The sequence below is a fragment of the Prunus avium genome, chromosome 7 (genome assembly GCF_965620075.1).
Source record: "Prunus avium chromosome 7, drPruAviu1.hap1.1, whole genome shotgun sequence".
Classification (NCBI taxonomy): Eukaryota; Viridiplantae; Streptophyta; class Magnoliopsida; order Rosales; family Rosaceae; genus Prunus; species Prunus avium.
In genome coordinates, this window is record NC_142290.1 from 30,428,310 (window position 1) to 30,530,937 (window position 102,628).

Sequence of the window (102,628 nt, forward strand, 5' to 3'; positions counted from 1 at the left end):
CGCCCATTTTCACGGACACAATCCTCGCTGCTCACTTATTTTCTCCTATTTATTTGTTATTTTCAATTGGAATTTGGTTTTACGACTAGGAGAAAAATTTACATATAACGAGTTCATGTAATCTCACTCGAACGAGTAATCGTAAAGAAATTATTCATAAGAGGTGGAACTTTACAACGAATTTTAAGAGGTCCATATAACCTCATCACATGATGTGATGAAAGAGACAGAGGGGTTAACCCATCACCAACACTAGTTTTCAATGCATTGCTTAAAATATCACTTTACAATTACATTGACATTTAGATGAGGAAGTTATATATGGTACCGTACAAGGACCTACAGCTATGAAGCTGTAACAAAACTGCATGGGTCACACGATGTATTGAAATTAAAGAACATTAGTGTCTTTTCCTTTTGGGTCATAATACTTGTGCTTCATCAAAAACAAGTCCATATTAAATAATTTGTTTGGGGATTCATATGATTACAACTCCTTAAGTGCAATTCAACTGAATTAATTTCATTACGATTTACAAAAATGGGGTTCAAATTTAATCATCATCAAAACTACAACACTCACACAAATGCACAAAATACTTTTGAGTTGTCTCCAACATTTGCACCCAACAACAGTCAACTGTCTTCTTAATCTCTGTGAGAACAAAACATGTGACAACAAGAAGAAGAAACTCTGAAACTTTTTTTGTTTCAGCTCTGTACAAATTGAACAGCTTGGAATGATCAAGTAAAAATAGTAAACAAAAATGACATTTGACTCAGACAACATACAGAATTTCTATATGCCTAGCTACAATTGCTTGCTGTGCTTCCACCGGCCACAAGTTGATGGTACAAAGAAAAATTTACAGTTTGAAGATGGTTCCCCCCAATTCAGCAAACCTTCAAGTCAGAAGAAAGATGGTTCCCCCCATTCAAACAAATCAGAAGCACATCATACTGATATACGTTGTTGTGACCCCTGGCGCTCGGCAATACACATAACAGCAGAAGGCCAACTGATCACTATTAATAAAGATCAGCCGATCCAATACACTTTGAAAAGAGAATCGAAATCTGAGGTTTAAATTACAGAAAATGGAACTCCACAAACACCAATATGTGCATCAAGAAAACCACAATTCCTGTTGTTAGCAGCTTGAATAGCATGTCTCCTGATGAGCTGCTCTCACTCAGCTGTCCTGCATTGATATACTCGTCTTTGCTAGAAGTTACAGAGACATTTACAGACAATGAGCCTGAAAAAGAGAAATTTTCAAAATATGACAAAGGTGCTGAGGGGAACTTGAAAAATACGGACTCATAATTGAACTTACAATCATAGTTAGCCCATCCAATCCGTTGATGAGCTAAATCATACACGAATATCTTATCTTTTAGAACAAGATCTGCAAGTGAAGAAACAAAAAAGGTCATAAGATGGCACATATATCATTAAATTAAGCTGTACAAAAATAACTCCAACCAATATCAGTAAACTTTTGTCCATAAAAATTTAATAACCAGACTAAATTCAGGGTCTAACCTCCTAAAATTGTCACCCCTCCCTGAACCTTCTGAAAACCAATGCACCACACAGCAGCACCTTCCTGTAACAATAGAATGACTCATTACACTTATGCCATACAATTTGCAAAAATCATGTCTAATGCAATGACTTTAAATAAGAACTTTTACCGAGGGAGATGGAGGAACAACTTACACTAGAACCAGTACGCATGAGGTATTCTTCGGGTTTCAACACCATTGATGCACCAGCGGCAAAGTTTAGACTAACTGGAGGAAATACCTCAGCCAAACTGAAACATAAAATGGACCTAAATGTCATTCAGGTTTTTATATTATATTATATATATAAAATAAAAAAGAGAGATAAACATGCCACTATTATGCCCACCCTCCATAGCTTTTCTGCAGAGGGAACTTAACAAATATTCAGAGATAGAACCAACCTGGTGGAAACAAGATAACACTGGTTTCCTTTTGAAATGATGGGAGTCACAGATTGTGAAACAGCTGAAGTTATCTACACATCCAAACACAAAATCAGCTTTTACTAAGGAGAAGATATCTTATTTTAATAATAAAATACTCTTGTTCAGACCAAACACAACATCCGTTATGTTCCTCCCAATGCTGATTGTTCCCATGCTATATATTCACTAAAAGGAAGTCTGAACTCAAATAGAAAGGAAGGAGCAGATATTGCACAACAACATCAAAGTCAAGTTGGCCCCAGACAGAAACTAGAATGAGAGATGAAATGAATGGAGAAGACAGAAAAGGAAGTCACAATGGGAAGTGAGTTTAATTTTGTGCCTTAATAATAGGAGCTTCTGTCCATGAAATTTCATCATAAACCCAGACAAAAGGTTAATGATGAATAACCCACTACCAAAATGACCTATTTCATCCCAATGCTAAAGATGAATATAATTAAGTGAATCATCGAACCAAACCAAGTGAATAAACTTACAGCACTAACAAAAGGATCGTAAGCTTCTTCAACAAGGTATGTCAAAGTTGTTCCTGAGTCAACAATAGTTCCTCGGCTGTTTGATGTGGTGAAGGCTGCTGGATCAATTGGCAATATTTGCCCATTGACAGCAATGCTCTGCAGATTTAAATTATAATGCTGCCTGAAAATAGTAAATTAGGACTCAGTTGCATTAGCTGAATAAAAAAATAGAAACTCATGAAAATTTTCAATAAATAGTGAACATTACAATACAGCAAAAGTAAACATGCAGTGACATGAAATCTAGAAAATAAGGTTGCACATAAGTAATTCAATTTTTACAATTAAAAGCAAATATCTGAAGTAAAAACTGGTGTAGTTGGCATCCCCCTCCCCGCAACCCACACCAAATGGGCAATCTGCCTGATGAGTCCCAAAACTGGCCCAAATCAGTGATGCAATAATACATCATCTAAGTAGAAAACAAAGCATTATATGATGGGGATGAATGATGATGAACCCTATCAAGTCTGAGCAGAATAGGAATGAATTAAGACATTTTTCACAACAGAAATTGAGCTGCAGTAGGTAATCCTTATATTCCTTGTTGGTGGACTGATATTTAACCCTCTTATTCCAACCATGCAGACTCGAAAATAATCTCCGTGCTAATATCAAATAGCTAAGAACTAAAAGTCTAAAAAGCCAAAAGTGACATGACTCAATGTTAAGTTAGAACATCCAACCCTTAGTGTATAAATTAATTTCATATTCAAGGTCCATCAGTGGCCAAATAAATTATGCGTACAGATATAGCAACACAAAGGCACGAAAATAACCTAAACTGGGTTATACTTATATCTTTAAACTTCCCACGTCATAAAATTCACAGTTTCATAGTAAAGATTACAACCAGAAATAAATAAGAGAAATTCCAACGGGATAGAGACATACTGTGATGGAACAAGGGGACTATAAACAATATTTGGCTCCAAAATCTCACCAAGAACAAGTATACCTCCTCCATTGCCATCTCCCTTCAAACAATGAGAGAACACTTTGGGAGTTACCCCTCGAGATGACAACTGTGATATAACAGACAGAGCCCCTTGCCCGAACCCAAATATCCCATCCACTGCTTTATCTGTCTTGGTCAAATCCCCAGACTGATAGGTACTACACCTGTTTCCAACACGATCAGCCAAGGAAATAAGCTTCAATCAACAGAAACAACATGAACCTTAATGTAGGCATCTAAAGGCAAATTTAAAAAGTTATGATGATATAAGATGTGTCATTACTCTTGTTTATTCAGAAAAGTTTTATGATTATGCAACAGGTTATTAAAAAAGACACACCACTCTTATAATCAGAGAAATTCTGCATAATTAATTATTGTTGTTCTGGCACATGACATACTTATTGTTATTAAAGGAGCATAGTCATTATTACTGCTAAACGGTGAGGCCTGTCAACCATGCCATTTCAAAATTTATGGTAACTATGGATAAGCTATATACTATCATAAACAACAATTTTTATTTTATTTATTGAGAAAAATAAAACAATCTTCATAGATAGTTACTATTTTTTTTCTTTTTCCCTCTTTCACGCTTTTCTCCTATTTTCGTCAATGGTTGGTTTCCATTCCACATTTTTATCCACACATCATCTCAGTACAAGTTAAAACAGCTCACCCGAAAACAACAAATGCTGAAGAGTTAGCAATATAAGACTGCCCCAGAATCATGTCAAAATATAGCGCATCTGATACGTAATAACCAGTTGTCCCACTTCCATCTCCATATTGAAAAGTGTAACTGCACTGATTACTCTGAGTAGAGCATTCGGTTGATGAAGTTTGAAATGAGGAGGTGCACATTGGGTCTGAACAGGGGATCAGCCCTGCAGTTGACGAGCTGGCAGAATCATATAAATTGAGCTCAATCTGTAAAACATGGAACATTAGATTGTTAAGCTTTGAATTGTCTCTTTACTCAGCAAGATTATGAGAATGACACAAAGCAAGAAAAAGAAGCAGAAGTTTACTCCGAGTCCACTAGACTGGGGGCAATCACTGCAGGAATTGCAGGTAATCCACAAGATGTCACTTCCAGTATCAATCTGAACATTGAATTCTTTTGGCGGAGAGCCCAATTTCACTTTGGTAAAATAAAGCCTGGATAAAAACCAATATAGAAGAACCGAAGATGAACAAAAGTCATTAACTTGATATACAACACTGGACCAGAAAGGTGCCCATGATGCTCTATCTTAATTAGAGAAAAAAACAGAAGAGAACTGAATAGAAACAAGAAAAAGATACATACACAAAAGATCCATCGACCCTGGTTGAAAACAACACCCAGAAGCAAACAGCAAAAAGCCAAACTTGGTCAACATTTTAAACATAAATTATTAAAAAGAAATTATATATTTCTTCAAATTGCGTACTCTAAAAACCCATCAATCATCAAGCACCGGGTCTCCGTTTGGTCGCTAAGAAAGTACGGAACAAGAACTCATTTGTAAAGGAACCGAAACAGCAAGAATTAACAAGACTCAAGCCTTTTCTTTTTTTTTCTGTTTTTCTTTCCTTTTTCCACTTTCTCAGCAACCAAACGGAGCTAGAAAAGGAAACTGGACAAAATAAATAAACACCCGTGTACACAATAAATGCTTACCCAAGTAAAAAGCATTAACAAAGACCCAGAAGAAAATTCAACTCACACAAGAATATATACCAATTTGAGACAAACCCATTAAAAGCTTCATACAAGAACATTAAAGATAACCCCCAGATGATAAAATTACCCGACGAGGTAGGGATCGGAGGTGCCTTCGACTGAGAAGTCGACAACGCCGCCCGCCACGTTTTGCAAGAGCCGGGCGTGCCTGACTCGGTCCCGAGCTCGGAGGTGGTCGAGTTGGACTCGGTGACTCGGCGGAAAGGCCCGTTCTAGAGAAAGAAAGGTGGCCGGCAAGCCACAGTAGACAACAGAGAGAGACAGCAGCACGGCGACGGAGGCCAAGATCGGAGCTTTGAAGACCCGCATTTCTGCGAAACGGTGCGTTTGAGTTGCCTGAGAGGGAAAATTTAGTGGCGAGGATCGAGGTGGTGCTGGTTTTTCTTGCTTTTGCGCATTGAGAGAGAGGGAGACTGTCAGAAGCAGTGTGAGAGAGAGAGAGTGAGAGAGAGAGAGAGGGAGACAGAGGGAGGCTTTGCTGCTTAAACAGAACTTTGGAACCAGTTTAATGAGAAATGAGTTGGGCACCCCAGTACAAAGGCTACAAAGACGATTTTACCCTTCAATTGCGGCTACTAGCCATAGAAGAAGGGATAAATGAATGCAAGGCGTGAGGGTAATTATGTACATGCATAAGTGTTTGTAATTTTCATACGTTGAGAAATTGGTTTAATCTGAAATTTTAATTGAAGGAGTAAAAAGATGGGTGGAAATAGCGAAAAGGCAATGACCGATTTTCCAGGTGACAAGACTGTGTTGGTCCGTCCACGTACGGCTCACTGCGTATTCCGCACGCTTTTTTTGACCGTTAGACGACCAGCGAAGAAAGCCACGAGCCTGAAAGTCGGTACACTCGTAACTGTTGGCGGGTGTCGGACACACGCTCTTCGTGCGCGTGGGATTGTGATCGTAAAGGCAAATTGGGGGTGTGGATTATAGCGAAAGGGAAATGTTAGCCGTACCTCAGGATGTCAGACGACAATCATAGACAAAGTACCATTTTTTCCACAATAATAATTACGTTTTTTAATCTTGAAGATTACTAAAAATTTCAAGAGTTTTTAATCATCTATTCAAGATAGTAGGATTATAAGTTGCGAGATGAAAGTGCCAACCAATCGATCAATAATAATCATCCATGCGAGCGCTGGTGGACGACAAGAGTACACAAGTGTCGTTTGATTAGCACTCACATCTCGTATTAACTTCACAATATTTATAAAGTATTGAAGAATTTTTGAGTCGAAACAGAAGCCAGCTTTTGCGTTGAGATCTAATCTCTTTTGATTGTTTGTTTCTAAGGTAAAGCTATACTCTTTAATTTGAAATCTTGAATTGTGCATGCTGTCATGCTAATCAAATGTAAGTTGTGGAAGGTGAAGTATAAAATGTTTGTGCTATAAGAAACCCTTTCATTCTGTCAAAAAGAAAAAAGACAAGCAACCCTTTCGTAAGAAAAGCCCGGGAAAATACTAAGAATTTTTTTTATTTTTTTGGTTGGTAGGTGTAAATGTGGAAATTGACATGGAGCAAAAAGTCACAACTCTAGCCAGCTCAACTCCAAATCAATTGTGGATCTTTAAATGAAGGGGGTTGGATGAAAGCGAGAGTTCTTGACAACGTGTCAAGTCTTCTTCGTCTTCACAAACCCTCAATTATATGTTATTGTCATTAAACCCAAATTCTAAATTGTAGAATTTAACTAATAGTGTGAATTCACAATTATTTATATACGTATCAGCGAAACTGATGATATGAGATTGATTAAGCAAATACATAGTTCAAAATCAACCATAACTACTCATGCACGTATGGACGGAGAAATACTTCTCTATTTCTGTTTCATTATCTCGTTTTCTTTATCTTTCTTTTCATTTCACTTATTAGAGATATAGAGACAGGGACAATGAAATAAAGGTAGGGATTTTTTTCTCGCGTGAGCGAGGTTTTTGCTAAAACGTCTTAATATATAAAATTAGTTAATTTCAATAGAGAGAGATTTCTTCACGTACTGTCTTTCTTCCTGATCCCCTGCCTTAGCCATTTAATCTGCCTCATTACATTGCGTACTTAAAAGCATAATATCCTCAAGACGTTTTGCAATTTCCATCAACCAAATTCTTTAATAAATCTTGACTAACTAGCCGTGTAAATTCCAATAAAATAAGATTGCTTTTCTTGTTGACACATCATTTACTACAAAGAGCAGTCTTTCTTTACATTTGAAAATTGACGTGTCTATATATATATATATATATATATATATATATATATGAAGGAAGGTTCCCACTCATTTAAAAGAAAATTAAATGGATGGGGACTTTTGTGATGATGACAATCGCATCCCCTCCACGTTAAACCCACATCATGCATGACAAGGAAGTATATTCGTTTATAAGATTTGCTTAGGTTTGTATTTGAATTGAAATGGAAAAAAATATACGGGCTTTATGGATTTCAACTTTAGCTTTCAATATAAAAAGGGGTTTAGAAGGGCCATGGTATTGGAAGGGAGTTTGTTGCCAATAGGATGGCTTTTTGTTGTGCAAGTCCCTTTTGCTATTGCAACTACCACTATATATTTGTACATTTCACACGACAGCAAAGTACCATTTTGACTTTTTTTTTGCACCCTCTTTGTTGAATGCTTTGCTTTCACAAAAAAGAAAAGAGGATTTCCATCTTACATTTCATAGAGTAATTTAAGAGAGGTTGTTAAATTTCAAAGAGACATGTCAGCGGCCCATTACTAACAACATCGATATTATCCATAACTTAACCGTCTACAAAGACCAGTAAGTGTGGAGTTTTATCACAAAAGGCCTCGGTTATATTAGTAGTGGAACCATTCATTATATATTGTATTTTATTTAGTTAAGTTTCCGTTGTGTGACTTATATTCTTCAACAGAGGTAACATATTTCACACATTTGCTAACAACATAATGTGATTGTCGCTTGTAGCAATCATAATAATTTCGTAAATCAGGTTTCTCTTTTTACTTGAATTCGTGCCATCCTTTTAGATTTTGGGTTTGCATCAAAATCTTTAATTATGTAAGTTGTTGTAGGAGTAGATTTGTTAGCTCCTTCAATTCAAAGCTTGATTCTTGTAAATTCTTGTGATTTTCTTACTTTTAGATTGAACTTGTTGCCCTCCACATATATTCTAACATCTTACGAAAGTTTTATGGGTTCCTTTTCTTTTTTATGGGTAATACGAAAAAAGAGGAAGGGACATATGCTCCTACGTCTCTCTTGTCATTATCAAATCTATCACCTTCTAAAAATTAACAATTAACCACTTGAGAGTCCTAATGTGCTCAAAACTTGTTCACTAGATAAATTGGCTGGTGATTTACATCTGTTTGATGGCTCCTTGATGTTCACAGCAGAAGAACTTTCATGTGCTCCTGTGCAGATGCTATTGGAAGGAGTTGTCATGGAACAATGTACAAAGCTATGCTTGACTCAGGTCCTGTATTGGCTATGAAATTGCTAAGGGAGGGTATAGCAAAACGAAGAAAAGAATTTGCAAGAGAAGTAAAGAAACTAGGAAACATCAGACATCCAAATCTAGTTTCTCTGCTCGGTTACTACTGGGACCCAAAAGAGCATGATAGAAACTGATTATATCAACTTATCTTAATGCACAATCGTTGGAATTCCATCTCCATGTAAGATTTTGTTATCTATCTTTCATTTTAGGATTTGAAATAAGAATCTCCTGAATATTATTTCTATCTCCATGGTAAAATTCTCTAAGTTAATTTTAGGGTTCATTTAACAGCACTCTTACTGAATATAGAACTGGAAAGGCTTATTATCACAAAAGGTCCCTAAGGTTTACGAAACTATCAGATTTCATCCTTAATGTTTTTTTGTGTCATTAGTGATCCTCAAGGTTAGTATGTATGATCACAAATGGTCTCTGCCGTTAGATTCCGTCAAAAACTCCGTTAGTTTGCTGATGTGGCATATATATATATATATCACAAAACATCCCTGAGGTTTACACACCTATCACAAATGGTCCCTGCAAATTTTTTTAATTTAAAATTCATAAAATTTTGATTTTATTTTTTAAATTTTATGAATTTTAAATTATTTTAAAATATTTATTGTATTTTAAATACACATGACACTATATTATTTTAGATGTGGGCTCCACATAGATGCCACATCAACAAACTAATGGAGTTTTTAAAAAATAATTTAAAATTCATAAAATTTAAAAATGAAAAAAACCAAGGGTTTAGGGATTATAAATGGTCCTTAAGGTTAAAATCCTTATATAAATGATTTTTTCATTTTTAAATTTTATGAATTTTAAATTATTTTAAAAAAACTTCATTAGTTTGTTGGTGTGGCATATATGTGGAGCCCACATCTTCAAAAATATAGTGTCATATGTATTTAAAATACAATATATATTTTTAAATAATATAAAAAAGAAAACCAAAATTTTATGAATTTTAAATTAAAAAATTTCGCAAGGACCATTTGTGATAGATGTGTAAACCTTAGGGATGTTTTGTGATATGTATATATGTCACGTCAGCAAACTAACGGAGTTTTTGACGGAACCTAACGGCAAGGACCATTTGTGATTATACATACTAACCTTGAGGACCACGAGTGACACAAAAAAACATTAAGGATGCAATCTGATAGTTTCGTAAACCTTAGGGACCTTTTGTGATAATAAGCCAACTGGAAAATATACAAATTTGGCTAGGAGCTTGGGGTGATCACTTATGTATATAGTAACGCGCTCTATTCTTTTTTCACAAAGACGAATTTTGTGGTTGGGCCGTGGAGAATGCTCTCAGGGTTCACTTGGGCTGAAACTCTGGATAAGCCCATATATATATAGTTGATCTGCAGTCCATTTCTGGAAAAAAAAAGAAAAAAGAAGAAGGAATTTTGATGCGAAATAAAGAGGAATTACCTTACTGCGTAAGTTCCTTTTGGCGGCAGCTTTAATTTGGTAATTAATTGTAGAAATTTGAAGCTCGGAGAAAGAATCCTAGTTCAACTGGGAAATGAAAATAGTACCGTTGTTTGTTACCGCGTCACTATTAAGCTAACCCGACTCTTTATAAACCTCCTCGCACACCACACTGAAGCCTCCAACTTTCTCACCACTCTCTTACTCGACCGATCCAAAGCTCTCTCTCTCTCTCTATAGAATCGCACGACATGGCGGAGACTGACACTTCCGCCGACACAGCCAACGCCACCATCGAAACGGCGGCGCAACCAAACGACAACTCGTCGTCCGATACGGCCACCAGTGCTCCCCCACCTCCGGCGAAACCGGAGTCAAAGCGCTGGGCCGACGAGGAGGACGACCCTCCCGAGGAGCCCGAGAACAAAAATGACTTGCCGTCTATTTCCGAGCCGGAAGTGAACGTTGCCGAATTGAAGATCACCGAGAACAAGTTCCTCGACGACCCCGAAGACTCTAATATTAGCGCCGTATGATCTCTCTCTCTCTGAAATTTTCAATTTTTGGTTTTAATTAGGGTTTTGATTCAAATTGCAGTAGGGCTAGGGTTATTGGTTGATTTTGTTAATGATTTTGGGGATTTAATTCGATTTAGGTTACGGCCGGCGACACGCCGTACACGTCGGCGAGTAGCTTCGAGGATCTGAATCTATCGCCGGAGGTGCTGAAGGGCTTGTATGTAGAGATGGGGTTCAAGAAGCCCAGTAAAGTCCAGGCAATCACTTTGCCCATGATTTTAACCCCTCCCTACAAAGATCTTATTGCTCAGGCCCACAATGGTTCGGGCAAAACCACTTGTTTCGTGCTTGGGATGCTCAGCCGGGTCGATCCCAATGTTAAAGCTCCCCAGGCGCTCTGTATCTGCCCCACCAGAGAGTTGGCCATTCAGGTAAAGTTTCATTCTTTTCTTAGATTGTTACTCCAATTGTTGTTTTTTTATTAATTTGAATAGAAATGATAGGGTGAATGAAATACAATTTACTTAGAAGAAAGAAAGAAAGGCTCTTTTCTTTGTTTTGGAAATTGAATATAGCTGAGCTTTTTAGACTAGAGGATTGATGGTGGTAAGTGAATGTGGCAGAATATGGAGGTACTTCAGAAGATGGGGAAGTACACAGGAATAAATGCGGAGTGTGCTGTCCCAACGGAGAGAACTAGTTCTACGTCCATTCAATCTCGAGCACCAGTATCAGCACAAATTGTGATCGGAACCCCTGGTACAATTAAGAAATGGATGTCTATCAAGAAGCTGGGCGTAAGCCGTGTGAAAATTCTTGTGTTTGACGAGGCTGATTACATGTTGGCCAAGGTAATCATATCATGCCACTAGATTTGATTAATTTTTTAAAAGTTCATGGTTTCCTTGTCTGCTTTATCTTGATTCTGGATTGTACGATATTGTATGTTTTCTAAGCGTGTAATGCCACCTCAATCAGTTAACGAGAACAAAATTAGCCTCATGGACGATATATCCAGGGTCTTTTATTTTATTATGGTAATGTGATATGAGTAGACCTGTGGTTTAAAGGGTATAAGTTGGTTAAGCATGTGTGCTTTGAGCATCCCTTACTGTCTGTTCTCTTCAAGCATTAAGTGGCGTATCAATCTACTGCAAATGATTGGCTACCAATGGTTTATGCTTTATGTATTAAGTCACTAAATACTTTTGTGCAGGATGGCTTTCAAGATGATTCTTTAAGGATAAAGAAGGATATAGAGAGATTTAGCCCTCACTGCCAGGTTCGTCAAATTTATTTTTAAAGTTTTATTGCGCCTAAGGTTTAATATTTTATTGCGTCAAATTCATAGTTTCTGTATATTTTATTTCATGATTTTTTCCAATATCTTATTATTGAAAACACCTGTGTTTAAGGTTCAACGAAACTAGTATCGGAATTAGTTCCTACTTTTTAAAATCTTATTAATGAGAACACTTTTGTTTAAGGTTCAGCAAAGCTAGTATGGAATTAGTTCCCACTTTATTCAATCTTATTGATGCCACACCTTTGTTTAAGTGTAAATGAGACTAGTATTTGAATCAGTTTCCACTTTATAAAACTCTCATCAGTGGTTTGACGATAAAAATATGAAAGTTCAGCTAGTTTGCAAAGGTACTTTCGTTAAGAGAGTTTATCCATATTTTATTTGTTTCAGTACCGTTTCTTCTTGAAGATTCTGTACTACTGTGAATTTTATGGTTGGACATCTTTAGTAATGATAATTAACGTTGCTGGTAGTGGAAATAAAGGAATGGTTATGATGTGCACATTGTCCGATGTTTCAACGGGGAATGTTCGTGTGATTAAATTATTGTGTTGTCTTCAGAATATCTCCTTAAAATATTAAAAATCGTAGGGAGTGGTGATTGACTAACCACCTTATGTCACATTTGTTGTCAGGTGCTTTTGTTTTCTGCTACATTTAATGAAATAGTCACAAATTTTGTTTCAAGAGTGATCAAAGGCGGTGGTAATAAACTCTTCGTAAAGAAAGAAGAGCTATCTTTGGAGGGTGTAAAGCAGTATAAGGTGTACTGTCCTGATGAATTGACCAAGATTGAAATCATCAAAAGCAAAATATTTGAACTGGGAGAGAACTTGGGGCAGAGAATTATATTTGTAAGGACAAAAAACAGCGCAAGAATGTTACATCAAACACTCGTTGAAGATGGTTATGCGGTTACTACTATTCAAGGTGCTCTTACTGTTGAAGATAGAGACAAAATAGTCAAAGAGTTTAAGGATGGATTAACCCAAGTTCTTATCTCAACTGACCTACTCGCTCGAGGCTTTGACCAACAGCAGGTTCACATTCTCTCCATTCTTTTCCCCTTCTGTCTGACATGCCTTACAAGATTTACACGCTGACATGATACCTTTTTGTAGGTTAATTGTGTAGTCAATTATGATCTCCCAATCAAATACACAAGTGGCCCCAGGACACATGACCCAGAGCCTGATTATGAGGTGTACTTGCATAGAATTGGAAGGGCAGGGCGTTTTGGTCGCAAGGGTAAGTTTCTCATTCCAAAGTTTGTCTTTTGGTGTTCTGTTTCGTATATATTTTGGCTCTTTCCATGAAATAGAGTTTTGTCAGTTGTTGGACCTATTATTTAATTAGGAAATATGTGGCGCACAGCATCTCCTTTGATCATGTTTCATTGAAGAAGGAAACAAAATAGCTGTTTATGTTTTTGGTATATTATATTACTCTCTTGATCTAACAAAATAAGTAGTATGCTTTTATTACATTGCTTTGTAAATTTGGAGTTACTAATGTGAAATTGAAACATTGACCGAGCGATGTGCATGTGTAATCGTGCAGGGGCTGTGTTTAACTTGATTTGTGGTGATTGGGATGAATTGATCATGTCAAAGATTGAGCAGTATTTCAACTCCCCAGTAACAGAGGTAATAATCTTGCACCTCATCCCGCTTTAACTTTGAATTTGTTCATGGAAAATTGAGTCCTCCGTGTTCTTCTAAAAACAAAAGTTCAGTAACTTTTTATTGTTTGATAGGAAAGGATTGGGAACTTCAAATTTCATTAGGAAGTTTGAGTCTTCATAAGTTCCAAAATTTATCAATATCTTATTGAGGAGATAACTGTAAACTATTGTATCTAATTGCTGTCTTCTTGTTGCTGCTGCGTTAACAGGTTCAGAATACTGAAGAAGCTTTTGAAGGTGCTCTTAAATCAGCTGGCTTACTCTAAGGTCTTAAGGACATACGCAGCTTTAGCACAACCAGTTTTGGAAAAGAAAATACGCGGTGACATTGTAGCAGAGGAGCACATCTTGCCAAGAGTTTTTATTTTTATTTGAAGTTATTTGTGGACCTCTACGTATATTGTTTGATGGGTTCGCTGTCTAGTTTCTGTAAATGTTACAATTGCATAACAAAATAGAGTCCAAGTTTTCTGTTTTTAATTATCCATTCTTCTTGTTACTAGGGGCCATGTTTGTATGAAGTCATTTATGATAATCATTTAGTGAGTTTGGAGCTTGATCCAATTTGTTTGCTATATTTTTGGTGTACTTTTTTGTTGTCAATAAAATATGACCAAATTCTTGATTGAAATGGACAAACCCTGCATATCATATGAAAGCTCTTATGTTACAAAACCATCATCAAGATCAGGCATTGGAACCCTCAAAATTGCGGCAATGCCTGTGGTGGCCAGCTCCACTCTGGGCCTCTGGCCACATGTTTTGCCGAAAACACAATCGCCTTCCCTCCCGCCTCTTTTACTGACTTCACCAACCCTGCATACTCATGCCTTGTCCCGATTTCTGCATTCTCAAACAAATCATCCGTGATCAACAGCATTTCGATGGCCATCAACTCATGCACCATCTCCATGCTCTTTGCACCATAACACGCTCGATCCGAATTGCTTGATACCATGTCCGAAAACTCCTTGTAAGCCCTGATCTCCATCGCAGCCTTGGTGTCCTTGATCAAGTTCATGACCGCATTGTCATGCAAAACCTCATGCAAGCTGCTGCTACAATTATTATTGTCGCCTTTGCTGGTATTAACAACGACAATCCTTGCTTTGTTGCTTCAACCTCTGCGCCTCCCCAATCAAAAGACGACGAAAGTCTTCCTTCATACTTCCGGGGCTCCCGATTACGACACACCGTACAACACCGAAATCGACATGCTTCACGAAAGCGCTAAAAACATTCTCAAAAAACGTTTTGTTCGAAACCGCTTCAACCTTGGAACACAGCGTTTGGACCCTGGGCCCCACCAAGAATACGTGGGCCAACCCGATTGGCTGCAACAGCAAAACAGCCAAATCAGTGCCCGAAGCCCTTTCGCAGCCCTCGCGCAATTTCCACAACGAACCCTCGTCCCAGACCTCCTTCCGAATCTCGTACTCCTTGTTCCTCTCGATCTGCAAGGTGTGAAACGACCCCGTTTGGACGTACTGGTTGACGGTGAGGTTCTTGCCCTGGACCCGCACCGTAGACGAGTCCTTTTGGAAATCGAGGGCGGTGATCAAGAGCTCCAGGCTGAGCCTGACCCGGGCAGCACTGCCCTTCTTTCCCGAGCCGCCGTAATGGATTTTGCGGGTGGTGGTGGCGGTGATGACGTCACCGGGGTCGATGAGGTTGTAGGCGAGCCAAACGTCGCCGGGGTCTCACTTGTCAAACAAGAGTATATGGCAATTTTCTCATATATTCACATGTGTATTCTTGTACAATGGGGTCGTATTTATAAGACCTATGTAATATATGAAATAAATATCAATTACAATATAACAAATAATCAAGTAAGTACTCGCCAACATTGCTGAATTTAATTAACTTGCGAATTTACGAAGGAGTGGTTCGGGTTACTTGTGGTTTAAGTTACTTTATTTGTATTTGTACCCAAAAATCTGCTCAGTGCACCCAACGAATTTACTTAACTTTCTATTTTATCCTTGAATTGAATGGACACATCATGCAAAAGCCAATCTGAATAATTAAACTTTCTATTTTATTCAAATTAAGCTGGTTGTCTTGAATAATTTATAAAGATAATTGAAAATGTTAGGTGACGACCTTCATATTTATTTAATAATTGATTCATATTATTAAAAAATTGGTACATATAATTTAACAATCTGCATATCCTAAGTGGAATGCACGTCCCAAGTAGTGCCCTTCCATTCCACTCACCACTCAACTAAAACCCATTATGTGTCCTATATATTTGCTTCCTCCTCAATTTAATTAGAGACGGAGAGAGAATTTGAGAGAGATTAATTAAGAGAGATGAGAGCTATGGCGATGCTCATATTTGCAGTATTATTGATCGTAATTGGTTGCACCCAGACAGCGGAGGCTTCTAATTATGAGGAACCCAAAATCGAAACCATCCATGTAGGTGGGAAAGTACTATGCCAAGATTGCACCCAAGGTTGGAATGAATGGGTTCACGGTGCCAAACCCATCAAAGGTATGTATCAAAATCCTTCCTCGTAAGTAGTCGAAAACTAATGCGTGCGTAAGTGACTGTTAATTCGTTGATGTGTTGTGAAGTCATGTGTGATTAATATATGAATGCAGGTGGGAAGGTGTCTGTGACATGCATGGATGAGAGAAGCAGGGTTGTGTACTACGGCAGCGATCTGACGGACGAGAAGGGCCAATTCGACTTGATCATAAACAAGTACATCAACGGCAAAGAACTCATACCCAAGCTATGCTCAGTGAGGCTGGTGTCTTCCCCAGACGCCACGTGTAACATTCTGACCAATTTTGCCGGTGGACGCACTGGGGTGAAGCTCAATAGGCCCAGTTTGATGTACAGAGATTCGGTCAAATACACAATTGATCCGTTCTATTATACCACTCCAACGTGCGAGAAACCAGATACTGATGATCACTCTGATAATGCCCATGGAGGCCACTACTAATTAAACCAGATACTTTTTTACTTCTTATCTTATGCAACTTTTTTTTTTCTTGGAAACTTTTCGTTTAAACTTGTAATTCAATGAATCAAATGTTTGTGAGACAATATGTTCATCAAGATTATCATATATAATTAGCTTAACACAATTGATGCTAACGTCACGTGAGCTAATGCTCGACAATATGTACTTATTACATCAATTATTATAATTAAGTGCTAATTGACATAATAATCGCGTTATACAATAACAAGTTGTTACAAAATGTATTCCCTCTATATGGTATGGACGGTTTGGAAGTCAACCTTGGGGAATATGGATGTAATTGGCCTTAACCGGTATCTCTACAATGGAAAAAATGTATGCCTTGGCATGAAGTTGAAATTCTTGTTATTTGCTTAGATGAACAAATATGCGTCTGCTTCTTCTGGAAGGATAAGTGATGTTCAAGGCATGGTGAGCAATAGCCAAGAACAGGCATACATACTTGTATTGTGTAGACTTATTGATAGGGAAACACTACATAGGAAACAAAAAATTATTGCTAGTTAATGAAGTTTTCAATTGATTGTACATATATAGCTAGCAATTACCTAATTGATTGTTCGTATCATAATGGAGTGACGCAAACTTACCTCGAGTGCAAGGGTAAATATTCAAATCCATTCGAACTAAAAGTCCTCACGAATCAATAATAACTTATGTTTTACGTGAAACAATAATACCACGTTTACACGACACGACACTTGAATGGAACCCAACTATACGAGGCTCGATTTGTTGTAAGAGTGAGTTAATGCAATATTTTTTTTGTGAAACGGAAATAGCACTATTTTGCTATCCCTAGCCAATCATAGACTCATACGTGAAAAAATTATTACATGTGACATGCTATGATTGGCCGAAAATAGAAAAATTATGCTATTCCCGTTTCATAAATGGGGCTTGTATTTAGAAATGGGGTTCTCTCTCAAAAAAAAGAAAAAAAGAAATGGGGTTCAAGAGGGCCAGTAAAATCCAAGCAATCACTTTGCCCATGATTTTGACCCCTCCATACAAAGACCTCATTGCTCAAGCACACAATGGAAGTGGGAAAACCTTTCGGGCTTGGGATGTTGGGTCGGGTCGATAGTGAATATAATGTGGCAGAATTTGGAGGTTCTTGAGAAGATGGGAAGGCACACAGGGATACCTGCAGAGTGGTTTTTATTTGATTATCAGTATTAGTAGTGGTTTTTATTGATTCTTGAGTTTATAAACATGCTTTCTCATTGTTTCTGTATATTCTCTTTCATGGTTTCCTCCTATATTTTGTTTTCGGTACATCAGAATACGTTTCTTTAAGCTTCTAACAATTGGTTCCCCTTTTATTTGATTTCAGTATCAGCAGTGGTTTTTTTTTATTATTAAAAAATTGTATAGCCACCCAGCTATATTCCAGGGGGGTTAATAAAAAGCATATAGTCGGACGGCTATACTACTGTTTTTATTATTAAAAAATAGTTAGCCGACGGTTATACTATTTTTGACACGTGGCGAAAGAAGAGCTAGCTCCCAGGCGGGTTTGCTTTTTTTATAAAAACAATTATTTATTATTTAAAACAGTATAGCCGAGCGGCTATACTGAGGTTTTTTATTATAAAAAATAGTATAGCCGACCGGCGACACTGGGGTTTTTTATTATAAAGTCGTATAGCCGGGCGGCTATACTGCGGTTTTCAATTAAAAATAGTATAGCCGACGGCTATACTTTTTTGACACGTGGCGAAATGGGCTCAGCGCCAGGCGGGTCCTCTTTTTTTAAAGGGTATACTGGTGAAATACCCCCTAAACTTGTACCTTAGTTTCAATTAGCCCTCTATCCTTTTTTTTTAGAAATGTAAGGACCCGATCTATTTTTTTTCGCCAATGTTCCCCTCGACGTTAGAATCTGGCACTTCCCATCCATTGTGCCGTCAAGATGGAGGTTAGTTGTGTCATTTCGCGTCTACACGCAAGTCAACCCAATGTAAGTCGAAAATTAGAAGGAGGCTAGGTCAGTTTTGACAAAAAAAAGAAAAGAAAAAGACAGTCAGAGCTGTAGATGTAGGGTTCGAAAGTTTGGGGGAATTGGGGATTTCACGAAATCGAGCTGCATAGTGGTTGATGTTGACAAATCGGAGTGGTTGTCATAAGAATCTCGAAGCAACACACTTGTATTGACCAAGAAAGATGCCTGTCGAAGTCCGTAGCAGTGGGAAGCCTCCCAAGTATAGTAAGTCTTCAACTTTCCCTTTCTTTGTTCATTGTTTAAGTGGTTGTGGTCCATAGGTTGTCGGTAGAATTGTCATCTTCTATCTTATTGCCTTTCTATAAGATTCCTATTTGAATAGAAAAGTGTGGTCCCAAACTAAGGCATGTGCGTTGCTTTGTCTGTGTGTGGCTGATATTAGTAAAGGCTGGTGCCGATTGGTAGGTTTGTTGTAGTGGTAAAATGAAGTTGCTGAGTTAATTAAATTAAATTTTGTTGTTTGTAGGTGATCCAGAGTTATTTACGATTGAAATTCACCATGGGGGGTATTTTAAAAAGGGGAAGTATGTGGGAGGTATTGTCCAATGGGCAGACAACTGTAATACAGATCAGTTGTCAATGCTAGACTTATATGATGTTGCTGAATCACTAGGATACAACCACATAAAAGTCGATTATCACTATAGGTCCACAGCATTGGGTTATTTGGCAATTCGAGGAGACTTGGATGTGCTTGACTTTGTGCGTGAGATACCTGCATCAAGGGTTCACGGTTTGTACATCACAGCAAAGCCAGAACCGACCTTGTTAGATAATGAAGCCTCTGCAGCTGTATTTAACTTTCAGAATTTGCTTCAACCACAATTGATACATGTAGAAGTACAAGGTGATGTGAACATTTGCTGATGATGCCGATGATGAAGCTGAAGAGGAAGATGAGGAGCTGCAGGTAGATGAGGAAGATGAGGAGCAGCAGGTAGATGAGGAAGAAGATGTAAATGTTGATGGAGAGGATGATGACGAAGAGCGCCTGCAGTTCATAGATAGTGACTACGAGCAAACAGATGAAGAACTAGAGAGACAAAAGAGAGCAGAAGATGACACAACTTTTGATAGGCATGTAGTGGATGAACCTGTTGAAGAACCAGATCAAGAACCTGGTGATGTTCCAAGTGATGATTACGATTCAGAGGACCTTGTAAGTGTTTCAAATTCAGAAGATGAAGCTGATGAAAATACAGGTGTGAAAAAGGTTAGTCGGAGAAGAAAAGCTCCTAGATTCAAGCAATTCAAAAGGGATACTGATTTATTTAATCCTGTATTTCATATTGGAATGGAGTTTGCTAACATGGAACAATGTAGGGAGGCCATAAGATTCTATGCAGTTTCAAGTGCTCGGCCACTTAGATGGGTCAAGAATGACCCTCACAGGGTTAGGGTGGTGTGTGGAAGTGGAGGAAAGGCTGAAAAAAAGGGTTTAGGACAAAGACATTGTGTTAAAAATAGAGAAAAACCTGTACAAAATGCTGGAGAGGATGGTGGAGAAGAAAATGGAGAAAAGGGTGGAGAAAAGGGTAAAGAAAAGAAGGATGTCAAGTGTGAGTGGTTGCTATATGCATCTTATGTGGGCAAAGGGCCTACTACTAGGATCAAGATATATCAACCTAAGCATGTATGTGGAAGGATGCAGAAGACCAAGTTTGCCACTTCTTCTTGGCTTGCTCAAAGGTTTGATGAGGACTTGAGAGATAATCCTAATATGTCTCTGTCGGATTTCATGAAGATTGTAAGGAAGAATTATGGCATAGATATCACTGCAAACCAGTTTTACAAAGCCAAGAGCATAGCTAAAGAGAGAATACATGGAAGTATTGAAGAACAGTACGCAAAATTGTGGGATTATTGTGAAGAGTTGAAGGCAAACAATCCAGGCAGCACTGTATTAATCAAGACTGATCTGCGAGGGGACAACCCAGTATGTAAAAGAATATATATCTGTTTTGGTGCATTGAAGAAGGGCTTTATAGCAGGATGCAGGCCAGTTGTGGGTTTCGATGGTTGTCATGTGAAGGGAACTCATCCAGGACAGATTTTATCTGCAGTTGGTATTGATGGGAATAATGGGATGTACCCTGTCGCATTTGCTGTGGTTGAAGTAGAAAATACCGAGACTTGGACATGGTTTATGGAGATTTTCTTTGCTGATGTTGGGTGTGAAAATGGTAACGGTTGGGTGTTCATGTCAGATAAGCAAAAGGGTTTGGGGCAAGCCATTAGGGATTTGATGCCTACTGCTAAACACAGACATTGTGTTAGGCACCTCCACAATAATTTCAAGATTGCTGGTCATAGTGGTCTAGCATTGAAGCAAAGATTATGGGCAGCAGCTAGATCAACTACAATACCTACATTTGAAGCTGAAATGGAGAAGATGTTATCTCAATCAGGTGCAGCTTACAGATGGCTTCAAGACAGGCCAGCAAATCATTGGAGTAGGTCACACTTCACAACTCATTCTAAGTGTGATATGCTGCTTAACAACTTGTGTGAGTCTTTTAACTCAGCTATTATTGAAGCAAGGGATAAGCCAATTCTAACACTCCTAGAGAGAATTCGAAGTTATTTGATGCTAAGAATGGCTAGACTTAGAGAAAGTATTTGGACACATGATGTTGGTCCTAGGATTTTTGGAATTGTTGAGAAGCTAACAACTGAGAGTGCTCAATGCATAGCATCATATGCTGGTGGGGGGAAATATCAAGTTAATAACATCCATGGTGGGATGTATGTGGTGGATTTGGAGAGGCACACGTGCACTTGCCGAAAGTGGGACTTATGTGGAATCCCTTGTTCACATTCTATGGCTGCAATTGCCAAAACAGAGAAAAGCCCTTATGACTTTGTGCATTCACTGTACAAAAGAGCTGCATATGACAGGGCTTATGAGAGTTATATATCTCCAATGACTAGTCAAGAATACTGGAGAAAAACAGGTCATAGACCCATCCACCCACCTCTTTACCGCAGACAACCAGGGAGGCCTAGAACAAGTAGACAAAAGGAACCTGATGAGATACCAAAAAATGCAACAAAGTTGAGGAGATATGGGATTGTCATTAGTTGTAAAACTTGTGGAGGTGAAGGTCACAATTCTGCAACTTGTGGCAACAATGGACAAAGAGGCGAAAGACAGGTATGAAGATTGTGATTATTTTTGTTGAAGGTATAATTTTGGTCCTTTATTTTATATGAACTTGTTTTTTTAATTTTTTGTTCAAGGAACAAGCTACAGGCAGGGGAAGGGCAATAAGAGTTCAAGGCAGGGGAAGAGGAACAAGTATGCCAAGTGTTCCTGTCAGACAACCAGATCAAGGCAGGGGAAGGGGAACAAGTATGCCAAGTGTTCCTGTCACACAACCAGATCAAGCTGAGACTTCAATCCAAGCTAGACCTTTTAGAAGAACAAAGCTTGGGGTAAATACCATATGTACTGATTCCTTTAACTGCATCAATTAAATGTTTAAACCAAATTTTGACTTATTTGCTGATTTTGGTGATTCAAATAGGCAAGAAGAGGGGGGCAAGTGTCTGAACTAACAAGGCAGCTTGCTCAAACTGTTGCTACCTTACAGGGAAATCAAATTGGGCATGCTTCTCAACCAAACTCAGAATATGCACCTCTACCAAAAAGAACAAGGCCATGGAGAGTGTAGTTGAGATTTGCAGCTTGGTCATACGTGGTCATCGGGCTGATTTTGGTTTTTTGGAACACCAAAACATTAGGACTGCTTAATGTATTGTAATGGATGCGTTTTGGAACATTTTATTTTGTTGAATTTGTAGCTGATATGGTCCTAGGATTCTCAGACTTATTCCAATAGATTACTATTGGAACACAAATGTTTTTGTTGGATTACTGCTAGAACACATATGTTTTCCTTGGATTAGTGTTGGAACATATGTTTTGTAATGGATATATTTGCCTTCAATGGATATGTAATGGACATCTTTGTTGGATTACTGCTAGAATATGAAGTCAAAACACAACACATGCCATTACTTTCAACAAAAAGACCAAAAGTCCATCTATTACACCTCTGCCACACAACTAATACAGGGCATTTCATTTTTCTTTCATTGTCTTTGCCTTTCCTACTCCCCTTGATTTCTACTTCATATTACATCGGCAACTTCAAATATCCTTCATGTCTTTGCCTTTCCCATATATCAACCACAAAACTATCACAAACAATAAACAAGACACCCAAAACCAAGGGTTTTTTTTTCAGATTCTCTGGCCGAGACTTTTTGCATCTTCCATCATGTTTATTTTCCGTAGCAGCCCAGGTATAATTTGCTTTGACCTCTCACACATTTGTGGGTCACCCCATTCCCAAAATCTACATCTATTCTGCACATTTGTCACAACAAATTGATACATAAAAAACAGAAGAAAAAAAAACGTTGTGCATCAGTCCAAATTTCTAATCGGCAACCCAAATTTCAAATGTGCAAACCAAATTTCAACAACAAACTTACCCTCCCACAGATGTAAAACCTCCTCCCCGGATGTGCAGCAGTCCAAGATGTTTGGATTTTCGCAGTCTTCCCACAGTAGCAGACGACTGAAGGCACCATCCATGAACTACCCTCTTCACCTTGTGAATTCCACCTCTGTGACCCATGACCTCCATGACCTCTGCCAGGTAAGGACCTCCTCATCTCTAAATATTGGGTTTTCTCCTAAACCCTAAATCCCCCTTTGGTTTAGGGTACGAAAATGGAGGTTGGAAAAAATGGAGGGAAATGCATTTGGGTAAAAATCGTGCCAAAACGAAGGAATTAATAGCTGAAGCATTGGTTCAGTTCAATGGAGACGCGAAATGACACAACTAACCTCCATCTTAACGGCACAATGGATGGGAAGTGCTAGATTCTAACGTCGAGGGGAACATTGGCGAAAAAAAATAGATCGGGTCCTTACATTTCTAAAAAAAAAGGATAGGGGGCTAATTGAAACTAAGGTACAAGTTTAGGGGGTATTTCACCAGTATACCCTTTTAAAAAAAAAATGGTATAGCCGTTCGGCTATACTCAGATTTTTTTAATAATAAAAATCGTGTAGCCCGGCTATACTGACGTGGCGAAGCGGGCCCTAGGCGCCTGGAGGGTATTTTTTAAATATAAATAGTATAGCCGACCGGCTATATTCAATAATTTTTTTATTAAACAATTATAGCCGGTCGGCTATACTAGGGTTTTTTAATTATAAAAATGGTATAGCCGCCGGCTGTACGAGGAATATTTTTTTTTTTCTAAAAAAGAGTATAGCCGACCGGGTTTACTGGGGCCGTTTTAAAAAAATATTTTTCCTGGTGCCTTTTTTATTCTTTTTTATAAATAGTATAGCCGCGCGGCTATACCCTTTATATAGATACTGTTCTACAATTGTTTTTCCCAGAAGAGTGGTCCGAATTGAGCTGAACTGAAGCCATGGCGACCAGCCTCGCGCGAAGAACAATAGCGTCTTCGTCGTCGTCGTCTCTGATTCTGAGATCAACGGTGCACGATTCATTTTCAACGGTTATCAGCGTCGTCCATGGTGGGTCCCAACCGAGACGGCAATCATCATCATCGTCATCGTCGTCTAGTAAACCTGACAACGCGGAGAAGAAGAAGCCAGTGCTAGACCGTCTATCGTCGGTTATAGACGCCGTCAACGACAGTAAACTCCCTCCTGAGCTTCGTGGTCAGCGCAACAACATCAGGTCCACCAAACCCAATTTTTCTTTTGTCTGCTAATTTTGGGATTTTCTTATTATGATCATAATTTTTGAATTTTGGGATGGTGGGCACTGGGCAGGTCAGAAACAGATATAATCAATGTGGTTGAGCAAAGAATATGGCATTCAATGGAAGAAGGGCAATTTGAGAATTTACCAGGAAAAGGGAAGCCCCTCAACTTAACCAGAAACCCTCATGCAGACCCAGCTGAGGACACTCTGTACAGAATTCTATCCAAAAATGGCTGTGCACCGCGGTGGGTCGAGCTCAACAAGGAGATAAGGAGCCAGGTATCTGAGTGGAGGCTGGCTCTGAAGAAGGCTTGGGCAAATAAGAACGATCACTCAAAATGGGTTGAAACTTCTGAGACTTTGAAGTTGCAGGTCAAGCACATCAACAATAAGGTTTTCCAGTATAATCTCATGGTTCCTTTTGGTCGCCAAATGATAGGGCTCAAGTGGGAGAAGGAGCTGGATCGCTTGGAGTTGGAGGAATAGCTTTGTTTTCTTCCACTTGTTTGGTTTAGGTTGAGTTACTGCAATTATGTTGTAAAAGATTAAAGATTTTATGTGTGTAGTAGTTGTTTTGATGATATGGATTCATATTTGTCTGGGCAGTAACGAGGGATCTATTGAATTCGGGGGTAATTGCTTATCGGACCTCGACACCCACTTGGTGTATTCCGAACAGAGCGCCTCAAATATTTGCTCACACTCAGGTGGAGCACTTTGCGCGTCAGACCTAGTCGAAGAGGTACTTGACGAGAAAGACATACTCTCATCGTCCAGCATAAAATGTAAATCCCCGGGAGTGGGATTCCCATAAAGTATAAGTTGGTTATCCATCTAAATATCTTTGAAAATTTCTTTTCATACCACTATTTTGATCAAATTTGAGAGCTATCAAAACCCAAATAGGGAAAAACATAATGCTTATACACAGAATTACAATCAAATTTGAATGCTAGTATGAGAAGACAAATAGATTGCCAAAATGGTACGTGCATACAGAGCCACAAGAAGCAACCATCAAAAGTATTCTTTTCAACTTTTTCTAATAGAGTTATCGTCTAAAATGTGTACATGTTTTTATCATAACAAGTTCATCCAATTGCAGAAGTTTTCGCGGCAAGATGAACAAGTGCTCGCCTGTGGTAAGTCGTACGAAGCTTCTTGTACTTCTCCACAAAACCCCCAAGATCAACCTCCCTATCAATGAGCTGCTGGTGCAGGTTTTCGGATTCTTCCTCCGTCTTATTCATCGCTTCTGCACGGACAAACAACGTTTCATGTACCAAAAAACTCGATTGTGATTCATGTGTAATGCAATTTTGTAAGAAATGGCATATTGCTGCCTTAGCAATACAGAATCCTATAAATTACTTCACAATTTCAAACTATCATTACTGCATACCTTGAAGCCTATGGAGAAGAGAAGGGGGGGAATATTGCTTCAAAGTTTCTTCTTTCAGCCTCTCAAGCTCATTTAGCCTCTCCTGAGCAGCGGCCAACTCGGTTGTTCTAATTATTCTGCACTGTGGACACCAAAAAGTGGGAGAGGAGGTTCAGTGATCAATACAATAAGTTTGTAACTAGTACGAGAAAATAAGCATTGTAAATGCTCACCTGGTTCCTAAGTTCCACCATGCGTGGTTCTTTTTCCAAGTTTTCCCCTGTTTGACAAAGATAAATTTAAGCTTTGTTTTCTCATGTATATATAATTCAACATCAGGAGACAAGTAGATCGGAAAATGGAACAAATAACTCACTGGATAATTGCAGCGTTTCCCTCCGTAGCTCCTCTCTTAGCTGATGTTGTCAGTAGAGACATAAGAAACAGAATAAAGACACATCCCAAAACTCAAAGTATCAGAGACAAAGCAACTCCACATCATGCTAACAATCATAGTTAAGATATCAACTTCCCATGCATTTTCTAATTAAAAGGAAAGTGTTGATACCAGTGTGGGTGCGTGTGTGCAGCAGCATTTGAACCTTTAAAAGCAAGAGTACAACAGCAAAAGTTAAAACTTACATTATTTTGAATTTTGACCTGATCGAGTGAAAGAAAAAACTGCTGGTATGCATCCTTGTCAGCCAAAAGCTTCCGTAGCTCATCAACACTAAACGCATTAACAAGGAAAACATAATGATTAGTTACTGATTACTGCACAAAGATAAGACAAGAATTGTATGTAATCTGAGAGAGTTATCTCTGCCCGACTCAAGACACTGAGACATGAGACATGGTCAATACAATGGACTTCAAGCATGCACAATAAAACCTGAAGGGTTACAACTCTATAGATATTTTTCAGAATATAAGTCTCTCAATTATACAGACTAAGCAATAACAGAGTCACTTACTGAATAATATGTGATTTAACAAGTATGCTCTTTCAAAGATTGATTAAACCAAAGATTGTGTGAACAAATCCTGTCTTGATATGTAAAACCTAAGTTCTAAGCTTGTCTGTGCACCTAAAATAAATACAGGTTTCTTCTTTCTTGTATTCAGTCATCAAGTCATTTTCAACATTCTTCAATCTATCCAAAAATTCTGAGCTTTGTTTTATAAATAAATCAGCTCAAACAAAACTTATAACTATCCAAAACAATCATCAAGGAATGGTATATTACGAAAGGACTCTATAAGGATATCCAGATTTCTAATGTACAATCTGAAACAAAAGAAGCAACAAATGTAGATAAATAACAACCTATATATGGGGCGATAAAGCTAAGAACATTGTCATCAGTAGTAAGTTGAAGAATTGATCAGCCCTGAAACAGAAAAACCATCATTTCTATATAATGAACAGATATCTGTAGCACCAGGATCCCTACCTTTTGTCCTTCAAAACATTAATAACAACAGCAGCTTCTGCGGGCGAAACATGCGATGGAGACGGTGCCTTCTCTGTAGGCCTTTGGTAGCTCAAACTGCTAGAAGAGGTGCTGCTTGGAGTTCCAGGGCGAGAAGAGGTTGGAGAGTTAACTACAGATGGAGGGTACCATGACTGTGAAGGAGTAACAACCTCCGGCCGCGGCTGAGTTTGTTCCTCCTGAGATCCCCTGTGTATATAACCATGGTTAAACCTTCAGCCTCTCCAAAACACAACACCAATCAAACTACTTGCATCACAATTCATGCAATTTCTAATTTATAATTGCAGAAACAAATCAATTCAATTTCCAACAATTTCACAAATCGATTCAATTCATGAAATACATCAAATTCGCAGAAAAAAAGTTGGAAATTTGTAAACCGACATAAATGATCAGATAACAAAATGAACGAAAACGCCATAAAATCAAGCTTCGGCATCGGAATTCAACGCTAGGACAAATAAACCCTAACCAACATCGAAAAGCAAAATTACCAGAACTTGAACATGGACATGGCTTGAGGAGCTTCTGGACCGTCCGATCAATCGAGCTAGGTCAAGGAATCGAATCGAATCGACAGGAAGCTTGAGCTGTACGAAGCAGAGCGAGCAGAGAAACGGAGGAGTTGGAGCACCAAGAGACGACGAAGACTTTTCGAAGCTTCGAACTGCCCGGTTATGTTAGAAAGCACGTATCGACGGTTACGTCTCCGTCGAGATTGTGATACGCGTGGCTTTGGCTGATTGGTTGAAAACGCGTGCGAGTAAGACAAGGATCACAGAAGATGCAAATAAACAACTTGGCAGTGTCATTAACAACTCTGCCGACATTGGGCCGTGATTATGGGCCTAAATGGACCCCAAATATATGGGCTAAGTAAACCCCCAACAAATATACCCAATTGGAGCCCGATAAGCATTGACCTATGGATAGTCGACTCTGGAATTCACACTTACCGCTTCTTCTAACATCGAAAAGAGAAATACCACCATACTGATATCTAATTGGTTTTCAACCGTGTTTGTTTAAGATTTGCTTTGTCCATTTGTGTTTGTTTGGCCATAGTTAGCTTTAATTGAAAGGTGGATTAATAAGTGTAGATTGGAAGACTATGCTTTTTGGTTGACTATATAAAAAAAAAAGTACAACTCCAAACAATACCATCTCTTTTGAGTCTTTCTATATAATTGTTCTCTCCTTTTAACAAAGTTCTTTTCTTTAACCCCCCCCCCCCAAAAAAAAAAAAAAAAGGTAAAGGACCCCAATAATTTGGAGCCATTTTTGTGTGTGGTCTAAAATGGTGCATCGGTGAAGTTTCCTTGCAGTTTGATAATGCAAAATAAGATATATAGAGGAGAAAAAGGAGATTCTCAATTTGGTTGTAAAGAAGCAATAATGCAAAGTATCCCTCAAGCTCAAGGTATTTAATGAGATTTGAAGTACGATTGGAAGGTAAACAGCATTATTATACCAAATATATGCTTGGCTGGTTAACGACAGTGGAGAGTAGGCTGGCTAATCGTGTTGGTGGTTAAAATCTAAAGACAATGTTTTAAGCTATAAATTATATCATGAATTTGTGTTAAGGGGGGATTGAGTGGTTGGATTGGATTGAGAGAGAGAAAGGACCCATCGGATGTGTGAAAATGACCCATATGGTTTCTTATTGAATCTCAACTCAACATTTTAACTTCAATGTGAAGAACAATGATTCCAATCCAATGATGAAATATAAGAGACTAGATTTCCAAAATAATGCAATGAGCATTCTCAAATTAGAAGTGGGAAATTTCATTTCATTCTTACACATTCAACCCGACATAGAAATCTTAACTTTCACCTCCAAACTTTAAATCCGAACTTCTGATCTTCATTTTGACTCGAAAATCTTAAGTGCCGACCTTAAACCTCAAATCCGAATCTCTGAAATTACGAACCCTAAAACTCAAAAATGGCATTGTGATTATTTGCATTAATCATTTCTGCGGCTACCAATAGTAACGAAAAGGAATTCTATTTCTCCCGTTTGATGATGAAGAAACATTATCCCCATAGTACTAGTAGGACCACACACGACTCTTTACATCCACAAAGGGACACTATAATGAATCGATCCAAGAATATTAAGGGCTGGAAAAGTTGGATCATCTTACTTTCTAAGGAAAAATGTTACCAGAAAAGGAACAACAATCCCCACTCCGAAATGTTACACATTTCTATAGGTTGTTGATGATCACTATCTCTTTCAAATTAAAGAAAAAAGTTATTAGCTCAACAAACAACTAATAGACATGAAAAAAGAAGAAAACTTTAAAACCTAATCTCAAGTTTAAAAGCCTTTCTTTTTTTGCTCTGTACTAATATTAGGATGTCATTCCAGCAACTGATATTCTCTTTCTCAACCCTACCGAAGTACACTATAGATCCTGTGAGCAGAAAAGAGACCCTAATATGAATACATCCTAATATATAGATAGTTTTTTCTTTTCCTCCAAGGAAAAGAGGAGTACAATTCCAAATTATAGGGAGCCCTGAATTGGCTAATAATTTATTGAACATCCTTTTTATTAGACAAATCTAAATATGTTCAAAATGAGAAATGTATTAGGTAACACAAAATAGTAGTGTTACCGTCACACTGAAAAGTTTCCGCGCCAAAGATCGGATATTATCCACGGTCCAATTTGATGCCTACCCCGAATGACAATATGCTACATCTAATTAATATAAAGATCTCATTCAGTGGTCCGAAATAGTATAATAACATACAGTAGTACAGTTTGTTATTCTTAAACCTTGAAACTCTTATTGTAGTTGGTTTAACTTTCCTCTCTCTGAACCTTTCTTTTTATGGCAATATTTAAAGTTGTAAAACCTAATTTTAGCTTCTTTATTTTGTTTTGTTTATGTTAAGGATTAAATTTGTTAGGTAACATGAAGATTATATAATTATTACAGACAATGTGTGAGATTAAAGATTGTTCATGTTCTCCCTGTTGCCACCACACACACAGCCTTGATTAATTCCTACACAAAGGTGTTCGGCCCTTCAATTAGCCTGCATATTTTGCGAAAATCATTGCACTTCCATGGCCTTTGCAGCATTAAGAAAACTACTTAAATGAATGTTGCGTACGGTACGCGTACGGAAGCCATGAAAAAAACCCCAAGAAAAATGAAAACCTAGAATATTTAATACCATGCTCAAGCTCAAATTGTGCTACTTTAATCTACTCATGCGGCTTACATTTATTTGCAGAGTTTATGAGCATTTGCAACCAGCCACAGCCCGCGGCTAATAATGGCCCTGATCGGCTGAACACGACTCTTTGTCCAAAAAACCATTCCCACTCAACTCGTCAAAACTTGTTTGCCAACAACTTGACAAGATGGGAAAGAAATCTCGTGTTACTTATACAATTGGTTTTGGTGCACACGATTCCAAACGAGTTATTTGAACTTCGTGTGAAAATTTAGATTATGTCAAAGTCACACAGTCCTTTTTTGGTCCCATCGTATTAATATACTCAAGTTTTACATGATTAGGAAAGAATATAATATACAGATTTTCTCTCCTATTCACACATTCGAACGTTATTATCGTACGGATGACATGTATTTGCTATTATCCCTCTCGGTTTACAATGGCGTGCGAGTATATATAGTTTTTATATATGATATCGTACATTTTATGAGCAAAGGAATCCGTAAAAAAGTGATTAAATAAGATGCGTTTTGTGTAGTCTTTTGAGCCAAAGTAGTGGTGGTCTAAGCCATATAATAAGCATCTTACAGATAAAAGATAAAAAAGAATCTGAGATAAATGAATTAATATTATGGATGACAAGCTTTGAGAATGAGTGGGTGGAGTCTCTTTAGAAGCTTATTAGGGCTCTTTTTGAAGTCTTTTTGGTTGGGCACAGAGCTTTTGAGTCTCATCCCCTCCGTAGAAATTGCATCGGTTTCACATCATTGTCCATGCCCTAGCCACCAACCTTTATCATCGATCCCCTTTCTTCTTTCACGGGAAAAAAGCTTTTCATGAAGGTGAATTTTGGTCTTTTCTTTCTCATTTTGTCTTCAACCTTACCTTTAATCTCTTCGATACAAAAGCCTGTCTCTCTTTACCAGAACTTTCATACTGTTTGCATGAAAGAATTTCTTAGGAGTTAAGAAGCCAACAAAGAAGGCAAAAGAGATTAACGTGACTTCAGTCCACCAAATATAATATTCAAGTGTTTTTTCAACTTTTTTGTTTGTTTTTGTTTTGTTTCTCTTTCAATTCTCTCCGAGGTTAAAAAATAAAAAAACTTCAAATGAAAAAGTATCATCATTGAATATCACCTTAAGTGTAAAGGGTCTAAATCATCATTAAGGAAAATCACCTCAACATGTCCTCATTTGGAGTACATGATTGAACTCGATATGAGCACGCTTCAAAATTAGATTGGATTGAATTTGATATGAGCACTACTCAATTTTAGGGGTTTTTTTATTTTTTATTTTATTTTAAAATGCTTTCTATTTAAGCAAAGTTATGAAGTGGTAGTCATCAATTTATCTTATCTTATACATAAATTTGAGATTTTTTTTTTCCTTATATATTCAGTTATTTTCCGGAATGCTTAGTATATTCTAGTTTCTTTTTAAGGGTTTGAATGTTTGTCCTTTCATTTATTCATTTACCCCGTGTTTATCGATGCATCATAGTTTCTTTATATTAATTCTTTACACAAACATCCCTTCAGATTTTCGACTTTTTCACAAAACTCCATGAAGTTTCAGAAATTACACAAACACTTCATAAGATTTTAAATTATTTTCACAAAACTCCTTTTCATTGATTTTTTATCCAAACATTAATTGATAATTTCATTATAAAAAATCTCCAAATGACAAGGGTTGCCAATAGATATTAGATTGCATGTACATTCATTGACGTTAATTTTGTCATTTGCATAAATGTTTTTTTCAATGAAATCACTTCGAGTTTTAAATGGGTCTTCCATTTACGTGGAGATTACCAAAGGATAAAAAGTTGTAAATATTTCAATCATTTTGCTTGAACTTTGACAAAAAGAGATTTAATTCAATCATTTTGCTAGGGTTGGATAATGGGTCAATTAGGGTTGAGTCGGGTCTCATCAAGCTAAAACGAGTCAAGGCCGAGTTTGAAACCATTGGCCCTAACCCTACTAAAAAAATAACTTGAGTAGGGCTTTAGCTATGGGTCGCCCCAGGTTTTGGCCCGTAATGCCTGCCTGCAGCGACCCACTTTAGCTTGTAATGCATGTGAAATTACAATTCCTGAAATATTACAATTTTTGCACGGAGCATAAACTTTATATAGCAACATTTTTTTTAACATTTTATGATCTATCTATTATATCTACAGAGTAAAATGCCCTTATGGTTTCCATATTATGAGAGACTCAAACTAGATGATCAGTTTCCATATCATAGAAGTGGTCTTGATACTTGGAAATGAAGAATTAAATTAAGATGTTTATGTAAATCGATCAGGACCAAATGATGAAACTCAACCCTCTTAAAATTCGACACTGATAATTTTAATCACATATATTCCCCTACACTTTTGAATAAAGGCTTGAATCCTACCATCCAGTAGCTAATATTTGATATAATTGACAATTCGCTAAACGATATGATAAGATGGAATTTAATATTTGATCAAATTATTCTTTCTCTGGACCATTTCATGAGTATAAAATACATCTGATTATGTCTTACTTATAACCTTAGAAGCTAATGAAGAATTACAAATCTTTTTTTTTCTCTGCCATCAGGAAGCGCCAAAATCGATCAAATTAGTGATGGAGAAGAAACACTCGAACTTGAAATCTTTTTCAATATTAGAAAACGAAGCACTATAGTAAAGAGAGATCGAAACAAATAGTTGTGGTAGACAAAATTAATTATAGATTTCTTGTGTCCTTCCTAACCAAGTTTAGTTGTCCAATTACCAATCAAGATGTTACATCTGACCACTGGTTATATTATTTTGTTTTGTTTTTACTAATCTAGTTCATAATGGTCTCATCAATACTAGGATTATAAATCCTTCTAATTACCGACCGACCATGTCATTGTCTTTTCCCCCCCACATTTGAATGGCTCCTAATGGATATGGTGAGGCCGTTAATCTGCAGTTGTGTTTATTAATTCTTCCCAATGCTGGAATCCTATGCCGGCACAATTTATAATCGCATTTGTTTTTATATAATTTCATTTTTATTTAAATAATTTTTAAAAATAATAATAATAAACAACATTGAAATAGCTCATTCTTTGGTGTAATCAACGTAATATTAAATCACTTCCGACATGACATGCTGCCTAAAATTATGCATATAAAGAGCCTTCCGTGACCTACCTAAACGTCAGCCGGTGCAATTTTGTCAATTATATAGTTAAAACACCATGGCTATATTTGTCAATTTTGCTCATACCGTGTGTTTTTAAAATGTTGACATATTATGTCGTCAGACAATTAGTTTTGAATCACTGACTAAATGTATTTATGTTAAAGGAAAGAAATATCGAACACAAAACATTGAAAGCAGGAATAAATACTTTAAACCACTTGCACACGCACACTGATGTTTGTTACGTATTGATAATTTGACAAGATTTTCAGTTGGAAAAACATTACTGCAATGAGTATGACTATGAATGTATTTTTAAAAGAAAGAAATTTCAATGGAGCAATATGCTGTAGTTTATTTGAAAACAGTTCAAAAAGTTAAAACCATCATTTTCGCTATTTACCCTCTTAAGCATCGACAATTAAATGTTGATTCCTTTCATAATTGGACCGTCGTTGTTGAGCCACGTGGAATCTCTGCCACGTGGAGTGAATACAGGGTCATATCATTCTTGATGAACAACTAAATTGGCCTATGCGTAGCCAAGTGGGTGACCTTGAGCCTACGTAGAGACGCAAAGAAGATCCAAAGTAGCGTAAGCGCCAAACCTACCCATCCCTGTCCATTCATCCAACGGACGCCATCTTACTTCAGCCACCACGCCCAATCGCAGCCGTTCAAGATCTAAGCGTCGCCACATTAGTTTATGAGCCTTGTCCCCTAGTCTAAGCGTTGTTGTGTTGTTGAAGTCTAAGTTGCAGGTCGTTTAGGCTCTCTGCCTCTCTCTCCTCTTTCTCCCCCCTCCCTCCCTGCCTCCCTCCCTCCCTCTCTCTCTCTCTCTCTCTCTCTCTGTCTCTCTCTCTTCTGCATTTTCATCTGCAAGTACTCTCAGCCTGTGAATTTCACCATTTTGGCCATTGGGTTCACAGAAAGGCCTAATCTTTGACAAACCATCACATTTTCTCAGATACCCATTTGTGCACATTCAGCTAATTTGATAATGGTAATGTTGCTTTCTCCGTCTCTCTCTTTCTCTCTCTAGAAATGTGCACCATTTGGTCCATTTTTGAATCTCTACATTTCAATCCTCATTTTGACTTTTGGGTTTGAATTCACAGGACACAACAATGCTGGTACCTCCATGGCTGGAGCAATTGCTAAGCACCTCATTCTTCTCAGTCTGTCGTACTCATGGAGACGCAGCCAGAAGTGAGTGCAACATGTTCTGCTTAGATTGCAGTGGTGATGCTTTTTGCTTCTATTGTCGTTCCTCTAGACACAAAGATCACCAAGTCATTCAGGTAGTTCCAAATTTTTCAAAAAATCTAATCCCCTTTCTCTAATTCACCTAATCTGTTTTAACATTGTGTTTTCTGCAGCAATGGATGCAAAAAAAAATCCCAAAATTTGATAAAGTTTTATTCTTTTTTCCTTGTTGGGTTTTCTTTTGGCAGATAAGGAGATCTTCATACCATGATGTGGTGAGAGTTTCAGAGGTACAGAAGGTATTGGATATAAGTGGAGTTCAAACATATGTTATAAACAGTGCCAGAGTTATGTTTCTGAATGAGAGGCCTCAGCCTAAGGCTGGGAACAAAGGGGTTCCTCACATTTGTGAAATCTGTGGCAGAAGCCTCTTGGACACATTTCGTTTCTGCTCACTGGGCTGTAAGGTTAGCATCCAATTCTTTCTTCTTTCTTCAAAATCAAAATCCCCTTGTTCTTGCTTTGTTGCTTCACATTGTGCTCAAGCAACCATTGACAATGATCATTGTTTATCAGCAACATTATTGAATTGGGTTTTCGATTGGTTTAATGAATGCAAATTTTTAAGTATTAAAGTTACCAATTTTTTTTTTTCCAAATGATAAAAGCTTGTAGGGATAAAGAGAAATGGGGATGCAAACTTTACCTTGGAGGCAAAGAATGAGGAGGGAAATGGGAGAAGAGAAGGAAGAGGGGCAATGAGAGAGGAAGAAGAGTTGCGTGAAGGCTCACAACAAGACATATACCCGCCCACGCCGCCTCCACCTCCTTCCACAACAAGAAGAAGAAAAGGCATTCCACATAGGGCACCCTTTGGGTCCTAATTTGAAGAAATGCCCTTCAAATTTCAGCAAATTATATTCACAACCCAGAATTTGTTTTCTGCAGGAAAAAACCAGTCTCTTGTTTTTGCTGTCTTTGTTCAAGAAAGTGAAAGGGGGTGCAAACTACAAAGCCTTTGGAATTGGAGGTGGGGGGTCCAAAAAAAACAAAAACAAATGGGTATATTGGTATTGGGGGTTATAGAAGAAGAAGAAAAGTTTGTTCCTTTTGGGTTTCGGGGTCCCCAAAAACCGCAAATTATCTCATTGTGAAGATGCAATAATGCATAATTGTTATTGATAGTTGCAAGGTGTACATGTCAATTAAGAAATTTAAAGCAAGTCTTTGTGGAATCCGATTTTTAGTTTTCATGGGCCCACCCACCACATGGGCCGTTTGCATAAAGAAACGAACAGCTTTTTTATTGTTTATTGTTTATTACAAAGTAGAGAGCTTGGTAATGGGGCTAATCGACTTTTTGTGATCCTTGCCAAGTTTGGGGAGCTCGGTGAATTCCAAGTTTATTTTTGTTGCTTTCAATTTCTGCCGATGTGACCAAAGAACTTGTGAGGATGGCTTAGTGGCAAGAGGGTAAGCATGAAACAAGAGCTATAAACTTGGACGTTCGAAATAGAAATCTTATAGTAAAAGATTACTCGAGTTTGGAGAGCTCGGTGAATGCGACATTTAGTTTTGTTCAATTCAATTTCTACCAATGTGGTCAATAGTAAGTATGAAACGAGTTCTAAATTCAGATGTTTTAAATGTTTGCGAGTTGAATTCTATATTTATTTTTATTCTTTTAAATTTACGTTGATGTGACTTATGAATCAATAAGAGAGTAAGCATGAAACGAACTGTAAACTCAGACATTCTAAATTTGAACTCTCACGAGCAAAAAATCCTTGAATTGAATTCTTGCATGTAATTTGATACTAATATATGTATGACTTTATCTTAAGGCATTGTAACCAAGGTCTTAAATATCGGAGGTATCGGAAATATCGAAAGTCAAAAAACACGGAAATATCACGGGAAATATCGGGATATTATCGGTATCGGAAAAAATTGAATAAAAACCACGAAAATTGTAAGAAAAACTTGGAAATTTTTATTGAAACTTTGCAGGATGTTTATTTAGTCAATTATCTATTAGTTTTTCACAAAAAATTGGAAGGAAATGCATTACATGATGGATTTAACTGATTTAAGTTGATTATATAGCGAGCTGGCAAACACCGTAAGTGTAGAAAATATGTAGTAATTAATGAAAGAAGATTAAACACACCATAATCATTTATATAGAATGAATTACTACAATATTTTACACTTTATACATTGCATGGTAAGATACATGAGTGACTTAGTACCACATAGAGTTCCTATGAGGTTCAAAATTTTCACTATCTTCATCATCTCTATGTGTAGAGTAAGTATATTTTGAAGAGTAGTCATTAAATGATAAATCCCCGAAATAGTTTTGCATGTAATTGTTAACATGTCACCCATATGGATCCGAGATTGGTTGACGTTGTCCATAAGCAAAATCATTTGAAGATTGAGTCTCGGATTCTTTCCATGAGTTGCTTGATTCCATCCCAACAGGAATGGGATATGAAGGGTAGGGAAATGGTTGGTTATGAGTATAACCATAGTTACTATTCATCTCATGTGAAAATTTGTTTCTTGCAAAAAGAATTCAAAACAAAACCATGTATATATATAAATATTTTAGTATTTTCACAAAAACATAAGTGATATGGTGGTTAAGGTGTTGAAGGAGTAAAATGGTTTTCACAAATACCATGTATATAAACATTTTTGGGTTTCGTATCGGGATATTATCGATAATATCTCGATATATTGCCCAAATCATTCATAAAAATGTTGAAAATATCTTCCCGATATTATCGGGATAATATTGATATATTGACGATAACACTATGGTTAGTTGTTAAAATATCAGACCCCCAAAAATCAGATATTATCGGAATAATATTGGGGATATTATCGATATTTAATACACCATTATCCCAATTGTATTGTCAAATTTTTAGTGAAGCAAATTAGGAGAGTGACCTATGTGGTTTTATGCCACCTTCTAAGATTTTGCCAAGCAAGGGGATCGCAACATTTAGGTGGGGTGGATGTGGATTGATAGGTATTAGGGATCACATGGTGCCTCTTTGGACAGTCTAACTAAGAAGGTAGGTATATTATTACTATTTATGATATACAATTAGTGTGACCATTGACCTTTTTTTTTCTTTTTCCCTTTCTTTTTCTAGAGATCATGATTGAACTTGACTCAACCCTTCAATAATTTTGCTATTCTTAAACAAATTACAACTTACAATATAAATTTCTTTTTTCTAGATAAAAAGCGGTAGTAAATAAATAAAAACAAGTACAAAGCAACTATCACAGTCGACTTCATATGAATTTAAACAGAACCAAAAGTAGGAGAAGAATTACTCTTTTTTCCACCATCCCAAAAAAGAATATTCAGATATGTCCTACATCCTTTCTTTTTTTTTTGTTCTCTTCATACTTTGCATAAAAATAAACTTGACCAGTGTGATTTTCTGGTTTCTTGATTGTCTGATTTGTTTGCCATGGGTTGATGTTTGATCACATCTCTCAACTCACACGCAATCTCAGTGGCATCTACTGCTGCTGACAGCTGTTACTTCTTTACATCTCTCTAAAATTAAAATTGTCAATCTGTAGCCGTGTACAAAAATGGCTTCATCAGAAGAAAAGGCCCGTTCAATCATTATCCATGTCTAGGGTTAACTGATTTGAGGTCCATCAGAAGCAAGGACTCGTCCATTTTGTGACAATAATTCTTGCATCAAGGACAGAACCATAATTCTTACGTGGGGAGAACTTTATTTATACATGTATTGATATGAATGACTTAATTTATGCTTGAGTTGGGAGTTTGTTTCACAAATGATGAGAGCTAAATTCTTGTTGGGGTTTTGTTCATGGTGAGAATTAGTCAACCGAGCGAAAGTATTTCGTCCTTGTTTTTTGTGTAATAATGTTAGAAAAAACACTTTTTTTTTTTTTTGGAGATTCGCTTTTATACTAAATATAGGGCCCAAATTATTACAAAATTTTGCATAAAATGGACTTTAGAAATACATGCAAAATTCATTTACAACATAAAAAAGAGGCTTCGAATTTCTTATAAAGTACAAAATTGCCATTAATTTCTTAAAACAAGCCCAACGCCGAAGCCTCATAAAAAAACCAAAACACTCAATAAGGTATCAAAGTAATTTAATAATCAAAATTAAATTCAATAGGGTCATTTATTATTTTTTGGGTTTTTTTGTTTGTTTATAGAAATTAAATGGTATAAAATTTATCTATATCACTAGTGCTGAGAATGAGTATATAACTAAATATATATATTTTTAAATCACATGATGTAACAAACAACTAACATCAATATAATAAGTAGACATTAACGGCAGTGGCGACAATAGTGACGCTGGATTGTGTCTCTTCTTGGGAGAATTGTGATATTTGGTGGCTGATGTTTTGTCTTTGTTTTAACGGTGGCGGCAACAGCGACGCTGGTGGTAGTTGTTGGGATGCGGTGCTCTTCTCTACTCTGCGCAGATTGAAGAACTATGCTTGGTCATAGGAGGTTTTCTTTGTCAAGTTCTGGGTTGAAATAGAGTACTTCTTAGAGGTCTTTTTACTGTTGTTTCTATGCTCCTCCTCTGTGTTCTCTCTTGGTTTTTGCTATGGTATGCCTTATAGTTTGTGTGGGTGTCAAACGACTAAGATTTTGCTCATAGCAAGCTTCTTTTGACAGTTGGGATGTTCTGCGGTCGTCTCCTGTGAGTTTACTATTTGGGGTTTCTGCGGTCCTTTTATGTGAGTCTACTGTGTTGGTCTCTAATTGTTGTTCTCGTCGGAGGTCTTTGTGTTAGTTTTAATTTTTGACTTCTTCTTTTATTGTAATGGTCCAAAGTGACCTGAATTGGACTCTCTTGTTAGTCCATGACATGTGTGGTACTTTTTCCTCTATGGGGGTTTGTCATATAAGGTTGTCCTAGGAAAGTTTTAACGAGGCCACTGTATCATGTCGCTTTTTTTACGTTTGTGGTTTTAGGAATGAATTCTCCTTCTTAAAAAAAAACTACCACATGCATAAATATGATTTGATAATGAGCTACCAAAAAATGTGTTGTGTGAAAAAAGAAAAAAAATATTTTTGAACAAAGTCATCCTAGCTTCTTATTTTTCACAAAGATATGAATATTGTCACAAATAAATAAACATCCTAGTAAGGTAAAAGAACTTAATCCAACATTCTATCGGCAAAAGTTCGACTCTCGCCTTCGAAAATTAAAAAAATTCCTAACAAGGAAGAACCCCTTGGCCATTAGCTATGCTGCTACTCTGGCTCATCCGCAGTTGGGAAAGAGATCTTACTAAAACTGAGGACATTCGATCTAGCTGCCACATCGATCGTGCCTTCAACGATCCACACTGCACAAGAACCGGTTTCAATGAAGGAGAAGAAGAAGAAGAAGATGATGAAGATGAAGAAGAGGGCTTGTCATCACTTTCTCTGTATATGTCAATAAGAACATGGGATTGATCCAAAGACAAAGACCTCTCCAACCCCTTCACAAAACTTCGCTGCTTATTATGCTCCTCTATAGGCAACACCACCAGAGACACACAATGCCTAAGCAAACAATTTGGTTTTGGTAATTGGGTTGAATTCGTAGTAGTAATAGAAGTGATAAGTACACCCTGCTCTGGATCATGAATTTCGGCTTCTGCTTCTGCTTCCACTTCTCTGTCTCTAACTTGATCATGATCATGATCATTTTCCACAGGCAATGCTGCCACAGAGGCAATAGGCACAGCTATGGCTGCCCTACAAACTGGACAATTTGTATGTCCCAAAAACCATTTGTCGATGCATGGATTGTGGAACACATGCTTGCAGTTGGGCAACAAACGCACCATATCTCCATCTTCTAGCTCACCCAAGCAAATCACACACTCGCTTTGATCGACCCGAAAAAGCTCACAATTTTTGGTTGAATATGAGAGAATTGGGATTGAACTTAGGACTTTCTCATCAACCCCATTGGATTGGCTGATTGGTGGTTGCTGTGAGAGGCTTGCTTGTAATTGCATCTGCATCAGCCTCTGCCTCCTCCTGAGGCAGAACCTAACCACAATGAAATGGTATGCAACTATTGCTAGGGTTGTGGAGACTATGCCTCCCATGGAAATCAATAGGGGTGTGAAGTAAGATCCTGAGGGTGAAGGTCCTCCCACTTGAGACCCAACATTCTCCATCTCTCATTTCAATTTGGGTTTTGTTTGGTTTTCGTTTTTGGTTTTGGTCTTTAAAACTATGCCACTATGACACTTGGCTATGAAAATATATATAACCACAAAGAGTGTAGAGGAGCACCCTTTGATTTCGAAATTGTATGCAATAAATTTGGGATTTGATCATTCGATGCGTTGAGTGTTTCAAGTGGTTTACACGTAGCTGTTCTGGTGTGGTCGCTGAGAGAGGAGCAAGTTTTGTGGTACGGCTTTGCCCAAGTGTAAGCATCAGAAGCAAAATGGTAAAATTTGCAATGATTTTAATATTGAAATTATGATTTTTTTTATTTTTTTGAGTGAGTGGATATCAATAATAAAAGATGATATAGACAGACAAGGAAGATTTGGTCCATCGGAGAAGTCTAAGCAGTGCACCTACTTTGTTTAAATTTTGTATGTGAGTCTGGACAGTTGGATTGTTTAAGGGGACAGGTCACAGCCTTACAGATGATAAGTAGGTGCAGATTTATAGAGATTCTTCGTTCTCCAATGAAGCAAGAATAATTTGACTTGGGTGCCATGGATTCTCCGTCATCTCTGGCTTTTTGTGGTGTGTGTTGTTGGGTTCTGGTGGATGCTGACAATTTTCCCACACAAGAACCCCATCTAGAAGCAATATCTTGTGTTTAAACTTTGGTCTCCGTCTGATTTGGAATATCTGGTTTTGTTGCTGCAGCCGATCCAAGGCCTAGGATAGTAGGCATGTTTGAAATCCATGTCAGAATGTCACGATTTCTGTTTCGACATCACTTTGAAAACTTGTCTTAGTAACTCATGCAAATTTCAATTTCCATTGGTAAAAGAAAGAATATTCAATAAGAAAAAAAGGGTTTTATGCCATTAGATTCTCACAACAAATGGGCCTAAGGTGGATAAAATGTGTCTACTATGGGCCATCTTCACCAAATTAAGGTCCGAGCTGTGATGGCTTGTGCCTATTTTCTAAGGAGCCAAGACAATGAAAACAAGGCAAGAATATTACAATTTCCTAGCAAGGAAGGCTGTCTGATTCACATATGTAATAATAGGTTTCAAATTTACATTCATTTCCCAATAGTGTTAGGTTCTCTTTAGAGAGAAACGGGTCTAGCCTAGTGGAAAATAACCTTAACTTGCAGATCAGTAGTCTCAGGTTCGAACCCACATGACACATTAATAATGACGCATTGATAATGTTTGTGTGAGAGAACCCATGCCCTTATAGTTTAGACTATTGATTGTATTTAAAAAATATATATATTCCCTTAAGACAAATGAGAAGTCTTTCTCTTGCCAAGATTCTTCTTTCCTACTGTCTCTTGAGGAAGCCAACCTGGGATTAGGAGGTGGGTTATCCAAAGTCAAGAGCCCCAATACCAATTTCTTTGATGTCTCAATAAAAAATATCTTTGAGGCATGTGGCATGGTGGAGTATAATGAAGAAATTTGTAAAGTTAATAAAGAAAGAAAGCTATGTAATTTACTCTGAAGCTTTTTTCAAAAGTTTGATTAAGAAATAATAATAACGGAGATTAACGTGTAGATATAATTCTCCTAAGCATCATTGAAGAAAACTCTATAATTTACTCTGACATTTTATGCAAATGTTTGATTAAGAAGATACAATATATTAGATTAGTAGACTTGTATTGTCATCTAGCTCTTGATCCAAGACAGAAAAAAGTCAGACAATAACTTTGTGTGACTTGACCAATAGCCACCACTCATCATCATCTCAAACAGATACCACAGATTCCATGCTCATCTGGAATCCCAGTGAATCATGGTGCCCAAAAGTCTTAGCTTCAATCTCCATCTTCATCCGCACCCCTCTTTTCCCTCTGCAATTTCCAGAATTAATCCAAGACCTTCTAACTTTGTCACCACCACACCTTTATTGTCATCAACTACCATAACTATCAGATCCAATACCACCCATGACCAATCCAATTTCCACCATCTTTCACTTGGAAGAAGCCCCATTTTCACCACCATGGCATCAACCCAACACAACCCAAGTCCCAAATTCGATGAGTTCGAATCCGATCCTACACTTACAAACGACGATCTCAAGCCCACAACACTTGATCAAAGGACTTTTTCCAGGTGGGAATTGGCTAGTCTTTGGGTAGGACTAGTTGTGGGGGTGCCAACTTACTATTTAGCTGGTAGTCTTGTTGACCTTGGCATGGCTTGGTGGCAAGGAATTGCAACAGTTGTAGCAGCCAACATAATACTATTAGTCCCATTGGTCCTCACTGGTCATCCAGGGACAAAATATGGCATCTCTTTCCCAGTTTTAGCCCGTTCCTCATTTGGTATTTATGGTGCTCACATTCCCACTCTTCTTAGAGCCTTGGTTGGTTGTGGTTGGTATGGAATTGAGACTTGGATTGGTGGTGAAGCCATTTTCATTTTGCTACCAAATTCAATCAAACAGTCCTCTTTGTCTCAGGTCTTACCTTGGCTTGGCACATCACCATTGGAATTTGGTTGTTTTATTGTGTTTTGGCTTGCCCAATTGGCCATTGTTTGGAAAGGAATGGATGGAATTAGGGAACTTGAGAAATACTCAGCTCCAGTTCTCATCGCACTCACTTCCTGCCTTCTCATTTGGGCTTATGTCAAAGCTGGTGGATTCAGCCACATGCTTTCCTTGTCCTCTAGGCTCACCTCCAAGCAATTTTGGTCCCTCTTTTTCCCTTCCTTAACTGCTAATATAAGCTTTTGGGCTACTCTTGCTCTTAACATACCAGATTTCACCAGATATGCCAAGAGCCAGACTGACCAAATCATCGGTCAAGCCGGGCTACCAATCTTCATGGGGGCATTCACATTTGTTGGCCTAGCTGTAACCTGCTCGACAGAAGTGATTTTCGGGCGTGTCATTTCGAATCCGATTCAACTTCTCGGGCAAATTGGAGGGTTCACAACGATCATCCTAGCCATTTTTGGTGTTAGCCTTGCCACCCTCACAACCAACATTGCAGCCAATGTTGTGGCCCCTGCAAACGCTCTTGTGAATCTCAGCCCTTCAAAGTTCACCTTCAGAAGAGGAGCTATTCTCACAGCTTTGCTTGGAATTGCATTTCAGCCATGGAGGCTTCTCAAGTCAAGTGAGAGCTTTGTGTACACATGGCTAGTTGGATACTCTGCTCTGTTGGGTCCAATTGGAGGCATAATTCTAGCAGATTACTATCTTATCCATAAAAAAAACCTAAGCATGAAGGACTTGTATTCAGTAAGTCCTTTTGGGGAGTATTATTATTCAGGAGGCTACAATTTGGCAGCAATGGCAGCTCTTGTTGTTGGGATTTTGCCTGTGGTTCCAGGCTTCTTGCAAAAAATTGGTCTTCTTTCTTCAATATCAGATGCTTATGTGATCATCTACAACAATGCCTGGTTTTTCAGCTTTTTCTCTGCCGGTTTGCTCTACTGGCTTCTGTCAAGTTTGAAAAGAAAACAGAACTCTCTGCCTACAGAAGAACCCCTCTTGCCTCCTTCAAACTAAAGGTTTCTATCTTTCAATTTTTATTCAACACAATAAACTTGCATACAATTTGAAAAGATGAACATTTTTCTTGACACATTTTCTGTATAATAAGGTATCTGTAGGTTGTACTTCAAATTAATAATACTTTCAACATTTATGAGTGATGCATTATTTGGTGTATGGTCCCTCTCAATTATCCACAAATTATGGGAACAGCAAGTGGCCAGTAGTTGGCCATGTTGTGCATCTTGCAGCTTGGAAACCGCAAGTGAGAGAGAGAGAGAGAGAGAGAGAGAGAGAGAGAGAGAGAGAGAGAGAGAGAGTTTAGGGTTTCGTTAATGGGAAGTCACCCATAATATACTCAGGGCACCCAAACAAAACAAGACAACCAAAAAGGTATACGAACCCTTTCTTAAGTTTAAGGGTTTCGTTAATGGGAAGTCACCCATAATATGTTCATTGTATTGTATATTTCTTCATGGACTATAGGAAGACGTACTTTAACGGGGCACAAAAAACCACTAAATGAAGGAAGGCGCACTTTAACATTGCAGAAGCCGTCTTGCAAAACTAAACAACAACTAAAAGACATATCTTCTTTCCCACAACTAATTATAAAAAAAAAATTCATATGCTCTTTTTTTTTCTTCTTCTTCTGATCTAATTAGCACTGAACCCTATCCATCATCTTATACCTATGCTCGCTTGGCCTCAAAGATGTGAGGTTTCTCATTCTCTCCCTATGTGTGTGTATATATATGTGGTTATGCGCTCATTATTTTGATTTTTTTATCTGATTGAGTCTGATCTTTCTGTCTGACGTTAACTGATAGAATGATTATATTTTACAAATCAATGGAATAGCCATAGAAGAAACTTACATATTCTGAATTTCATACCTTAATGAAGTTGGTAATTCCCCTCCATTTTTTTTTTCTGTGGTCTTCATTTTCACTTTTTTTGTGGTCCGATGCATTTCACAGCTCTTCTATTGTTGTGTATCCAATTTGTTTATTATGTTTTAGTCTTTTGGGTTCTTGTGGGGTGCTTCCAAATATTTGGAGAAATTATATGATATTTTTTTAATTGGTTTACTGGGATTCAGATGAATGTATGATTTTGTGAAACATACATAACACATGTTAGCTTCCCTTTCCGGACAATGTTTTAAAAAGGCCTTGAAGAAGTTAATTAGTTGAGGAAACGAAAAAGGCAAATTTAGTGTTAGGTTGTTCTTTTTTAGAGGAGTGCTGCTATTTCCACCCACCTGTCCTATTTTCCCACCCACCTTATCTTCCCACCCACCATATAAATTTTAAAAAATACAATCCTATTTTTCCACCCACCAATACTCCTAAAATACCCTTTTAATTATTACTTCATTTCCTCTCTCCTTTATTCTCTCTACTCATGTCTTTAGGTCTGGGCACGGTTCGGGTCGGGTCAAAATTTGGCCGACCCGCGCGCCAAACCGAAGGAGAGCTCGGGTCTCGGGTCGGGTCGGGTCTAAAGTGAAACCCGAAATTAAGCCGAACCGGAAATGGGCTCGGTTCTCGGGTCGGTTCTAAGGTTCTGATCGGGTTTGGGCTTGAGCCCATTTTTACCATTTTCAAAAGTCTAAATATTATATTTTTTTCGGCAAAATAAAGCCCAAATCAGATTTACATTCAGCCTAAACACTTTTTTTGTTGTCAAATTGCCAAAACCTATTAAATTCTTATGAACAAGCCCAAAACCAAATTTTCAAACAGGCCATCCATTAAAGCCCATTTCGTTTTTCCTCACCCAAATCATATAAATTCAACCTATCTATAACCTGTTTTTTAAAAGTTTCTAAACTGAATCACAATCACAAGCATCATCCAACTATCAAAGTAGTTGGTTCTTACATCCCATGACAAAAAATACAAGCAAAGCACCAAATTATATTTTACATCCCATGACAAAAAATACAAGTAAAGCAGCAAATTATATTTTACAACCCATGACAAAAAATACAAATAAAGGAGCTGCAGGTTTGAACAAATGATACTAGTGGCATATTATCACTTACCAAACAGATTCACGTGTATAAGGGAGCTGCAAAAAATCCAACTCAATAGTTAATTTCACCAAAAAAAGAAAGTGTTTGCAGTAACTCTAATTCTATTAATATTGAAGATAGAAGAACACTTCCCAGCAACCAAACAAATAAAAATTCATGGCCAAAAATAAAGAATCTGGAACCCAAGCAAACAAAGAAAAACTCAACCGAAGGATTAGCCACATATTAAAAACACCCTAACTGAAAAGCTTTAGCCACATAGTTTAGAGAATGATTATGGTTCCTCTTCTTCATCATCCTCCATCTACATGAACATTACCCATGAACTCATGTCAGATTAAACCACACGAGAGAAATTATCAAAGAACTAAACCCTTAATAAACCTTAACCCAAAAGAATAAACATGAACCATATCATATGAATTAAACCAAAAATGACAACAACAAAAAATTCAAATAAAATTAAAAGCCTGATTTTGATCAAAGTTGATACCAGAAACAGAAAAGAATCACATAACCCATTACAGATTAAGCCAAAAAAATAAATTCACAGGAATTAAAAACTAAGCCAAACCCATCTCAATTCAAAAGCGTCTCTACAAACCCAGAAAAGAGAAAATTTCATATAGCTCATCATGTCAGATTGGCAAAGAAAAAAAAACATAAAATAGATAAGCAAGACCCTTTTATGGTGATTCAAAATGAAACGCGAACTTACAATTATTTAAGGGAGCGTTTCTCAAAGGCACCGAATCAGTAAAGGATAAAAAACACAGAAATTAAACTAAATAACAAGAAATCAAACTAAATAATCAGAAACAAAGTCAAGGCTAGCAGCAGAAATCAACATATTAAACACACTCAAAACAAAACAAAAATAAGGTTAGCAACAAATATTTACCTCCATTGAAGCCAAAATTTCAAAACCTTCCATAGATTAACACAGTTCCACCATCGACATGAGATGGAGAGAGACGAGGCGAGACGAGAGAGACGAGGTCGATGACGGTGAGGGTGAGGGTGAGGGTGAGGTCGGGAGAGAGACGATAGAGGTAGAGGGTGAGAGAGAGGCGGCGACTGAAACTGAGAGTGAGAGGGAGGTCGATTGAATTTGAGAGAAAGGTGAAGGCGCTAGGTTTAGTTGTGGTTGTGATCTAGTGCGAGCATCCTCAAGGTAAACTCTTCTTTTACCCAATAAACAGAAGCCACGTGGTATATTTATATATTATTAATTAATGCTCGGTTTGGGTCAGGTTCACCGGTTCCAAATTTTTTTGAACCGAGGACCGAACCGTTGACTTCGGTTCGGGTCAGGTCCAGTGTTGACTTTTTCGGTTTGGTCAAAAAAACTCCATTTTTCGGTTCGGTTTGGTTTGGGTCGGTCGGTTCATTCGGTTTATCGGTTTTTATGCCCACCCCTACATGTCTTCTCTCTCTCTCTCTCACGGCCCACACATCTCTCTTTCATTTTTGTTGTATCTTATTTTCCATCTCTCACACTCCATCTCTGTCTCTGTCTCTCATGTTTTCTATACAAACTAAAACTGTTTTTTGCTGCAATTTTTATTTTTATTTTTATTTTTGTAAATATGGATTTTGTGAACATACCCAGCAACCTCTTTACCCTTTCTGGTCCGTTGAAAAACCCTTGAAACCAAAACCTGCTCATCACATCTTCATGCAAAATATCCCCCACCAAATCACTGCATTCCTCAAAAACCAATGACCCATTAACCCCCAAAGCCTTCTTCACCTTCTCATGCCTTAAAAAATCCTCAACCAAACTGGTTTTGTGAGGAACGTTCTTTGTGTAATCAACAGGGCCGGCCCTGACTTTTTGGTGGCCCTAGGCAATAAACTGAATGGGGCCCCTTCCCTTAGTTTATATACAATTGCAAAAAAAACAACAAATAAAATGATTTTATGTAGAGTACAGCTATATCTCCATATAAAACAAAAAAATTCTGATTACATATTTAATATCATGAAGGAAATTAAAAATTTACAAACCAACATTCCAACAACCAATAATGGGAACATGTCAAGATACATTAAAACTAAGTGTTTGTTCAAAATACTAAACCCTTTCCCTTAAGATTAGCTTCGGGCTTCAAGCTTCATCACATGAGTTTAGCAAAATCAGCTTTGAAAACAACATATGAAATGGTTGCAGCAAATTTGGATGGGTACAAAATCTTCCTGTAGCCTTCTTCCTCCCAAACAGGTAGCCAATAAGAGATCCATCCCATTACAATGTGCAAATATCTGATGCTTTCCCTTTATCAAATAGCTGCTTGATTTCCTCTGCACCATTTACAATCAAAAAAGTAAAAACTGTAACATTAAAAGTACAATCAATCACTGAAAAATCCTTGATCTTCTAGCACTTTGAGAAACTCCACTCCGTACCTCCACCTGATTCATGTGCATCTGCAATGATAAGATATATGCAAGATTTTGTTAGAAAAGTTTAGTAGATGTCATTGTGCAGTTTTATAGCGACTTATATAAGGAGACTTGGGAGATTATCTCCACCAGGCAGAGGATGTTTTGCCTTAGAAACAAATCCAAATTAAGTTAGCTAGCTGTATGCTGTAAGTTAGCGGCTTGATATCTAGAAAAGTCAAATTAGAGTGCCAGTATGAATCTATAATTATCCTTTGCGGAGTTTCGTAGAGACAAAAAACAAGTTAGACAAGAATAAAATCTGAACAATAATCTGATTACCACTCTGTATCTCTTTGTGTTTTGTTCCTATTGGAAATTGAATTGAAACAATAGTTTGCTGGGTAGGAACAAATATAAAGAAAAAAATTATAAATCTGATTACCTTTTCAGTTTCTCATGCTCCTCCCCTCTTGGTCACCATCAATCTCAAAGACAATTTGTGAGCTTTTTGGGTGAGATTGAAACTTAGGGTTATAATATGAATCTGATATGAGAAAGATGATAGAAACTGAAAATAAAGGATATGGGTAATGGATTGAAGGGAGATGGGAATAACAGAGAAAAATATAATGGTGGATTATTAAGAGATCGATGGATTAAATAGAGCTCCATGGAGAAATAATTAGGAAAGGAGCTGTTGCTCTTGGCTGGCTGTGTGGCGTAGGAAACAAAGAGTTTCTGAATGGGAAGAGGAACAGCCTTCCTCGTCAATTACAACGCTGACTTTCTGTTTTTATTTTTAATTTTTTTTTTTAGTTGGACAATAATATATATATAATATAAAAAATTTTGGGGCCCCCTTCATTGGAGGCCCATGGCCAAGGCCCTTCTTGCCTACCCCCAGGGCCGGCCCTGGTAATCAATAGAGCCCAATTGTAGAATTGTTGATTCATCCCCAAGTTTTCAGATTTTTAATTTGTTTAAGAAAAAAAATCAGAGTCCAAGAAATACTCATCTCCCAATACTTTAAGTAATCCTAAAGATCTTAGAAATTATGTTCAAATTGGATTACCTTACCTTTTCGCCAAAATCGTTCTCTTCAACATCCATTCTCTTGTTGTTTTCTTCTTCATAAACAATTTGATTGAATAAATAGAAAAGAGAAGAAAATTATTTTAGAATTGAGTTCTGAGCACTGAAAAGCCTTCTTCACCTTCTCATGAGCAAGGAGTCGTATTCTTGTGTTTTTTTCTTTCTGTCAAACGATAGGGTTACGTGAGAACTTGAGAAGTCTACGTATTTTTATTATTATTTATTTTCTCTTTCTTTTTCCTTAAGTCCTTTTAAGTCATTTTACAATAGGGTTAAATTTGTCTTTAAAAGTTTAAAGATAAGATGGATGGGAAAATAGGACCGGTGGGTGGAAATAGCAGCACTCTTTTTAGAGGGGCACAATCTAGAGTTTAGCCTCATGTTCTGAGTGGGACGGCGTGTCACCATGGCCGCTGCTTTTGACTAGTCAATCTCGCTTTTTATGGCTTCTTTTCTGTCTGCCTCACGGCGAACATAAGCATAGGATTCTTGGAGCCCAAGTACAGGATCCTACCTCAAAATTTCTCCTTGAACTTGATTAAACTCGGCATCCAATCCAAACAAAAAGATAAACAAATTGCTTATCATGGATGTTGATTTTCATTTCATCATGGAGTGAGTTCAATGTAAAGATCTTAGTGTGCAATGTGTTCCCACCGATGAACAAATTGCTGACATTCTTACCAAAGGTATTCACAGTCCCATATTTCGAAAACACTGTTTCCATCTCAGCCTTGGTCCTTCCCCAGTTGAGCTTGACGGGGGATGTTAAGAGTAGTCATAGATTATGCTAATGTGGCACTTATGAGCTGGCAACAGCTCAGATGCTGATGTGGTCAGTTCGTTAAATAGTAAACGTGTTTAGTTAGCTGTGTAGTTAAAGTTGTTACTAAACTTAGTGGAGAAGTAATCTATAGTCTCTATATAAGCATCAGTTCTAGCAGGCACCTGCAGGGCACTTGAGAGAGAAGAACTTCATTGAAGGGACAGTCAACAGAGTGTGCCATTGACTGCTGTCTTTAATTTATAATTATGTTCTGTACATATGGGGTCGTTGAGCATGCCTTTTCTTTTTGCCTGTTTAATCTCATCAATGGTCAGGTGCAGTTTAGTTGGGAGATGGAGATGGGAGATGGGAGGAGGATCACAGAAATGTATCTGTCTGTCTTCGCATCTTGCATCTTAATTATATCTAATAATTATAAAACAGGGAATTCTCGCACTGGTTTCATAGAAACTACCCAAATATGTTCTTATATCATTTAAAAGAGGTCCGATGCCATTTGTACGTAGTTTTTTGTAATAATTCTTCTGTTTTCAATTCTTTTTAGAGAAAGGCGATAGATTGCATTCATGATTCAGATCGAAAGACAAGCAATCACAAAGACCTATCTAATTAGATATCTAATAATTCCTACATTACTATGTAATTACCTTATCAGTTCCTTCAACAGTAAAAGTAAAATTCACGATCAAACTCTATTGAACGCGGGCTCTAGATTTGAAACATATTTACCCCACAATTGAATTCGACAAACTTGAAGTAATTGAAGCAATTATAAGATGGTCCAAAATTAAAATCCGACAAAAACTAAAAATAATGAATTTGAAAGAGGAAAACAAGTAGTTAGGCGTGGACTATATATAGGAAGGGACATAAAATATAAGGCATACATGTACGAACACATAAAATATTGAGGATCTGACGTGGATACGAAGCATGCAACGAATGAGGTCCAAAAGGCCAAAATTATGCAGAATTTAACTGGGGAGCACAAACCATTATTTGACCCTCGAACCAGCTTCCCTCGTCACCCCTACCCACACACAAGGGCCGTTGCCTGTTTTTGCATGGTAGGGTTGTATTGAGAGAGAGAGAGAGAGAGAGAGAGAGAGAGAGACAAGTTTGGATCGTTGAGATAAATATTAATATATAGTATCTTATTATACCCTACTAATAAAATTATATATATACACCCATTTTATTAAGGTACACCCTTTAGGGTCCCTTACAAAAAAAATTTCAACGATCCAAATCATTTATTTTTCACATCTTCATTCAAAGATCATCCTTGCAAAAATCATGCAAATTGAAAATCATTAAGGCATCTAATAGAGACAAAAAAATAAAATCAATAAACACGGTGCTTTAAAAAAGTACTTAAATTTCAATAATTTAATTGAATGATAAAATGATATCGGATTCAAGTGATTTTTTGTAGAGATGATCTTTGAATGAATATCTATAAAATGGACGATTTGAATTAGTGAAATACAAGGCAGAGTGAATTCTACAAGGGTGTCTCTCAAATAAGCTTATTTGAGGGATCTCTCAACAAAAGCTATATATATAGCTACAGTTCTAGATTAGCTAGTTAGGATATATTTTAATCTGTAAGGTACTCAAAACTTGGTTTTTTGTTAGCTAGGGTTCACCTAATCTAACAACTAATAAATCCAACAAGAAATTAAAATTGCTAATTACAAGGAAAACAGCATCAATATCTGCCTCCTCCTGGCAGTGGCCAGCAGGGCCTAAATTATATATAAGATGGGAGTTAGTTGGACTAAATTACAAACCCTAGCTAAACATCGACTGCGGAAACTTCCTCATATAATAAGAATAAATGCACGCCCACGTTTAGAAAAACTTATCATAATAATAAATAAAAAAAGATTAGAGACACTAATTTAAGTACATAGTTTGAGCTTATCATAATTATAAAAATAAAATAAAAAATTACGTACAATCATTAATCTAAAGCACGAGTTTGAGCTTAACAGCTGTATACATGGATAAGTTAAAAGTTTGTCACTAAGGAGTGTCATTATGACATTTTCGGTGTTTTTATTTATTTATAATTATTCTTTGTGGGTTAGCAAGTTGTTTAGTGCCCGTTTGACATTGCTTATTTGGGGTGATAAATGATTTTTAAAAATTTTTGGGAAGCCCAACCCATTTGGTAAACTATGAGAAAATCACTTATTGTTAAAAATTGCTGTGAGAGAAAGCTATAAGGGAAAGCAACTAATGATGTACTTTCATTTTCTAATTATGCGGGAATCAGTTTCGAAGAGGCGCTGAGTTTAATGATTATGCAGGAATCAGTACCAACAATACTTTTAACAAAAAGTTTACCAAACACCAAACTGCTTTATCTCACAACTGATTTCTCTCACAGCTAATCTAACAGCGATTATTTTCACAGCACAACAATGCCAAACTGGCTTACGTACTTTTGTGGAGGAGATGGAGATTAATTGGTACCCTAATTAAGCCAATAATTAATTAATTAATTACGTACTTAATCTATAGTGCCATTTGCTGCCACACGGCACCAATGTAAGGGCATTGGCTTTATCACATATGAATTACATCATATAGCTTATGATCGGACGTCACAAAGAAAATGGGGCAATGACTCAGCCAGAAAATATAACCCACAACAAAATGTCAACAATCGATCACGACTGGCTGCTAGGTCTCCATGCAAAGGGTTTACTGGCACACATACATACATATTTAATTCAGATGAATCTAGATAGTCTACGTTTTGTGCAGGGGAAGAATTCAGATCGAGAATTATTATTAATTATTGGGTTGAGTTTTTCTGCTGTAATATATTAATCTCAGAGAAGAATCGGTCGCTCTGTACATGTGTGAGTATAGTAGTATTATTTTGTTCACTTGAAGTTGAAAAAAGTAAACCTAATAGCTAATAAACGTACTAAAAAAATGTTAATGTTGCAAAGGGCTCACTAGTGTAGTGGTTTGGAGCAATTATTTTCCTAAGAAAGGTCCTGGGTTCGAGTCCTAGCACCCGTATTGAGTGTATGAGTTTAGTATATTATCGCTCCTTATCATCAACTCTTCATACACATTATACACATTATAATCATTTTTTTTTTCGTACATAGGGGATATGACCAAAATTGTTATTTGATTCGTGATTTATCACCTAATCTTGACTCCATTATATGTATCCACCTTCATCCATCTTGACTAGCTAGCCTCTTGCTATCTAGGGGCTAAGGGCTTGAGATATCTTTATGTATGAAATATCTTTTTGACTAAAGATATGATATTTAAAAACTACGACTTACTTTTACGACGGGCCAATACAATCACAATAACGCTACAGCAACAAGGGGCAATTAAGTATGTTGAACTTACCACAATTGTATATCATCATCATCATCCATGTGAACCTCATACCTCATCCAACCAAGTTGAAGCAAATACCACCTGACTAAAGGCTAGTTGGTCATGAAATCTTATTTCCTTTTTGTTTTTAAGTTGTACTTTCTTTTTATACAAGCGATAAGGGAAAGGGGGAATCGAACCTAAAACCTCAGGTGCAACCACTTTTGAGTTATTTGTAAATTGATAAAGACTTTTAACTTTACATATATATAAGATATAAAGATCCAGCTATCCTGAAAGCTAGATCCATAATCTATGAATAAATTGAACTAAAAAAATTCTATGATAAAGGGAAGCCTATAAGTATTAAGATAAAAAGAAAGACCTAAACATTCGGTTGGACCGACATATATGGTGACAAGCAGAAAGTCATTTAACGTTCATTAGACGTCGGATAGTGCTAACCAATAATAACAAGTTTGTGTGGACTCAACGAAAGTAGTGACAAAAAAAGAAAGAAAAAGCTTTGCAACTTGCCAATCCTTTGCGAGTGATTTACAACCATTGCCTCTCAAGAAAATCGTCGTTTTTCCTTTGGATTCTTCGACAGATGTTTGTACGTATATTCACCTGCTTTCTAATTCATACATATTCCTTTGGATTCTTCGAAAATTACGTAATTTGTAAATATATTTAAAAAATTTACACAAACATGTGAGTATCTAATACGCAAAACCATATATATGTACATTTTGATATTGTTTCAGTTAGTATTTTCGAATGAAGAATACACATTGTAGACCACATCGCTAATAGAAATAAACGAATGTGGTTACTAGTAAATGTAGCAGTTTTATTAATTTTCTATTTCTTAGGGTTGAAAAAGAAGAAGAAGAAGAAAACGATTGACCAATGCCTAACTTGATTTTACTTCAAATCATCCTAAAAAATGGCATCATTCATAGAATGAGTCCTAAATGAAAAGTTAAGGTATAAACACAACAAAAAATTACGGCAAGACACCTCATGGATAGATGGAGATTGTGGTGTACTAAATATATAACTTATTAACCCCAAAAAAAATAAAAATTACAGAAATGAACCTTGTTTCATACCAAAATAAGTAAACCAATAAAGAAAATCAATTAAATGTATTAAAATAAAATCAATAAAAAAACCATAATGACCCAAAGATGGAAAGGGACCCTAGCGAGCTACTTAATTAATAATTAATCTATATGTGATGAGGTGCATGCCAAAAGTCAGCCATGGTATCCTGCCGTTTTAAATACTTCGAAGGAAAGAGAGATGATGAACAGTAGGAAGGCTCTAGGAAAAAGAGGACAAAGCTCCCCCTCTACCTCCTGTCCCTACAAGCTCATGTGTTCTGACTCAATTCTTTTTTTCCCTTTGTCAACGGTTTCATTGTATCCATGGAACCAGTCCTCCGGATTCGAAAAAACCGAAACCGGTTTCTCAAAAACTTGCTCCTGTACATGGCAAGTCCTTTGCCTGTTTTTCCTTTATATATCCTCCAAAACTTTCCCATTATCCACCATCTCCATTTCCTCCTTGTTTATTCCCACTACACTTTCCTTTTATTATCTTTCTCTTTTCGGAAAAAGATAGGTCTGAGGTAGTTATACGAATGTCCTAACTGTTTCTTTTCAATTTTCCTTTCGCAAACACAGTACATCCCACGTCCACACAGATAGAAAGTTTGTCTACCTGTGTGGGATGAGATGTATGTATACACGTTCATCTCATAATAACTTGCTTGTGTTGCGGCCGTTTACAAGTTTGCGATACAAGCTTTTAACATAATTTTCCTTAATCATGCTTGCAGCCTTTCAGGATTAGCTTTTGGAATATTCCATGTCTCCAACAATGGCAGTGCTGACAACTGAGAATGGGGAAAGTCAGTACCAGAATGGAGTGAAGCGGTTGTATGAGAGTGGAGTAAGCAAAGTTCCAAGCAAGTACATACTGCCCATTTTGGATCGACCCAACACAAGTGACCAGAAACCAAATGTGTCCAACCAAAATCTCAAGCTCCCCATAATTGATTTCAAGGAATTGCAGGGTCCAAATAGAGCCCAAGTCCTCGAATCCCTGGCTAATGCTTGTGAGCAATATGGGTTCTTTCAGGTAGGTCTTAATTAGTAACTCTTAATTAGGCACATACTGAGCTTGTAAATGAGTTTAACATCTTATGTGGGTTCATGCAGTTGGTAAACCATGGCATTCCAAGTGATGTTATAAGCAGCATGATCGACGTGAGCACAAGGTTCTTCGAGCTCCCTTTTGAGGAGAGGGCCAAGTACATGTCCTCGGATATGCATGCTCCTGTTCGATATGGAACTAGCTTTAACCAGAACAAAGATAAGGTGTTTTGCTGGAGAGACTTCTTGAAGCTAATGTGCCATCCTTTACCAGATGTCCTTCCTCATTGGCCTTCTTCACCGGTGGATATGAGGTAAGAGCTAGCTCAACCTAAGCATGGTTTTTTGGGGTACAATGGGATACGGTCAAAGTCACGTGACCTATTATAATTCTAACTTTTTTTCTTCACCCTTATCACTTTTATTTGAACAAATCTTGCATATGTGTTATATTTATGGACTATGTTACTCATCACATCTCTAAAATAATAAATCGAGTCTACTAGAAATTGGTCAATTAACGCCATATAAATAGTTCTATTGGTAGATTATTTTAACTCTTCTCTCCTCCTATGTGGGTAAGTGTGCACTTAAAGTATTTGTTAAGATATATTATAACCTCATAGAATTAGGAGCTGTCCCTGCTCGTGAGAGGCCACATCTAATCGCTAGCTCTTTACCCTAGTTGAGCAGTTAGTTTAATTCTTAATGAACCAATAATTACAATTTTAAAATGATAATTTCGAATCATCTTCTAGCTCTATTCACTTATACATATTGTTGTGAGATTAAATATATTGATTGGTTTCTATTCCATAGGAAATTGGCGGCTACCTACTCACAAGAAACCAAATACTTATTCCTAATGCTAATGGAAGCCATCTTTGAGAGCTTACGACTGGTGGGAACCACAGAGAACAACACGACAGAAGAAGATGAGATGTTAAAAGAATTCCAAGATGGGAGCCAGCTAATGGTTGTCAATTGCTACCCGCCATGCCCCCAACCGGACCTAACCCTAGGGATGCCTCCCCACTCTGATTATGGCTTCCTCACACTTCTTCTCCAAGATGAAGTTGAAGGACTTCAAATCCAAAAACAAGATCAATGGGTCACCGTTGAACCAATCCCCAATTCTTTTGTGGTCAACGTTGGTGATCACCTTGAGGTGAGTTTAATAATTATTGGGTCAGTGTTGTTTGGTCAGTTAAAAGTTATGTGCTACATGCACTGGATCACATGTAAATTACATTGACGAATAGATTATTATATAATTCATTAGTTAGCCTTATCTCTATTAGAGACGTAATCAACATATGAAGTTAGAATACACGTGAGTTTCACCTTCGTGAATTCTTCACTTAATGTGATCATAAAATATGACATGTAGCACAACTCTAATTTATCGTTGAATTGGTTTTTGTTGTGACAGATATTTAGCAATGGAAAATACAAGAGTGTTCTACATAGAGTCTTGGTGAATTCTACAAAAGGTCGAATTTCAGTGGCCTCTTTGCATACTCTACCTTTAATGCGATCAGTTGGACCGTCGCCGAAACTTGTCAATGAATCAAATCCAAGGCTTTACAAGGACACTGATTTTGCCAGCTTCTTAGAGTATATTTCATCTCGTGAGCCTAAGAGGAAGAATTTCCTTGAGTCTAGGAAATTATTTACTTAATAAATAAATAAAAATTATGCATGGAGCTGCCAACAACTGGGGGAAAATCTGCCTTGTTCGTTGACGTTTAGCAGTTCGAATTATATATGTAACAACGAGTGGTTGGAAATTAATTTTCTCCTATATATAATTTTCTTTTTCTTTTTTGTATTTTTGTATGGGGACCAGCAAAATGGTGATAATCCAACCCATGATCACAACGTAGTTTTTACAAATTATGGGTTTTTTTTGAACTCTCGTTGTCACAGGTTTTTTTTATATTTATAATGAAGCATTTGAACTTTTAATAAAAGCGCTTATGATGAGCACAAATACTTCTACTTAAATTCAATTGTCTCTCATATCCATTTGAAAGCACTCCTTAAAAACGGACTAGTACTCAGAGAAACCACGAAAAAGTGTTTTTGATATGAATTATAAAAAAAAAAGGGTCCAAACAAGCCCTTGTATTAATTAATCTCTTGAAGTTACAGCAAAATCTGAACTCACATCACTGTTGCATGCTTGCGTATATGCATTGGCAAAGTCAAGTTTATATATACGTTGACAATTTGACAAAGCTTTCTAAATGATTTTTTTTGTTTGGTCCAGCATCTTTTTTAAAAGCACTTAATTAGGGAGCGACTTTCTTAAATATATTATTTGAAAAATACAATGCAATTACAAAGGTTCATGCATATATATATATATATCGTACGAAATCATATGAAGGAAGTCGTTGGGCTACCGGTTTACTTGGCGAACTCATTGAATAGCTTCAGGCTCCTAGGGCTGTCCACTGCCACTGGTGCTGCAGTGGCTGGAATATGCTCCACGTTTTTTGTTTCTTTTCAAATTTTAAAGATAGATGAAAAGTAAACAATAAAAATATTTAGAGTCTTGGGATGAATTTGAGTAAAAACTGACTTCAAAGTGGGTTTAACCAATGGTGGACTCAGGAATCTTTATAGTGTTTAATTTTTTTATTTTATATTTTATAAATAATAAGAGGTATATTATAAGTCTTTTTTCTCTTGAAACAAAAATGTGAATAAAATTTTATAAATTAAATAAGGCCACATCACAAGCAAATATAATACAAAAACGTACAAAATATAAATAACTACCAAATCAAACACATTGTTCAACTACTTGAGATCCGAGTTGAGAAAGTTCCTCAGGAATTGAAGTATCAACATTTTACGCAGAAGGTGTATCCTTGTTATCGTTACCACTTCTTTTGAAGAATGAATAATTTTTTCCTCTCTTTGCCGGTCTATTATTATCATATGACATGATATCCTAACAAGAAATACTAGACACCAAAAATCATATACGCTAATAAATAATTCAAGTTGCAAAAATAAAACATATATCAACAATCCCCAAAGCCAAACCCTAAATCATAAAAAGTTAACAATAACAATTAAAATTGGAAATTGAATATATATAAAAAAGAGAAAAACTTACCAAGATTGAAGAACCCATTGAAGATAGGTTGGTACAATTTGTTAGAGGGGAAGATCTATTTCTTCTAGGCTCTCAAGGTTCAAATATGACGTTTTCAGTGGCTAGAAGAAAAATTCTTATGTCTGCTTCGAATCAAATGTTATGGATTGCATGTTTACTATTTCCTACATTCTTCAAGAGTGGGCTTATTTCTACATGGAGAGCTGGGTTTATTTTAAATAAAGGGCTAAGCTATTATTTACTTTACTTAAATTTAGCATATAACATTAAACCTACAAAAAAAATCAGCACTGAGCTATAGCCCACTCCAGCCCAAGTGTAGATCCGCCTGTGGGTTTAATTTGTATACTGGATGTTCTAGTTCGTTTTGGATGTTCATGATAATTTTTTAATTCTCATACGATTAGGAATGGGTCGGGAAATTATGTAGCTTCTTTTTTCATGGAAAGGAAGATGAAGATTTCAAACTTATGATACTCTAACCTAATATTTGAAAGAAAAATATCATTAGAGTCCAATAGATATTTATGAGAAATCATGTGGTTAATCGCATTTTAAAACAATTCCAATAAAAATATGTGGTTGATGACCCACTCATTCAACAGAAATTGGATTGAATTTTGATCAACAAAAACTTTTGACAATATTCAAACAATCTTGGGTCAAAATTTCTGTATAGTTGAATTTCAGCATAGATGGCTTTGATTGGACCCATGTTTCTAGGCCGACACATGATCTTGACTTGGACAAAAATGGTCTTGCTAGAGTAGCCACGAGATCGGCGTTGGCTGGAATTGACTTGGAGAGGGATCTATTTTATGACTTTTATCTTTTTCAGAACAAATTATCAACTGTCAAATAAAGGGCACATACACATTTAAGGATATGTTTCCTATTCAATTTCAATGTAACCAAAGCAAGAGTTTGAAGAGAAGATTGACCCATGAGTTGGGAGAGAATGAGATGGAGATTCGAGAAAAGAGAGTATTTTTGCTCACTATTTTAACCTAAGGCACAATCTTCTCAATATTTGACACATGTTCATGGGCATAACCATGATTCTATAAATACAAAGCAAAGAGTTAATTATAGTTATTCCTATGGATACGTGTCAAATATTAATAAGGGTGGTAAGGGTATACATTTGGTTAAAGTGGTGAGCAAAAACATTTTCTTGGAGAAAACAAATAGTAGTCAAGAATGGAAAAATAATCGAAAGAAGAAAAAGGAGGAGGGAAAATTTTTCTATAAAAATTGAAAAGTTGAAACAAGTTTTGTATTGTTAGTAGTTGTAATTTAAGTGAACATATAAACTTCTTATATACGAGCAGGGGCGGAGCCACACTGGGACCAGTGTGGTCACGGGCCCCCACTCAATTTTGTTATATTTTAAAAGTAATATACTGTTATGTATTTCTATATGTATATTATTTCAAATACTTTACGTTTTGATATGTAGCCACATGTGTTGTGATGGACTAGTGCTTCAAATTGCCCCTTTGCTCAGCTAGTAGTGATGCACTTTCGGTGTACAGATTATCTTATTTCCATTTTCAACATTTAAGTAAATGTCTTTGTCCTTTTACTTTCATTTATTTTTATATTACTCCATTTACTTAAGTTTACAATGTAAATAAGGAAGTACCCCCTATTTGGATTCAAATAAAAATACTAGAAAATGAAATTCCCACCAAATCACAATATGAAAAATCGGTTTTAGTGCAAAATAAGATTTAGGCTAAAAATGATGGCTCATTAAGTCAATATATACTTCATCCTAAAATCCCATAAAATCAAGTTTTCTTATTTGATGTGTAAGGAATAAAAGCCGCCAAAAATTATCCTGAGAAAATGATTATCCCGAAAAAAAAAAATTTCATACTTAGTCAATATTTTTACATAAAATATTTTTTCATGTATTATATGAATGCATGAAGGGACCTAAGGTTTTTTTTAGTTTGTGAAATTTTGATTTTTTCTTTCTATTGGATTTAATGGGGGGAAAAGCTTTAAAGATATTTGCTAAATCGCTACTATTTGTCTATCTCTTGCAATTTTTCTTGCTCATCATGTATTTGTCTATCCCTTTGTTGAGGACAATTATAATTGCAACCAATAAGCAATATAATTCTTGACATATATATATATATATATACACTATTTTTCGTATGTATTATGAGTTGGAATTTTTGATTCTTTATAATTTGTAAGAGGCCCCCACACACATGAAATCCTGGCTTCGCCACTGTATACGAGAAAACAAAAAATCTAAGAAACATACATGTTAAGGAACCAATTAGCTCTTGATTCTAATGAGATTTCTCTTGTGAATGTGAGAAATTGTCACAAATTACAAGTTAAACCGTCGTATAATTGGATATAAAAGGAAAAAAAAACCAATAGCATGTTTACTTGCATGTAATTGGTATTTGAATTATTCTTATTCCCTTTTTTTTATTTTTTTATTTTTATAGTAATAAGGGCGATTGTGTTTACTAACATTCGGATATTAGAATTATTTCAATTTCTCATTTTCTCCGTGTTTACTAATGTAGGGGTCTTTTTCTTCCAGCAGCCAGACGAATAGGCTTGGGCTGCTGTAAAGGGTGAGCAGAGGAGATTGCCCCTGTTTCTGAGTTCAAAGACCGGGCTCCAAGAGAGTTTTGAAAGGAGTAGTGAGAACCTTAGAAAACACCTTGGATTCTTTCACCAATTAACCCGATAAACGTGACAGATTAGCAAGGGAATGGCTTGGCTTGAGGAGCTTGTGGCATGGGAGCTAATTCTTCACACGTTTAGCAATTTGAGAGAGAGACTAGAGCATGAAATTCTTATAGAGAGAAGATTCAGAGCGGGGAAGGAGGAAAATGAGGAGGATTGCTATCTCAGAAAGAGAGAAAACAATGGAGGCAGAAGGTAGGGTGTCTAGAGTAAATTTCCAGTTGCTTGACAAAACTTGGTAAAGTCTGGATGATGATCTTCCTGGGTAGAGAAAGCTCCCTTTTATAGGCGCTTAGAATCCTAATTATATTGATCTTCCATTCCTACTTTTCCTTTGCTTCTTTCCAATTACTCCTTTTTGGTGAAATTTCTACAACCAGAGTATATTGGTCCAAGGTTCTTTGGGGTTCCAAGGTTTTTATGCGGCTGAACCTCCTAATGGGGGTGAGGCGCCACTTGCTTTTTTCAATGGTTTTCAAACTAGAGCTCTCAGAGGAAGAAAAAAAAAGGAACAGATATAGTTGTATGTCCAATGGGTATTCCTTCTACACATATGAATTTCCTTTGGTTCTCGCGATGGCTTCTTGTTTGACCGTTATGAAGCTTTGACAGGGGTGGAATACGATGCTAGATTTTTTAACCAGGCTCTAGGCTGGGCTTTGTTTATAGTATAGGGTTATTGGTTTCCTCTTTCCAGCGGCCTGCATGTTTTCGTCAGGCTGCTGGAAGTGGCCTATTTGTTTTCTCTTTGGGTGTTTCAGCTAGCGTGAGATTGTCTAAGTGCTACAACAGACTATGAGATGTTCTCCTAAGGCATTGGATCACCCTTTTCCCTCTCTCATGCTAACCCATGTGTTTGGGCCCGAGGAATGGGCCTGAGTTTTAGTGCTCCCAAGTGGCCTAAAACCTTCATTCCTTGGACCCTTAATGGGCTCTGTGAGTCCTTGTGCCTGTCCATACCACAACCTTCTCAGCAAGCCCCGGGTGATTATGTGGCTTGGGCCCACTTAAGCTTGTAGCATGGCATGGTATTAGATTAGTTGTCCTTTACATGGCTTTATGTGTTTATGCATCATGCTCGTGCTTGAGTTCCATCATGCCATAATAAGCTATGATCGGGCCATGTAGTATTGGATAAGTTAGTAGGCGTGAATTTATAGAGCCAGTGCATTTTGGTCCTCCTTGCGTGACGAGCATGCATGTTTGCTTGGTGTGACACGTGGCTCATGGCTCGCGCAAGTGCGTCCGACAAGTTCCCTTATGTCCCAATTGGGCTCCTCTTGCAATCCAATCTTCGTCCTGGGCTAGGAATAAACTTGGGCCCAACCCCTGGATTTTTGGGTCTCAACAACTAACAAGCAAGGAATACAAAATTATGTAAGTTAAAACCAAGAATTAGATTAATATGGGAAGTAATTGATCTCATACTCATTCATTCTCTCCCGTATTCCTTGCTTACTCAATTCATGACTTTCACTATATCAAATAAGTAAACATACCATAAAGAGGAAGAACAATTTGTGTCGGTCGAAAAAGCTTGGGCCAAGAGTCAGATTATTTCGGCCAGAGTTTTGGAAGTTCATTCTTGGCCCAAGAATTAACTTAAGCCCAATCGAAGCCTACATAAAGCTGGACCAAAATATCTAAAGACTGTGGGAGTTGCTCACCGATTTGCATATAGTCAGTTATCTTTCTTATTTTTGGCAAATTACAGTTAGTTATCTTCAACTTTGAAACAACACTGGCGTCGTACACTCTCACTCCTCCACAAAAGCCATGCCTCAATCTCTCTCCTTCTCTTCCTTCTCTCCCCTCCCAACCCCTTCTTCTCTCAAACGCTCCACCCAATTTCACTCCGTCTCCGTGAAAGCCTCCATAGACAAAGAACCCACATCAAGCTCCAAGCCCACAACCACAACCACCACCACCACCACCACCACCACAAGCTCCAAGCCCAGTTCGTGGGTCAGCCCGAATTGGCTCACCTCGCTCACCCGGACCCTGACCATATCCAAAAACGATGACTCGGGCATACCCATTGCCAGTGCTCAGCTGGAGGACGTCTCTGAGCTTCTGGGTGGTGCTCTGTTTCTGCCTCTGTTCAAATGGATGAACCAGTACGGTCCAATTTACAGGCTTGCAGCTGGGCCTAGAAACTTCGTGGTGGTCAGTGACCCTGCTATTGCTAAGCATGTGCTGAGGAATTATGGCAAGTATGCGAAGGGTCTTGTTGCTGAGGTCTCTGAGTTTTTGTTTGGTTCTGGTTTTGCAATCGCTGAAGGCCCACTTTGGACGGTAATGCTATTCAATTTATTGTTGAAACAAAACAAAATATATAAAAATAATTGAAATTATATTGGTGTAGATTGTTCTAGCATACATAGCTCTATTTTTGTGTTTTGTATATGGTTGTTGGTTTGTTATAATTGGATATGGATGGTGCTTTGTTAATAATGTGGCACCTATTTTTTGGCTCAGATAACTAGGTACCTTTACTGTATGTATACCAATTAGTATTTCATGATTGTTTCAAATTTTTCTTATTTTTCTTATTCTTATATTTTGGATGGGAAGGAGAAACAAAATAAAGATAAAGTATTTTCGTAATTTTATTCCAATTAGTATTTCATGATTGTTTCAAAATTTTCTTATTCTTTAAACCTTAATGGAATCATTAATTTGTGTAAAATAAAAAATAAAAAAAATCACCCACTTTTCATGACTTTATCGTAAGAAGGTGAAAGCATATGAACTTAGCAACATCACACATACTTTTCGTGATTCTACTCTAAGGAAATGAAAATATATGAATTTAGTTATATATAACGAGGTGAAGATATAAGATTGCATGCATATTACATTATTATGATATGAGAAATTGAAGTGATTTACATTCAACAATTTAATTGGGAGATGAGATATTGGAGTGAACTAAATTGAAGAGTTGAGTTGGTAGTTGGCCACAATCATGTCATCCTGTAATTCGTTTTGGTTAGGACTACAAAATTTCCCAATCGCCACTACATACGGTTTTGGATTGTTCTATCAGAGCACGTATTTTGTTAACATAGTCACACAACTCAGTTGCACTGAAGCATGGTGAAATAATTATTAATCCATTTTCTCTTCTTTAGAACGATGGTTATTAGTTGTTATAATTAGATATGTATGGTGCTTTGTTAATAATGTAGCACCTATACCTTATGTTTAGAATGTGTGAAAATTGGGTAGGAGAAACTAAAGAAAATAAAATAAAAGTAAAGTACTTTATTAATTGTATTCCAAGTGTTTATGGATACAAATTTTATTAATGTTATTCCATTTGTTTCTGGATATAACTTTTATCAAGAAGGGGACACATTGATAGAGAAGAAGAGAAAGCGTGTAGTGAGCTGTTTTCTTTCTTGACGAAACCAAATCTTACATTATGGATTGATTGCCTTGTTAGACTTTTTTTTTTTTTTTTTTGCGTTTCCAGAGGGACTCTATATAGTCTAGAATTCACTGTTACCCGAGTAGTACATGGAACTATGAAATTTGGTCTCAGTAATGCTTCACGCATGTTATCATAGTTTTCACTCATCAAGCTTTCAACATGTGACACTAAATAGATGAAAGCTGGATATGTCTCAGTTGGTTGTTTTCCCCATCTCATCTGTGCATAATATATGATTCATAGTAGGCTAGACGCAGGGCTGTGGTGCCATCTCTTCACAAGAAGTACTTGTCGGTGATAGTTGATCGGGTATTTTGCAAATGTGCTGAGAGATTAGTGGAGAAGCTACAATCTGATGCACTTAATGGAACAGCTGTAAACATGGAGGATAGATTTTCTCAACTAACTCTTGATGTTATAGGCCTTTCTTTATTCAACTACAATTTTGATTCTCTTAATGCTTATAGCCCTGTTATTGAGGCTGTTTACACTGCATTGAAAGAGGCGGAGCTTCGCTCTACTGATTTATTGCCATATTGGAAGGCAAGGTCTCTCAAGTCTCCTAATCCTCTGCTGATGTATATATATATTGGGTTTTGATCCTAGTTAGTGATGTCGTTTTTTGGTTGTTGCAGGTTAGTGCTTTCCGTAAGATAATCCCAAGACAAATAAAAGCTGAAAAAGCAGTTTCAGTGATCAGGAGTTCTGTTGAAGAACTTATTGCTAAGTGCAAAGAAATTGTGGAAGCTGAGGGTGAGAGAATTGATGAGGAAGAATATATAAATGACACTGATCCAAGCATCCTTCGCTTTTTGCTTGCAAGTAGAGAAGAGGTCAGCATATACTAGCGTTCATCATGATAACTGTTCTCTTATAAATTTAGAATCCACAGTTAGAGTGGTTTATTTTTGTTTGGAATGTCAGCTACTTTGCTTGAATAAATGTTTACGCTTTGACAGAATTAAGGTTCATGTTGAATAGGAGAACACTATTTTGTTATTTAAAAAGAACATTCATCTTCTCACATGGTAACAGTTCTATGAATGCAAACTAGTGAGAACACCTGCAGATGCATATGCCGAAAATACTCATCTCATTCTGCTTTGACTAGTTAATACTCTGATTTCAATTTGAAGGGGTGATTTGTAATTACACTCAACTTTGAGACTGCCTTCAATAAAGTTGAATAAGTCATTTCCTAAATTGTGAGCATCAAAAGTTAAAAACGAAGGTTGTTGTGAATTCCTTATTCCTTTATCATTGCAAGCAGTTGTTAGCTTAGTTTGAAATCTAATTTTTATGTGTAAGTGAGCCTATGCTTGCTTATACTGATCTTCTGTATATCTGCTTCTAAATGTTCGTTCGAGGAAGACTGAAGATGTTGTTTATTAATCTATAAAAGTAAAGACTAGCACGCTATATATTTTGGTTCTAAAGTGAAGACTGAGGACTGAAGACACAATACTTTTCAGGTATCGAGCGAGCAATTACGAGATGATCTTCTGTCTATGTTGGTTGCTGGACATGAGACAACTGGTTCAGTGTTGACTTGGACACTTTATCTTCTAAGTAAGGTACCCTTTCCTTGTATCATACAAGTAGGTTACTGAGGTATCAATTACGTTGCTCTACTCTTCATGTATTTGATTATTTTCTTAATGCAGAATTCCCACTCATTGGTGAAAGCACAAGAAGAAGTTGATACAGTTTTACAGGGACGGCGTCCTTCCTACGATGATATAAAAAATCTAAAGTTCTTGACACGCTGTATTATGGAATCATTGCGTCTCTTTCCACATCCTCCTGTAGGCTATAGTGCTTCTCTTCCATTTATGCGAACTGCAGTGCAGTTAAGAAAAATTTGAAATCCATGTATAATATAAGTTCATATCGACTCATTTTTTTCTGGTGGTTCCACTGCTTTAATTTATTTAGGTTTTAATAAGAAGAGCTCAAGTTGCTGATGTGCTCCCAGGGAATTACAAAGTCAATGCTGGTCAAGATATCATGATCTCAGTATACAATATCCATCATTCTTCAGAGGTATCACCTTATGTTAAGTTTGGAAAAACTTTCTGTTATTTTTTGAATTTCACATTTCCTTCCTCTTGATTCTAGATTCCATCTAAACTTTGTCTTTGTGCTTCCACTCTAAAATATGAGGTTTATTGAAACTGAAAAACGAAAGTACATAATCACTGGACAATTTATCCAGACCAGCAATCCAACGATGGAAACAGAACATTGAAGAAAAAAGAAACTGAAATGTGAATTTGTTTCACTTCTTTCCTTGGCAATTAAAAGTGTATTTGGTGTGCATTTTTCTAATGATTTTACAAGGTGTGGGAAAGAGCAGAAGAATTTTTACCCGAAAGATTTGATTTGGAAGGCTCTGTGCCTAATGAAACAAACACAGATTTCAGGTACTTTTAATCTATGCCCTTTTCGAGATGTAGTAGCTGCTACATTTATCTCTGGACTTTTTCCTCCTTGGTGTTCTAGCTCATATAGGTTCTTTCCTTGCATTTTTCCATTTAGCATTAATTTGTGGTTAAACAAAATTATCTACTGTAGATTCATTCCGTTCAGTGGAGGGCCTCGAAAGTGTGTCGGTGATCAGTTTGCTTTACTGGAAGCTATTGTTGCTCTGGCCATCTTCATTCAGCACCTCAACTTTGAGCTGGTTCCAGATCAGAACATCAGCATGACAACAGGAGCAACAATTCACACTACAAATGTAACGTTTCTAAACTCACATGCAAAAACTTTATTACACAGATTCCATAAAATTCAAGTCAGGATAAGAAATATTCGTATCACATAGTGTACTGACACATATTTCCTTAATGTATAAAATCAATGAAACTAACCGTCACATTATTCATCAAATGTGACGGGATCCATGTGGGACGTTAATGTAATTAGATGCCATCTCTGTGACATGTGATGTTATCAGTATGTGGTACATATAACATCACTCATACAAAATGCTTCTCTTTGGCCTGTCTGTGACTGTTTGTGATCTAATCACGATCCTTGTAATAATTAACATGGTTTTCAAGCAAATGAGAGGACAAAGAGGAAGAAGTTTTATTTTAAATCAATAAAAAGGTTGGACTTGCCTCTTCAGGAATTGCATAGGGTCTCCTAACAGTGTGCTGTTTGTTGCAGGGTTTGTTTATGAAATTGAGCCAACGGCAAGCAAAACCAGCATTCGCAACTTCATCTTCTTCAACCTCTTAGCATCTTGTTACTTAAACAATGCGTGAGATTGATAGGAGAATCCTAGTGTCCTTTAGAAATGCAAAGAGTCTGTACAAGTATTGATTATCAAAATGAACTAATGATGTTTAGAAAGAAAGGAAAAAGAGAGTGCCAGAGAGAGAGAGAGAGAGAGAGAGAGAGAGAGAGAAGCAAGAAAGACTGGTGTTTGTTTATTGCACTTTGAAACCTTATTTATTTCTAACAAAGATGAGATTTATCTAATATGTCATATTACTAAATAATCAAAATTAACATCGGAGAAGAAATTAGGAACTGGCGTATTTCAAATAATGTTCAATGTTTATAAGATAAAATATCATTTGTTTTAGACCATTAAAGAAGTTGTTGTCAAGAATGATCTTTTTGTTGTGCGCGGCGGAAGTGGATTGCACGGGATGGTGGATGTGAAACCATTGAAACAATAAGAGGAAAATATGAAATACAAAAATCCAAACAACACCAAGGATTTATATTGGTTCAGTTCATGTATAGTCTACATCCAGTTCGAAGTTAGCTAGAAATGCCTATAGTATCCCAAAAGAGATTACAACCAAATGAGATTAACCCTCTAAACTATTATAGGAATTACAGAGTTTAACTCTCACAACCCAAATCCCAATTACACCCAATTCACTCTCAAGCTAACCACACACGAGCCAAGAACACCAAGAAGTTCTAGCTCACTAGGAAAGAACACACTTAGAACAATACAAAGAAATAAACCTCCGACAAACACAAGGAACAAATGAAGCTCAGGCTTGATCTTCCCTCAACATCTTGTGTAGCCAAAGAGGAGTTTATCTCCACCTTCATGGTGATGCTCTCTAGTGTTTCCCTCTATATGGAAGTGTCTCTCACTTATGATTTAAATTCTCTGAGAAATGGTGCTCACGGCACCTCCAAATGGTGAGGCACAAATTCCCACGCTTCCAATGCCTTAAGCCTCTCCCTTATAATAAAGAGACTCACCAACAGCTTCCACGTGAAAAGAAAGAAGCTAAACCATGTGCTGGAAGTCATCATTGTTGTTGACAGTTCCCTTTTTTTTTTTTTTGGATTGAGATATTTAGTTATATACTCAAAAAAATGACAGCTGGCCCAAGTTCAGAGCTAGAATATAAAGTATATCAAATACATATGATATAAAACTTACATGTTAGAGTTAAATATTTTGAACTTAATCATGTCTATATAATAATTTCTAATATATTATTATTAAGTGTATATAATATATAATATATAATATAGTAGAGGAGGGAGGTCAAAAAATTGGGGGGCCAAGGCCACTCTTGGCCTAAGAGTGGCTCCGTCCCTAGCTGGCTCTATTGAATTTAATTTTAATTATTAAATTACTTTGATGCCTTATTAAGTGTTTTGATTTTTATTAGGTTTTGGGGTTGAACTTGTTTTAAGAAATCGATGTCAGTCTTGTAATTTATAAGTCCATTTCATATATCACATCCACTAGGTTTATGAATAAAAAACAAAGCCACCGAAAGCACTTGTGAAGCCAACAAAGTCAAGGTAGGTGCCTAACAAAACACATCTCATGCCATCAAATTTGAGCCAATTCCACAAAGAAAAGTAGAAGCTTGAAGAAAAGGGAATTGAGTATTGGCACTGCAAGAGATCTCTTTTGGGAGAAAAATTTAATTGCAATGGGGACAACATTGTTTTGCTATTATCGATCGATAATGTTGTGCTACGCGGATGTGTTATCATGTGTTCATAGCGTTATTTACTGAAAAATAGCAAAATAGTTCTATCCTCATCTCATGAAAGTCTTCCACTTTTGGAAATGTCAGTGGGATACATAATACGTATCTGTAATAAGTAGCACCAACATTCATCTTTCTCTTGGCCATCGTTTTTGACTTTTTTGACTTACAGCCAAAAAAGTATTTTCTTCTTTCATTTTTTCTTCTTTTTTTTTTCTTTTTTTTCCTTTTTTTTTTATAGGATTTTTTCTATTAAGAGGGTCAATAATATACTAAACTAATACACTACACAGATGCTAGGACTCGAACTTAGGACCTTACCTGAAGGAGCAATTACTCCAAACTACTATACTAATGGGTCCTTGCAATTTCTTCTTTCTGTGTCTTATCTAGATTCCATGATCTTAGAGCATCTGCAATGATGCTCTCTATTTCTTAGCTAAAATTTAGCTAAAAATATAAGAAAGCTATTTTAGGAGCTCTCTAAAAAAATTCAACTCCAACCATACTCCCTTATTTGGAGAGGCATAAATGCTATAACTCTTTTTTGATTGGTCCATCTCTATTAAAAAATAAAATAAAAAATAGTTAGCATTAAATAAAAGTTTGAAATACTTATTAAATAAGGCAGCATTAAATTATAGGGAGCCACTAGTAGTACTTTCTCTCTCCTCAGATTTAGGAGCTCCTAGAGGACTCCCTATTTTAGGAGGTGGATAGGGAGCATGGTTGGAGTTGCATTTTTACAATTCCTCCCTAAAATTTGTCTAAGGAGGTGGTTTAAGGAGCCCATTGCGGATGCTCTTATAGCCTTACCAGAAGACAAAAATTCATTTTCATTAGTGACCACTTACTAATTTCATTTAAAATTTAACCAAAAAAATTCACCAACCAAATTTTTTTTTTTGACTTTCCATTGGCTAACCATTTTTCCTAGACATAAATTATCTTTCTTTGAAAGTAATTCTTATTAAATTCAGGTGTAGAGTAGGGAGCACACCGTTTGGTTAAGCCCATATCTACTATAAATTGATGAGTTGCATTTAAATTTGAAATTATTTTACACGAAAGGAGCCGTACATGATGTACATCCATAAGCCCATTAGAAAAATACAAAGATACATAAAATAAAATCTCTATATACTTTTTTTTCTTCTTTTCATAATCAGCCTATCAGGTTCATCACATGAACGCCAGAGACAAGCTGACACCTCCAGGATCGAGCCTCCAAATATATTTGAGTTTTTCTCCGCCACCGAAACGCTCCTAAACTCGCAGCCATACGCACTTCCTCCTCCTCCAGTTTTGTTTTTTTATTTTAATTTTTATTACTATCCCCTTGGCACAAGCGTTCTAATTGGTTTTTTAAAATTTAAAATTTAATTTTAGAATTTAAAAAGATAATGAGTAGTTGTGTTTCATAAAAATAAAAATAGAAATCTCTCAAAAAAAAAATAAAAATAAAATAAAAATAGAATTTATTATCTAAATTTCTTTTTAATATAAAAAATGTGAATTTAAACTTTTAAGCCTAATTGTTGACACCAAAAGTCTTGCTAGTTTCCTAATGACTTTAAACTCTTCAACAAAATGTTTTAAACTTTTAAAAGTTTTTTGTCTCTCTCCTATCTTCACTCTGCATCATCGTTGTCACCAAAGGCCACTCACCCACATACTCCTCCATCTTCTTTCCTGGGTGAACTCTCTTCACTCCATAAAAATTCCCCTCAAACCAATATGGGAGTTCTCTTCAATATGTGAGACACAAAAATCTTAAAGAACGGAAGGAGATCTGAAATCATTTCCCCACAAAGAAAAACCAAGTATCTGAACTTTTTTCCCTCCAAAGTGTTTCTCATCAAATCGATCATGGGGGTCTTTCATAATATTTTTTATCCCAAAATGAAATAGTACTTGAACTTCATGTTTTTGGAGGTAGATTCTTTCGTATGAACAGATTTTGTGTTATTCAATCATCATTAGCAATTCAAAACCATAGTTGCAATTAGTGTACCTGGCTCAGCATACAAAACGCAAATGTTAGTAGATAAAACTCTATAAAACTCGTGATAAAAGTCATTACAAGTTTGTCACTTACCTTTATAAACTCTATAATAGTCATTAAAAATCTTTAACTCTATGAAAGTCAGTCACTTAAAAAAAGTCATTATAAGTATGGATTGAATATAAGTAATTTGTTATTTTTCAGACCAAAAAAAAAGAAAAAGTAATTTGTCATTTTCAGACATATAAATATAAATATGTATAAGCTAATGTCTTTGCGGTCCCAGAAAGAGGAGGGAGGCACGACAAGAAGCTGAAAGGTAAGTAAGCTAATATCTTTGCGCTGAACATGGAGAATCACGTGATCACCGCAGCAGAGCAGCCCAGCAACGAAGCCAGACTGGGCATACTGGAGCTGGCCAACATGATCAGCGTCCCAATGTCCCTAAACGCCGTCGTTCATCTCAATGTCCCCGACGCCATCTGGCAAGGCGGCTCAAACAGCCCCCTCTCCGCCTCCGCCATCCTCGCATCTGTGCTCCCCGACGGAGGCGGCGACGCAGAGAACCTCCAGCGCATCCTCCGCATGCTCACCAGCTACGGTGTGTTTGCGGAGCACCTGATCAAAGCCGACGATGACGGCGGCTCCCAGCAAAGAAAGTTCTCCCTCACCGAGATTGGTAAAACGCTCGTCACCGACCAAAACGGTCTGTCGTACGGTCCTTACATCCTCCAACACCACCAGGTTTTGTAATTTTACTAGCTCGTTGACACAAGCTCACTCGGGTGTCAATTGATTTTTTATTGTTTTGTTTTGTTTAGAATTAATAAAGAAAAAATTGGTGTAATTGTGTTTTTTTTTCTTCTAGGATTTTGTTTAGTACAAGTTAAAGTGGTGTATTGAATTTGGATTGTATACGATTTTGAAAGATTTTTTTTAAGTGATAGATTTTCTGGAAGTGTAAAACTCCTATAAGTTTTACACGGATTTTTAATAAACTTGTAGACTTTTATTATAGACTTCCATACTTTTGTATGAACTTTTGTTATAGATTCAATGTATTTGCATGACTTTAGTCACACTTTCTTCCTAACACTTATTTTTTGGCCAAACTATGGAAGAATTTTCAACACGTTTGTGTATGAGGATGCGTTTGGATCAAAGTTTGTTTTTGCTCAACTGTGCTTAATCTTGAAGGAGGATTTTTTACACAAACACAAAAAAATGTCATGGGTTTTCTATTAGACTAGACTCCGTTGGCGGTGTAATTAGATTTTATGAAAATATCACCGTATTATCATTTTGTTTTTATTTTAAAAAAATTAATATAAAAAATTGTTAATCTATGATATTATCCAAATTTGATGAATATTTATTTTCATAATAATGTTGATTTTTCTTTTTGAAGGATGCGCTAATGGGGGCGTGGCCTATGGTGCATGAGGCTGTGGTGGACCCCACGGTAGAGCCGTTCGTGAAAGTGAACGGTGAGCCGGCGTACGAGTACTATGGGAAGAAGCCGGAGATGAATGGCTTGATGCAGAGAGCAATGTCGGGTGTATCGGTGCCGTTCATGAAGGCGATATTGGACGGCTACGATGGATTTGAAGGAGTGGGGAGATTGGTTGATGTGGGTGGGAGTGCAGGGGATTGCCTGCGGATGATCCTACAGAAGCATCCTAGTGTTCGGGAAGGTATTAACTTTGATTTGCCTGAAGTCGTTGCCAAGGCACCAACTATAGCTGGTGAGATTAATTACTGTGTTTATCATTATTAAAATCTCAAATTCAATATATGCGTTAGTTAATCATCTGTTAAATAAATCTTATTTTGGCAAAATCTTAAAAATTATGATAATATATTGCATTAAAAATCAGTCTTGTGTGTAGATTATTTCGCCTAATTCTCTCGATCCATCTGCATTTGCCCTTCGTTTCTTCAATAATTACTTTCGCCTTTTCTCGTATTAAAAAAAAAATTCAGTCCTATGTTAACCCAAATGAGCTCATGTATATGTTAATGATTTTTGCAGGAGTGAGTCATGTTGGTGGTGACATGTTCAAGTCAATTCCCAGTGGAGATGCTATTTTCATGAAGGTAACGTGCAAACCCATTAGGTTAGGAAAAAACTGTTTTTTTTATTTAAAACATACAAATGGAGAAAACTCATTTGATCATATTCTTCTAAATTTTGAATAATGATAAAACAGGGTAAGAATTACTGAACAATATACACATATATATATATATATAAGTAAGATCATCCATGTACTTTCTAAACTTCAGCATATTCTTCTTCCATATTTACCCAATCAAACCAAATTGCTATACTTGAAAGCATATCCTTCTTCCATAGAAAAAAACAAGAAAGCATCTTTCTCAATATATTTTATGACTCATTATAACTATTTTAAATGCATCAATCATGATGAACAAGATTATATATACACACACAGAGCTTCTATTGAGGGATTCCTCATATAAACTTATTTGAGGAATATCCTTGTAGAACATAATTGAATGTTGAAACGGTTTCCGATTTGTCTAATTTTTTATGAGAATGATCTATGAATGTAGACTTAAAAATAGATAGTTTGGATCATTGATAAACACTTCATATATATATATATATATATATATATATATATATATATATATATATATACATATGTTCTAGGCTTCTAGCTCTAAGCTTTCCAAAATGAGTTAATGTTTCCTTTATTTGATTTTGAGTTCATAACACATCATTTGTTCAACAAATTGTTAGCTAAATTAAGAATAAGAACAAAAAGGAAACCTTTGGTTTTAAACCATCAAATTTCATTTCACCACAAAGAGCTAAATACAAGAAGTAAAACACAAAAGGAGGGTCGTTACAAAGTAGAGAACCACAAATTTAATAAGGCAATGAGCCGGGTGTTAAAATATGATCAAAGTTTTGATCGGTTTCTAGTGAGCCGGATTTGAGTTTTGTGTAATGAATTTGCTCATTATCTTGTACAATTTGTAGTTCTTTGAGTTTTGTGTCAAATTTATGTAGTGATTAGAAGGTTAATTATCATGATTATTATTATTAATACATTAATTGTATCACTTGGCAGTGGATTTTATCAACATGGACGGATAGCGAATGCAAGCTGATCATGGAGAATTGTTACAAAGCACTTCCAGTAGGAGGGAAGCTGATAGCTTGCGAGCCAGTGTTGCCAACAAAATCAGATGACAGTCGTAGGACGCGTGCCCTCCTAGAAAACGACATATTCGTGATGACAATCTACAGGGCCAAGGGCAAGAATCGGACTGAGGAAGAGTTACGGCAGCTTGGTCTCTCTGCTGGCTTCTCTCACTTCAGACCAATCTACATCGATTATTTTTACACCCTCTTAGAATTCCAAAAGTGATAAAGTTGATGCAGCACAAGCAAATAGGTTACGAGCGTAACTTAGAAAAGAACATAAGATTGGAATCCACTAGAAAGTTGGAGAGAAAATTCTCACTGTTTGTATTATTTGATAAAAGATGAGTTTAGTTCAACCATGCATGACGGCTGACTAAATACATTGTTCTCACCTATTGGACTGCCCTAGGGAGTTATTGAAAGCTTATCAGAAAATAAATGGAAAGTCTGTAAATTGAATACAATATTTAAATGCACTTTTGGAAGCCCAAAATCCACCTTATGTCACAGCAAGACAGTGAGTTGGACTTGTGGCGTCGTTCCCTTTTTGAGAAGGTATTATGCAACCCAATCGGAGCTCAGACGCCTAATTTGTAAATTCCTGCTGCGTCCTTTTTCCCTCGCTCCAATTCTTCTTCAATCTATTCAGTCATTTGTTCTACATCCGTCTCTTTCACCTTAGAAGAACTCGAGCCCGAGTTATGCTCAGGATAAAGAGCTTTATCCTCACGAAACTTATACAAATCAGCAACATTAAAAGTATTGGAAATACCCATGTAATTTGGTAATTCAACAACATAGGCATTGTCATTGATTCACTTCAGCACCTTGAAGAAACCATATTTCTTAGGTTTCAACTTGCTACATGTACCAACATGGAACCTCTCCTTCCTTAGAAACACCATTACAGATTCGCCTTCTTGAAACACTTTAACTCGCCTATGCTTATCTACCGCAACTTTGTACTTAGCGTTAATTTGCTCAAGTTTGTGCTTAACTTCATCACGAACAACCACCACTTCTTCAGCCAAATTCTCTGCAGCAACACTTGATTTCTTGTCCTCCAGGCAACTTCACTAAGTCTACAACATGATCAGGCACAATAATATAGACAATGGAGAATGGTGACTTTCTGGTTGCACTATGAATAGAACTGTTATATGCAAACTCCACCTGTGGCAGTGCATAATCCAATTGCTTCGGTTTCTCCCCGCAAATGCTACAAACCATATTTCCCAATGTTCTATTTGTCACCTCAGTCTGCCCATCAGTCTGAGGATGGGTAGTACTACTACGGTTCAAAGTAGTTCCAAACAACCTCCACAAAGTAATCCAAAAATGGCTAAAAAAATTTGTGTCACGATATGAAGTTATTGATTTAGGCACCCCATGCAAGCAAACCACCTCCCTAAAAAATAGCTTGGCTATATTGGATGCATCAGCAGTCTTCTTGCAAGCTATGAAGTGTACCATTTTAGAGAACCGATCCACCATCACGAAAATTGAGTCCACTCGTCTTTGTGTACGCGGTAATCCAGGAACAAAATCCATAGCAAGATCCTGCCAAATGTCATTTGGAACAGGTAAAGGCATGTATAATCCGGTCTTTTGAACTTGTCCCTTCGAAACTTGGCAAGTGTAACATTTTTGCACAATTGTTCCGACATCTCGCTTTAACTGTGGCCAATAGAATCTCTCCTCCAAGCTTGCTACTATTTTGTTGCGGCCTAGGTGACCACTGAATCCTCCTCCATGCAAATCCTGAATAAGCTTTTCCTTTAAGGAAGAAACAAGAATACATAACTGATTTTCTTTGAACAAATACCCTTCATTAAGAAAGAAATCTGCCATCGGCTCATGATTAGCACACTTAGCACATATCTCTTTGAAATCATCATCCGCGTCATATAAGTACTTCAAACATTCGAACCCCATAATTTCTTGAGTAAGAGTAATTAGCAAGGAAGCCCTTCGACTAAGCTCATCAGCCACACGGTTTAAGGTGCCAGAAGTATGTTTGATAACAAATGAGAACTTTTGCAAAAAAAGTCACCCATCTGATATGCATCTTATCAACATGTTTCTGGCCGTTAATAAACTTCAAAGCTTGATGATCTGTAAACAAAACAAAATCTTTCTGAATAAGGTAGTGTTCCCACTGCTTCAAAGCCCTAACAACTGCATAAAATTCTTGATCATAAGTACTCTATTTCTGACGGGCTTCGCTTTACTTTTTAGAAAAGAATGCTATTGGTCTCATATTTGGAGAAAGCACGGCTCCTACTCCACTAGCATCACATTCAACTTTGAACACCTTTTCAAAACTTGGAAGCGCTAGAACCGGAGTGGTGCAAAATTTCTCTTTTACAAGAGTAAAGCTTTTTTCTTGTTCTTTCCCCCCAATTGAATTTGCCTTTCTTCAAACATTCCGTAATAGGCGCAGTGATGGTGCTGAAATGCCTCACAAACCTCTTGTAAAAAGTGGATAATCCATGGAAACTTCTAACTTTGGAGACTGTTTTGGGAGTCAGCCAATCAAGGATTGCCTTAATCTTCTCGTCATCCCCATGGATACCCTTTTCACCAACCACAAAACCGAAAAACAACTGCTTACTTGTGCAAAAAGCACATTTTTTCAGATTCACATACAACTTATTTTCTTTCAATACACCTAAAACTTGTCTCAAATGCACTAGATGCTCTTCTATGGAGGTGTTGTAGATTAAAATATCATCAAAATAAACTACAACAAAAGAGCCAATAAATGGACGAAGAACCTAATTCATAAGTCTCATGAAAGTGCTAGGCGCATTTGACAATCTGAAGGGCATCACCAGCCACTCGTATAATCCTTCCTTGCTCTTGAACGCTGTTTTCCACTCATCACCCGGCTTAATGCGAATTTGGTGGTATCCGCCGGGCAAGTCTATTTTGGAAACGCGAGATGGGAAATCTGCATTTAACTGTAATTTTATTGATTGCTTGACTATCAACACACATACGCCAATTTTTTGTCTTTTTTTGGGACTAAAAAGACTAGAACTGCACAAGGACTCAAGCTCTCCCTAATAAAACCCTTCCTTAACAAATCCTCAATCTGCTCTCTTAGAATTTCGTTCTCCTTAGGACTCATATAATAATGTGGCAGATTTAGTTGGCTAGCTCCGAGAACCAAATTAATGCGATGTTGTATGAAATAAAGTCCTGAAAGGGGGCAGTTCATTCGGTAGATTGTCTGAAATAAGTTCTTGAAACCCTTTTAAAATCTATTGCACTTCATGAGGGATTACAGTTTCTTCCTTGCTAGCCTTTAAAAATCCTTTCAACACCATTGGACAAAAATATTCAACTTCTTTCACTGCCTCATTAAGTTCTTGCTCACTGCTTATCAGAGTTAGAAAACTAGAACTCTTAGTTTTGGACTCACTTGTCCTTGTAGACGCCATAGAAATTTTGTGACTCTTCCAGGAAAACAATATTGCGCTATCTCGACCCTTAAAAGTTGCATCCACATCATATTGCCAAGGTCGCCCCAACAAAATATGACATGCATCCATATCAATTATATCACATACGACATCATCTTTATAATTCTTACCAATGGAAAGAGGCACATGGCAAGTCTCGAAAACATGAACTGAAGGTCCTTTTTTTAACCCAACTCAACGAGTAAGGACTTATATGCGGCTTCGTAGGTAGCTGCAATTGCTCCACTAATTTTTTTGACACAAAATTCTCACAACTCCCGTTGTCTACAATCATATCACAAACTTTATTATTGATGGAACAAAGAGAACGGAAGATGCTATGTCGCTACCCTTCATCTTTTGGTGCCAAAAGAATTCGCTGCAATACCAAAGTAAGTCTTTCCATTCCCTCCTCAATTGTAAACTCAGCCTCTGCGTAATCATCGTCTAATGCTTCGTCTTCTTCTTTAGTATCACCAACTTCTTCAAATAAATTAGCTTGTCTCCGCTCCGGACAAATGTTGGAACGATGCCCTGGTTTGTAGCATCGGTAACAAATATTGGTCATGGACTTGGCATACGGATTCTCTTTCTGGGGTTGGTTCCGGGTCTGCACCCTAAAAATTATTTTGATTATAAAATAAATAAAGTATTTTGTTGAATGGGCAATGCCAAATGGGCACTTAAAACCACTTATAAAGTGATTCTCCATGGAAGTGATTATTGGCCTATTTAGAATCACTCCCAAATGAGTCCTTAGTCTTTTTTATTTATTTATCGAGAGAAGAATTTCATTCAACTGAAGCAACATACAAGAGGACTAAAAAAGTGGCATGTAGTCGCTTATAAGGTGAGGTGTAAACACACATTTAGGTTTGAATTCCTTACCTCTAGTCACCAAATATCAACCCTTAAACCAAAAAATCAAAAGAAAACTCTAAACCTTGAATTTAAGTACCAGACTATAAATCTTGGATCTATAACTAAGTTGGAGTTTTGAAGCTTGAATGTCAAAAAAAAAAAAAAAAAAAAAAAAAAAAAAAAAAAAGAATCAGGCCTTAAGCTTCAAACTCAAACCCTAATCCTCACGTCTTAAAAGTCACATAATAAACTTAGAGCAACAAGTATCAAATCTTAGACAAAACCCTAATTTCGTATCCAACATCGCTTACTCCAAATTCGAATCCTAATCCTCACGTCTTAAAAGTCACATCATAAACTTAGAGCAACAAGTATCAAATCTTAGACAAAACCCTAATTTCATATCCAACATCGCTTACTCCAAACTTGAACCCTAACCACTAAGTTAACCCTAAGAGATGGCTTTGAGTTTTTGAGACTCAAGATGGCTCAAACCCTAAGAGATCGCTTACTCCAAACGTTCAAGTATCAAATCTTGAACGGCCTTTTAGAGATGGCTTTGAGTTTTTGATTTTATGTTCCTTGTTGAATTATTTGTTTGATAAGCCTTTATTATATTTAAGAAATAGGTATTGATGAGTATCAATATATATATAGTCCGATTCTTTTTATATATTTTTGTTCAAAACTTTCTTCTAGTAGGTCCTATTACTAATTTTGTATGGAGCCCCTAAAATCTCAGAACGGCTGCTAGTTTTGAACTCTTGATCATTAGGCTCAAACCTCATCTCAAACTCTAAACATTGGACCTTAAACTTTAGGGTTATTCGCAGCAATGGTCCCTCAACTATACCCATAGTTACACTTTGGTCCACCAATTCAATTATTAGTTGCGGGGGTCACTCAACTCTGTGTTCCGTTGCACCAGTAGTCCTTCCGTCAACTCTGTGACATTTTCCGTTTAAAATAATGACGTGGCAAGCATCTTAGAGCACGAGTGATGGGCAAATGTGACTTTTTGCTTAATTAATACGAATCTTTTGCTTTTGAAGAGAACGAAAGGTTCAGACCAAAAAAAAAAAAAAAAAAAAGAGAACGAAAGGACGACAGAAATGGCAGTTTGAGCAAAAGGGAAAAATCGCGAAGGTAGAGAATCTAGGGTTTTCAAATCGAGAGGTATTTGACTTAAGTAGCGAAGGATTTAGAGTTAAAAAAGCGATAAAGTACAAATCTAGGATTTGAGTTTCGTGAAAATCACAGAGAAAAGAGTCGGGTCTACTGTGTGTGGAGGCTTCTTCAAATGGAGACAATTTTTCGGTGGTCTGGAGAACCCCCCAAGTATGGTAAGTTACTATAACCTAAATATTCCTTCTTCGTTTGATATTGGTTTATATTCAGTTTGCAAATGTGTGGTCCTCCTGTTGACAATGAAGTTTTGGCTTTAAGGTTGAAAAAAATTGTAGTTGGAGTCTTTATTATTGTCTGTGGTCCCATTTTTGTCGGTTTGTCATGGAAGTGATTTCACACTTTTTGCACATGCCTGCACTGACTTTGTCTTCATTGCTGACTTTGAGCATACCTTTGTGTAATGTGATAGATAAAGCAGAGCTGTGTACTCTTGAACTCCACCACTTTGGTCTGTTGGATAATGGCATGTATAAGGGAGGCAAAGTATGCTATGTTGACAACTGTATTCATGACTATCTGTCATTATTGGATTTAAAGAAAATTGGGATAGATCTTGGGTACAAAGTTGATATAACACAAAGGGTTACAAACTTAAAAGTTTACTATAAGGGGCCTGCAAAAAGTGGTCAGCATGCTGTGAATGAGGTTGTAAATGATAGTTGTATTCCAGGGTTGGTTGGGAGCATTTCATTAGATCAGGTTTTGGTGTTGTATTACCATGATCCTACTCATAACAACGAGCTAGAGAGTGTAGATGAAAAGCAAGAACAACATAGTGAAACTGAAATTGGCAATGAAGAGGAAGAGGAGGAAAAAGAGGATGTTATTGTTGACAGTGATTATGAAGTAAGTGAAGAAGAAAATGGTAATGAAGAGGCTGCATATGTTCACGATGCACCTCCTGTTGAAGAGGCTGCATGTTTTGAAGAGATGAAGGAAATGCCTATTAATGAAGCTACAGGGCAGATATCAGATGATGGTGAAGATAGTGATCGACTTCCTTCTGATGGTGATAGCTCTGGTGGTGAGGAAGATGGTCGAAAAAAGACAAGCAAGAGGAAATGGAAGATGCCAGCTTTTAAACAGTTTAGGAAAGAAACTGATTTGAGAAATCCAGAGTTTAGAATTGGAATGCAATTTGGCAATAAGGAAGAACTAAAGGAAGCTATTAGGGAGTATGCAATTGTGCAAGGGAGGAAGGTCAAATTGGTGAAGAATGATAATAGAAGGATTCAAGCAAAGTGTGTAGGTCATACGAGATGCCCATTTATTCTGTTTGCTTCTAAGATAGATAGAGATGAGCAGACATTTGCCATAAAGACTCTCTCCTTAGAGCACGAGTGTACTAGAGTGGACAAACTAAAATATACTAATTCAAGATGGCTGTCAATAAGGTTTGCTGACAAGATTAGGAAAAATCCTGAGTGGGATGTAGGGGCATTCCAGTCTGAGGTATTGGAAAAGTACCATATGAATGTTTCAAGGCATCAGATTTATAGAGCAAAGAGCTTGTCCAAGGTGATCATTGAAGGAAGCTATGTGGAGCAATATGCGAGGCTATGGGACTATGCAGAAGAATTGAAGAAGGCTAACAAGGGCAGCACTGTGATTATAAAGAATAAGATGAATGGTGATGTACCTGTGTTTCAAAGAATTTATGTATGTTTGGAAGCTTGTAAGAGGGGATTTTTGGCAGGATGTAGACCTCTCATTGGTATAGATGGATGCCATTTAAAGGGACCTTACACAGGGCAAGTTTTAACAGCCGTTGGTGTTGATGGGAATAATGGAATGTACCCAGTTGCTTATGCTGTTGTAGAGGTGGAATCAAAAAGTAGTTGGATTTGGTTCCTTGAACTTTTGATTGCAGACTTAAAAATTGAGAATGGGAAAGCTTGGGTGTTTATAAGTGACAAGCAAAAAGGTATAATACCTGCAATTGAGACATTGCTTCCAACAGCTGAGCACAGAATGTGTGTTAGGCATATCTACAGCAACTTCAGGACAGAGCATGCTGGACTTGCACTGAAAAACATTCTCTGGGCTGCGGCAAGAGCAACTACCATTCCCTGGTATGAAGCAGAAATGGAGAAGATGAAACAGCAAGATGAAGGGGCGTGGAAGTGGCTTATCAAAAGACCAGCCAAAAATTGGAGTCGATCTCATTTTGAGCCAGATTCTAAGTGTGATCTGTTGTTGAACAACCTCTGTGAATCCTTTAACTCTTGCATTTTAGATTCAAGAGACAAGTCTATCTTAACATGTCTTGAAAGGATTAGAGTTTATATCATGTTAAGAATGGCTAATAGAAGGATTGCTTGTACGGTTTGGAGACATCCAGTTGGGCCTAGGATTTTCAAGATCATTGAGAAGAACAAGTTGGGAGCTAGTCAATGCATTCCTAGATTAGCAGGTGAGAGCAAATACCAAGTGAGCCATATGTATGGGGGAGAGTATGTAGTGGATCTAAAAGCCAAGACTTGTTCTTGTAGAAGATGGGATTTGTGTGGGATCCCATGTTCTCATGCTATTTCTTGTATATTTCAAAAGGAGGCCAATGTGTTTGACTATGCACATGACTGTTATAAGAAAGAAGCCTATCTGAGTTCATATGAACCTATGGTACATCCAATACCATCCATGGACCAGTGGCAGAGAACAAATTGGCCTCCAATTAAACCTCCTCCATATAAGAAGCAACCTGGAAGACCCAAGAAATCAAGGAACAAAGAACCAGCTGAGGTCGAAGTACCTGCTCCAGTTCCTCCAAACCCTTTGCCCCCATTTTACAATCCACCACCTACTAAGTTGAGAAGGATTTATGTAAAGGTAAGATGCTCTGTTTGTGGCCATGAGGGACATAATAAGACACGGCATGAGAACCAAGGGGCAGCTCAGGTATTTAGGCCCTTCCTAATTTCTTTTTGTTCTGTAGGCCTAACTAAGGAACATTTTACCCTGCTTTTTGTTATTATTTAGTTTATTTATATAATTTTTTATTTGTTTTTTAGGCCCAGCCTAATCAGCCCAACCCAACTATAGGCAGAGGGAGAGGTAGAGGTACTACTACAGGAAGAGGGAGAGGAAATGGGAGAGGACAAATGCCAATTGGAACTGGAAATGGAGGAGGAAATGTAAGTGACAACTCTGTCAAATTTAATTCTTGTACTTTGGTTAATTAATATGGTTCCATTTTATTTTAGGTTGGAAATGGGACAACAGAAATGCCAAACAAGCCATCGTCATCACAACCACTCCCATCATCACAGCCACTCTCTTATACTGGAGCTACATCATCATCATCACAGCCACCCAACATTGTTGAGGTTGCCTCACAACCATCAAAGTCTCCTGCTAAGAGATTCAAGTCTCCTGCCAACAGAGTCAAGTCTCCTACCAAGAGATTCAAGTCTCCTGCCAAGAAGCTTAGACCATGGATGTGGTGAAGAAAACTGGGAGGATATGTTTTTTGAACTAGTTGGATGTGTTTTTTGAACTAGTTGGATGTGTTTGGTCAACATGTTAGTTATGAATGGTTTGTTGGATGTGGTTTTTGAGTCTTTGGGCTGGAACTTAGTGTGGATGTTTTGTATTTGGTACATTTTGTGGATGTTTTGTATTCGGTACATTTTGGAACCTGAACTGGGTGTTTATGTTCTTCTATCTTTATGCTTGTGTTTCACTTGAAACTTGATTTGGTAGATTTTGAAACCTGTAACTGGTTGTTATATATGCTGAAGAAATTGTTTTATATTTCTCACACCTCTTGATCGACACCCACTACTTTTTGTCCAGCTTTTCTATATTTGTTCACCAACACCAATATGCCCTCTCATCAACAAACTGAAACTAAAATTTGTCCACCAAACTGAAACCAATATGCCCTCTCACCAACACCAATATGTCCACCAAACTGAAACTGAAATTTCATTGCAAAATAAACTACATATCGGTTACATTTCCACCTAATTGATCATACGCTTTTTAGAGTTTCCACCAGGAAATGTCAACCAATTGCTCAAGATACAAAGCATCATCATAATCACCAAAAACCCAAGACCCATTGACAGAAATGAAACCCCCCAAATCCGATTCTCTCTTGGCCGTTGGCCCATTCTGTTCTCTTCCAATACTCTTTTCTGCTTGCCTAATTCTCCAACTTTGTACTCCAATTCCTTCTTTTCTCTCTCCACCATTTTCAGCTTATCTTCCACTTCTTTCTTCTGTTCTTCTATTAACTTTAGGTCCTCTTCCATTGCTCTCATTCTTCTCAGCAACCCAGGAATTAGTTCTTTTCCTCTTGCACAGGTCGTTGCGTCCAGCCATTCCCAATGATGCCCATTTCCTCTGCTTCTCTGCAAAGTATGTTTTCTAACATCAAAGCTAAACCCATCAAGCAACAAAATCAAATTTCACAGATCCACTTACTCGACTCATCTCACAAGCCTCAAATCTTCTCCCAGGATTTAAATCAGTCCATGAAGTCCAGGTTTTGATATATCCCCCGCACCTGCATAGCTTCCTTGCACTAGGGCTCTGACTTGTTGATGAAGAGGAAATCTGCGACATCTTTGCGCATGCACTGTGTGGGCTTCGCCAGATTTCTTTGAATTTCCAAAAATTTCAACACATCTACTGTTTTTATGTGGATTTCATCGAATATAAATGGGAATTGGGGATTTATTTGGTGCTAGATTCGACATTTTTCGGAGGGAAGTTACTTTAGATGGGTTGGTGAACATTGTAGACTTGAAAAGACGAATTTACCCTTCAAATTGACGCCACGTTAGAGAGAATTGACGGAAGGACTACTGGTGCAACGGAACACAGAGTTGAGTGACCCCCGCAACTAATAATTGAATTGGTGGACCAAAGTGTAACTATGGGTATAGTTGAGGGACCATTGCTGCGAATAACCCTTAACTTTAATACTTAGTCTCAAGACTCGAACTTATAACTCGGAGCCTTAGATCTCAAGTTCGAAGCCTCGATCATCTTGTCTCGTGTGAGACAAACTTCAAACCTCGAGAGCTACCTTAGATTGAGATTCCCAGCCTAGAATGTTCAACCAAACAAATGAAAATTGACAGTACATGCTTTGATTCCATTTTCATTCCCGCACCAAGACACAAGGAAGTTTCCAAATACTTATCCCATGATGTTTTGTCATCTCATCTACAGCCATGAAGCATTGTACACATAACCGGGCCCATTGACGCAGAGCAGAAAATCTGGGAAATATCTGACACTTTCGATTCGATGGCGTCGAGGCTAAAAATAGAAAAACAAACAATTAATCACACTTAAATTCCCTTCTTAACCCCACCACCCCTCACTTAATCTTAATTTTCTATTAACTTCGATGTTGCCGTTAAAATAAAAGGCTAAATTCTTCTCAAGCCAATGAGTCTCTGACACGTCATAAACCCGAATGGTTCGCTGACTTCCATGTTCTACGTGTCGAGTACGGAGCGCGAGTACAGGAGCGGAGCGCGTAGAGTGAGCTGCGGGGAGAGTGTACAGAGATACCGTAGTGCAGTAGGAAACTGCAATTAAGAAGCGGAGGGAGGGAGGCTGTTTCCCGATTTGCAGTTTCAGTGCCTTGCATTGCCCACACCCGCATTTATTCATTTCTACGCTTACTCTCTCTCTCTCTCTCTCTCTCTCTCTCTGTTTTGTCAAAGAAATAAATTGATTGAAGAAGGGAAACGCCAAAAGTTGAAGGGAAAATAAAATAACAACCTTCGCAACAATGACCAGCTAGCTAACGCATTCTCTCTCTCTCTCTCTCTCTCTCTTGCTACTTTGGTTCTCTCGCTTCATTCAGAAGAATTAGACATTCGTTCATTTGGTCACACTGGTCAGACATTCTCTGTTTCTCTCTCTAGCTGGTAATGTTGGTGGTTGTGATGGAGATGTGTTATTATGAGAAGTAATTATGGAGTAAGAGAACTTAATTAACTAATTATCAGCAGCAGCAGCAGCAACAAGAAGAAGAAGAAGAAGAAGGAGAAGGAGAGATTGATTGAGAGAAAAATGTTCAAGCTCCACAAGAACAGACCAGCTAAATCAGGGGAGAGGGTTGATTTCAAGTTCTCTCACTTTAAGGCCCTCCAGGTATATTCAATTCTTCATGTTTTCATTTGTGCTTAATATTGAGCATTGTATTGGAGGTAGACAATTATGGTGTAATATGCAATTTTTTTTGGTAAATACCACGAGGTGTCCCCACACCCGAAGGGTGGGATTAATCTATGTCAATTCTAGACCTTTATCAAGAGTCTTTGGAAAAAGAATGAAAATTTGTGTCAAAATGTATAACGGGGAAGTGCACAATTGTTGAATTCTGCAAACCATAATCAAATTTTGTTTTTGATTTCCATATATGTACACAAACACCATATCTTTTGCTCCTGGAATCAGGACCGATGATCATGTGGAATCAAGTGAATCTGATTCACACTATCATTCTGTTTTGTTCTATGGATTTTTCCTTGAGCAGATGGAGTTTTTGATGTCTTTCTTGCTGATGATGATATTTGTGATTGCAGGTTCCTAGAGGATGGGACAAGCTGTTTGTATCCATTGTCTCTATAGAAACTGGGAAGCCAATTGCTAAATCAAGCAAAGCAGTGGTGCGTAATGGAAATTGTCAATGGACTGAAACTCTTTCCGAATCGATATGGATTTCGCAGGATGATTCTTCAAAGGAGATGGAAGATTATTTCTTCAAGCTTGTCCTTTCCATGGTATTTCTCTTTCTCACTGATTTTGTTACAAACATGCTATTTTTGGCAATTGACTTTCTTTATCTTCTGTGATTCAATGTGGACTTTGGTTTATCTACTTGCTGATGTCCTAAATGACTTTTTGATCCTAGGGATCGGCAAGATCCGGCATCCTTGGCGAGGCTACAGTCAATATGTCGGATTATATAAATTCAACCTCTTCTGTTCCAGTTTCTCTTCCATTGAAGAAGTGCACTTATGGGACAGTTTTGCAGGTGCGTTATAAAAATTTATATATTCTCATTAGATGTTTGATATGTTGAACAAAAATTGACCCCCTTGTTATGTTGAATTGAGTCAACGCACATTTCTTATGTTTTGGCCAATGTGCATAGTATGACTATTTGTTTGAAGGCATCACAGTCTTTGCCATCTCCTTAAAGATTGAAAACATCTGAATATATCTCCTTGGAAAAATGATGCCTACTATCTTTAAAACATGGTTGTTCTAACTGTTTCCCGCATTTTGATACTTTCGTCATTTGTTATGAATTTTTTTTTTCAAATCTATACCATTTTTGGAGGATATTAAAGTACTGGCCTATGCAAAGTCAATCTAGAAGGGTGCATGTGAATACTCATTGAAGGTATCTGTAAAAACATGAATATATCCATTTGAGTATTCTTTTTCTTTTCACCATTCTCCCATCTCATTGCACTAGAAGTCATCTCCGAATTGTCTTTTCAGCAGATTTTTGCTTATCTTTCTGTTTTGCAGGTGAAAATTAACTGCCTAACGCCAAGAAAAAGGCTCGGGTTAGTATCAAAATATTGCTTGCATTAGTCTGCAGATAATTACTTTTCTATTTGATAGTGAAGATTTTCAGTTCATTTTTTTAGTGATGAAGAGTCAAAAGAGACAAGCTGTCATTTTGAAGAACCAAATGCAAGTGGTCTTGATGTTGACAGCAAATCAAATGGATCTAATAGTACATTTGGGGGGAGCATCGGATCTTCCTCCATGAAAGATTTTGGCTTGACCTCAAATCCTGGAGAGCCTGGCAGTAGAGTATGTTTAAAATTCCCCTTACTGTTCTTTCCTCATTTATTGGTAGTGCTTGTGTTTTCAGAATACCGCTACAATACAAACATCACATGCTTCTTTTAGTAGCTTTTCTTGTGTTGCTTCAATTGAACCTGGAGCATGATCTAGAAATTAAGAGTGTTATTTTTGTTGATATATCAATTTATCTAATGCAGATTTTCTAGAGCAAAAAAAAATCTTCTAATGAGTGTCTGATATCTAGACTATATTATTTTTCTGATTTGCGTAGACTCTGTTAAAGGATTGAAATGCTAATGAACAAGCTGTCTACCGGTCCATCGTTACCACGAAACTAATATATCTTCCCCACTTCTTGTAGGGAAGTAGTTTCTCTGCATCAGGTTCACATAACAGCTATGACTCGGCAGAGGGTTCCATAAGGAGGGATAATATGTCCCCAGGAAGCAACCTTAGTGGTGAAGGGAACCACTTGATTGGAAGACAAGATTCAACCAACTCCCCAATTAGTACAACTCATGGCAATTATCCTACTGATGCTCCTTCTCCATCAAATCATTCATCATTTAATTCCAGGATTAATCATTCTCAGAATTCTCGGAAAGATTTTACAGAATCACCTTTGAGAATCACTGATTCTTCTAAAAACCTTTTGGAAGCCGCAGAATTTACGATTGAAGAGCTACATGCGGAAGCTAAGATGTGGGAGAGGAACGCACGGAAGCTAATGCTTGATTTGGAGATACTGAGGACAGAATTCTCTGATCAGTCAAAAAAGCAGGCAAATTTGAATGTGGAGCTTTCAGCAGCATATGCAGAACGTGATGGCTTGAAGAAAGAAGTTGAACACTTACAATTTTTGTTTGAGAATTCAGTGGTGAAACAAACAGGTAGTGAGGATTTAACTTCTCTGGAAGGAGGAACGTCCCAGAATGAGAAGGCATTGCAGGATGAACTGAAGTTCCAAAAAGAATCCGTAGCCAATTTGGCCCTGCAGTTGGAGAGAAGTCAAGAATCAAACATTGAACTGGTTTCGGTTCTCCAGGAGCTGGAAGAGACAATTGAAAAACAAAAGGTGGAGTTGGAGAATCTTTCAGAACTACAGTCAAAATTTGGTGACATGGAGAATTCTATCAAAATAACTACGGAGGAAAACAGAAATTTAAAGCTTCAGCTGCAAAAATTGCAGGAATCAGAGAACAAATTGCAAGTCATGATGCAACAGCTGGAGCAGGCCCTGGAAGAGAAAAACCATGAGATAGAGGATGGATCGAGTCTGAACAAACAAACTCTTTTGGATATCGAGACGGAATACAAAAGTAAATTATTTTTCAAAGAACAAGAAATTGTTAAATTGAAAGCAAAGTTATCTGAGTCTCTCCAAGAAAGGCATTCTGCAGAAATGGATTCCATCACCATGAATGGAGGTGAAGCTGATCTTATCAGAGAAATTGAAGTCTTGAAAGAAAAGGTGGAGGAGCTAGAGAGAGATTGCAATGAGCTGACGGATGAAAACTTGGAACTCTTATTCAAGCTTAAGGTAGCAAAGAAAAATTCCACTGGGGGACACACACCTGTTGATCTTCCAGCCAGTGAGGTTTCAGTGACTGAAAATAAATCACAAATACAGAATGCAGAGGAGAAGTTTAATAAGAAAGTGCTTGGGGAGATTACAAACAATAATGATCTTTCAGTTCAAGTACATGAGAGCTTGAAAATGGAACTCGAAATTAAAGTCACTGAACTGGGTAAAGAACTGACAGAGAACAGGTCTGAGATAGCAAAACTTGAGGCTAACTTGCTAACCAAAGAAGAAGAAATCGGGGTTCTAAGGCAGGTCCAGAATGAATTAGAAGCTAAGGTTTCTGATCTTCAAACAGAAAAAATAGAGCTAGAGGAACAAATGGAAATTGTGTTAAGAGAAAGTGATATAAGCTCTAAGTGTTTGAATGATTTGCGGAATGAATTAACAATGCTTAGCAGCAGTGTGAATTCCCATGTTTCCTCCAACAAGGTGCTTGAAAGGAAATCCTCAGAGCTAGAAGCTGATAAATGTGAACTGGATCTTCATGTGTCAGAGCTTGAACAAGAAAACATACAATTATCTGCACATATTTCTGCTCTGGAAGCACAACAAAGATACTTGACAGATGAAAAGGAGGCCAATCAATTAGAATTAGACAAGTCTAAATCTTATTGTCTGAATCTCCAAGATGAGATCAGCAGATTGAAAATTGAGATGAAATCTGATAAAGTAGAACTGAAGCAGAAACTAAAGCACTTGGAAAGTCAGTGGTCAGAAGCCCGAGAAGAATGTGAATATCTGAAAAGGGCAAACCCAAAGCTACAAGCTACTGCTGAGAGCCTCATTGAAGAGTGCAATTCTCTTCAGAAATCAAATGAGGAGTTGAAGAAACAAAAGCTGGAGTTGCAAGAGCAGTGTTCCCTCTTGGAAGCAAAGTTGAATCAATTGCATAAGAGCTTTACCGATTGCTCCAAAAGAGTTGAAGTGTTGGAAAAACATCTTTCTTTAATGCTGGAAAACATTGCCTCAAAAGAGGAAAGCCTGAATTCAGAATTAGATGCACTTCTTGATGAAAACATGACATATAGGGAGAAACTTACCTTGGAAGAAAGTTTGTTCAATGAGATGTATTTGGAGAAGGCAACTGAAGTTGAGAGTCTTCAGCAAGAGGTAGAACAACTTACCAAGAAAATTTCTGCAACTAAAAAAGAAAGAGAACAACTAGCTTCAGATGCCATCCATGAAGCATCCAGATTACGAGCTGAGAAGGCAATGCTTGAATCTGCTCTCCAAGAGGTTCAATCAAAAGCAATACAGACTGAGAATGAATTGAATGTTATGAGAACAGAAACTGAACCGAAGCTACAAGGCCTGTCCGCTGAGCTTGCTGCTTCTAAACAAAACCAGGAATCAACAATGGCTGACCATGAAAGACTATTGAAGATGTTTGAGAGTTACAAATCAAGTGAAGCAAAATTGCAGACCACTGTGAATGATCTTGAACTAAAGCTTACAGTTTCTGATTATGAACGGCAACAGCTGGTGGAAGAATCTACCAATTTGAAGGTTCAACTGCAGAAATTAACTGATTGTCAGAATGAAGTTTTGGCTTTTAAGAATGAGCTTGATGCAGCCACATTTGAGAAAGAAAAATTGGAAGCATTACTTCATTCAATATCTGAGGAATGTGATGATCTGAAGGCAGAGAAGAGTTCATTCCATGAGAAGATCTCAACATTGGAGAAGGCCTTATTTGAATTGGAGGATTGCAAACGTAATACAGTTCTCTTGGAGGAAAAAATTCTGCAGATGGAAGGTGATCTAATTGCTAAAGAGGCTTTATGTGCACAGGATGCTGAGCTGAAAAATGAACTCAACCAGATCAGGAGAGCTAACGAGCAGTATCAGCAGAAAATAAAGCTACTTGAAGAGGAGAGAAGTGAGTGCCTAAGAAGGTCTCAAGCCCTTGAACAAGAACTGAAATTAACTAGGGAAGAAAGACAGAAACAGAGGGATTCTAGCAGTCCAAAGATTTCCAGCCCCTCAAAAAACAGTACTAAAGTAATTCCTGTTGGTGAAGATATGAAGCTCCCAAAAGTAAGTGCCATTGATTCTTTATTTTCTTGTTAACAGTTGATGTCAAGACTATAAAGTTATGCGTTTCTAACGTTCTTTGCTTAAACAGAATGAAATGGCGAAGAACAGCAGTCATCGACGTGATAGTAGAAGGAAGCCATTTTTGAAGACTGGTCAGGTACAAGGACTTGCAAAAGATCAGAATTATCCTAATAGAAACCAGTATCAAAGAGAGGTTAGACATCTGAAATATTCATTATTAATTCTGCTTCTACAGCTAATGACACAGTATATAGAATTGATTTCTGCATAGTAATATATGATTGTGGACTCCTCTCAATGTTGTAATTTCATGTAACTTTACTAAGCTTCTGTTTTGTTATTTTCCTTTTATTCTTTGCCATTACAGGACGATAATGGAAATGAAATTCGTGATGGAAGTCCTCGTGATGCTGGAGTTGACTATGGTTTAAAGATTAAATTTCTCGAGGATGAACTTGTTAAGGCATTGGAAGCAAATAACACTTATAAAGTTCAGCTTGATAGGTGAGTGAAATAGGAATACATAATGCCTTCAAAACAAATTAATAAGTAGCATTTGCCTTCTTTCTTTAAATGTTTTATGTATGATTCAGTCTTAACATGCATATCTATTATTACCCCGCAGGATGTTGTCTGAGGCTCGACACAACCATTCGGAGACTCGTCGAAATTCGAAAGCTGAAGCTGAAAAAGCAGCAAAAGAAAGATATGAACGCTCGAGATCATCTCTAGAGACAGAACTGAAAGACATTCGCGAGCGCTACCTGCACATGAGCCTCAGATACGCCGAAGTAGAAGCTCAGCGTGAGGAACTTGTGATGAAGCTCAAAGCAGCCAAGGGTGGCAAAAGGTGGTTCTCATGAATGATGATGGTTCCATTGATGTCATGACCTGTTGAAAAGGACTGCATGTCATATTATAAGCTTGAGGATCTACCAATCTCAGGTAGCTTTTTAACGCATCTTTGTACATCACATTTTTCCACCTGAATGAATATTCAAATGAGTGAATTAGTGTAGAGGAGAATATGCCACAGATTGTTAATTACAACTACAGAATTCAAATAAAATGATTATACTTAATTAGCATTAGTTTGGCATCTCTTTAGCACAGTGTGCACTTTTTTTAATTATTCTTCTGTCACCTTGGACTGCAAATTAAGAACATTAATTAGCTCTTGTTTGATTGGGATCAGATAATATTCTTCCAAAACTTTATGGATCCCCTATAAATACTAAAATTTATGGTGTGTTCGGCGCACTGTGCCTGCTCTCACGTAGGAGAAAAGACTATGGAGCTTGCAACTGTTGTGAATTGTTTAACCACCAATTTCTTCACCAAGTGGAAAATCACACATTTTTTCATTAAACAAAAAAACAGGCTAGGAACAGTGCAAGAACACAATTTCGCCGTGGATATGATGGATAAATGCCCTACCACTGAAGTTACATATTTCTTAAATTAAAGTTGGACGCTTTTTTTTTTCCTTTCTGCAAATTAACATACTAAAATCTTTCTTCGACATATAAATCACCTCAATGAAACAGAATGTACAAATCACTATATAAATATGAAGCACTTTTGACGATGGGCATCTCATCTTTAAGAGTGGAGGTATGCTTCAAGTCTGAGTAATATCAAGGGGGGATGGAATTTGATAAAAGTAATATTATCGGTTGGTTTTCGGTTTGCTCAAAATGTAGAACGACTGGAAAAGGAAAAATGAAAGCACACCATACTTAAAATGGTGTCACCTGACTCATCAAAGAGCAATTCAACTCAAGAAAGTAGGTAGGAAAAGAAAGAAAAACACAAGAAAGTAAATAATATTTCATAATAATTATATTTTAAAAAAAGCATAAACAAGAACCATCAAAGAGAGAACCTTCCTTCAAAGGCATTACGCAATCAATTGAAAGAGTATCAAACATTCTGTGATTAATAAAATAAGGGAACGAAATTGCTGGTGTCACTATGAGAGCACGAAATCTCACTCAGACAATATAAAAGCAAAGAACACTCAAGAAAAAAGCGTACCTTACATCACATACTTAAGGCTTTACATCTTCAGACTAAAGAGGGTGCAATTCCATGTAAACAAAGCCAAAGATCTGTCCGTGTACATCACATGATTTGGCGCCACGCGGCAAACCCGGTCTTACCAGGCCAAGTGATTCATGCCCTCATAGAATCCAAACCCCAAGTTATTAATCAATGAATAATATGTTTGCATGTATCACATTTCTTCATCATATTTATTAATCACGTTGTTATAACATATACATATCTATTAAAACTATGTCCTAAATAATAAGCTCATTACACATGAATTAGTATCAATACGTGACGGAGTTGCGGTGACACATAAAAATTTCCATAAGGGAATTGGATGGCTGAGATTCACTTATTGTACTGGTTCTGTGCTTTATGATAAAGATTGAAAAAGGGGTCATCGTACTATGCCCAGTGTCCAACCATTTGCCACTTAGCAGGCCATGAAATCTTTTAGTAGAATCCTATTGCATCACACACACTCCCAAAACCTCTGTGCGCAACAAAAGCATATATTAGCAATGCCAAATTGACATTATAAAAATATGTGCATATGTCTTTGTAAAAAGAAAAAATGAAAGCCAAAGTGTGAGAGGAAGAGGTGTCATGTATCAGATTTGAAGCAAAGGAGGTACCAATGGCATATCCTTTGGAAGATGCTGAATTAGCAACCTCCATTTGTAGCTTTTTCTACTTTCTTTTTGGTTCCTTTAGCGAAAAGTCACCACACACTACCCAAGTCATCACACCCATTTATTGCTCTCATGACCAACCCAAAATTTGCTATAACAACCAATCCAAACATTTGTGATCAAACCCTCTTAGTAAAACTGCTGCAGGGCCAAACCCATCATCTCCATTTCATGCTTGGCCACTCCTGCCAATGGCTTGAACCAAACTGGTGGGGGTGGCCTAAGTTTCTTTGCTTGTCTGGATGATGATGTTGGTGTTTTTAATTTCTATGAATTAAGTGTGTTTCTACTTAACCCCATTATAAGTCTCGCTTTCAAGGCAGCATGGGGAAGAATAAAGATTGTTGAAATTAGCTGAATCTCCTTCTTGAGGAGGTGGATTCTCTAAAAGGGCAACTTCAATCCTTTGGCATTTCGGCTTCTGCAGCGTCCCTCTTCGCCTTCTACGCGTGTTCGAGCTCCGGGAAGGTATCGTGAAGGCCGGCGGTCAGAGTCAGACACTGTGTGTGCTTTTCCTGTTTTCTTGTTTTAGGTATGAAGACTATGTGCGTATGTAGTTATGTATTATTATGCAGGCCTTTGGCCAAAGCTTAAGGTTTGGTATATGCAGCAGGCCTATGGCTAAGAATACTTTATGATTGCAGTACTAATCTACTTGTTGTCTGTCTGTAAATCTTTGAGTATTTTGCTTCTCTGCTCCCATAATATTGCACATTAATTATTGCAAGTTGCATTTAACCTTACTATCCGATTCCATAGCAATGTAGCTTAATTAAAACATCTTTTTCATATATATTGTTATCTGCAGAACACTAGCTAATAAGTTCATCATCTCTGCATTATACTATAAAGAAACCTATATCTATATATATAAAGCAAAAGGTAGAGAATGGTAAAACATTCAAAATACCAGAAAATGTCATTGGTTAATGCAAACATTAAGAATTGAAATTATTAACTAAATGAGGATAATATGGTAAATTCACACTTTTTCATATTAAAAAAAATTAAAATTAAAAGAAAAATCAGATAATGGATCCTATTTTTATGGAACACAACTACCCATTATCTTTTTTAATTCTAAAATAAATTTTAATTTTTAAAAAAAAAGCCTCTTGCAAACGCGCGCGAAGAGGCTAGTGGTAATTGTTGCAGAAAGCAAGAAGTTATATATATTTTTATGTTTTTTTTTTCATGAACGGTTGAATTTTCACATCTGAATGAGACCACCCCTGAAATTGTCCCTACCAACAGATAAAATTAGTCCCTTTTACCCCATTTCTTCTAAAAATTTCAGAGATGAATTCTGGAAAAGATATATAATATTGGCCATTTGGCCAGAATTAGATAGATATAAATCTTTTTATTAGGATTCTTCTGCTTGCTTATATTTAGGCGTATCCAGTTCTCATAGACTATGATTTGATTATGGCCAACTAAAATTAGAGGTGAGCGCTATTGGTTTCACATAGTTTAGTTCGATTTGAACTTAAATACCAAGCCAAACCGCTAATGGATGGTTTTGTTTGGGCAGTTTGATGGTTTAGGTCTAAGCTCAATACTATTTTATTTATTTAGTTATTATTTTAGTGGTTTAGCCCAATTACAATATAAATTCATATCAGTTTTTTTTAATTTTTAATTTTTATAAATATTCAAATGATAGTCTAAACTACAAGGGAGAGGAGGGTTTCACCCACACACTATTAAGGTGCCATAGGGGTTCGAACATGAGACCATCTTATATCCATTTTTTTAAAACTTCATTTTCTAGAACATGTATTTACATACTTTTCAAACCTATTAGTCATGCCATGAAACACAACCATTCTATATTTGAAATTTGAAACAAATACGTCAAATCTTTCTTACAATCTTATGAAGCCAAAATCATAAAAGTAATAATCTTAACAATTTCAACCACATATAAAACCGATGTTACAATCACCATTCTAATTTTCAAATTTCTAGCATCCTAAAACCATTCAACATTCTATCAAAGTAACAAACTAACAATATAATTATATAAAAGGTTGATGTGTGAGGATGAAACATAATAGTGTAAGACGTTGGATTATTCTAATTACCTACTTAAGTAGTCTTCTAATCATCATAGGGTTGTCTTGGGCTCAATATTGATAAAGGACTCAATTACTACTCGGGCCATAGCCTTGTATAAGTGTTTAAGTTAAATACATGGGCCAAAGGTATTCCTAATTAATATGGACTAAGGTTTTTATTTCCTAATGCAATAAGGACTGGTTAAGAGTTTTTTTTTTTATGGGAGAGACTCCTAAGCAGATGCATATAAAACACCAGTGCCCCTGCTCAACCGATCAAGCCAACCCACACAAAAGAATTCACCCCATCTAGAATGAGTGTACGAGGGATCGGATTGAGGAGAAGAGCTCTTGTGTATGTTCTTGATATTTTCAACAGTTTTTATGACAAACCAAAGATATGTGTTCTACTTATGTGCAGTCAATAAAGTTAACATGTGGTATCAGAGCCTAGGCTGCATGTTTTAGAACCAAAAGTAATCATCCATCTCTTCTGCTACTTTGCAATTGGGCGGCACTTTGCAAAGGCTTCTTTCTCCTTTTTGCTGCCTCTGACCAAGTTTCCATATTTAAGGATTGGGGTATGATGTTTCTTGTTGAATATGAATTGATTGCATGAAGTTTTCATTGCTTTTCGATTTGGCTTCTTCTGCCTTATGATTTGTGTTTTATTTGAGGGAAAGCATGTGGGCGTTGTTTGACATGTGGTAGTCTATGAGATATCTTACAATTATAAGTCTGTGGCATACGGCAAAACCTTATGGCTTGCATGTTTTCTCAATTTCATCAAAAATTGCATTTGTCATGATTATTTATTTATTTATTTTATATCATCATGTTCTACGGCATATTTAAATTGGCATCAAGTTTCAACCTTATTCATATTTAATATTATTAATTGCTGCAAAAGAATGTATGCACAGATATTTAGAGCTTAAGGCAATGGGATGTCGCACCAGTAAATATTTTAAGATTTAAAAATTGGGGTTTTAGTTTCAGGTTCAGTTATTGATGACCTAAGCATGTTTCATGTTGATTAAGTAATTGCATCTGTCATGAACTGTTTTGCCTTGACTTATTTGGAGACATCTATTTCGCGATGCTTTGATCAATTATTTATTCCATGATTAATTTAGCTCAGTTCTAGGTTTTAATATCAACATAAAAGTGTACATATGCAAAAGGTTATAAAGTACCAAACCAAAAGGATAAAACCTAAAAGTGAAAGTTACAGAAGCAATGTATTGTTTTATTACCCTTTATTACACTAACATATTTTGTTAAGCGTGTTTCGATATAAAGCTTTTCTCCTTCATGCTTGAAGGGTTGAGATCAAAGTTTCAAGAGTTCTTGTTTCAATTTAAAGAGCGAAAGCAATCTAGTTGATTAAAGAAACCTTTGATTCTAAGATTGGTTATTAAATGTGATAAAAGTATAAAGTTTTAACTTTATCATATTTGGAAGTTTTATGATCACAGTCTGCAGATATTCTAGCAACGATTGAGTGAGCCAAAGCAACTCAATCATTACTAGTTTTTTGGATTTAAGGTATTGATCATAATTGGTATTATAGGTGAAGGCGTGTTAAAAACTCTCTGTCCAAATATGTGAGTGGTTTAACATGAGTACACTTATAATGGAATAGCATGGGAGATGCACTGCATGAATTAGCAAGGAATTTCTTCAGTCCAAAGACGTGAGTTTCTTTGTTCAGGAAATTCGTGTATGTTCATGTCCTAGTGTTGAAAACATGTTTAATTCTCTACCCAAAAGTGTGAATTAATCATGTTTGATTGAGGATATAGGGACAGATTGATCGTATGATATATTTTGGAAGATTTCAGTTATGTCACAATGAACCTTAACTCCATTGGCATACAATTTTATTTTTGTTATACGGATTGTAACATGTTTAAGTTGTTGATGATAATTTCATATTGGTGATCTTGAATAATCACGAAAGTTAATAGTATGACAAAGAAATAGATTTTGGTTCATCACATAAAGGAGACATGAGTATGAAAAATTGATTGCATCAACTTCTCATATCAAATTTCTCTTAAGTTCCACTACAGTTTCTAATCACTATTAGTTCACATAAAAGTTTATGCATATTCATAGAATGTATGCAATTTTGGTATTTGTGACTTGATTGATCGAAAAATTGATGCTTTCTTTTTTGGTTATGTATGGACATTATTTGATACTTGGCTATTTTTCATATGCAATCAAGTGACTGTTTTATAACATACAACTGGATTGATCCATATGTGTAAAGGATTGATACATATTTAATTGGATTGAATCACGTAAAGTTGAATTGATCTGTAAGGTTATGTTCATCATATAGACTAAAATAAAATAAAGTTGGCTTGTTTTAAATGGTTTGGCGTACTGCTGCAAGTGTTTTTTTTTTTTTTTTAAAGTCATAATTGGTGTTATATTTGATGCTTTCAGTATTGAATATCAAGAATAAAGACAAACTTACCTTGTGAATATATGTTTACAAGTATTAATTGCGGTTATATCACTTGCATTTAAGGAATATCACTATTTTATTGCCATTACAGTTTTCAATTCTCAGTTTATCGACGTCTAATTATATGTCATTTTATATAGTATTCATGCTTGATATTAAGAAATATGATCTCGTCACCCAAGAAAGGATAATTTTGAATGATCGCCTAAAGAAAAACTTGGGTTTTACATGGCGAATTATTTGGATAAAGTTTTGTTTTAATATGAAGAAAATGTCATGCTATATGAAGTTTAGATCTTGCATTAGAAATAAGGATGTTCTGCTGTTGTATTGTTATTTCTTAATGAATGAGATGCATGGATAAAATTGCACTTTTGATTAAGGATCTCTAACTTACTTGATTTGAATCAAAGTGGCACATTGCAATATATAAAATACTCAAGATACGAACGATGTCTGGATTGCTCAAAGGTGTTTTTTAAACTAGATAAAGTGACATTTTATATTTTGGCTTTGTGATATGGTTTAATCATTTTTGTTTGCACCTATATAACACTTAATGCTATATGATATTTAGAATGCATAAGGATGGTGAAATTTTTTGAGGTGCACATTGCTAGCATTCACAATTTTATAGTTGACTATTTTTCAGTTTGTGAATTGCACTGCTATGATGTCTGTTTTGGATTATTTTGTAACTCAAATGAACTCATGACAAATTTAGACGATAAGGATGGTTTTATAAGTTTTCTGTAGGTGCTGATTTCATGAAAATGTGTTGAGAATTGAATTTTTGGTGAATTTATAAAGTTGAACATATGCACAGGATTTTTGCTGACAGATTCTTTATTATAAGTAAAGATTATCGAATGACTCACCTAAAGTTTGTTAAATGACCTGATTTTTGGATATGTTGTAGATGTACGTGTTTTCTTAAATACTGCAAAATTTCGTGATTATTGGATGTATAGTTTATTTATGAGAATTTTATAAGTGATATGTGTTCAGGAAAAAGAATGTGCTGGCAGTTTTTCTGAGTAACCTTGTAAGTCATTTTCTAGATTTTTTCAATTAGCTTAAACAACTGTACATTTTTTCTATATGAAGACTAATGTCTCTAGTTTTGTTTCCATGAAATTTGAGGTTAATCAGACTTATAAAGTAATTATTGTAAAATTTTAAAGTAAGTACATATCATTGCTGGAAATTACTTGACAGTTTTGTGGTTGTTTTGCGCACTTATGGTTTATGCCATGAACTACATTAGTAGTATGCATTGAAAGTTCTTTACACAATCTTATAAAAAATATATACCTAACGTTTTTTTGGTGCATGCTAAAGTAGTGAATGTTTGCCCAAGTGGGAGAATTGATGTAAGGTTTTGGGGTTCACACTCATTATCTTGGTTTTATAATTATATAAACTCATAAAGTTTTGAGCATATGTGGAATTTATTTCTTGTTAAATGGCAAAATGAAGTTCTACACTATTAAGTACTATGTATGGGATCAACACATTGCTGGTTTTGTGCTCTTCTTGTTTTTCCTTGTGCACTTATATTTTTCCAACCAATATTTTGGATAACTGGCTGTTTATAATAAGAACAAAGTTTGTGTTACATATGTTATATGTTCTTATTATTTCATGCAGTTTTGTTCAAATCGTCAGTGGTTAAACAATGACTTTTGCCCTTTCAATTGAATTTTGTGATTGCTAATAAGCTTTTAGATTTTGTTTTATGCTTGTAAGGGAGAAGGTAAAAGAAAGAATATTTCCAGTGGTTCATTGATTCACTGAATAAGGTTGTTTCATACTTGTTACAATTATGATTATGCTGTTAAGTTTTGATATGTGGAATTAGTGGGAGCTAAGTTTTATTCCACTCAATTTCATTGGTTTTCTTGGAGACAGTTCAATTATTTTGTGTACTGCTGTTTGGTTAAGTTCTTTAATTGGATTACGTGACTTCAATTTTATGTTTACTATTCTTTGACAAATGAATCCAGTTACATGTCATCATGCAGTATAGCTAGCTACAATCACTGCATAAGACATGAATTCATGCCAGTGTCATTAAGGAGAGATCTTGGTAATCTCGTAAGGAAGGGCTTATGAATAAAAGTGACCTTTGTAAACACAAATTAAGTTTTGTCATGATTTTTCTGCGTCCTAGTCTTCATGGAAGCCTGATGTGATTTTGCAAGCTTATATGTGTGGTTGTAAAAACCTTGGATGTTATAAATTCAATGTGTTCCGATAGTTCCATGTAAGTTTACATTTTTGACAGTGGCTTGATTTAGGAATAGAGTGATGTTGAGTTCTACATGGCCATACAGTGATCAACTTTGAAGCCTTGATGATTATTTGACCAAGTGGGAGAATGTAAGACGTTGGATTATTTTAATTACCTACTTAAGTGGTCTTCTAATCATCATAGGGTTGTCTTAGGCTCAATATTGATCAA

General features: G+C 36.8%; 13 protein-coding genes and 2 long non-coding RNA genes across 21 annotated transcripts; 10 read left to right on the forward strand and 5 right to left on the reverse strand.

Annotated features, from left to right (window-relative positions):
- Nucleotides 1–502: 502 nt before the first annotated feature.
- Nucleotides 503–5,715, reverse strand: LOC110754235 (aspartic proteinase 36). Of its 2 annotated transcripts, XM_088244023.1 has the most exons (11): nt 5,294–5,715; nt 4,810–4,827; nt 4,529–4,658; nt 4,177–4,427; nt 3,434–3,661; nt 2,498–2,660; nt 1,974–2,047; nt 1,724–1,820; nt 1,547–1,610; nt 1,338–1,409; nt 503–1,259 (listed from the first exon to the last, which is right to left on the reverse strand). In XM_088244023.1, the coding sequence occupies exons 1-11, from the start codon at nt 5,533–5,535 to the stop codon at nt 1,090–1,092; spliced, it is 1,509 nt and encodes a 502-aa protein (XP_088100149.1). In that variant the 5' UTR covers nt 5,536–5,715; the 3' UTR covers nt 503–1,089. The 2 variants fall into 2 exon arrangements, with proteins under 2 accessions (XP_088100149.1, XP_021810969.2); XM_021955277.2 differs by lacking the exon at nt 4,810–4,827.
- Nucleotides 5,716–10,331: 4,616 nt separating this feature from the next.
- LOS4 (P-loop containing nucleoside triphosphate hydrolases superfamily protein) lies at nt 10,332–14,259 on the forward strand. The gene is made up of 8 exons (XM_021955263.2): nt 10,332–10,706; nt 10,832–11,125; nt 11,318–11,545; nt 11,911–11,976; nt 12,636–13,040; nt 13,122–13,248; nt 13,561–13,646; nt 13,894–14,259. Exons 1-8 carry the CDS (start codon nt 10,428–10,430, stop codon nt 13,948–13,950), a joined length of 1,542 nt encoding a protein of 513 aa, XP_021810955.1. The 5' UTR covers nt 10,332–10,427; the 3' UTR covers nt 13,951–14,259.
- A 1,738-nt stretch (nt 14,260–15,997) lies between these two features.
- Nucleotides 15,998–16,650, forward strand: LOC110754240 (Pollen Ole e 1 allergen and extensin family protein). Its single transcript, XM_021955283.2, has 2 exons — nt 15,998–16,187; nt 16,298–16,650. Exons 1-2 carry the CDS (start codon nt 16,004–16,006, stop codon nt 16,645–16,647), a joined length of 534 nt encoding a protein of 177 aa, XP_021810975.1. The 5' UTR covers nt 15,998–16,003; the 3' UTR covers nt 16,648–16,650.
- Nucleotides 16,651–19,280: 2,630 nt separating this feature from the next.
- LOC148293313 (uncharacterized) lies at nt 19,281–22,648 on the forward strand. Its single transcript, XM_088255860.1, has 3 exons — nt 19,281–21,848; nt 21,935–22,129; nt 22,222–22,648. The coding sequence occupies exons 1-3, from the start codon at nt 19,989–19,991 to the stop codon at nt 22,366–22,368; spliced, it is 2,202 nt and encodes a 733-aa protein (XP_088111986.1). The 5' UTR covers nt 19,281–19,988; the 3' UTR covers nt 22,369–22,648.
- Nucleotides 22,649–24,101: 1,453 nt separating this feature from the next.
- On the forward strand, nt 24,102–25,075 carry LOC110754231 (Tetratricopeptide repeat (TPR)-like superfamily protein). The gene is made up of 2 exons (XM_021955272.2): nt 24,102–24,423; nt 24,519–25,075. The coding sequence occupies exons 1-2, from the start codon at nt 24,149–24,151 to the stop codon at nt 24,934–24,936; spliced, it is 693 nt and encodes a 230-aa protein (XP_021810964.1). The 5' UTR covers nt 24,102–24,148; the 3' UTR covers nt 24,937–25,075.
- A 278-nt stretch (nt 25,076–25,353) lies between these two features.
- On the reverse strand, nt 25,354–28,029 carry VPS37-1 (Modifier of rudimentary (Mod(r)) protein). The gene is made up of 7 exons (XM_088244390.1): nt 27,822–28,029; nt 27,286–27,513; nt 26,474–26,561; nt 26,208–26,247; nt 26,065–26,111; nt 25,853–25,973; nt 25,354–25,705 (listed from the first exon to the last, which is right to left on the reverse strand). The coding sequence occupies exons 1-7, from the start codon at nt 27,839–27,841 to the stop codon at nt 25,542–25,544; spliced, it is 708 nt and encodes a 235-aa protein (XP_088100516.1). The 5' UTR covers nt 27,842–28,029; the 3' UTR covers nt 25,354–25,541.
- Nucleotides 28,030–34,468: 6,439 nt separating this feature from the next.
- On the forward strand, nt 34,469–36,154 carry LOC110770842 (protein RGF1 INDUCIBLE TRANSCRIPTION FACTOR 1). The gene is made up of 4 exons (XM_021975064.2): nt 34,469–34,716; nt 34,832–35,014; nt 35,168–35,386; nt 35,588–36,154. The coding sequence occupies exons 1-4, from the start codon at nt 34,714–34,716 to the stop codon at nt 35,801–35,803; spliced, it is 621 nt and encodes a 206-aa protein (XP_021830756.1). The 5' UTR covers nt 34,469–34,713; the 3' UTR covers nt 35,804–36,154.
- Nucleotides 36,155–40,050: 3,896 nt separating this feature from the next.
- Nucleotides 40,051–41,312, reverse strand: LOC110770843 (uncharacterized). The gene has a single exon (XM_021975065.2). The coding sequence runs from the start codon at nt 41,139–41,141 to the stop codon at nt 40,182–40,184; it is 960 nt and encodes a 319-aa protein (XP_021830757.1). The 5' UTR covers nt 41,142–41,312; the 3' UTR covers nt 40,051–40,181.
- Nucleotides 41,313–42,795: 1,483 nt separating this feature from the next.
- Nucleotides 42,796–44,817, forward strand: NCS1 (permease, cytosine/purines, uracil, thiamine, allantoin family protein). Its single transcript, XM_021947968.2, has one exon. The coding sequence runs from the start codon at nt 42,940–42,942 to the stop codon at nt 44,665–44,667; it is 1,728 nt and encodes a 575-aa protein (XP_021803660.2). The 5' UTR covers nt 42,796–42,939; the 3' UTR covers nt 44,668–44,817.
- Nucleotides 44,818–46,457: 1,640 nt separating this feature from the next.
- On the reverse strand, nt 46,458–47,867 carry LOC148293314 (uncharacterized). Of its 3 annotated transcripts, none has more exons than XR_015837196.1 (3): nt 47,595–47,855; nt 46,901–46,997; nt 46,458–46,728 (listed from the first exon to the last, which is right to left on the reverse strand). It is a non-coding gene; the product is annotated as an uncharacterized LOC148293314 (long non-coding RNA). The 3 variants fall into 3 exon arrangements; XR_015837195.1 differs by having other exon boundaries at nt 46,935–46,997; nt 47,595–47,854; XR_015837197.1 differs by lacking the exon at nt 46,901–46,997 and having other exon boundaries at nt 47,595–47,867.
- Nucleotides 47,868–55,832: 7,965 nt separating this feature from the next.
- On the forward strand, nt 55,833–58,315 carry LOC110770839 (2-oxoglutarate (2OG) and Fe(II)-dependent oxygenase superfamily protein). The gene is made up of 5 exons (XM_021975061.2): nt 55,833–55,953; nt 56,164–56,465; nt 56,546–56,793; nt 57,299–57,647; nt 57,912–58,315. Exons 2-5 carry the CDS (start codon nt 56,193–56,195, stop codon nt 58,158–58,160), a joined length of 1,119 nt encoding a protein of 372 aa, XP_021830753.1. The 5' UTR covers nt 55,833–55,953; nt 56,164–56,192; the 3' UTR covers nt 58,161–58,315.
- Nucleotides 58,316–64,008: 5,693 nt separating this feature from the next.
- On the forward strand, nt 64,009–69,252 carry LUT1 (Cytochrome P450 superfamily protein). 3 transcript variants are annotated; one of them, XM_088244349.1, is made up of 9 exons: nt 64,015–64,625; nt 66,013–66,314; nt 66,407–66,599; nt 67,239–67,340; nt 67,431–67,571; nt 67,702–67,809; nt 68,107–68,189; nt 68,341–68,503; nt 68,938–69,252. In XM_088244349.1, the coding sequence occupies exons 1-9, from the start codon at nt 64,107–64,109 to the stop codon at nt 69,007–69,009; spliced, it is 1,683 nt and encodes a 560-aa protein (XP_088100475.1). In that variant the 5' UTR covers nt 64,015–64,106; the 3' UTR covers nt 69,010–69,252. The 3 variants fall into 3 exon arrangements, with proteins under 3 accessions (XP_088100476.1, XP_088100477.1, XP_088100475.1); XM_088244350.1 differs by lacking the exon at nt 68,938–69,252 and having other exon boundaries at nt 64,009–64,625; nt 67,431–67,615; nt 67,742–67,809; nt 68,341–68,397; XM_088244351.1 differs by lacking the exon at nt 66,013–66,314 and having other exon boundaries at nt 64,014–64,625; nt 66,402–66,599.
- On the reverse strand, nt 68,023–69,029 carry LOC148293315 (uncharacterized). Its single transcript, XR_015825730.1, has 2 exons — nt 68,889–69,029; nt 68,023–68,446 (listed from the first exon to the last, which is right to left on the reverse strand). It is a non-coding gene; the product is annotated as an uncharacterized LOC148293315 (long non-coding RNA).
- A 3,767-nt stretch (nt 69,253–73,019) lies between the features above and the next one.
- LOC110770846 (O-methyltransferase family protein) lies at nt 73,020–76,479 on the forward strand. Its single transcript, XM_021975069.2, has 4 exons — nt 73,020–73,497; nt 74,162–74,498; nt 74,786–74,850; nt 75,855–76,479. Exons 1-4 carry the CDS (start codon nt 73,102–73,104, stop codon nt 76,152–76,154), a joined length of 1,098 nt encoding a protein of 365 aa, XP_021830761.1. The 5' UTR covers nt 73,020–73,101; the 3' UTR covers nt 76,155–76,479.
- A 10,555-nt stretch (nt 76,480–87,034) lies between these two features.
- Nucleotides 87,035–93,980, forward strand: LOC110770845 (uncharacterized). 2 transcript variants are annotated; one of them, XM_088244294.1, is made up of 9 exons: nt 87,035–87,564; nt 87,999–88,196; nt 88,328–88,450; nt 88,954–88,991; nt 89,076–89,244; nt 89,600–92,860; nt 92,949–93,074; nt 93,249–93,385; nt 93,507–93,980. In XM_088244294.1, the coding sequence occupies exons 1-9, from the start codon at nt 87,484–87,486 to the stop codon at nt 93,742–93,744; spliced, it is 4,371 nt and encodes a 1,456-aa protein (XP_088100420.1). In that variant the 5' UTR covers nt 87,035–87,483; the 3' UTR covers nt 93,745–93,980. The 2 variants fall into 2 exon arrangements, with proteins under 2 accessions (XP_088100420.1, XP_088100421.1); XM_088244295.1 differs by lacking the exon at nt 87,035–87,564 and adding an exon at nt 87,741–87,893.
- The last annotated feature ends 8,648 nt before the right edge of the window (nt 93,981–102,628 follow it).

What these genes read in the sequence shown, in the direction of transcription:
- LOC110754235 (XM_088244023.1), bottom strand. Translation starts at nt 5,535, where the DNA reads ATGCGGGTCTTCAAAGCTCCGATCTTGGCCTCCGTCGCCGTGCTGCTG. An exon ending in TCAGCATTTGTTGTTTTCGG is followed by an intron (nt 3,662 to 4,176) that starts GTGAGCTGTTTT and finishes TGTTGGAAACAG; the next exon opens with GTGTAGTACCTATCAGTCTG. An exon ending in AGGGGTGACAATTTTAGGAG is followed by an intron (nt 1,410 to 1,546) that starts GTTAGACCCTGA and finishes CTTCACTTGCAG; the next exon opens with ATCTTGTTCTAAAAGATAAG.
- LOS4 (XM_021955263.2), top strand. Translation starts at nt 10,428, where the DNA reads ATGGCGGAGACTGACACTTCCGCCGACACAGCCAACGCCACCATCGAA. An exon ending in CCAGAGAGTTGGCCATTCAG is followed by an intron (nt 11,126 to 11,317) that starts GTAAAGTTTCAT and finishes TGAATGTGGCAG; the next exon opens with AATATGGAGGTACTTCAGAA. An exon ending in GAGGCTTTGACCAACAGCAG is followed by an intron (nt 13,041 to 13,121) that starts GTTCACATTCTC and finishes ACCTTTTTGTAG; the next exon opens with GTTAATTGTGTAGTCAATTA.
- LOC110754240 (XM_021955283.2), top strand. Translation starts at nt 16,004, where the DNA reads ATGAGAGCTATGGCGATGCTCATATTTGCAGTATTATTGATCGTAATT. An exon ending in CGGTGCCAAACCCATCAAAG is followed by an intron (nt 16,188 to 16,297) that starts GTATGTATCAAA and finishes ATATGAATGCAG; the next exon opens with GTGGGAAGGTGTCTGTGACA.
- LOC148293313 (XM_088255860.1), top strand. Translation starts at nt 19,989, where the DNA reads ATGGAGTTTGCTAACATGGAACAATGTAGGGAGGCCATAAGATTCTAT. An exon ending in GACAAAGAGGCGAAAGACAG is followed by an intron (nt 21,849 to 21,934) that starts GTATGAAGATTG and finishes TTTTTGTTCAAG; the next exon opens with GAACAAGCTACAGGCAGGGG. An exon ending in TTAGAAGAACAAAGCTTGGG is followed by an intron (nt 22,130 to 22,221) that starts GTAAATACCATA and finishes TGATTCAAATAG; the next exon opens with GCAAGAAGAGGGGGGCAAGT.
- LOC110754231 (XM_021955272.2), top strand. Translation starts at nt 24,149, where the DNA reads ATGGCGACCAGCCTCGCGCGAAGAACAATAGCGTCTTCGTCGTCGTCG. An exon ending in GGTCAGCGCAACAACATCAG is followed by an intron (nt 24,424 to 24,518) that starts GTCCACCAAACC and finishes GGCACTGGGCAG; the next exon opens with GTCAGAAACAGATATAATCA.
- VPS37-1 (XM_088244390.1), bottom strand. Translation starts at nt 27,841, where the DNA reads ATGTCCATGTTCAAGTTCTG. An exon ending in ATGTCCATGTTCAAGTTCTG is followed by an intron (nt 27,514 to 27,821) that starts GTAATTTTGCTT and finishes TTATATACACAG; the next exon opens with GGGATCTCAGGAGGAACAAA. An exon ending in AGGTCAAAATTCAAAATAAT is followed by an intron (nt 26,248 to 26,473) that starts GTAAGTTTTAAC and finishes TGACAACATCAG; the next exon opens with CTAAGAGAGGAGCTACGGAG.
- LOC110770842 (XM_021975064.2), top strand. An exon ending in AAGATCACCAAGTCATTCAG is followed by an intron (nt 35,015 to 35,167) that starts GTAGTTCCAAAT and finishes TTCTTTTGGCAG; the next exon opens with ATAAGGAGATCTTCATACCA. An exon ending in TCTGCTCACTGGGCTGTAAG is followed by an intron (nt 35,387 to 35,587) that starts GTTAGCATCCAA and finishes AAATGATAAAAG; the next exon opens with CTTGTAGGGATAAAGAGAAA.
- LOC110770843 (XM_021975065.2), bottom strand. Translation starts at nt 41,141, where the DNA reads ATGGAGAATGTTGGGTCTCAAGTGGGAGGACCTTCACCCTCAGGATCT.
- NCS1 (XM_021947968.2), top strand. Translation starts at nt 42,940, where the DNA reads ATGGTGCCCAAAAGTCTTAGCTTCAATCTCCATCTTCATCCGCACCCC.
- LOC110770839 (XM_021975061.2), top strand. Translation starts at nt 56,193, where the DNA reads ATGTCTCCAACAATGGCAGTGCTGACAACTGAGAATGGGGAAAGTCAG. An exon ending in TCTTCACCGGTGGATATGAG is followed by an intron (nt 56,794 to 57,298) that starts GTAAGAGCTAGC and finishes TCTATTCCATAG; the next exon opens with GAAATTGGCGGCTACCTACT. An exon ending in ACGTTGGTGATCACCTTGAG is followed by an intron (nt 57,648 to 57,911) that starts GTGAGTTTAATA and finishes TTGTTGTGACAG; the next exon opens with ATATTTAGCAATGGAAAATA.
- LUT1 (XM_088244349.1), top strand. Translation starts at nt 64,107, where the DNA reads ATGCCTCAATCTCTCTCCTTCTCTTCCTTCTCTCCCCTCCCAACCCCT. An exon ending in TTGCCATATTGGAAGGCAAG is followed by an intron (nt 66,315 to 66,406) that starts GTCTCTCAAGTC and finishes GTTGCAGGTTAG; the next exon opens with TGCTTTCCGTAAGATAATCC. An exon ending in ATATCCATCATTCTTCAGAG is followed by an intron (nt 67,810 to 68,106) that starts GTATCACCTTAT and finishes TGATTTTACAAG; the next exon opens with GTGTGGGAAAGAGCAGAAGA.
- LOC110770846 (XM_021975069.2), top strand. Translation starts at nt 73,102, where the DNA reads ATGGAGAATCACGTGATCACCGCAGCAGAGCAGCCCAGCAACGAAGCC. An exon ending in CAAGGCACCAACTATAGCTG is followed by an intron (nt 74,499 to 74,785) that starts GTGAGATTAATT and finishes TGATTTTTGCAG; the next exon opens with GAGTGAGTCATGTTGGTGGT. An exon ending in GAGATGCTATTTTCATGAAG is followed by an intron (nt 74,851 to 75,854) that starts GTAACGTGCAAA and finishes ATCACTTGGCAG; the next exon opens with TGGATTTTATCAACATGGAC.
- LOC110770845 (XM_088244294.1), top strand. Translation starts at nt 87,484, where the DNA reads ATGTTCAAGCTCCACAAGAACAGACCAGCTAAATCAGGGGAGAGGGTT. An exon ending in CTGGAGAGCCTGGCAGTAGA is followed by an intron (nt 89,245 to 89,599) that starts GTATGTTTAAAA and finishes CACTTCTTGTAG; the next exon opens with GGAAGTAGTTTCTCTGCATC. An exon ending in GAAACCAGTATCAAAGAGAG is followed by an intron (nt 93,075 to 93,248) that starts GTTAGACATCTG and finishes TTGCCATTACAG; the next exon opens with GACGATAATGGAAATGAAAT.